The following is a 121,896-nucleotide window of genomic DNA, read 5'->3' as shown; positions in this document are numbered from 1 at the left end:
AACTGAATCGATTCTTTTGACCTATGAAATTGTCATAGCAATGTAGTACCAGCAAGACTAAATAACTGTAACCTTCATATTTATACCCCTACGCCTTTCTGAAAGGGGGTTAGTTAACAAATACATCATAAATACATATAAGAATAAAGCTGTTAAATGTCTTACACCATCAAACTTAGTTTTGATGGCTTACTACCATTAATACTAATGAGCAACATTACATCATAGTATATTATATTACATCATAGTATAATAAAGTCAATTATGCACACATACTGAGGTATTTAAACAAGAAACACCCCAAACTTTTTTTCATTTTAATAATCTGTGAATTAGGTTGTGATGAGTTGAGGCAATTATTTAGATCATTTAGTATTAAAAATCTTTACCACAAATATATTAATAATGAAAGCAATTTGGAGGCTGACTTGCTTATATTATTTTTTCTCTACCCTTTTTTTCAATTTGGATATGCTGACAAATTCTAAGAGCACAAATTATCTAAAGGCAGCGTTTGGACAAAAATGTTAATGTATAATTTATTTGAAACTACAATGAGTCACTCAGAATGTTTGTTGAATGAAAATGTATTTGAATTCTTATGCTTGCTTTTTAAGAAGTTTTAAAAATACTGAATGCGAAATTGAATTCTGATGATTGATTCGAGGGTTTTCCTCTCACGCTACGATATCGAATTTACTGCTGTTCTCTGAAAATACTTCTTTAAACTGTTAAGTTACAAGAGGAATGAATCGCCTTAAGACAACATTCGTCTTCAAGACAGTAAGAGAATCCCTGAGAGGTTCCTGCTTTGTCCCCTTTCAGGGATGCTCTCTGATTCTAGCACCACCTCTAGGGTTTTAAGGTGCTCGGTTCACGCTTCGCCCAGCGGGAAGGGGTGATTGCCTCAGCGCTGGTCTCGCGGGGAGTTCGATCTCGCTCTTCAGCGCGATCTGCAGCTCCCGCTGCCGGCTTCGCGGGGTCTCGCGGGGCTGGGTGGGGCGGAAGCGGACCCTCGGCCGCATTTCAGTGTCGGGTTCTGCGTGGCGTACCCCAAACTCGAGACCCTGAGTCGAGTTGTGGGCCCCCGACAAGGGAGGGCGTGAAACGTTCGGGTCCCGGAGGGGCCGTTGAGGTAGCTGGGTAAAGGAGCTGTGCGTGGCGGTTATTCCTACTGCACGGGCGGCTCTGAGGGATGTGGGGGGCTGGCGGGCCCAGTCTTTGGCGTTCCACCAGCGGTCGCGTGACGGCTTGTCGGCGCGTGGCCTCCTCCTTGGCCCCAGAGCCGCCCCAAGCTGTGGGCACCGCCGCCAGGCTGGAGGGTTGGGGAGGGATCCGGGTGAGCAGTAGCGCCTCGGCTGTGAGGGTGAGGGTGTTGGTGGTGAGCGAACTTCGTGCTTCAGAACGGGCGGGAAGAGTAGCTTCTCGAGTCTGCGCCTGACGAGTCGGAACGACCCCGCCTCGGGCGTATTTTGTAACGCGCCTTGGCAGTCCTGTGAAAACCTTTACTTTTTGCATTTTGGGTGGTAAATTCGTTAAGTGTAAAATTGCACTCTCGCTTTGTTTTACCTTGGGTGTTGGTTAAGGACTTTCTTTAGGAATCTTGCTGCGCGTAGTAGTCCACGCGCCGAGAAAAAAGGGCATATTCCTTTGAGAAATCTTGGTGTCTCTGCACTCCAGAATATTCAGTGACGTGTTACGATACCACGTATAAACGGTTATTAAGGCTCCCCCGGACCCCTAGATGCTTCCGTCCTGCAGTGACATTGAGCAAGTATTTATTAAGTGTCTTTCTAGGGCTGTGCCCAGTACTGGGCTGAAGGGGTCTCTCTCCTCTTCAGTTCTTGTTCCCCCCACATTCTTCTGAAAAAATGCCGAGTACGAATATATGCTCTTTTGCATAGGACTTCAGAAAGTCTCTCCTTACAGTTTCTTTTTCTTTTAAATATAGTATCCAAGATGAATGACAGCCTGTTTGTCAGTTTGGACAGACTTTTGCTAGAATTTGGTAGGTATAAAATGAAAAGAAAGAAATAAGCAACTATTTGTATTATCATTTAACATTTTAATAATGAAATGAAGTCACTATTTTTTTTTTTTTAGTTTTCCAGTATGAGCAAGATATAAGCACTAAAGAAGATATGCTTCAACGAATTAATAGTAAGTCATTTTGCATGATAAAGTTATTTTAGCTTTTAAGTTTTTTTATGGCATATAAGATAATAAGCATTTGCCTTCTTTAGGGTAATTTATAGTGGGGATTATAACTTTTGTTCTAGTTTTATCTATCTAGTGACTGTTTGTCCTAACTAAGGCTTTTCAGTAATAAATTTCTGTATTTAGCATTTAGTTACTTTGTGTTGAACAGTTTTGTTTTAAGCAGACCTAACACCTTAATTAAGCACAGTTGAAAATGTTATTTTTCTCAGATAACCGTTTCTCTCAAACCTATGAGTGAATTTTAAATTTGTGCTTTTTTATAGTTTCAAATTTTTATTTAAATTCCAGTTATTCAGCATGAAGTATAATATTCATTACAGGTGTAGGACTTAGCAATTCATCACTTACATACAACACTTGTGCTCATCACAAGCACCCTCCTTAATACCCATCATCCATTTAACCTGTCCCCCCATACACCTCCCTCCCACCCCAGTAAGCCTTAGTTTGTTCTCTATCATTAAGAATCTGTTTTATGGTTTGTCCCCCTCTTTCTTTTTTCCCCCATGTTCATTTGTTTTGTTTCTTAAATTCCACAGATAAGTGAAATACTATGTTATTTGTCTTTCTCTGACTGACGTATTTTGCTTGGCATAATGTTCTCTAGCACCATCCTTGTTGCAAACAGCAAGATTTCCTCTTTTTCATGACTGATATTCCATTGTATGTATGCTCTGCATCTTTTTTTTTTTTTTAAGATTATTTATTTGAGTGCAAGAGAGAAAGAGAGAGAACATGAGTGGGAGGATCAGAGAGAGAGGGAGAGAGAATCTCAAGCAGACTCCATGCTGAGTATGGAGTTGGATGAGGGGGCTGGATCCCGGGACATGGAGATCAGGGCCCAAGCTGAAATCAAGAGTCAGATGCCCAACTGTCTGTGCCATCCAGGTGCCCCTACACCACATCTTCTTTATCCATTCATCAGTGGATGGAGATTTGGGCTCTTTCCATATGTTGTCTATTGTTGATCATGCTGTTGTGAATATCAGAGTGCCTGTGCCCCTTCTAATCAGGTTTTTGTTTTGTTTTTGGTTTTTTGGAGAGAGCATTTTTGTTGGAGTAGGGCAGAGGAAGAGAGAAAATCCTAAGCAGGCTCCTCACTTAGCACAGAGCCAGATCGAGGGCCCAAACTCACCTCCTGAGATCAAATCAAGAATTGGATGTTTAACTGATTGAGACACCCAGGCACCCCTCCAATCAGTATTTTTATATCCTTTGGGTAATACCCTGTAGTGCAATTGCTGGATCACAGAGTGGTTCTGTTTTTAACTTTTTGATGAGCCTCCATACCATTTTCCAGAGTGGCTGCACCAGTTTATATTCCCATGAATAATATAAGAATGTTTCTCTTTCTCCCCATCCTCACCAACATCTGTTGTTAATTTTAGCCATTGTGGTGGGTGCAAGGTAATATCTCATTGTAGTTTTAATTTGTATTTCACTGATGATAAGTAATGTAGAGCATCTTTTCATGTGTCTTGTTAGCTTTCTCTATGTCTTCTTTGGAAAAATGTCTGTTTCTGTCTTCTGCTCATTTTTTAACTGGATTATTTGGGGTTTGGGTGTTGAGTTTGATAAGTTCTTTATAGAACTTCAGTTCTCTAATTCTCTTCCTTTTAGGTAAGTTGCTATACCCCTTCTCCCTCTATATTTGTTAATTTTGAATTTATGATTTTCATCTTAAGCATTTCTCCTTTCCAGAATGCCTTGAAGATATTAAAGAAAACAAGGCAACTATTTGTAAGATACATGAAACTATAAACACAACAGATGAGGAAATTGGTCATTACTGTAAACATAGTAAGGAGATCAAAGACAACTGTAGTAAGTGAGTATTTGAAAGAAGTGAACTTCTAGTAATTGTCTCTAGATCTTTTATTCAAGGTTTGTGTTATTTATAATTTCTAGTATTTTATAATTGAAGACACTGTTGCTTTAAAGTAGTATGGGGTTTTTTTGTTGTTATTTTGTTTTTTAAAGATTTTATTTATTTATTTATTTGACAAACAGAGATCACAGGCAGTGAGGCAGGCAGAGAGAGAGAGAGAGAGAGGAGGAAGCAGGCTTCCCACCGAGCAGAGCCCCATATGGGGCTTGATCCCAGGACCCTGGGATCATGACCTGAGCCAAAGGCAGAGGCTTTAACCCACTGAACCATCCAGGCGCCCCTTAACTAGTGTTTTGTATTAGCAAAGTAATGAGTCAGGTTTTAACTTGCTTTGCTGCATGGTTTGGTAAAAAGGGATCATAGGAGGATCAAAAGAAAAATAGAAGTGCTGTAAGATTTCTCTAATTCAGACCCAAATAGTCTATAGAATCTTGAATAATATAGACTCAGTATATAAAATTTCTATTAGATAAATACATTTGAAATAATTTCCATCTTTGAGTTTTTAAGATTTTATTTTTTTTCTAGGGGAATCGAGCCTAAAATAAGTTGCTTTTCAAAGTAAAAGTATTCGATACGTTAAGAATTCTGTCAGCATGGCTTCAGATTCTGGATCCTAGTGTTCAGATTTATTATGAGACAAACATTTTGAAATAAAAACTTACTAATGAAACTTTATTATATATTACAAAAATAAAATGTGTTAGTTTTCTCTACTTTATGTAGGCCATTGTCTTTGTATTAACCACTATGCTTTAGAATCTTATTTTAAAATATTTTTTATTCAGAATTTTAATGTCGTTTTGATTTTTCCCCTTTGTAAAAGTATTGTATACCTAGTATAAAAATTCAAAACCTTTATAAATGTGTACTGTAAAAAATTATTCCCCGCCTGCAGTTCCTACCTTAACGATTCTATCTTACCAGACATTTTTTCAATAAAAATTCAATGTCATTATTACATAGACTTGTATGTACATCTATCTATATATCTATTTTTTCTTTTTACAAAATGGAATCATACCGTACTTACTATTTCTTAAAAATTTAGCAGTATGTTATGTAAATGATACTATATGTGTAGTGATTATATATAGATATCGTTCTTTAACAACTCCATAGAATTTTATAGTATTGGTGTATCTTAAGTTATTTAACCATTCTCCTATTAATAAACATTTGGGTTTCTAGTTTTTCCCTTCTATGAGCAACATGTGCAGGTATCCTTCCGTGTTTATAGACCTGTTGCTATAGAATGAGCTTCTAGAAGTGCAATTGTTGCATCAAAGAGTATGCACATTTAAACATTTGATAGGTAATGCCAAATTTCTTTCCTTGAAAAGATTATGTAAGTTCATACTTCTGCCAACAGTGTCTGAGAAAGTTCCTGTTTCCTTGACAGCACTGAAATTATGTTTAAATTTTTGTTTAAATTATTTGTCAATCTGATAGCACAGTTCAGTATTATTGAACTTTCTCTTTTGTTTTGATTTAAGTTTTTCGTAGGAGGTTTTACCAGTGGTTTCCCTCAACTAGTTGTAGTGGCTGCTGGAAAAGTAGTTTCCCCTTAGAACCTGCTATATCTAAGATGTACTACTTCATTTAAGCTTAATCTCTGCTGGGTTCCAATGACAGTTAGTAGGATTTTAATACCATAATATACCTTTAATTCATGATTTCAGCATACTGGTCAAGAGATTTAAATGTGGGAAATGAATTCATAAAAGTACTAAAAGAAATATAAGTAACCATGTAATCTTTGAGAGCAGAAGGCCGTTGTCTTTTTCTTTTTTGTGTGTGTTGTTTCTTTTTTTTTTTAATTTCTTTTCAGCGTTACAGTATTCATTGTTTTTGTACCACACCCACTGCTCCATGCAATATGTGCCCTCCCTAATACCCACCACCTTGTTCTCCCCACCTCCCCCCACCCCACCCCTTCGAGATCCTCAGGTTGTTTTTCAGAGTCCATAGTCTCTCATGATTCACCTCCCCTTCCAATTTCCCTCAACTCCCTTCTCTCCATCTCCTCATGTCCTCTTTTTCTTTCTTTTTAAAAAGATTTTATATATTTACTTGAGAGAGAGACACAGCCGGAGAGGGAGAAGCAGGCTTTCCGCTGAGCGGGGGCTCGATGTGGGGCTTGATGCTGGGCTTCGTACAGGGCTCAATCCCAGGATCCTGGGATCATGACCTAAGCCGAAAGCAGACACTTAATGACTGAGCCACCCAGGTGCCCCGAGAGTAGAAGGCCTTTGTAAGTGTATTATCAAAAGTAGAAACTGCAGAAGAATCAATGGATAAATATGATTACACACAAAAAGAAAAATGCCCCCAAATGATGTAAAAGGCAAAAGGATCAAGTAGAAAAAATGTCAAGTAAGGGTTAGTTTTTAAACATATAAAGTAGGGGCACCTAGGTTAAGTGTGGGGTTGAGCGTCTGTCTTTGGCTCAGGTGATATCCCAGGGTCCTGGGATTGACCCCCCAAATTGGGCTCTCTGCTCAGCAGGGAGCCTACTTCTCCCTCCCTTTGCCTGTTCCGCCTGCTTGTGCTTGCTTTCTCTCTCTCAAATAAATAAATAAAATCTTTAACAAAAATAAAAACAATAAAAATATAAAGTACTTGTGGAAACTAATAAGCAAAAGAAAAAGCCCCACTAGAAAAATGGGCAAAGACAATAGGTAAACACCAACATGAAGAAATATCTATTTAACAAACATGTGAACAAATGCCCAGTCTTACTGGTAATCAGACATCCAAATTAAAGCAATAATAAAATGCTCTTTTTTCCCTTTAAGTTTTGCAGAAATTAAAAGGAAGATGATACCTGTGTTGGCCAGGGAATAAGTCATTTAATTATGCACACTATAGTAAGGAATGCTGGTGTAAACCTTTTGGGTGACACGTCAGTATATATATTTTTTTACGTCAGTATATTTTTTCAATTAGCAATAATCGCGCCTCGGATAAACCTCATTGGCTACGATACTGCCACTGCACAAAGCTACGTCAGTATATTTTTTTAAAAAGTTTTAAAAATAAGCATGACTTTTGATTAAAAGTTTCCTTTTCTGAGAATTTTTCATTAAGGAAATAATTGGGCATTTTCTTAAAGATGTAATGTACAGTAGGGTATTTATTTCAGCCTTTTTTATGATAGGAAAACATTGAAAAGAACTCTAATGTTCAACATTAAGTGATGGGTTAAATGAATTTTGGTATATGCATGTGAATGTACAGTAGGCAAACAATAAAATTATAAGTGTCTATTTACTGACTGGGAAAGATGTTAGCTTTCTCTTGTCATGGAAAGATGTATATTCCAAACTGAAAAATGGAATAAAACAACATTCATAGTATGAAACCAATTTAGTAATTGTTTATTTATATATAATTAGAAATAATCTAGGAATATATACATCAAAATGCTTACAGAGAATAGCTTTTTAGTGAACATGTATTTCTTACAGAATTTTTAGAATACTCAGAATATGTGTATGTATAACCTTTGACCTTTAATTCCATTTTGGAGAATGTTTTCTAAGGAAATGATTAGAAATTCAGACAAGGGACACCTGGGTGGCTCAGTTGGTTAAGCAGCTGCCTTTGGCTCAGGTCATGATCCCAGCGTACTGGGATCAAGTCCCACATTCAGCCTCCTTGCTCAGCGGGGAGCCTGCTTCTCCCTCTGCCTCTGCTGCCACTTGGCCTGCCTGTGCTTGCTCACTCTCTCTCTCTCTCTCTCTCGCAAATAAATAAATAAAATATTTTTTAAAAAAAGAAATTCAGACAAATATTTAAGTAAAAGTTCTATTTACAATAGAAAAACTTAAGCAAAAATGGTCAACAATATGGGAATGCTTAGATAAATTATGGAATGTGATATATTTATTAAAAACTTTACAATGAATTCTTAGTGACAAGGAAAATGTGTATAATTTAAAAGTGGGTGCTAAAGGAGGATACATCGTTATATATGTGAATATGATCTCAAAGATGTTAAATATTGGGTACCTGGATGGCGCAGTCAGTTAAGCATCCAGCTCTTGGTTTTAGCTCGGTGGTGAGATGGAGCCCTGCATAGGGCTCTGCGCTCAGTGCCGAGTCCATTTAAGATTCTCTCTCTGTCTGCCCCTTCCCCACTCTTTCTCACTCCCTCAAATAAACTTCTTAAAAAAGATGTTAAACATATGCTTATAATAAAATCTGGAAATAGTTTATTAAAGCAATAGTAGTACTTATTATTCAGTGTTGAGAATATGGATGATAATTATTTCCTTACATATGCTTTTCTGTGCTTCCAAAGTGGGCATGTGAACTCTTTGAATCTGAAAATAATATTTTTAAAGATTTGGAAAAAGCTAGAGGAAATAGTTGAACAACACTTAGAATAGAAGCTCACATGGTATATGCAAATTTTAGATTTTTCATATTTTGTAACATTTCTCAAGTCTTGTAATAAAACAAAAAATATATAACTGTTCATTTCATTCTTACTATCTGATTTTATAACTCATTTTTGCCTAGTTTCTTTCTAGTTCAGGAGGGTATAGCAACCTGACTTTCTAAGTTTTAAAGGAGGAAAAGCCTCTTTTTATTTCTTATTCTACTTCTTTGAATCCTTATTCCAAAAGAATTTCTTAGTCAAGATGTTAGAAGTATGATGAGAAGGAAGCCTGATGTTGCAGTGTTGCACAGTATATTCTAGAAATACCATAGTGATACATAGTCTAGCCATGTAATACTTGCTCCTTCCTTAGTCATGGATCCACAATGGGTTCTATGTAAAAATTAATGGATATTGATATTTGAGTATATGTATGATTGCCTAAATCATGGTAGTGGTGATGATGGGAGGTAGGAATATTTTCTTGTTATAAGCTTGTTTTCTCCAGGAAGTGCAAGATTCATTTATTTTTAAATAATGAAATTCAATTTTATTATCTCTTACAATTTCTCATTCTGAGATTCTAATTACAATATTTTTTTCCCATAGCTGGAAGCCAACATGTGATGTGTTTCATAAGCATGAAGACTATATGCAGGACCAATTTACTATTTGTCAAGAAACTATTGAAAAAGACAAGTACAGTACATACATTAACTTAACAGTACATATATTAAGTTTATCAGTTAAATTATTTAATATAGGATACACGTAGTAAAAATGTTACTTGAAAAATGCAGAAACTTTGTGCATTGGAGGAGTTTTTTGTTTTTAAAGTATATCCCGTGTTTTGGACTCTTTGGAGGCCTACCTATTTGTTATAAAGCTCTACGACCCTGGATATGTTTAGTGATGTCCTTAGATAGAAACAGTTTATCAATAGGAATTGTTATAGTAGAGTGCTTCAACTAATGGTCCTTATAATTGAATTGTTATAGGTAAATATCTGGAGGAATAGTTAGCTATAGAATTAGCTTATGAAAAATGTGGAGTATTGACTTTTGAAGGGGGTTTTATATGAAACTTCTCATTTTCAGAGAGCTAATGTAGTTACATTCTAATGGAGAAAGCCATTGTATGGGTTTATTTCATTATGTGTAAAATAATCTCGTTTGGAGGACTAAATGTAATTAGTAAATATAATGGAACAAGGTGCGAGACTTTGTTTTTTTTTTTTTAAGATTTTATTTATTTATTTGTCAGAGAGAGAGCGTGCACGCACAGCACAAGCAGGGGAAGTGGCAGGCAGAGGGAGAAGAGGGCTCCCTGCTGAACAAGGGGCCCCATGCCTGATGCCCTCCACCTGAGTGAAGGCAGGTGTTTAACCTACTGAGCCACCCAGGCTTACCAAGAGAGACTTTGAACACATTATACAGCATTATAATTTCACTTAATTTAAAAAATGGAAATGTTTCTATTTTTTTTAAAAGATTTTATTTATTTATTTGACAGAGAGAGATCACAAGTAGGCAGAGAGGCAGGCAGAGAGAGAGGAGGAAGCAGGCTCCCTGCTGAGCAGAGAGCTCGATGTGGGGCTCAATCCCAGGACCCTGGGATCATGACCTGAGCTGAAGGCAGAGGCTTTAACCCACTGAGCCACCCAGGCGCCCCAGAAATGTTTCTATTTTTAACGTAATTAGACAAGAGCATAATTTTCTATATTTTTTTGTATTTTATGTTATCTTTTTTATACTTTAGTTTTATTTTTTTACTACTTCTTCTCCCAGCTTTATTGAGATATAACGGACATATAACATTGCTTAAGTTTGAGGTCTACAAACATGATGGTTTGATATATTATATAATTTTAAGTGTTTACCACAATAAGTTTAGGAAGGTAGCACATCTGTCATCCTGTATAAGTACTTTTTTTTTGTAGTAAGAACATTTAAGATTTACTCTCTTAGCAACTTTTAAGTATATAATACACTATTATTATATTTAATATACTGTATATTAAATCCCCAGAACTTATTTACCTTATAACTGGAAGTTTATATCCTTTGGGCAGCATCTCCCTATTTCCTCCACTCCTGGCCCCTAGCAACAACTGTTCTATTTTCTGTTTCTGTGATTGGACTTTTTTTACATATAAGATTACACTGTATTTGTTTTTCTCTTATTTACTCAGCATGATACTCAAGGTCCATCCATGGTGTCGTAAATGGCAACAATTCTTTTTTTATGACTAAATAATATTCCATTGCATATATATATGTCACATTTTTAAAAAATTATTTTTTAAAGGGTTGTAACTCAGTGCCCAATGTGAGACTCAAACTCATGACCCTGAGTGGCCCAGGCAGCTACCCCTATATACCTATTTAAAAAAATTATTACTGAATAATAATTGATGTACAATGTTATATTATTTTCTGGTATATAACATAATGGTGCGCACACACACACACGTGCGTATATATATGGCACATAATGATTTAAAAAATATATCCATTCCTCTGACAATTTAAAAAAAAAATGTATTTAGAGAGAGAGAGCGCGCATGAGCAAGCAGAGGGAGAGGGAAAGAGAGAATCTCAAACAGATTTCCCACTAAGCTTGGAGGCCAATGTGGGGCTTGATCCCCCAACCAAGGAGATCATGACCTGAGCCAAAACCAAGAGTTGGACACTCAACCAACCGAGCCACTCAGGCATCCCCTCACTTATTTTATAACTGGATGTTTGATCCTCTTAATCTCTTTCTTGTATTCCCCACCCGCACTGCACCCCTACCCCGGCAACCACTAAGTTGGTCTCTGTATTTAAGAGTCTGTATTTTTTGTGGGTTTTTTCCTAGATTGCATGTCTAAGTGAAAACACTTATTTCCCTTTCCCTCTCTGACTTATTCCAGTCCCTTTAGTACCCCTTAGATTTATCCATGTTGTCACAAATGGCAGGACCTCATTCTTTCTTATGAGTGAGTAGTATTCCATTGCACACATATGTGTGTGTGTGTGTGTGTATCTCACTTTTTTATCCATTCCTCTGTATATGGACTCTTGCGTTGCAAGTATATCTTGGCCATTGTAAACTATTCAGCTGTACACACAGGGGTGCATGTATATTTTTGAATTAATATTTTTGTTTTCTTTGGATAAATATCCCATAGTGGAATTACTGGATTATATGGTACTTCTATTTTTAATTTTTTGAGGAACTTCCATACTGTTTTCCACAGTGATTGTACCAATTTATGCTCCCACCAGTAGTGCTCAAAGGTTGCTTTTTCTCCACATTCTTACCAATAATTGTTATGTCTTATCTTTTCAATATTAGCTATCCTGACAGATGTTAGGTGATATCTCTGTGGTTTTGATTTGCATTTCCCTGATGATTAGTGATGTTGAGCATCTTTTCATGAACTTTTTGGTCATTTGTATGTTTTTAGAAATATGTTCACACCCTCTGCCTGTTTTTAACATGAATTATTAGACTTTTTGCTATTCAGTTGTATTGAATTCCTTATATACTTCGCATATTAACACATTATTGGATATATGGTTTGCAGATAGTTTCTTCCATTCTACAGAATGCCTCTTCATTTTGTTGATTTTTTTTCTTTTTTTTTTTTTCTGTGCAGAAGCTTTTTTAGTTCAGCGTGGCCTCACTAATTTAGTTTTGCATTTCTTGCTTGTGATTTGGGTATTGTAACCAAAAAAATTGTTGCAAAGACCAGTATCAAGGAGCTCTTCCCCTGTTTTCTCCTAGGAGCTTTATGGTTTCAGGCATTGTATTTTAAGCATTTAGTCCATTTTGAGTTAATTTTTCTGAGTATTGTAAGGTAGTGGTCCAGTTTTATTCTTTTACATGTGGATATCCAGTTTTCCCAATACCACTTATTGAAGAGACTGTCTTTTCTGCATTGAGTATTCTTGGCTCCTTTTCCAACTATCTTTTAAAAGATTTTATTTATTTATTTGATAGAGATGGGGAGAGCCCAGAGGGAAAGTGAGAGGGAGAAGCAGACTCCTGCTGAGCAGGAAGCCCCATGAAGGGCTTGATTCCAAGATCCTGATATCATGACCTAAGCCAAAGGGAGAGGCTTAACCCACTGAGTTACCCATGTGCCCCCTCCTTTTCCAGATATTAGTTGACTGTATATACATGGTTTATTTGTGAGTTCTTGATTCTGTTCCATTGGTCTGTGTGTCTGTTTTCATGCCTGTATCATAGTATCTTGATTGCTATATCTTTGTAGCATAGTTTGAAATCAGGGAGTGTGATGCTTCCAGCTTTGTTCTTTCTTAAGATTGCTTTGGCTCTTTGGGGGCCTTTGAAGTTGCATACAAATTTTAGTGTTGTTTTTTCTATTTCTGGGAAAAATGATTCTGGGAATTTTGATAGGGATTGCATTGAATCCAAAGATGTCTCTGGGTAGTATGGACATTATAACAATTCTTCTGATACATGAGCACAGGATATCTTTCCATTTATTTGTGTCTCCTTCAGTTTATTTAATCAATGTCTTATAGTATTCAGTGGACAGACCTTTCACCTCCTTGGTTTAATTTATTCCTAAGTATTTTATTGTCTTTGATGTTATTGTTAATGAAATTGTTTTATTTCTTTTTCACATAGCTTATTATTAATATATAGAGATGCAACTGATTTTTGTATGTTGATTTTGTAGTGCAAAATTTCAGTGAATTTGTTGATTAGTTCTAACAGTTTTTGTGTGGAGTTTTAGAGTTTTTTGTAGATAAGATCATGTCATTTTGCAAACAGACCATTTTACTTCTTCCTTTCCTGTTTGGATGACTTTATTTCCTTTTCTTGCCTAATTTCTCTAGCTAGAATTTCCAGTACTACATTGATTAGGAGTGGTGAGAGTGGCATCCTTGTCTTATTGCTGATTTTGAAGGAAAAGCATTTAGCTCTTCACCATCGACTGTGATGTTAGTGATGGACTTGTCATAGATGGCCTTTATTATGTTGAAGTATGTTCCTTCTATACTCAATTTGTTGAGAGTTTTTATCATGAACGTAGGTGTTGAGTTTTGCCAGATGCTTTATCTGCATCTATTGAGTGAATTGTATTTTCTTTTTTTTTTTTTAAGATTTTATTTATTTATTTGAGAGAGAGAGCATGAGAAGAGGGAGAGTCAGAGGGAGAAGCAGACTCCCTGTCGAGCAGGAGATGTGATGTGGGACTCAATCCTGGGACTCCAGGGTCATGACCTAAGCCAAAGGCAGTCGCTTAACCAACTGAGCCACCCTGGCACCCCTGTCTCTTATGATTTGTATCTTTATTCTATTAATGTGGAATAACATGTTTATTGACTTGTGCATGTTGAGCCCATTCTTGCAACCCATGGATTGCCCCTTGGTCATTGTGTATGATCCTTTTAATGTGTGTTGAGTTTGGTTTGCTAATGTTTTGTTGAGAATTTTTCTGTCTATATTCCTCAGGTATATTGACCTGTAGTTTTCTTTTCTTGTAGTGTTCTCATCTGGCTTGGTATCAGTGTAATATTCTTAAAATGAGTTGGAGGGTGTTGACTTCTCTTCTCTTCAGAAGAGTTTGAGAAGTATTGGTATTAATTCTTCAGCTGTTTGGTACAATTCATCAGTGAAACCATCTGGTCCTGGATTTTTCTTTGTTGGGAAGTTTTGGTTACAACTTCAGTCTCCTTACTAATAATTGATCTGTGCAGTTTTTCTGTTTCTTCATGATTGAGTCTTGGTAGGTTGCATGTTTCTAGAAATTCAATTCATTTCTTCTGGGTTATCTTATTGTTTGCCTTGTAATTGTTCATGGTAGCCTCTTATGATCCTTTGTATTTCTATGGTATAATATCTCCTTTCATTTACAATTTTGCTTATTTGAGGTCCTCTCTCTTTTTTTCTTGGTTGGGTTAGCTAAGGGTTTGCAAAACGTTTTAATCTTTTCAAAAAATCAACTCTTTGTTTCACTGATTTTTTTCCATTGTCTTCCTCTTCTCCATTTTATTTCTGCTCTAATCTTTCTTGTTTGCTTCCTTCTGCCAGGTTCAGGCTTAGATTGTTCTTCCTTAGATTGTTCTAATTCTTGATGTGTAAAGTTAGTTTATTTACATTTTCTTAATATAAGCATTTATTGCTATAAATTTCCCTTTCAGAACTTTTGCTGCATCACTTCCTTAGGTTTTGGTATATTGTATTTTCATTTTCATTTGTCTTAAGATACTTCTGATTTCTTCTTTGACCCAGTGTTGTTCAGTAGTGTATTGATTAATTTTCACATATTTGTGAATTTTTCATTTTCTTCCTGCTGTTAATTTCTAGTTCCATATCACTATGGCCAGAAAATACCCTTGATATAATTTCAGTCTTCTTAAGCTTATTAAGGTGACTTTGTGGCTCAAGATATGATCTCTCTACTGGAGAGTATTCCATTTGTTTAAGAAGAATGTATATTCAGGTTTGTTAGATGGAATGTTAGACTGAATGTTCTGTATAAGGCTGTTAGTTCCATTTCGTCTACAGTGTTATTAGGGATGTTGTTTCCTTGTTAATTTCTTTCTGGATGATCTTTCCAGTGTTGAAATTGAGGTATTTGAGTCCTCTACCAGTATTGCTTTCTCTCTTCAGTTATGTTAATATTTGCTTTAAATATTCAGGTGGTTTAATGTTGGTTGCACATATACTTGCAATTATTTTATCTTCTTGATGAGTTGATCTTTTTTATCAATGTATAGAGACTTTGCTTTTTTCTTTGTGTTTTCTGACTGATTTTGACTGAACATCTATATTGTCTGGCATAAGTATAACCCCTTTTTCTCTCTTTTGGTTATCATTTGTAATATCTTTTTCCATCCCTTTACTTTCAGCCTCTGTGTGTCCTTAAAGCTAAAGTAAGTTTCTTGTAGGTGGCATATTTTTGCTTCCTGTTTTTTTTTAAATTTATTTTTTATTTATTTTCAGCATAACAGTATTCATTATTTTTTGCACCACACCCAGTACTCTATGCAATCCATGCCCTCTATAATACCCACCACCTGGTACCCCGACCTCCCACCTCCCCACCCCTTCAAAACTCTCAGATTGTTTTTCAGAGTCCATAGTCTCTCATGGTTCACCTCCCCTTCCAATTCCCCACAACTCCCTTCTCCTCTCCATCTCCCCTTGTTATGCTCCACAAATAAGTGCTTCCTGTTTTTTAAATTCATTGAGCTCTGTATTGTTTGAATTTAGCCTATTTATGTTGAAAATGATTAGTTTTTTTAGAAGATGCGTTTATTTATTTTCAAGAGAGAGATAGAGTGTGAGCATGATAGTAGATGGGCAGAGGGAGAGGGAGAAAATCTTTGGCAGGCTCCATGCTGAGCATGGAGCCCAATGTGGGACTTGATCCCACCACCCTGAAATCATGACCTGAGATGAAATCAAGAGTTGGGCACTCAACCAATTGACCCATCTAGGTATCCCTAAAATAATTATTGATAAACAAGGACTTCTGTTGTCATTTAATTGTTTTCTGAGTGTTTTTAAAATTCATTTGTTCTGTATTCCTCTCTTGTCTTCCTTTGTGATTTGTTTTTCATAGTTCCTTTCTCTTTATCTTTTGTGTATCTACTATAAGTATTTTTTCCCTGTGGTTACCATGAGGTGTTAACGTAAAACATTTATAAATATAACACTATTTTAAGCTGATATAATGTACCTGCAATTGCATATAAAAACTCTACATTTTTATGTTATTTATGTCATACTTTACATCTTTTTTTTTAAAGGGTGGACATTATATAGGTGTATGCTTTATTTATTTATCTTAAAGTTCCCTTTATTTGTTTAATACATTTTTTAAACTAATCTTTACCCTCAACATGGGGCTTAAACTCATGATCCCAAGATCCCAAGATCAAGATCAGATGCTTCACTGACTGAGCTAGCCAGGTGCCCCACTTTACATCTTTTATACTGTGTATCCATTAACAAGTTATTGTAGCTGTATCTATTTGTTAATATTACTGTTTTTAAACTTTTATACTAAAGATAAAAGTGATTTATAAATTGTTAATACATTATTATGGTATTCTGAATTTGATTATATGTTTACCTTTGCCAGTGAATTTTACAGTTTCATATGTTTTGTGGCTACTTAGTGTCATTTCATTTCAACTTGAAAAATTCCTTTTAAAATTTCCTGTAAAGCTCCTCAAAGGATGATGAATTCCCTTAGCATATGTCTGTCTAGAAATGTCTGTATCTCTCTTTCATTTCTGAAGGACAGTTATGCTGGGTGTACTATTCTTGATTTGCAGTTTTTTGTTTTAGCATTTTGAAAATATGATCTCATTCTCTCCCGGCCCACAAGGTTTCTGCAGAGAAATCTGCTATGAATGTTATAGGGGTTCCCTTGTGTGAAGACATATTTTTCTCTTGATGCTTTCAAAATTCTCTCTTTGTCATTGACTTTTAATGTTTTGATTATAATATACCTTAGAATAATCTTCTTTGAGTTGATCTTGCTTTGGGTTCTTTGAGTTTCCTATACTTGGATGTCTAACTCTTTCCCATGATTTAGTAAGTTTTCAACTATTATTTCTTTAAACAAACTTTCTGCCATGGGACTCCCATGATGCAAATATTTGTTTGCTTGACAGTGTTTTATGATTCATGTAGGCTTTTTTCATTCTATTTTTTTTGTTCCTCTAACTTTCAAATGAACCTATTTCAGATTTGTGAATTCTTTCTTTTGTATGATCAAGTCTCTTGCTGATGCTTTCTGTCATTGTATTTTTCAGCTCTAGGATTTCTTTTCTTTCTTTCTTTCTTTTTTTTATTTTTACGATTTTATTTATTTGAGAGAGAGTAGAGCAAGCAAGAGAGAGCAAGCAGGAGTGAGGGTAGGAGGCAGATGGAGATGGAGAAGCGGACACCTTGCCAAGCAGGGAACCCGATGCAGGGCTCAATCCCAGGATCATGACCTGAGCTGAAGGCAGACAGTTAACTGACTGAGCCACCCGGCTACCCCTAGGATTTTTGTTTGGTTCTTTTTTATGGTTTTTATTTCTTTATTAAACTTCTCATTTTGTTCATCCATTGTTTTCCTGATTTTATTTCCTGAAACAACCCAGATTAGTTGTCTGGGTTCTCTTGCAGTTTATTGAATTTCTTGAAAATGATTATTTGAATTCTTTGAAAGGCAAATAGTAGATCTCTATTCTTCTATTCCTTAGTTGTTATAGCTTTATTACTTTCTTTTGGTGGTTTCATATTTGCCTGGTTCTTTGTGATCTGTATAGCTTTCATTAATATCTTTGCACTTAAATGAACAAACATCACTTTCAGTCTTTATAGATTGGTTTTGGCAGGTAAAGACCTTTTCCTATTGGTTTCTTAGACTGATGGGTTTACCTCTAGAATTGCAGTCATGATGGGTCAAAGTTGTTTTTGAGGCTGTCTTTGTCCACATTGGGATCTGTGGTGGTTGTGCTTGTTATGAAGGGTTCAGGTAGGTACAATCCTTCTGGTCTCTGGGTGCTTGAGAATGCTTCTAGTACTTCATTCAGTTAGATAGTGCTGGGACAAAGGTCTGCTTCAGGTTCTGTAGTTGGTCTTCAGTCAGCAGGTTTATTACCAAGTATGTGGACTGGTGTGGCTCCCACTTAGCAACCTGGTAGAGCCTGCCTAGTCACTAAATGGATCTGTGGGTGGTCAGGACTGGCCCTAGACTATGGCCAGGAAGGACTGGAACTGAGCCTCTGAGATGTTTCAGGTTACATGTTCAGGTTCCACAGTCATACGTTCTGTAGTCCTGGCTCTGAAGGCACAAATAGACATATCTTCGACCAGTTCCTAGGCTGGAGTACTCCTTGACTGTAGTTGGAGGGACTGGAGCCAAGTATAGGGCCCTTTTAGGATCTCTTGGGGGTACATATAGGAGTACCTATTTTGGGGTTCCAAGGCTGGCAGTTCTGCTGATGGCTTTTGGCTGTGAGAGACCTAGAACCAAGTATATGGGTCTTTAGAATCTAGTAGGGTGCAGATAAGAGAGTCTCCCACTGGGAACTAGACCCTTAATACTGTTGAAAAACTGTGGCTGTGAGCGGGTTGGAACCAAGGATAAGGTCTTTTCAGGATCTTCAGGGGGTACAGACGTAAGTATGTCCTGCTTGGGTCCCTGTGTGAGCAGGACTCTTTGGTGACTGTGGCTGGGATGGGCTAGAGCCCAGTTACAGGGCCCTTTCAGAATCTGTAGTCTGAATGAGTTTGGCAGACTAATCTCCAGGGGCTCCTGGATTGCAGACATAAGGACTGGAGCTGGTTCAGGGTCACTTCAGAGTCTATAGCTGGACCAGGGTATGTATGCCTATTACCTAATACTTGGGTGGGTATGACTCCTTCTGGGTCCTTGGATGTATGGTGCTAGTAACAGACCCAAAGCCAAATAGGGCTGTAGCAGAGTTCTCAGTGAGTACTGAACTGTTTATAGGTCTGTAGCCAGGACCACAGTTAATAAGTTACCCACCAGGATGTGAGCCTGCCTTCTCAAAATGACTCTCCTCAGGCTTGGACTATACTAGGATTTCACAGACTTCTACCTGGATCCCAGAGATCCCACAAACACACTTTTGTCCTTGGTTGGATGCTAAATTGTTATTTTTGTTGGGGCAGTACACATGAGGGATATTTTATTCTGTCATCTTACTGACATCACTCCAATTTTTGTATTTTAAAAATTGAAAACACACATACATGGGTGCCTGAGTGGCTCACTCGTTAAGCATCTGCCTTTGGCTCAGGTCATGATCCCAGGGTCATTGAGCCCTGCTTCGGGTTCCCTGCTCAGCAGGAAGTCTGCTTCTTCTTCACTCCCCCTGCTTGAATTTTCTCTCCCCTCCCCCCCTGTTAAATAAATAAATAAATATTTTTAAAAACATATAGAAAATCTAGACTGTAGTGCTCTATATTTAAAGATGGATCTTAAGAGGAGAAGGTAGGGACCAGAGTAATAGATTTGGACTTCTATGGCATTTGAAATCGTAGAAATAGATGATTGCCCAGGGAAATGTATAGTGCAAAAAGGAGAAAGCTAGCATATGCTATCATCTTAGTATTAGGCAGAGAATGGAATTGGTAAAAGATACTGTTACTTTGTCATTTTTAGACCTTGCTTTAACGAAAAGGATTTGAAATTTGTATAATACCATAGCGTTAAAAGAAAACTAAATATAAAAATCAAGGCTATAGGGATATAAAGATAATATAGGAAGATGAAGCCTTTGATTAGGATATAAATTCATATTATATGGTCTTGCACAGTTGTTAAATATAGGTAAGATTAGAATTCCTAGTAGTAGTCAAGGCGTTGTAGAAATGTGATCAGTTTGAGATTCAGAGTATTCATTTAAAAAACAATTCAGTTGTTCAAAAGTGGCCCTAACTGAGTCCTTCCTGAGTTTTGGGGAGTTGAGTTCCTAGAGTAAAGGGCCTTGCACTGAGGGGAGAATGGGCACTGCTCTTGGGAAGGTTCTGGCAGATGCCTCCTTAGCTGAAGCTTGGAACAGACTCACAGGCAGCAAAGTGAGTTAGTTCAGTGGATGAGGTGAGGTGACGTACCCTAACGTGGGGGACCTCATAACCCAGTTCAGATTACTTTCTTCCATCCTCTCTTAAAAAAAGGAAGGAAGGAGGGAAGGAGCCCAGCTCAGCTGTTTAGGATAACAGAGGTTTTTTCTGGTAATGAGATTTAAGAGAAATTTCTGCCCTGAGTTTTCATGAAAAGGGACTTACGCAGCATGGTAGTCAGTTACCTTCTTCAGTGGCCTCCCCAAATAAACCCCATACATACATTCATACATACATATAACTTCTCCTTAGAACATCTCTCAATGCAAGTCAAGGTTGTAAAACATTATTAAAATGCTTCTATGAGGGGCTAAAACAAAGCAGTTTAAATATGTACCTCTCTAATAGTGTTTGTTATGGATGACTTCTCTTAGGTAGCTAAAGGTATTAAAGTGGAAACAGGTTTTTCTTAAAAAACAAAACCACATAGGTTGGTTGAACTGATGACTCAATATCAGACATGTATAGAAGAAAAAAGACTCCATTTGCTGGTATCATGTGTACTGAAGGAAACAGAGGTACCAGCTTCTTGTTTCTCCTAATCTTCCATTCTAGACATTAAATATTGTTGGCAACAGGTGAGATAGTCAGGCTATGCTGGTCTTTGCTAAAGTTCCTGTATGGAGTATATAAGAAGAGTGGGCATGAATATATAACAGGAATAGGGTAAATGTGATATGCTTATTTCATCTGAAACTGGTGACTCAGACTCAGTTTTCTAATAGATATTTCCCTCTTCCCTGCACCATTTCCCCCAAAAGTGAGAGACTAATTAGCAAATGTATATTTAAAGGAATAAGAGTTTGTTTTGGGCTCAAATGTTTTACTTGATGAAAGGGGACAGAGTTTAGTATATCAAACAAATTAAAACATTCAGAAGATTCAGATCTGCTGACCAGTACAATACTGTTATCCTTAATTTTTTTTTTCCTCAGTATACATTATAAAAACTGTTCTTGTTTTCTCAGCTCCTAAGATGAGATAATCAGTATAGTGTCTTTAAATAAATTTCCCCATATAGTGTCTTGATTTAGAAAATTTACAGAATTTTGAGGGGCATAAGGACTATGTATTTTTAGAAGATTTTCAATGAATATTATTTCTTGATGCTAAGTATATGATAAGAATTGGGTAAAAACAGGATCTAGGAATATATTTCCTGTAAAGAACCTGGATTGAACATTTTCATTGCTGTAGATTAGTATAGGCAGATTTTTTTATTATTATGAAAGGCCAAATAGTAAATATTTTAGGCTTTATATGTTATACAGTCTCTGCTGATATTCAGCCCTGCTGTTGTAAATTCAAGAACAGCTTTAGATGCTATGTAAATGAATTGCTGTGTTCTAATAAAACTTTGTGGATGTTATAGCTTGAATTTCATATAATTTTAATGTGTCATGAGATAGTATTATTTTTTATTTTTTCAATAGCTCACAGGCCATACAAAAACAGGTATAAGGTTGAATTTGGCCCATTGGTTTAAAAAAGTAAAATGAAAAGGGTTAATATCCTCTTGTAAGAATTAACTGTCCACTTAAGACTTGTGTCCAAATTGGTGACCATCCACCTCTACCTGCATTGGACTGGAGGAGCTCTTCCAAACAGTGCTGAAATTTTCTTCATAAATAGTTAAGGTGTATATAAGAATGGCTGTGAACCCAGAGCTCTAACACATAAAGCATGACTTCCTATTAAAATGTCAGCTTAGAGAATTGAAAGTTTAAAAAGCATAGTTACAGAGGTAGCTGAACTGAGGAGGGTAGAAACCAAAAACCTCAGGGAGGATAGAGATCAGGAAGTCATTGGAAAAATGAGGTTTTCATTTTAGTTTTGATTTGTGTTTCCCTGATGATGAGTGATGTCGAGCATCTTTTCATGTATCTGGTGGCCCTCTGTGTATGTTCTTAGGAAAAATGTCTATTCACGTGTTCTACCCATTTTTAATTGGACTGTTGATTTTTGGATGTTCAGTTTTGCAAGTTCTTTATATATTTTGGATACTAACCCTTTATCAGATATGTCTGATTTGCGAGTATCTTCTCCCATTCCATAAGTTGCCTTTTACTTTTGTTGTTTCCTTCATTGTGCAGAAGCTTTTTATTTTGATGAAGTTCCAAATACCAACAACACAAGAAACAGCAGGGGTTGGCAAGGTTGGGAAGAAAGGGGAACCCTCTGCACTGTTGGTGGAAATGTAACCTGGTGCAGCTACTCTTGAAAATGGTATAGAGGTTCCTCAGAAAGTGAAAAATAGAACTCCCCTATGATCCAGCAATTAAACTACTAGGTATTTACTCAAAGAATACAAAAATACTAAATTAAAGGGATACATGTACCCCAGTATTTATAGCAGCATTTTCTACAACAACCAAATTATGGAAACAGCCCAAGTATCCATCAACAGATGGAAGATAAAGATGTGGTACCTATATACAATGGAATATTTCTCAGCCATAAAAAAGAAAGAAATTTTGCCATTTGCAATGACATGGATGGAGCTAGAGAGTATTATGCTAAGCAAAGAAAATCAGAAAAATATAAATACCACATGATTTCACTTATATGTGGAACTGAAGAAACAAACTAACAAAGAGGGGAAAAAAGAGAGAGGGAGGCAAACCAAGAAACAGACTTTAACTATAGAGAAAAAACTGATGGCTACCAGAAGGGAAAATAGCTGGGGAGATAGGTTAAGTACGTAATGAGGATTAAGGAGTCCACTTGTAAGGAGCACTGAGTGATGAATGACATATATTGTACACCTGAATCTAGTATAACACTGTATGTTAACTAACTGGGATAAATAAAAACTTTTTATAAAAAGTAGGTTCTGCAGTATTAACTAAGAAGAGAAATAAAAGCATCACAGAGTTAGACAAGTAGATCATTGGTGACCTTGAGATGGGCAGTTTCTTTTCTTTTCTGGGAGGAGGGCAGTTCCTTTGGAATGGTGGGAGTAAAATTGAAGAGGGGCAAGGAATAACTCAAGTAGAGGAGAGAAAAAGTAGAGAGTTGAAAAGTGGAATGAAGTTTAAGGAAAATTTGAAAGGTAAAGAGTATTGAGGGAAACATGGATAAGTTGGCATTTGACTTGTCTTTTATGCTTAACTTTTTAGACTTTAACAGGTGACACTTAGACAGTTTTTAGATATGTTCTTGTTGTATTGTCATCATTTCTTTTAATTTTAACAGAAAAATGTACCATGGTTATATATGTCAGTATAAAGATGTTTTGAAGCAGTATCAGTTAAAATACTCAGAAACACCACTTTCACAAGAGTATTATAAGAAGAAAAGAGAACATGAAGAAATTCAAAATAGAGTATTGGCATGTACTGAACAACTAAAAATAAATGAAACTATCTTTATGGAATTTCTAGGTATCAATATTTTTATCATATGTTTAAGTAACAGCATCTCGGACATGAAAAGAACAATGAATCAGACTAAAATATGATTTTGTTTTTCAGTGCCTGCTCCTTTTCCATCACTTACTAAATGGACATTGCATATGTATCCACAAAGTATTTTTACCTAGAATTTTTATTAGATAAGTATTATTTCTATATTTTAATTGTTATTATCTTTTACTGGTAAGAATCAAATGGATTTGGGTTTTTTTTTTTTGTTTAATTAAAAAAATTAGAAGTTACTTTAAAGGTCATCTGGGATTGGTTTTCATATATGTGCATGTGATGAGAAGCAAGCAATTTTAATGAGAATAAAATGGTATATATGTCTGGCTTTAAGTGGTTTATCTTAGCAACCAAACCAATGAAAAAGTCATCTTTCTCTGTCTTAGCAAAGAAAGAGTTCCAGTTAAATCTGTTGATTATTACTTCTTAGGTTAGGAATGTGGTGAGGAGGTGAGTCACAATTATCTACTCATCTATTAGAGATTGATTTGGTACCTACCTTGTGCCAGGCAGCCCTTGAGAAGTTACAGAGCTTTTTGTAAGGAGCTCACAGTTTAGTAGGGAAGATAGACACATAAATAATTCTAATACAGTGGCATTTTATTAGATGATTAAGTAATTCTTAATTGGTCTAAGTCTCATCTGTTTGTCCAGGAGATCTTCCCTGATGATGAACTTAGAACTTTAATCCTCTTCCAACCTCTACAACCTTTCATGTGCTTTCCTATCAGATTATAACTCCACTGCTTGTACTAAGTCTTCTTTATCCCTGCATTCTACCTCGCTTCATTCTGCTTCATTCTAAATCATCCTTTTAACTCCTTTGTTGCTTGCTCTCTTCATGTTTAGGTTTTAGCTTATACTGTTTTTAGTTGTTTATTTGCTGCCTGCCTGTGTTGTGACTTCTCAATAGGAAGAGGCAGAGGTTGGTTGATGCACGAGGCATAGCAGAAGTTTAGGAAGTTTGATGTAGGAAGGGATGAGAAATAAGATTATGTGAGAAACAAGAAGAGGTGATGGAGATAGGGAAAACTGAAGATTAGGATTTAAACTGAAGATTAAGATTAGTATCTGAAAATTTTAATTGACACTTTTTATGACAATATAGCATTATAAGTAATATTCATCTGAAATTTTATGTTTTAAGGCAGAGTATTTCTTACTCTGCCTTAACTCGACAGATTTTCTCTAGGGTTCATGTTCACTGCCACTATTCCATTAATTTTTAAGTTCTCCTAAATGATTTGTGGAGTAACTTAGGAAATTGTAATAGTTAATAACTATGCAGGATGTCTGTTAACAGCTGAGAAATTCTTGAAATTGGGCATAAATCTTGTTTAAGCATGAAGCCCAGATGGAAGATCTAGCTGTCTTCTGAGTCTGGCAGCTACACTGATGAAACTTAACAGAGTAAGAAAAGGGAAATTGGATGGATTTTTATTTAATCAATCAATCAATTAATATTTTAAAAAGATTTAGTTATTCTTGAGAGAGGAGGGTTAGAGGGAGAGACACTCTGCTGAGCTCAGAGCCCTACTGTGGGGCTTGATCCTATGGCCCTTAGACCATGACCTGAGCCAAAATCAACACTCAGACACCCAACTGACTGAGCCACCCAGGTGCCCCAGTTGGATTTTTAAATGTTGACTTTGGAATAAATAAACAATGGAAACACAGAAGTTAAATTTGGAACTGAATTGATTATGTATTATTAGTCATGCCAGAAGACATGATGAACATGGGTAAAAAAAAATAAAAACAAAACAACCACCATGTGAAATATTTAAGTAAAAGGAAAAATTCTAACAAATATTTTTCAGGAAGAGTTTTAAGCTCAATATATAACATAGGTAAGCAATAAGTTATCTTTGTCAGTTTGCCAAATGATTATATTAGTTTTACCTCTATTTTCAGATACTGTTATTAATATTGCTTATTGCCAATATGGAACATACATAAATAATGTTACATAGTATTAACTATTTCTGGTATGGTACATATATTATAAATGTAAAATTTACTTGCATAACATAATTCCTTAACATAAAAGGGCTAACGTGAGATTTAAGACACAAGATATTCTTAAACATGCCAGTGATTATTCCAAAAGTTCATCTGAATTGAAAAAAGAAGTAGATGAAGTGGAAATAGAAGTAAATTATTTAAACCAGGTATATATTTTGTAATATGTTTCTAATATATGTATTAATGTATAAGTATAATGCTATGTTAGTTGACAGTCTTAGAAGTGCTATTTCTAAAGAGCCTAAATATAGAGAAAGACTTAGGAAAATCTATTTACCTCTGATTACCTTTGGAGCCAATATGTGTTTTAGGTACAGAGCGTATTTAGTTATGAGTTTTACGGAATAGTTTAATTTTCTTTGGAAGTTGAAAAAAGATTAATTAAAAACAAGACACAGCTTAATAACAGGAATTTAAAGGCACTAAAAGGGCTACAACAGTGTTGTCAAAAAAGAGAACAAGACAGTAAATTGTTTAAATAATTTAATTTTGAATATTTATGGTTTTAATCTTTATAAAACTAAGTTAGAACTAGTTTAGCCCTTAAGATGATGGTGCATGATATTTTTCTCGAATACATTTTTATTGTCCTCTACCAAAATGGCTTTCATTGACTGTTTGAGAACCCATCAAAGTCATTTCCAAATTATGAGAAAAAATATTGAACACCTGATTTTATGGACTTTTTGTAAATTGTGTTAAAGAAGGTACATTCACCATTCATAGGTATAAGTCTCCAAATAATGTAAAATCATTTTAATAAGAAGAACAAAATAGATGCTACTTCCTTCAAAATATAGGGTAACTGTGTCTATATATAGGAAATTGATACCTACTTTGCTTCTGACCTTTTTAAAAAGAAGATGGAAGTTCACTGAATCTAGGTTTGTTAATGGATTTGTAAGGAAAAGTTAAAGGAGTTAAAGGAGTATGAATTATTTTTAATTTTGACCTTGTTTAAAAACTTTCACTAAAAGATAGTAATACACATTATCAAAGCCATCTATAAAAAACCCACCGCAAATATCATTCTCAATGGAGAAAAACTGAAAGCTTTTCCGCTAGCGTCAGGAACACGGCAGGGATGTCCATTATCACCACTCCTATTCAACATAGTACTAGAAGTCCTAGCCTCAGCAATCAGACAACAAAAGGAAATTAAAGGCATCCAAATCGGCAAAGAAGAAGTCAAACTATCACTCTTCGCAGATGATATGATACTATATGTGGAAAACCCAAAAGACTCCACTCCAAAACTGCTAGAACTTGTACAGGAATTTAGTAAAGTGTCAGGATATAAAATCAATGCACAGAAATCAGTTGTATTTCTCTACACCAACAACAAGACAGAAGAAAGAGAAATTAAGGAGTCAATCCCATTTACAATTGCACCCAAAACTATAAGATAAACCTGGGAATAAACCTAACCAAAGAAGCTAAGAATCTATACTCAGAATACTATAAAGTACTCATGAAAGAAATTGAGGAAGACACAAAGAAATGGAAAAATGTTCCATGCTCATGGATTGAAAGAACAAATATTGTGAAAATGTCAATGCTACCTAAATCCATCTACACATTTAATGCAATCCCTATCAAAATCCCACCCATTTTTTCAAAGAAATGGAACAAATAATCCTAAAATTTATATGGAACCAGAAAAGACCTCAAATAGACAAAGGAATATTGAAAAAGAAAGCCAAAGTTGGTGGCATCACAATTCTGGGCTTCAAGCTCTATTACAAAGCTGTCATAATCAAGACAGCATGGTACTGCCACAAAAACAGACACATAGATCAATGGAACAGAATAGAGAGCCCAGAAATAGAGCTCTCAACTCTATGGTCAACTAATCTTTGACAAAGCAGGAAAGAATGTCCAATGGAAAAAAGACAGCCTCTTCAATAAATGGTGTTGGGAAAATTGGACAGCCACATGCAGAAAAATGAAATTGGGGGCGCCTGGGTGGCTCAGTGGGTTAAGCCGCTGCCTTCGGCTCAGGTCATGATCTCAGAGTCCTGGGATCGAGTCCCGCATCGGGCTCTCTGCTCAGCAGAGAGCCTGCTTCCCTCTCTCTCTCTCTCTGGCTGCCTCTCCATCTACTTGTGATTTCTCTCTGTCAAATTAATAAATAAATAAAATCTTTTAAAAAAAAAAAAAAGAAAAATGAAATTGGACCATTTCCTTATACTACACATGAAAATAGACTCAAAATGGATGAAGGACCTCAATGTGAGAAAGGAATCCATCAAAATCCTTGAGAACACAGGCAGCAACCTCTTCAACCTCAGCCGCAGCAACGTCTTCCTAGGAACATCACTAAAGGCAAGGGAAGCAAGGGCAAAAATGAACTATTGGGATTTCATCAAGATCAAAGCTTTTGCACAGCAAAGGAAACAGTTAATAAAACCAAAAGACAACTGACAGAATGGGAGAAGATATTTGCAAATGACATATCAGATAAAGGACTAGTGTCCAAAATCTATAAAAACTTAGCAAACTCAACACTCAAAGAACAAATAATCCAATCAAGAAATGGGTAGAAGACATGAATAGACATTTCTGCAAAGAAGACTTGCAGATGGCCAACAGACACATGAAAAAGTGCTCCATATCACTTGGCATCAGAGAAATACAAATCAAAACCACAATGAGACACCACCTCACACCAGTCAGAATGGCTAAAATTAACAAGTCAGGAAATGACAGATGCTGGTGAGGAAGTGGAGAAAGGGGAACCCTCCTACACTGTTGATGGGAATGCAAGCTGGTGCAGCCACTCTGGAAAACAGCATGGAGGTTCCTCAAAAAGTTGAAAATAGAGCTACCCTATGACCCAGCAATTGCACTACTGGGTATTTACCCTAAAGATACAAACGTAGTGATCCGAAGGGGCACATGCAGCCGAATGTTTATAGCAGCAATGTCTACAATAGCCCAACTATTGAAAGAACCTAGATGTCCATCAACAGATGAATGGATCAAGAAGATGTGGTATATATATACAATGGAATACTATGCAGCCATCAAAAGAAATGAAATCTTGCTATTTGCAACAATGTGGATAGAACTAGAGGGTATCATGCTTAGTGAAATAAGTCAATTGGAGAAAGAGAACTATCATATGATCTCCCTGATAGGAGGAAGTGGAGATGCAATGTGGGGTGTTGGGGGTTAGGAGAAGAATAAATGAAACAAGATGGGATTGGAAAGGAGACAAAACATAAGTGACTCTTAATCTCACAAAACAAACTGAGGGTTGCTGGGGGGAAGGAGGTTGGGAGAGGGTGGTGGGGTTATGGACATTGGGGAGGGTATGTGCTATGGTGAGTGCTGTGAAGTGTGTAAACCTGGCGATTCACAGACCTGTACCCCTGGGGATAAAAATACATTATATGTTTATAAAAAAATAAAAAATTTAAAAATTTATAAAAAAGATAGCTAATGCCACAAAAACATAAACCCTGTGATTATATAGAAAAAATCATATTCATTAGTTAAGGTGAAGCATATGTTCCTTATTGCTTTGCAGATAATTACTTTGTTTTGCTTTGCCATTTTTCTTTTTAGCAGATTGCAAGACTCCATGAAACTAAGAATCTTGGAGAAACTCTGGAAGAAAAAAATAAAAATATAGAAAAGATAAAGGAATTGAAAGAAAAAGATAGGTAAACTTTATTTTATATAAAGATTTTATTATTTATTTATTTGGAGAGCATGCACAAGCAGGGGGAGGGACAGAGGGAGAAGGAGAGAATCTCAAGCAGACTCCATGCTGAGCGTAGAGCCAAACCCATGGCTCAATCTCACGACCCTGAGATCATGACCTGAGCCAAGATCAAGAGTTGGATGGTCAGCTGACTGAGCCACCCAGGCACCCCTAGGTAAACTTTAAGATGGGATTTTTATATGAGCAGTTATTTTGCATCTAAGCATTTGATTCTATATTTTATATTCTGTGCCAAGCCACTAGTATTCACATATTTACATGTATATTTATGTATACTTTTGTGCAGGCTATTTTCTGCTTATTTCTTGAGAAATATTGATTTTACCCTTAAATATTATAGATTAACATTCAAGTATGCTTGTTATTTAGTAAGGCCAAGGATAATGTATAGAGAGAAATAAGGTAGCAGTAGCACATTTGCTGTTTTATAACCTGTCATTACACATTTCACCCAGATTTTGATGATGGGTCACCAAAAGGAGTAAAACAGAGGAACAGTTATGGAAATAGCTTTGTATTTACCTTTTTATCACGCCTGTCACCAGCTTGACCAGTTCTTGTTTTGCCCCAGAGACTGAAGATGAATTAAAATGCTGCTGAATCTATGGCATCCTATGCTTCCTTGTTTTTCAACCTAATGGTGATAAAATAGACTTCAGTGGTGGAGGCATTTAAAAAAAAAAAAAAAAAAGGATTGATTTTGTCTGTTATTGTGTGACAGAAAAATAGGTGTATTATAGTTAGTTTCTGATAAAATTTCTACTTTTTCTCCTTCTGCCTGTAGCCTTTTAAATTCTTAAGTTCGTCTCATTAAGTTCCATTGCTATTGTCCTGATTTTTCAACACATTCCTCTCCCCAGTTAATTTCTCAGACCCCACTTCTTTGGATTTATTATTTCCTTGATTCCCCCCTCACACTTCTCGTAGCCATAATAATCTGTCTTTAATTCTGTGAAGAAATTGATTAGAATTTCACTTCATTGACAACTTTTTAATACTGTAAAAATCCTCTATATTGAGAGGAACTTACCTAACTGCTTTGTCATTTTCACCCAATTTCTATTTTGATAGTTATTATAAATAACATCATTACTTAAAGTATTTAACTATCAATAACTAAAATTATTTCTCTAACTTAGGAAAAATTCAATGAGTTTTTTTTTCTTCCAGTAAAAAACTTAAAAGATGTATTTATGATTATAAATTGCTTTAGTGATTTCTGGATTCTAGTGTACTAGCTGATTTGATCCTGAATAATTATTTTTAAAGTTTTGAAGTACTTTGAAATATATAGCATGCTGTTTGTGGATAAAGTTTTGGTTTTAAATTCCTTTGATATACTTAGAAATTCTTTTAAAATGATTGTTCTAAAAATTAAAGTGTGGTATACTAAGAAGGGTACTAGACTTAATCAGGAAAAGTGTGTTTTAACTGTGACACCTGTAAATAATTTAATAATATTGGGCAGATCTATCAAATTTTCTGGAACTCAGTTTTAGTGTATGCAAAATGAGTTTAAACTGTGTAGTATACATTTAAAATGCATTTTTACTTACTAAATATTTAATGTAATTCACTCTTCAGAATTTTTGAAAAAGATGAACAACCTACACTTATATTGAATAAAACCCCTCAAAACAGTCAATTATTTCTTCCATACGAATCTCAGAAATTAGTCAGACTAATGAAGATGCATTCTTCAGAACCAAGAGTTATAGGTACAGTATCTTAATTATTTAAAAACTTAGTTTTCTTTGCAAACACATGGAAAAAATAGAAGCAGTTTTTGCTATCATTAGGTGTAAGCAAGAACGGACAATATGAGAGCAGTAAACTAAAAAAAAATACCACTTTAATTCTTTTTGAGAGCAAACGAGATAGGCCTTCTATGCCTAAATTTTTTTCTTTGAGAGAGAAATCACTCACAAGATATTAAAGGAAGTGTTCTGGTCCGCTTGCACAGCTGTCAGAGGAGGATGAATAATAAGAAATTTTTCATTTGGGACGTTATCAGAATATATAATTAAAGTGGATAGCAGACTTGTGTTAATGATATTTCTGACTTAGTCTCCTAAGATATTTGAATCATGTTTCATTTGGTGGATTTGCAGCTTAGATTAACTACATTGTATCAGTTTAACCCCATTAGCTCTTCTTTTTCTTCCAGTCTTCTTTGGTTCCTCATTATAAAGATGTAATTTTGTAAGCTGGTTTTCATTTTACATTCATGCTTATTGAAATAACTGTTATATAGTATGGAATTAAAACTTATGTAGAAATTTCACATTTCTATATTTTAAGTTAAATATTCATGCAACTTGATTTTTTAAATTACAAGCTTAGGTTGAATGTTGGGCATAATTTTTGATTCTATCTCTGGAATTCATTTGAAGTTGTACAATTTAATAACCTAGATAAAAAAGAAGAAAGTTCTGTGAAGCAGGCAAAGCTTGCCAATATTGACGTTAGACAGAAAGAAAACAATGTGCAGGTAGGCACTTCTTTTTTAATAGTATAAATTAAATATTTGCTTGCATTAAATGAAACCGTGAATGTACTGCATTTGGAACATAAGTCTGTGTGTATGTGTATATATGTGTTATAAATATATTAACTCAGCCATTACTATAACTCAAGGTCTAAAAATCTTAAAACAATTTCAGAATGTCAGCCTGAATATTCACTGCATAGCCTTATTGTTGTTGTTTTTAAATATTTTACTTATTTATTTGACAGAGGGCGACACAGCAAGAGAGGGAACAGAAGCGGGGGAGTGGGAGAGGAAGAAGCAGGCTTCCTGCTGAGCAGGGAGTCAGATGTGGGGTTTGATCCCAGGACCCTGGGATCACAACCCCAGCTGAAGGCAGAGGCTCAGTCGAGCCACCCATGCACCCTAGCCTTCTCACTCTTAAAAATAGAAAAGATATTTAAAAGTACCAAGTCCTGGGGCACCTGGGTGGCTCAGTGAGTTATGTGTCCGACTTTTGATTTTGGCTCAGGTCATGATCTCAGGGATGTGAGATTGAGCCCTGCACTGGGCTCCAAACGGGACATGGAACTTGCTTAAGATTTTCTCTCTCTCTCTCTCTCTATCTCTGCTCCTCCCCGTAAGCTTGCATGCACACATACACTCTGTCTCTCTAAAAAAACAAACAAAAAACCAAGCCCTGTACCTAGTAGATCAGAAACATATATCTGAAGAAGGAAAACAGAATTGGATTGAAGAGGGAAATTGTGGCCCATGACTTGTATAGAATACTCTTGCAGAAGGAATAGGTGTGGAGATAATGAATAGGGTAATTGGTTGGGTTACTTCAGTGGGAGTTAGTTAACACCTGTTCATCTCATAACCCCTTTGCCTTTGGGCAGTCATCAGCAATGGCATGACTGTCTCCAGGTGGAAGCAGTAAGAGTAAGAGTTTGGGTTAGAGAGATAAGTGGTACTGTAGGAAGTTCATGATGCTTATGAAAAACAGGGAACGTACCACCCAGAAAGCTGGCTTTTGATGTGGCACATCTCCATCGTCCCCCATTTTTCCTGAAAATAGTCCATAGGGAAATTCTCAATGAAAAATATGATTGCTTTCATTAATTCATGATTAATATATACAAATAGAGGTGTAGTGGTGGCCAAAGTAATTAATGAAACTTATTAATTCTAAATATGTATTAATTACAAAAACTTATAAATCTGGTACTAAAATTTCAGATTAGATCAATATGGGATGAAGGTGGGAAGATAAGTGAGGGAAACAAAAATTTACCCAAGTTCTTTTTTTTGTTTGGGGATAGAGGTAGAGAAGAAATAATACTGATTTACTTATAAATTGTTGGAAAACAAAAAGTGTGAATTCATGCATGTATATTAAACACGTAAGGATATATAACATAAATGAAATGCCTTGTGTAAAATTTAAATTTTTTTTTAAGACTTTATTTATTTGTCAGGGATAGAGGGAGAGAGAGCGAGCGAGCATAAGCAGACAGAGAGGCAGGCAGAGGCAGAGGCAGAGGGAGAAGCAGGCTCCCTGCCAAGCAAGGAGCCCAATGTGGGACTCAGTCCCAGGACACTGGGATCATGACCTGAGCCGAAGGCAGCTGCTTAACCAACTGAGCCAATCAGGCGTCCCAGCCTTGTGTAAAATTTAAAATAGGAAAAAAAGGATGAGACAAAGAAAACTTAATCAGTTCAACAAAAGGCAAGAAAGGAAGGGTGGATAAAATAGCTAGAATGCATTGTAAATAGAAAATAAGATGCCATAAATAGTTTTAAACAAATCAGTAATCAGCAATTGACAGAGGTGCTTCTGTGGAATATATATATATATAAATACAGACATATGCTTTTTCTTCCTCTTCCAAGTTTTGAAATTCCAGTTTCTTTCAGGTATACAATATAGTGATTCATCACTTATACACAGTATCCAGAGCTCATCACAGTTAAGAGCCCTTCATAATATCTATCACCCATTTAACCCATTCCCCTGGCCACCTCCCCTCCAGTAACCCTCAGTTTGTTCTCTGTAATTGTAAAACTATCAAAAAAATCTCTTTTATGGTTTGCCCCTTTCTCTTTCCCCCCTCATTTGTTTTGTATCTTAAATTCCACATATGAGTGAAATCATATGGTATTTGTCTTTCTCTATTTCACTTAGCTAATACTCTCTAGCTCCATCCACATCATTGCAAATAGCAGTATTTCATTCTTTCTTACAGCTGAGTAATACTCCCATTTGTGTGTGTGTGTGTGTGTGTGTGTGTGTGTGTGTGTATGTGTGTGAATATCTCCTTTATTCATTAGTCAGTGGACATTTGGACTCTTTCCATTTGGTATTATTGGTAATGCTGCTGTAAACAGAGAGGTGCATGTATCCTTTTGAATTAGTATTTTTATATTCTTTGGGTAATACCTAGTACTGCAATTACTGGATTGTAAGGTAGTTCTATATATAACTTTTTGAGGAAACTCCATACTGTTTTCCAGAGTGGAACAGCCATATACTTTTAAAACAGAAGAGCTGAAACAATTTGACAAATGAAGAGTGAAGGTAGAAGGAAATGGGAAATATATATCAGACAAATGCAAACAAAAAGCAGATGTAACAATATTATATAAAATAGAGTTCAAGACAAAAATCATTAATAAAGATAACTATATTTCACATTTTTGAAAAAGAGTAACTCACCAAGTTCTAAGAACCGTGATGCACCATATATAAAGTAAAAATTTATAGAATTCCAAGAAAGTATTGAATCCACAGTTTAAAAAGGATAGCTCTCTCAAAAAAAGTACTATCTTGAGTTTAGGTGTTGAGTTTGGGTACATTGTAACTACAAAACCAAATGAATGAAATAATAGCATCTTAAACAAGATCATTTCTCAGATTCATGTATGCTTTCTTTTCCTGATATTTGCAGTATTCACCAAAATTGACCATTTACTACAACTACAAGGATATTTCAACCAGTTTTAAAAAGTTGTTCTCTTTACTTACCACTATATAAAAAAGAAAAGTTCAACAAAAAGATAAATCCTCCTCAAAAAAGTATTTAGCAGAGGAAACAGAAATTCATACACTTTCAATTATTTGGGGGTTATAGAAGAAATCAAAATAAAACTATTTAGAATACTATAAACCAAAACCTATGGAATGTATCCAAATTGGTCCTCCAAAATTTATATTTGAAAACAAGTATATTAGAAAATAAAGATTAAAATTAGCTGAACTCTAAGTGTGAACAGCTCAATTCAAAGTGTGAAAAAAGCTCAACTCAAAACAGGAAAATAACAATCCAAAGAAAGTATGAATTAATAAAGAGAAAAGCAGAAATTAATTAAATTAGAAAGTTGGGTTAATCAGTATAGCCAGAAGTTAATAACTTTTAAATATCAATAAAATAAAATTGCGGCAAGTATAAAAAAAAGAGAAGCCCCACCTCCCAAAAGGAATAATAATAAGGGGAGAAAGTGCATATCCTTATACATAGGGAAGAAATGTTTTCAAGGCCCTAAGAGAATACTATGCAAGACTTTATGACAATAAATTTGAAAAATTACGTGAGGGGGTTAATTTTCTAGGACAATATAAATTGTTAAGTAGACTGAAAAAGAAAGACATGAATAGAACCATAAACTAGAAGAACTGGAAACATAAGCTAAACTGAAATGTAAGCAAATCTCTGTTTTGCTCTTTCCTTCCCTACTTGCCTCCCTTCTCCCTCTGACACACACATACACACACACACACACCCCTTTCAAAACATACCAGAATTCGTTTTTCCTGTGAATTCTACCAAACCCTTAAGGACTAAATCAGAATTTCTAAACTCTGACATTATTGATATTTTAGGCGAGATAATCCTTTTTTGTTGGGTCATCTTGTGAACTTCGAGAGGCAAATAGCACTCACACCAAAGAAAAGACAATAGAAAATGGTCTCTAGACATTGTCAGATGCTCCCTGAGAGGAAAAATAGCCAGCTGAGAGTAATCATTTTATTATTTATTATTAATAAGTAATTCTAGAGTAAGGAAGAAGTTGGAAACTAGCCAATAAATTATGCATGGCTATTCCTTAGGTAGCAAGGACAAAGATAGTGAAAGAAAAAAATTATACATTCATCTCAAGAATGAATATACATGTAGAAATCCAAATAAATCATTTGGAAACCTAGTTTGGCACTGTAACATTAAAAAAACAATATATTATGACTAAAAGTTGCTTTTCCCAAGAATTATAATGATAGCATTAGAAAAGTCTGTCAATCATATTGACACTTTATCAACAGATTAATAAATAATTTTAAAGATTTAAAATAAAAGATCTTTTTAAACAATGTGAGAGAAACTCGTACTCTTAGATATCAAAATGTTTATCATAAAATTCATTTTAAAATGTGCATTTCATTGGTTTTTAGTGTATTCTTTTTTTCTTTTTTTTTAAAGATTTTATCCATTTATTTGACAGAGAATTCACAAGTAAGCAGAGAGGCAAGCAGAGAGAGGGAGAGGCAGGCTCCCCACTGAGCAGAGAGCCCGATGTGGGCCTCGATCCTAGGACCCTGAGATCATGACCTGGGCGGAAGGCAGAGGCTTAACCAACTGAGCCTCCTAGGTTCCCCAGTTTTTAGCATATTCTAAAGGTAGTATAACCATCACCACAGTCCTAATTCCAGAATATTTACATAATCCCAGAAGTTTTTTTTTTTTTTTTTTTTTTAGGGTGGGAGAGAGAGCAAGTGGGCAGAGGGAGAGGGAGACAAAGAATCATAAGCGGGCCCCATACCCAGTGCAGAGCACAATGTGGGACTCAGTCTCACAACCCTGAGATGATGACCTGAGCCAAAATCAAGAGTTGGCTGGCCACTTAATCGACTGAGCCACCCAGGCACCCTATCCCAGAACATTTTAAAATATTATCAAAATAATGATTATAACAGTGTGGTGTAAGAAAAGACAAATTGATCAGTGGTGACAAAAGACACCAACAAGTTATAGAGAATGACGGAATAGATAGGAAATTGGTATGCAGAATGTGTAATACATAAATACATAATACAAATTAATTTTTAAGATAGGCAAAAGATAAAACAGTTTACAGAGAACGTGTCACTAAACAAGATGCTTGAATTTTGGGGTACAGGGAAATGCATATTAAACCAATGAGGTATCTGGTTTCCCCTTATCAGATTTGCAAACACTACAACATTTGATAATATCTAGTAAAGTCACCAAGAGTGGGAATGTAATTTGGTGTAATTACTTTGGAGGACTGGTTCATAATACTTATTAAAAATAAAAATGTAAATATTCAGCAATTTTAGTTCTTAGCATCTTACTATGAATAACTACTTAACTTGTACAAATACTTTTATAGGGATCCCATACAAAATGTATATTGTTTAATACATCGAAACAGTAACAACACTTATTCTTTAAGGGACAAATGTTCTTTAAGGGGCAAGGTCTTTTATGATTTAAAAGCACAATAAGATCACAGAATTCAGACCAATGTCTGTTATAATAAAAATAAATGGGATTTTTCCTATTAAAGATATTTTTATGTTGAGTCGAATAAGAAAAATCCGGAACTCTTCAAAATGAGTGACTCACAGAGAATCAATGACTTGAAACAGACAATACAAACATTAGTAAAGTAGTGGCTTAGATATTGATATTAAATAAAATCTAAAGTTAACATTGAAATATTACCTTTATCATACATATATTTAAAAAATCTCAGGTTTTAATCTTTTAACCTGTTTTGCTCTTTAATGCTAAATTTAAGAGGTTATAAAGAATAGACAAATATCATTTGAGAAAATGGTTAAGATTGACTTGAATAGTCATAAATATGGGATAAAAAATTGTAAGTTTACCTTAAATGTAGAAATACTACGAAGCATAGTTGTTATACTTGTCCAAAATACTAAATTCCTTATGAGTCTTAAAGTTTCCTAGCATTTGAATATTTTGTATATATTGGTTTCAGTTAATGTTTATAGTTGTTCATATTCATGATGATGAGGAGAATGACAATGTTCTTGGAGAATCTTCAGTAACCATGGCAAGCAAAAAATTTTTATTGTCTGTGCAGCTGGTTCTAATACTTAATTTCTTTTGTTCAGGTACTTAATGACTTTACTCTGAATGACCATTCAAAATGCTCAAATTCTGTGGCTATTAAAAATTCTCAAAATATGATGCATTTCAGGTAACTTTTAAAATAAATATTTTAATTCTGAAATTTATCAGTTCAACAAATAATATAAAAATTTTATTTATTGTATTTTAGATTGTTAACCCCACAGAAACCATCAAATTGCAGTCAGTGGTTTGAAAAAGGAGATACAGGTATTTGCTATTTACATTTTTTCCTAAGAAATGGGAGTAACAAATTATATCCAGTTTTTATACTATTCAAATATATTATTTGGATTGTTCACATCTTTTTTTTTTTATGTAAGAGTAAAATACACTTGTATTTTTTTTTAATTTTTTATTTTTTATAAACATATATTTTTATCCCCAGGGGTACAGGTCTGTGAATCACCAGGTTTACGCACTTCACAGCACTCACCAAAGCACATACCCTCCCCAATGTCCATAATCCCACCCCCTTCTCCCAAACCCCCTCCCCCCGGCAACCCTCAGTTTGTTTTGTGAGATTAAGAGTCACTTATGGTTTGTCTCCCTCCCAATCCCATCTTGTTTCATTTATTCTTCTTCTACCCACTTAAGCCTCCATGTTGCATCACCACTTCCTCATATCAGAGAGATCATATGATAGTTGTCTTTCTCTGCTTGACTTATTTCGCTAAGCATGATACGCTCTAGTTCCATCCATGTTGTTGCAAATGGCAAGATTTCATTTCTTTTGATGGCTGCATAGTATTCCATTGTGTATATATACCACATCTTCTTGATCCATTCATCTGTTGATGGACATCTAGGTTCTTTCCATAGTTTGGCTATTGTGGACATTGCTGCTATAAACATTCGGGTGCATGTGCCCCTTTGGATCACTACATTTGTATCTTTAGGGTAAATACCCAATAGTGCAATTGCTGGGTCATAGGGCAGTTCTATTTTCAACATTTTGAGGAACCTCCATGCTGTTTTCCAGAGTGGCTGCACCAGCTTGCATTCCCACCAACAGTGTAGGAGGGTTCCCCTTTCTCCGCATCCTCGCCAGCATCTGTCATTTCCTGACTTGTTGATTTTAGCCATTCTGACTGGTGTGAGGTGGTATCTCATTGTGGTTTTGATTTGTATTTCCCCGATGCCGAGTGATAGGGAGCACTTTTTCATGTGTCTGCTGGCCATCTGGATGTCTTCTTTGCAGAAATGTCTGTTCATGTCCTCTGCCCATTCCTTGATTGGATTATTTGTTCTTTGGGTGTTGAGTTTGCTAAGTTCTTTATAGATTCTGGACACTAGTCCTTTATCTGATATGTCGTTTGCAAATATCTTCTCCCATTCTGTCAGTTGTCTTTTGATTTTGTTAACGGTTTCCTTTGCTGTGCAAAAGCTTTTGTTCTTGATGAAATCCCAGTAGTTCATTTTTTCCCTTGCTTCCCTTGCCTTTTGCGTTGTTCCTAGGAAGATGTTGCTGCGGCAGAGGTCGAAGAGGTTGCTGCCCGTGTTCTCCTCAAGGATTTTGATGGATTCCTTTTGTACATTGAGGTCCTTCATCCATTTTGAGTCTATTTTTGTGCCATATGATACTCTCAATAGATGCTGAAAAAGCATTTGACAAAGTACAACATCCCTTCCTGATCAAAACTCTTCAAAGTGTAGGGATAGAGGGCACATACCTCAATATCATCAAAGCCATCTATGAAAAACCCACCGCAAATATCATTCTCAATGGAGAAAAACTGAAAGCTTTTCCGCTAAGGTCAGGAACACGGTAGGGATGTCCATTATCACCACTGATATTCAACATCGTACTAGAGGTCCTAGCCTCAGCAATCAGACAACAAAAGGAAATTAAAGGCATCCAAATCGGCAAAGAAGAAGTCAAATTATCACTCTTCGCAGATGATATGATACTATATGTGGAAAACCCAAAAGACTCCACTCCAAAACTGCTAGAACTTATACAGGAATTCAGTAAAGTGTCAGGATATAAAATCAATGCACAGAAATCAGTTGCATTTCTCTACACCAACAGCAAGACAGAAGAAAGAGAAATTAAGGAGTCAATCCCATTTACAATTGCATCCAAAACCATAAGATACCTAGGAATAAACCTAACCAAAGAGACACAGAATCTATACTCAGAAAACTATAAAGTACTCATGAAAGAAATTGAGGAAGACACAAAGAAATGGAAAAATGTTCCATGCTCCTGGATTGGAAGAATAAATATTGTGAAAATGTCTATGCTACCTAAAGCAATCTACACATTTAATGCAATTCCTATCAAAGTACCATCCATCTTTTTCAAAGAAATGGAAGAAATAATCCTAAAATTTATATGGAACCAGAAAAGACCTCGAATAGCCAAAGGAATATTGAAAAAGAAAGCCAACGTTGGTGGCATCACAATTCCGGACTTCAGGCTCTATTACAAAGCTGTCATCATCAAGACAGCATGGTACTGGCACAAAAACAGACACATAGATCAATGGAACAGAATAGAGAGCCCAGAAATAGACCCTCAAATCTATGGTCAACTAATCTTCGACAAAGCAGGAAAGAATGTCCAATGGAAAAAAGACAGCCTTTTCAATAAATGGTGCTGGGAAAATTGGACAGCCACATGCAGAAAGATTGTTCACATCTTTGATTGACTGTGCATGCCTGGTTTTTAAAAGCATTTTTCACTCAATATAAAATATATCATCAGTTCATTGTAAAAGATTTGGAAAACAGGGAAAAATACAAAAGAAACAAAGATACCATCACCCAGGTATAACTGGCACCATGCATACTGGTATATGTTCTTGTCCTTCTTTCCTATGTAAATGTGTGTTCTTTATTTTCTCTCCCAAATTTGAAACATACTATATCTCATTTTGTAAACTTTTCTTTCCATTTGATATACTGTTTAGGATATTTTTCTATGCCATTAAATAGATTTTATTTTTAATGACTGTATCATATGCCATGGAAGGATATGCTATAATTCATTTAGCCATTATCTCAAAATATTGAATTATTTTAATTATTTAGCCATTCTTCTTCAAAATATTAAATATTTTATTGTTTCTAGGTTAGGCTACTATATTCTTTTACATAAATCTTTTACTGTTTGGATTATTTTCTTTGAATAAACGTGTAGAAATGTTACTGGAGATATATATATATGAGTTTATTTTCTTAGACCAACTAGCTGTTGGAAGATTTTAAGGGTATCATACTCTTGAAAAAAAACTCTGTGTGTATGTAAATATATATTTGTATATGTACATGTGCATATATAATATATATAATACAGTGTGTAATATAAGATATCTCATATGTACATATACATACATATTAGTAATCCAATAATGAATAACAGTTATTCCACTATATATATATTAGGCTATATAAAAGTCTTCACTTTTTCTTGTCTTTATGATGTGGATTATAGCCTTTTATTTTGAAGTTTTAAAAATGTCTCATTCTATTGAATCAGTAATAAAAAATCTCCCAACAAACAAAATCCAGGGCCAGGTGGCTTCACAGGCAAATTTTACCAAACATTTAAAGAAGAGTTAATACCTATTCTTCTCAAACTATTCCAAAAATAGAAAAGGAAGGAGAACTTCCACATTTATTTTATGAGGCCAACATTACTCTGATGCCAAAACCAGATAAAGACTAAAACAATAACAAAAAAACCTACAGGCCAATATCCCTAATGAACACGGATGCAAAAATTCTCCACAAAATATGAACAAACCAAATCCAGCAGTACATTGAAAGAACTGCTCACCACTATCAAGTGGGATTTATTCCCGATAGGAATAAGGTTGTTTCAGTATTCACAAATCAATCAACATGACACATCACATTAATAAAAGAAAGGATAAGAACCATATGATCCTTTCAGTAGATGGAGAAAAAGCATTTAACAAAGTACAACATCCATTCATGATAAAAAACCCTCAATAAATTAGGTTTAGAGGGAGCATTCCTCAACAGAATAAAGTCCATATACAAAAAACCCACGATTGAAATCATCCTCGGTGGGGAAAAACAGATCTTTTCCTTTATGATCAGGAACAAGATAGGGATGTTCACTCTTACCACTTTTATCCAACATAATACTGCAAATCCTTGCCACAGCAGTCAGACAACAAAAAGAAATAAAAGGCAGGGAAATCAGCAGGGAAGAAGTAAAACTTAATCTATTTGTAGATGATATTACACTATATAGAGAAAACCTCAAATACTTCACCAAAAACTGCTAGAACTGGTAACATGAATTCAGTAAAGTTGCAAGATACAAAGTTAATATACAGAAATCTGTTTCATTTCTATATGCCAATAATAAAGCAGCAGAAAGAAATTAAGGAATAAATCCCATTTACAATTGCATCAAAACCCACAAGATACCCAGGAATAAACCTAACCAAAGAGATGAAAGACCCATACTCTGAAAATTATAAAACACTGATAAAAGAAATTGAAGATGACACGAAAAAATGGAGAAACATTCCATGCTCATGTATTAGAAGAACAAATACTGTTAAAATATCTGTGTTACCCAAAGTAATCTACACATACGATGCAATCCCTATGAAAATACTACCATCATTTTTCACAGAGTTAGAATAAACAGTCAGAAATTTTTATGGAACCACAAAGAGACTGAATAGCCAAAGCAACCTTAAAAAGCAAAGCTGGAGGCATCACAATTCCAGATGTAAGTTATATATATTACAACGCTGTAGTGATAAAGATGGTATGGTACTGGCACAAAAACAGACACATAGATCAATGGAACAGCACAGGAAATCTAGAAATGGACCCACAACTATATGGTCAACTAATCTTGACAAGGTAGGAAAGACCATTCAATGGAAAGGAAACAGTCTGTTCAAGAAATGATGTTGAGAATACTGGACAATCATATGCAAAAGAATGAAATTGGACTATTTTCTTACACCATACATAAAAATAAATTCAAAATTGATGAAAGACCTAAATGTAAGACAGGAAACCATTAAAATCCTAGAGGAAAACACAGGCAGTAACCTCTTTGACATCAGCCATAGCAATTTCTTACTAGATACACCTCTTGAGGCACAGGAAATAAAAGCAAAAATAAACTGTTGGGATTTCATCAAAATAAATTTTCTGCACAGCCAAGGCAACAGTCAACAAAACTGAAAGGCAACCTATGCAGTGAGAGAAGTTATTTGCAACTGACGTATCTGATAAAGGGTTAATATATAAAATATGTAAAGAACTCATAAGACTCAACACCCCCAAAACAATCCAATTAAAAAATAGAAGACATGAATAGATATTTTTCCAAAGAAGACATACAGGCACATGAAAAGATGCTCAACATCACTCATCATCAGGGAAATACAAATAAAAGTACAACAGGATATCATCTCACACCTGTCAGAATGGCTAAAATTAACAATACAGGAAACAACAGGTTTTGGTGAAGATGTGGAGAAAGGGAAACCTTCTTACACTGTTGATAGGAATACAAACTGGTGTAGCCACTGTGGAAAACAGTGTGAAGGTTCCTTAAAAAGTTAAAAATAGAACTATTCTGTGATCCAGCAATTGCATTACTAACTAGGTATTGACCCAAAGGATACAAAAATTCTGATTTGAAGGGGCACATGTGCCCTGATGTTGTAGCAGCAGTATCAACAATAGTCAAATTATGGAAAGAGCTCAAACGTCCGTTGATTGATGAATGGATGAAGATGTGCGGTGTGTGTGTGTGTGTGTGCGCGCGCGTGCGCGTAATGCAGTATTAGTCATAAAAAAGAATGAAATCTTGCCATTTGCAACAACCTGGATGGAACTCTAGAGAGTATTATGCTAAGTGAAATAAATCAAAGAAAGAAAAATACCATATGATTTCACCTGTATGTGAAATTTAAGAAACAGAACAAACAGTCATGGAGGGAAAAAGAGGCAAACCAAAAAGCAGACTCTTAACTATAGAGAGCAAACTGATGGATGAGAAGAGAAGGAGGTTGGGAGTGGGTTAAATAGGTGGTGAGAATTAAGGAGTGTACTTGTGATGAGCACCAGATGTTTTAAGTTTTGAGTCACTAAATTGTTCACCTGAAACTAATACTACACTGTGTTAACTAACTGGAGTTCAAATAAAAACTGGCTCATTTTGGCAGTAGAAAAATTCTGTAAATGTATGTATACTCAGAATGGTCTTAGAATAAACTATGCATCTGTTTCTGTCTCTCAGTATAATAGTCAACCAACATAATGTGCTTATTACATGTAGATGAGTTTTCTTCATGCTGTCTTTTGGAAGAAAGAATTCTATCTTAACTGCACAGATGATTTGTTCCACCTGTTTATAATTTTCTATATATACTAAGCTGACGGAGTGTTAGACAAGAGAAGAAAGCTGATCTCTAGGAACAGTGCACCCCTAATAGAGATATGTGGGGAAATGCATATGTCTGGCATAGTCTAGCTGCTGTTCAGCATATATAGTAAGGCTTCATACCCAAAAAAGCATGTAATTATCTTAGAAGAAAAAAGGACTCTTTTCAACAATATCCAAGCCCGTCTTTTGAGGAAGTTAATATGTGATGAAAATAATAGTTGTGACTTAACTGCAAAAGACAAAATCTTTCAGATGATCAAATTAAAAAGGTCTATTCAAGGTAGGAAAGAATTTCTTAAATAAGAATTAAAATGCCCAATCAAAAAGTTTGATAAATTTGGCTATACTAAACTTAAGAATTTCTGTTCATCAAAAGACATAAAGAGAATGGAAGGGGAGCCCAAATGACTCAGTTGTTTAAGTGTCTGCCTTCAGCTCAGGTCATGATCTCAGTCTTGGGATCAAGTTCCATGTTAGGTTCCCTGCTTAGTGGGGAGTCTCCTTCTCGCTCTTCCTCTGCCTGCCACTCTGCCTACTCTTGTGCTCTCTTTATCTCTCTCAAATAAATAAAAATCTTAAAAAAAATAAAAAGAAACGAAGACAATAGGATATATTTTTAACACATAAAACTGTCAAAGGACCAGTTTCCAAAAATATATAAAGAATTTCTACAAACCAAGAAGAATAAGTCAGACAACCCAATTAGAAATATGTGCAAAATGTGCAAGTAGGCACTTCAAATAGAGCAACTCATATGGTAAATAAACATATGAAAAGATGCTCAGCAAATTAGGAAACTGAAAAAGCCACAGTGAGCTATTACACATCCAACAGATTAGCAGATTCAGAAAGTCTGACAGTGGTAAGTATTGAGAATATAGAACAATAAGGACTCTTATAACTATTGGAGTAACGCATTTATAAATGACTGTATATTGAGACTATATATAAATTATAATTAAAGCTAATGGTTTTGTCTGGTGAAACTGAATGAGTTCCTAAGGTAAGTTGGGATGGCTAGGTACCACAACAAAAATTGATAAATAGTTTGGAAATAAACTTTGGAAAATAGTTTAAAATTTGGTAAAATGAAAGATATATATATACTCTTTACCTCGTAATCACCCTCCTAAGTATATACCTGGAGAAATACAAGTACATACATACAAGTATATATGTAAAGATCACTGTTTGTAATAGTCTCAAAGTAGAAACACCCAAATGCCTGTTTACTAGTAGAACAGATGGATATATTATGTTGTTTGTACAATGGAATACTTAAATCAATACAAGTAAGCAAATTATGTCTATATGACACAATACAGATGAATTTCACGAGCATATGCTGAATAAAAACAAGACAACACTTATATTACCATTTTATCATATAACATTTTAAGACAGGAAAAATAACTGAATTACTTAGGTGATAAAACTATAGAAAGCAAATCAAGGAAATTCAGGATAGTCAACACCTCTGAGGAGGACAATATGAGGAATATGTGGACATTTGGAGTATGTATGATGTTCTGTTTCTTTACTTGTGTGATGGTTACATGGGTATTCTCTATAATTTTCTTTTAAACTGTTCACATGGGTTTTATTCTCTTATCTGTGTGGATTGGGTTAAACTATATGAAACCTATTTTTGTAGGTCAAAAACAGTTAAATATTCACTTTCTTACTGTTTATATGTTTTCTTTACAATTAAATTGCCAAAAGAAAAACTAGTTTGTTCTCCTGTAACAAACAGATGCTGAGAGTGAAGATAAAGGGACAGTAAGACAATTGAGAGAATCAAAATGTACTTCACAAGTAAGTCAAATATTTGATTTGTGATTTCTAAGCAAAATATTCCAATTTAAAATGCTGTTTCCACTTTAATTTCAGATTAGTGATGATTATATATGTGAGGTCTAGGTGTTTTAGGTTAGTAATCAAGTTCCTGTGATGTTAAAGCTTCTGTTCCTTAGAGGAGTTCTAGATTTAAAAAATGAAGCCACAAAAAGTTTATATGAAAATACACAGAGTTGTTGTTAATAATTGATCATATGTATATGTATATATACATATATATTTATATCACAACTGAAGAAAACAATTTTGTTTGGTAAAATTGAATGACTTTCTAAAGCAGTTCAAGACTGGTGTTTGCCACAAAAGTATTTTCCAAAATATTTTTTAATAGTGGAAAACATTAATGATAGATGTAGACAATGTTTATTGGCTTTACTAAGTTAGCTGCTAAGGGTTAAAGCAAGATAAATGACACAGTAGAATTCTTCTCAAGAAGAGCAGGTAAAGGGGTGCCTGGGTGGCTCAGTGGGTTAAGGCCTCTGCCTTCAGCTCAGTTTATGATCCCAGGGTCCTGGAATCGAGCCCCACATTGGACTCTCTGCTCTGCGGGGAGCCTGCGTCCCCCCCCCCCCACTGCTCTCTTTGCCTACTTCTCTGCCTACTTGTGATCTCTGTCTGTCAAATAAATAAATAAAACCTTAAAAAAAAAAAAGAGCAGGTAAAAAGAACATTTAAAATTTTTTTGGTAGACAGACCCAAATTGTTTCTGAAATAGGGTTTATTATAGCAAACATATTTCAGGAATCATAGTCCTACCCCACAAAATGATATAAGGGAAAATTAGTATTCACATTTTCAACCTTTGCAGGAAAGTAGTGAATTTATAAGGACAAAATGTGCAAAGAACACACCAATGAGAATAAGATTGCTTGGAAGTAAATCACTTTTCCCTTCCTGTATATCATAGACAATTCATGAGACAGTGCATGATGTAGAATTTTTAAAAACATCCTTAACCATTTTTCTTCATCAATTTGAGTATGTTCTGGCTATCATTTCCTTTTTTAGGTAGAGGTAAGGGAGGTGGAGCTGGGAAGAAAAGAGAAATCAGAAAATTAAAAACTTTTTTTCCATATTTTACACAATTATATTTTGGTATCTCTTTCATCAATTATTCTTATTTTACTTATGTTTATGACATATAACATCATTGATTAATATGGTGTTTTTTCCTCACACATTTTTACATGTGAATTTGTTAATGTAATAACATTTTTAAAAAATAACATTCATTTTTATAGTTTTTTATTATTTTGAATTTGCAGGTTATATGTGCAGAACATTTTGAGAAGCCAATAGAAAATAATAGTGATGAAGTAGAAGAAAGGGCTGAGAACTTTCTACAAACTTCTGAAATTCCTTTATTTTTAAAAACGCCTGAAGCTGTGAAAACACCTGAACCTTTGGAGAAATTATTCCCTAAAACCCCCCCTTTTGAAATGTAGGATTTTAATTAATAACTATTATTAAAGAATCTATATATGTTGAGCCAATATTTTATAAATAATTGATAAGAATAGTAAAATGTCTAGTACCTGTAACTTTTAAAAAGGTTTTATTATGGAGTATTTCAAATACACAAAGGAGAGAGACTAGTGTAATGAACCTCCATGTACTTATTGCCCTCTTTAAACAATTATTAACATTCTGCCATTCTTGTTTCATATAACCTCTTCCCCATTTTTCCTACAGCATTCAGCTGAAGTGGATATAGATTATGAGTACTTATCCAGTGCAATAGTATACATTTAAGATTTTCTAAAGGATAAAAAGTATATGAAAAATATTAAATGTCAAGTTAAAAAGTTATTATCATGTATTGTAAATTGTGGACATCATTGAATAATGTTCCAGCTGTCATTTTTCCTTATGTTGTAGTGTCTAAAGCAAGAATTGCCATCTATTACATAACTTTGGTGTAGGCAATAATATCTCTTAACATGATTATTTAACTTGGGTAACAACAGATTTGTTGTTTACAGCTAAGAGAAAAGGTTGCATTTAACCTTTTTGTTTAGTTTAATCCCTTTTTAAACTACAAAATGAAAGATTCTTTTAAAACTGATTCCACTTCAGAACTCTCTCATCCATGTTCTATTTCTGTATTTTAAATTGCTAATCAGTTTTATATAGTAAAGTTATGCTGTTGATTAACACACAGTATATTCAAAGTGGAATTCACCATCAAATATGAGAACTGTAAAAGGATATGTTTGCCATAAACCTCCACTTACGGATGAGAAAACTGATCTGTAAAGTTAAGTGACTCATTGATGGTCAGTGGAGACAGTTATGGAAAGATCTTCAGATTTTTGTCCTATCTGTCAAAAGCATAAACTGTCTAAACCCTTTAAAAGTATTGCTCATTTAATATTCCCAACTTTATGAGATATAAATACATTATTATTCTTATTTTATAGAAGAGGAAACAGACTCCCAGGTGATACAACTTGTCAGTTATAGAGTTGAGATTCAAATGCAGGCAGCTCAGGAGAACATGCTGGTGAAGAGCCAGAGACAAAGACAAGAATAGAGGAGCTGCTGGCTGAGAAAATGGCTGTTGTTTCTGGGTGTGGGGACACTAGACACTGGGAAGGTCGCTGCAACCAAAAAGAAGTTCCTCGAGTGATCTGGACCCTTCACACACCCTGATTTCAAACTGAGCACTGAATTTCTCGTTTTTTTTAGATACTTGTAAAGTTCTGGTCATTGGACTGGAAGCTTAGGATGTGAGCTCCTGAAAAATCTGGCGTTGTCTGGGTTTAGACAGATTTATGTTATAGACATGGACACTATAGATGTTTTCAGTCTAAATAGGCAGTTTTTATATTGGCCTTAAGATGTTGGAAGACCTAAGGCTAAATTGCTGCAGAATTTCTAAATGACAGAGTTCCTAATTGCAGTGTAGTTCCATATTTCAACAAGATTTCAGGATTTTAATGATGTTTTTTATCAACAATATCATATAATTATAAGTGGACTGGACTCTGTCATGGCCAGAAGATGGATTTAATGGCATGTTGATATCTCTCCTAAATTATGAAGATGGTGTATAAGACCTAAGCTCCATTGTCCTTTGGATAGATGGAGGGACAGAAGGTTTTAAAGGAAATGCCTGGGTGATTTTGCCTGGAATTACTGCTTGTATTGAATGTGCACTAGAACTGTATCTTCCACAGATTCCACAGATCCCATGTACACCTTTGAGTCTATGCCCAGGCTACCAGAACAATGTATTGAGTATGTAAGGATCCTGTAGTGGCCTAAGGAGCAGCTTTTAGAGAAGGAGTTCCATTAGATGGAGATGATCTTGATCATATTCAGTGGATTTTCCAAAAGTCCGTCAAGAGAGCAGGACAATATAATATTAAGGGTATTACCTAGAGATTCACTCAAGGAGTAGTAAAACAAGTCATTCCTGAAGTAGCTTCTACAAATATCATTTCAGCTGTGTGTGCCACTGAGGTTTTTAAAATAGCCACAAGTGCATATATTCCTCTTAATACTTGGTATTCAATGATGTAGATGGACTGTACACATATACATTTGAAACAGAAAGAAAGGAAAACTGCCCAGCTTATATAGCCAGCTTCCTTAAAATATCCAGCGTTCTCCAACCACTAAACTCCAGGTGGTTTTAGATTATTTAACCAATAGTGCTTTTCTACAGATGAAATCTCCAGCCATCACAGCCACTTTAGAGGGAAAAAGTAGAACACTTTACTCACAGTCAGTAACCTCTATTGAAGAATGAACAAGGCCAAATCTCTCCAAGACATTGAAAGAATTGGGACCCATTGATGGGCAAGAACTGGCAGTTGCTAATGTCACCACACCACAAACTGTATTATTCAAACTTCATTTTACTTCTTAAGGAAGATAATTCTGCACATAATAGAAAATTCATGGAAATACATTACGTGGATGCTAAGAAATTTAAGTCATTTTTAGCATTAGTGTGCTGGAATTTGACTTTTTAAATATAATGAAACACTCTTTTTAAAAAATTTATAACTTACCCTTGAAGATAGAATTTTGGGGTTGGTAATTGTAAGCATTTTCATTAAGAATATGGGAAGTGATGCCTGGAGAGGGAGATAATGAGCAAATGCATTCTTTCAGAGGAGGAGATAAGCACTCTCTTGTGTCTGAATTTTGTTCCTATGGTCAAAGAAAGCATTCTTCCGTTTTCATTTGAGCACCCACCTACAGAAGAGATGTCCCTTTAAAGAAAAAAAGAAATTAAGTTTTAAATAACATTGATTATTATACCCTGACACCTAGAACATATTGAACATAGCCTATTTCTTGCTTGATTTAATATTCATTTATTTGTAGTTATCAAATGAATATTAACTATTGCAAACTTTCTTTGTCCATACTAATTTTATTTATCTATCTATTTTTGGCTATTGATATTTCTTCTTTCTTAACATATAATATTTGTGTCAGGGGTCCAGGTCATTCATACTAATTTTAAATGGTGTTATAGCTGAATACCTGTGCATGGAAATGGGAACTAATTTCATGTTTACTTGTAGTGCCACAGAGGCCAATATGCACAATATTAAAGCCAAGACATGGATGTTCAGAAGAAAAAAAATACAGGCAGCTCTGCCTCCAGAATTCATTTAGCCACTCTCTTCTCTAATTATTGTTCCCAAATCATTTTATAGTTTAACTTCCTTATGCAACAGTATGTAATGACTGACTCCTCATCAATACTAAAATCTTGTAATTGTCTTTCAAGATCTTGGAGACATAGCCTGAAAGTTAAGAGCTGGGAATTTGAATCTGGATTGCTGAACTCAAATCCCAACTCTGGCACTTCCATTTCTTGGAGAATGTCATTTAACCTTTCTATGCTTCAAAATTTTCTTCTGTAAAATGGAGGTGGTAATAATAGCACTTATTTCATAGGTTTCCTGTGAGGAATAAGTAAATTAATGACAGTGGAAATATCTAGATTGAGCCAGACAGTATATTCTCAGTTGGAATTCATTATTCCATAACTGATCTACTTTAACATTGTTATCTACCTCAAACTATTTTTCTCAAGAGGTTTGTCACTTTAAGAACTATTCTCTTCCTTTTTCTACTGTGCAAATTCTTATTTCCGTGATATTGTTTACTGGTCTACAATATTTAGTAATATATTTTTAACATTTTTATTATTTCTTATTTCTTTGTAATAGAAACAGAAATATAATGCCTGAAAGTCAAACACAAAAGGAATCTCCTGGATTTTCTTTTCTTAAAAATTATACTTCTAGATCTCCTGGATTGAATTTATTTGATTCTACTATATTTGATTCAGAAATCTCATCAGATCAGGTAATAATGAGAAACTAAAGTTTTATTTCTAAAAAAATATACACTGGTACCTCAAGTAATTTTTTTTTTTTGAGGTACTCAAATGCACTCATACATGTAAGCAAGGGTGGGGAGGAGCAGAAAGAACTTTTTAAAAAAAAGATGTATTTCTTTATTTGAGAGAGAGTAAGCAAGTGAGTGAGCAGGGAAAGGGCAGAGGGAGAGAGAGAATATTAAGTAGACTCCTCACTGGTGCAGAGCTTGAATTGGGGCTCCAACTCACAGCCCTGAAATCATGACCTGGGTGAAAATGAAGAGTCAAAAGCTTAACTGACTGAGCCACAGTTCATGTGCCTAACTTCTAAACAAACTTTTCATTTCTCAGTGTGAAAAATTCTCCAGGTTATTAGTCAGTGTTTTTATTTACGTATGTGTACATAACAACATTATTGGTTAATTTTAAAAGACCTAGTTTTCTTCTCATAGTAATTTATGCTATTCAGTGATAGAACAGTAAAGTGCTTATTTCCATATTTGGCAATTGAAACAAAATTAAGATGTGCCTTATTTGGTCAGTAGAGAGCACAGTACTGTAGTCAAGACCAGATTCTGATGCCACCTGGTTGAATGTGTTCTGGATGTAGGATTTTGGGTACATAGCTTCCTGTTTCTCATCTGTAAAATGGAAATAAGAATTTTTGCCATTGAGGGGGCACCTGGATGGGTCTGTTAGTTGAGTATATCTGCCTTTAGCTCAGTTGTGAGCTGGGATCTAGTCCCCCATTGGGCTTCTTATTAATCAGGGAGCCTGCTTCTCCCTCTGCTTACTGCTCCTCCTGCTGTGCTCGCTCACTCTGTCTCTCTCTCTCACAAATAAAATCTTTAAAAAAGATTTTTACCATTGGTTTTATGGATATTAAATGAGTTTATATACCTAAAGCCTTAGAAAAATTCTAAACAATGAATAATGTATATGGAAGTATAATAGAGTATTTTTTGTTGTTGCTCATTTAAATTAGTCACATTTGGCCAGTTTTATGTGGATTAGAATATTCCTTCCTGTACTCCCAACATTATATTAAATGGTTGAAATTACAAATTTATTGTTGGATGATATAGTATTATATACTTCATAGTATTTCATGATAAATACTTTGTCTTAATTTTTATCTCAATGCTTATTTCAAAAAAAGGTAATTCCGAGAAGGTGTATGCTGGGCATTAAAAAAATAGAACACCATTGGATAATTGTCATTTATAATATTAAGATTAATGGAAAATACATGCATGTAACTTTAACAGGAAACATGTACAAACATGTACCACAAAAATTAGTGAAAAAATTATTGAGTACATAGACATATGAGATAGCTATATAGGAATAAAATATTGTAAATGTGTATTTCTTCCCAAAATAATTTATAAATGTAATTCAATTCTAATCTAATTGGAATCCTGGCAAGATGGTTTATCTTTAATTTTTTGTTTGGTTTTGTTTTGTGGTCTTGGGGTGGGGAATGAAATTCACAGATAATTACTAAGTTTCCTGGTCAAGAATAATCAAGAAAATGTTCAAAAACAAGATTGGCAATAAATTAAGGTGGAATCCTAGAAAAAAATTAATCCAAAATAAAGCAGAGAAGTGATAGAGTAACAAAACTCAGAGAGAGCAAACAGAAAACAAATAGTAAAATGTTAGACCCAAATATGATAAGTTTTAATAATTCCATTAACTGTAAATGGGCTAATCACTCCATTAAAGTGGAGATTATAAGAGTGGATTAAAAAACAGCTCTTTGATAGCTACTATAAGCTATCAACAGGAAACATTTTTTTCTTTTTTCAAGTTTTTGTTTAAATTCCAGTTAGTTAACATACAGTGTAATATTAGGTTCAGGGTAGAATTTAGTGATTCATCACTTACATACAACACCCAGTGCTTGTCACAGTAAGTGCCTTCCTTAATACCCATCAACCTTTCACTATTTGCAGATGACATGACACACACTCACACATAGAGGAATTTTACTCAGCCACCAAAAAGAATGAACTGTTGCCATGTGCAACAATATGAATGGAACTAGAGGGCATTATGCTAAGTAAAATAATTCAGTCAGAGAAAGACAAATACTATATGATTTCACTCATATGTGGAATTTAAGAAAGAAAACAGATGAACATAAGGGAAAGGAGGGAAAATAAAGTAAGACAGAGAGACAAACCACAAGACTCTTAACAATCAGTAACAAACTGAGGGTTTTGAACAAACCCTAGAGAGGAGGTGGGTGAGGGGTTGGATAACTGGGTGATGGGCATTAAGCAGGGCACTTGATATAATGAACACTGTCACTGGATGTTATATGCAAGTCATGAAGCAGTAAATTCTACCCCTGTAACTAATACTATACTATGTTAACTAACTTCAATGTAAATAAAATCTTGAAAGAAAAAAAGGTTAGTGGTTAGGAACAGATACATCATCATAAAAACAGTAAGAAGTTCACAGTGGCTATACTTATATCATTTTAGGTAATCTTCAAGACAAAGCATATTGCTAGAGATGGATCTTTTTTATTATGTTATGTTAAAAAAATCTTTTACTATGTTACTCATCATACAATACAACATTACTTTTTGGTGTAGTGTTCCAAGGTTCATTGTTTGCATATAGCACCCAGTGTTCCATGCAGTATGTGCCCTCCTTAATACCCATCACTGGGCTAACCCATCCCCCCACCTCTTTCCCCTCCTAAAACCTCAGTTGGTTTCTTGGAGTCCATAGTCTCTCATGGTTCGTCTCCACCTCCAATTTCCCCTCCTTCGTTTTTCTCTTCCTTCTCCTAATGTCCTCTGTGCTATTCCTTACGTTGCACAAGTAAGTGAAACCATATGATAATTGACTTTCTCTTCTTGACTTACTTCACTTAGCATAATATCCAATCCTTTCCATGTTGATGGAAAAGCTGGATTTTCATCCTTTCTGATGGCTGAGTAATATTCTATTGTATGTATGGACAATTTCTTAAGAATAAAAGGGCTAGGGACAACTGGATGGTTTAGTATGTTAAGCATCTGCTTTTAGCTCTGGTCATGATCCCAGGGTACTAGGATCAAGTCCTGCATTGAGTTCCCTGCTCAGTGGGGAGCCTGCTTCCTCCTCTTCCTCTGCCCCCTGCTCACTCTCTCTCTAATAAAAAAAAAAAAAAAAAGTCCAGTTCTTAAGGAAGATGTAACAATGACATATGTGTATGTGCCTAATAACAGCTTCAAAATACAGAAACAAATGAAAAACAGACCATAAGGAATACAGTCAATGATATTGTAATAGCAATGTAATGGGATGGATTGTAATTATGCATGTGGTTATAGCATCATAGCATCATGTATAAACTTGTCAATTCACTAAGTTGTGCACCCAAAACTAATGTAACATTGTCAGCTACACTAAAAAAATACAAAAACAAAAAACACAAACTTGATTGGAGATTTTTAGCACCCTTCTCTCAGCATTTGATTGAATTAGATAACATAATCCATAAAGGTCTATAAAATCTGAACAATACCATCAACCCTCTTGGCCTAACTGACATTTATAGAACACCAACCACACAGCAACTTCAGCTCCGCAGCTTATATAGGCACGTCTTTTTTTATTGCACTGTGCGGATACTGCCTTTTTTTTTTTTTTAAATAAATTGAAGGTTTGTGGCAATTCTGTGTCAAACAAGTCTGCTGGCAACGTTTTTCCAATAGCATTTGCTCATTTTGTATCTCTGTGTCACGTTTTGGTAATTTTCACAATATTTCAAACTTTTTCATTATTATTATATTTTTTCTGGTGGTCTGTGATCAGTGATTACAGCTCACTGAAAGCTCAGGTGAAAGTTTTCTATAACTACATGCATAACTACATATTTTAGCAATAAAGTATTTTTAAATTTATGCACTTTTAAAGATGTGACACTATTGCACACTTAATAGTGCAGTATAAACATAATTTTTATATCCATTGGGAAACAAAAAATTCATTGTACTTGCTTTATTCTGATATTCACATTTTTGTGGTGGTCTGGAACCAAACTTGAAATATTTCTGAGGTGTGCCTGTATATTCTTTTCAAGTTCTGATGGTATATTCACCAAAACCATATTCTGGGCCATTAAATGAGTCTTACTAAATTTCAAAGAATTGAGATCAAACAGAGCATGCTCTCTGCCCACAGTATAATGAAATTAGAAATCAATAAGATAGAAGGAAAATCCTAAGTAAGTAGGGCATGGATCAAAGAAGAAATCAGGAGAGAAAGTAGAGAAGATTTTGAAATGATTATGAAAATTCAGTGTATCAAAATTGAGGGATATTGCCAAAACTAGAATAAAACCATAGCTTTAAATAATATAATTAATATTTTAAATAATTCAGTTGATAGAAAAGAAGAAAGGTCTAAAAATCAGTGACCTAAGTTTTCACCTTGAAAATCTAGCAAATAGGGCCCTGGGTGGCTCAATCAGCCTCAGTCTCTCCACTAAGCTAAGAGCCTGCTTCTACCTCTCCTTCTACCTGCTCTTCCTCCTGCTGTGCTCTCTCTCTCTGTCAAATAAATAAATAAAGCTTAAAAAGAGAGAGAGACGTTGAGTGGGCTCAGTTGGTTAAGCGGCTGCCTTCAGCTCAGGTCATGATCCCAGGGTCCTGGGATAGTCCTGCATTGAGTTCCTTGCTATGCAAGAGCCTACTTCTCCCTCTGCCTGCTGCTCCCCCTGCTTGTGCTTGCACTCTGTCTCTCTCTCCCTCTCTCTCTGACAAATGAATAAAATGTTTTTTAAAAAGAAAGAAAATTTAGAAGAAGAGATAAAGTAAACCCAAAGTAAATAGAATGAAAAAACAAAGGAGATAAGAGAAATCAATGAAATAGAAAATAAGCAATAGAGAAAATTGACAAAGCCAAAGTTGGTTCTTTGAAAAAAATTGACAGAATTTATGAACTGGTTATTAAACTGACAAAAATAAGAATATTTACCTATTTTATAAATAAAATATTATATATCCTACAGACATTAATAATAAAAATATTGTTGAAAAGACTGGTGAGGGGGAAGTGAGAGCAGTCAAATGTGATAATGATACAAGGATTGATAAATTGATCAATAGTATGGGCTAGAAAGTCTTGAAACTTTAAATATTCATCAGATCTTAGTAAGAGGAAGGATTCTCTGAGCATTAAAACAGTGGAAGAAGAGCCAAAAGTAAATAAAAAGAGTTTGGGTTTGGTTCCATAGAGAATTTTTGTATGTTAAAAAAATATTTTGGGCGCCTGGGTGGCTCAGTGGGTTAAAGCCTCTGCATTCAGCTCAGGTCATGATCTCAGAGTTTTGGGATCTAGGCCCACATTGGGCTCTCTGCTCAGCAGGGAGCCTGCTTCCTCCTCTCTCTCTCTGCCTGCCTCTCTGCCTACTTGTGATCTCTGTCTGTCAAATAAATAAATAAAAATCTTAAAAAATATATTTTAAAGGCAAAATGATAATGTGATATAAAATATTTGCAATAATATAAAGAATTGATGTCTTTAATATATAAAAAGCTTATATGGATTAGTAAGAATTACTACTTCAGTAGAGATATATACAAAGTTCTTTAGATGAATAGATAATAATTCACTGAAAAAGAAATTCAAGTAACTTATAAAATCTCTGGGAAAAATAGCTTTCCTTATTAATTGTCAAAATGTAAATCTGTGCATAACAGTATTTATTCAAGTGTAATTTGTATTAGGAAAAAAACCCAGAAGTGACCTAAATGTCCAAAGTGAAAGAATGATTGCAAACCAAGAAACAGACTCTTAACTATAGAGAACAAACTGATGGTTACCAAAGGGTAGGGGGTGGGGGGATGGACTAATTAAGGAGTGCACTTATGATGAGCACTGGGTTTTGTAAGTATTGAATCATTAAATTGTTCACCTGAAACTAATATCACACTGTATGTTTTTAAATAAAAACTTTTTAAAAAGAAAGAAACTGTATGATATATTCATATGGAAGAATATGAAAATTCCATGAAAAGAATCTGGTTTTAGAAAAATAGTGACAGGGGAAAATGCTCATTATGCAGCATTAAGAGAAAAAAAGGGGACAGAAAACTGTGTTGTTATGATCCCATTTAAAAAAAAAAAACTGTTTTACAAAGAAAACAAACTCTTTTGGCAGCAAAACTTGATCTGAACTGATGTGAAGCTGTCATATTTCCCATTATTTTTATAAGCTGGAGAACAATACCAAGAGCCTGTTATGTAAAAGGCCTCCAGATAAAGCAAAAATTAATTAGAATTTTAGGTTATATTAATATTCCGAAGTAGGAACTATCTTTAGTACACTATATATATCCTTTTAATGTATTATCTATTGCCAGAATCAAATCAATAAGCCTTATTTTAATATAAGCAAATGATAGGTTTTAAAGCACAGAAATGTGCTATATAGAATGTTGCCATTTCGTCTACTATAATTATGCTTATTAAAAGAACCAGGTTTTATATTCAAATATAAATGCCATATATACTGTTTTACTGATTTCTTGAGTAATACTGAATGGAAATTATTTTTCAGTTTAATGAACATTATTCTGCTGAAAATTTAAATCCTCTCTCTTCACAACAAGAAATTGGTAAGTGATTTGAAGTTTGCTACGTAAAAAAACACGTTAACTTCCTCACTTTTTATTTAGTTTGCCTTCTGATTTTCTCAGACCCTCAGTTTATTCTCTTAAAATTCTATTACTTCTGCACCACTCACTAATTATTTTTGTAACAATTTATCTTCTTTCACTACTCCACTTAATTCTCCAATAACTACTAGTGACTTAACAATTATTAAACAATATGGGTATTTTGTATTTATTATCATATTCACTATCTTTGTAGCATTTGGAATAGTTGATTATTCTCATCTTCTTTCCGAAGTTCTTAGATTTCCTCCTATATCTCTGGTGTTTTATTTTATTTATTTATTTGACAGACAGAGATCACAAGCAGGTAGAGAGGCAGGCAGAGAGAGAGAGAGGATAAAGCAGGCTCCCTGCCAAGCAGAGACCCCGATGTGGGACTCGATCCCAGGACCCTGAGATCATGACCTGAGCAGAAGGCAGAGGCTTTAACCCACTGAACCACCCAGGCGCCCCTCTCTGGTGCTTTTTATTGGGTCTTCTTTCTTCTCTTATCCCATGATTGATTCATTCAACATACAAATATGTATGTGTATACATATATTTTATATTCAGTACTGCTCTAGCTCTGGTGATTAGTGGACATTTCTTTTTTCTTTTTTTCTTCTTTCTTTTCTTTCGGTTCCACATACAAATGAAATCATACATTATTTGTCTTACTCTGACTTCACTTAGCATAATGCTATTAGTGTTACTATAAATAGCAGGATTTCCTGGCTTTTTTATGGCTCAATAATATTCCATTGTGTGTATGTATATATGTATATACATATATATTTCTTTTCCTTGCCTGGCTGCTATATCTAGGACTTCCAGTACTACTTTGAATAGGAGTGGTAAGAGTAGGTACTCTTGCTTTGTTCCTGATGTTAAAGGAAAATCTCTCCTCCTTTCACCATTGAGTATAGTGTTACCTGTGGCCTTGTCATATATGGCTTTTATTATGTTGAGATATGTTCCTTCTATGCCTAAATTGAATTTTTATCATGAATGGGTGTTGAATTTTGTCTAATGTTTTTTCTGCATCTATTGAGATGATCATATGATTATTTTCTTTTATTCTGCTAATGTGATGTACCTAACCTCATTCCAACATACATTTAAAGCCTTTTCTAATAAAAATAACATATGCTTTTGACCAGACCAAAGAACAAACTACAATTCAAATATGCCCACACTTTCTTATCTACTTATTTCTTCCTGAAATCCTCAACTTCCATTTCTTTCTAACCATCTTCAAAGACCAGTTTCCATAAATCCTTTTATTTCCCTTCAACTTTTCACCCCCAAAAGATCTCTCCTTCAATTTTCTATATTTTCTTTTTCTATATACTTTAAAATATTCTGTTGTCTGTTGTTACTTATTAACATATAAAATCTTCTAATCACAGATCTTTGAGGACAGGGATTCTGTTTTATTCACCTTTGTATTGTCTACAACTTGAACATTAATCTGTTATTTTATTTATAATGAGTATAGGAGTTTTTTTTTTTTTTAAGATTTTATTTATTTATTTTACAGACAAAGATCACAAGTAGACAGAGGCTGGCAGGGAGAGAGGAGGAAGCAGGCTCCCTGCTGAGCACAGAGCCAGATGCGAAGCTCTCACTCTATAAAATAAATAAAAATAAATTTTAAAAAATTCCTTTTAGAACTGTAGAAGCCTTTTCACTGTTCTGTTCATTTCCTTGAACAATGCGACAAACAGTATATTGTAGTAACTCATAAACAATAGTTGAATAAGCTTGACTTCTGCAGTATTTCTCAGACCCAACGTCTTTCCCCATTCACTTTGCTATGACTGTTAAGATCAAGCCTTCATTTCTTTCCTTTTATTCCCACTTGTAGACACTCTACTGTTCCAAACTTCCTATGTATTCTTTCCTTAGTGAGCCTTATTTAAAAAATTGCTCAAATTATTTTGGTGGGGGCACAGGGAATGGGAGAGTGAGAATCTTAAGCAGGTCTACACTCAGTGTGGATAAGGAGGCAGGGCTTGATCTCACAATCCTGAGATCGTGACCAGAGCCGAAATCAAGAGTCTATTGCTTAACTGCCTGAGCCACCCTGGTGCCTCTCCACTTGAAAACTTTTAATGGCTTTCTCTTACATATAAAATAAAGTCCGGATTCTGTAGTTGGATGTTCAGTAGTCTTTCCAAGCTCATCTTCATTAATACCCTTTTAATAACTTTTTATTATTTCTCAGTGTTCCTGACAGGCTGAATTGATTTCTGTTACCCTTATACTTCTATGCATGCCTGTTTCTGTGCCTCTGTGCTGTTCTTCTAGTTAAGGTGTTTTACCCCTTTTTCTGCCATATATACTAGCCCTTATTATACTCAAGTTCAAGTTACCTAAAAGTAATTTTGGATCTATTTGATTTTTCATAGTACAAAGGACAGTTCTTTGCATATAAGAATACAACTATTTTTTTTTTTTTAAAGATTTTATTTATTTATTTGACAGAGAGAAATCACAAGTAGATGGAGAGGCAGGCAGAGAGAGAGAGAGAAGCAGGCTCCCTGCTGAGCAGAGAGCCCGATGCGGGACTCGATCCCAGGACCCTGAGATCATGACCTGAGCCGAAGGCAGTGGCTTAACCCACTGAGCCACCCAGGCGCCCCAAGAATACAACTATTAATAATTGTAATTATTTGGTAGTAACTATGCAGAATTAGTGCTGAGGTATAAGTTAGCTACTAAAACTGCTTTTAAAACTACTGTTTTACTTACACTTCACTGTTGAGTATAAAGAGTGGTGTTTTAATTTATTAATTATTATTTAATTATTAATAATATTAATAATCACTTAAGAGATTCAGTATTACCCTATTTATTGTTTACAGCACATCATAATTTAACAGATTATGCAAATTATGTAACATGAATAGCATGGTATTGAAATGTTTATTTTCCTCAGGAAACTTATTTGGAAAACCAGGAGAAGATGCTTTCACATTTTCTTTTTCATCAGACTCTTCAACTCATACATTTGGAACTGGAAAAGATGATTTTAGTTTTCCATTTTCATTTGAACAGGATCAAAACTCAACACCTTCTGTAAAAGGCTTTTCCTCTTCCTCACAAAGTACAACACAATTTACTTTTTTTTGAACTCATTACTAATTTCTCAAATTATTTAACTGCTCTGTAATCATCTAGGGCATAAATTTACATTATTACTTAAAAATGAAGACTACTTTCTTTTCTTGATTAAAGCAGTAATGGGTTACCATAGTTACATTATTGATTATATATTTAAATATTGAGGGAAATTAACCCTATGTCATCAAATTTTGTTTTATTTGAAACATTTGCTGTCGTAATTTATTTTGATTTTGATTTTGCAAGCCTTCTTTAGGCAGAATTAATCTTAATAGAATTTGATGCTTTTTCATTAATCTTTACTATACGTATTAAGCCTGCTTCTCTCCAGAACCTGAATTTCATTCTGGTAGTATTTTAGGTGTTTTGATAAGAACAAGAACTTTAGGCTATCAGAAGATTTTTTGGTAGTAACTATGCAGAATTAGTGCTGAGGTGTACTTTAGCTACTAAAAAATGCTTTTAAAACTGCTGTTTCACTTACACTTCACTGTTGCAGTATAAAGAGTAGTGTTTTAATAATAATTTCACAGAATTCATGTTATTGGTAGTGAATAAAATATGTTATTTTCTTCTAATATAACAAATAGTAAAAGTCTAATTTTATCAGTTATTCTAGCATCTTTAGTGGAAAGCAGTTAAATATGAAGGGCTGGAGTAATTTTTGAAAATTAGATCATTGTATTAATGATAATACTGTTATATTTTCTTGCTTAAACTTTTTTGAGGAACATTTAAAATTTTGTTTACTCTTTCTAACAAAAAATTGGCCCTCATGTTTTATATGCAGTATTTGCTTGTGAATTGTAAGTGAAATGAAGATATTTAAATTTTGATGAAATTATATGAATGTATTATTCAATGTCTGTATTTTGTGCTTTCTAAATTGGTTACATTGAGTTATTGAGTAATAAAGAGTCTTGACACCAAATTCTGGTGTGTGAGTGGTGACAGATTTTAAGTTTCACTGCATTTTCTTTCCCTTCTGCTCCACATCTGATCAAGCTGATAAGCAAGCCCAGGGATTCCCACCTTTAGCACCAGTGGGATGTTCAAGCCCTGTATAGGAACTCTTGATCTGGACCCACCCACAACCATAAAAACCCACAGCCATTGATCTCTCAAGCCATTTTAAGACAAACTACGTAGTCCTGCCTGCTTTTTTTTTTTTAGAAAAACATCATTATATGAGTAATAAACATTTTCATACCCTACTGGGGTGTATGTGGTGCCATTAGTCTCAATATCCAAGCCAAATTTTGGTGAGAGTCTCTCTTGCTTCTTCAGGGTGTCCACAACATATCACAATTGTGTTAAATTAAGCCTTCCCAAAGACTTGACAGAAGTCAGAGAAAATACAGCTAATGAGTGAAAGAATTTTTTTTTAAGATTTTATTTATTTATTTGACAGAGATCACAAGTAGGCAGAGAGGCAAGCAGAGAGAGAGAGGGGGAAGCAGGCTCCCTGCTGAGCAGAGAGCCGGATGTGGGGCTCAATCCCAGGACCCTGGTATCATGACCTGAGCCAAATCTGACTGCCTCTCCTCCCCTACTACAATTCATGTGTAAAGTCATAGTCACCCAGGAAAGAAAATAGAGAGAGGGGGACACTTTGTGTGTGTGCCTAGTACCTAAGGAATTAGAAGGAATCAGCTGGGTTTGGGAGCTGTCTTTTGTTTTCAATTTTTTTTTTTTTTTTTTTGCGGGGGGTGGGGGGAATCTGGGGTTTTGTTTTGAGAAAGGGTGGGGGGGAAGGCGAAAACGGGAGGTGAGGGTGGGTTGAATCCGCCTGTACTTGTTCAAACTTCTATGCACTAAAACTCTTGAGTACAGTAAGATGTGCCCATCACGTGAGAGCATATGCAATCATTAAAAAGCATCTGGCATGCAGTTAAAAAAAAAAAAAAAACTGTTAGGGTTCAGAGAAACAGAACCAAGAGCATCCATTTCTGTCTTCTATCCATGTATTTATCCATAATCTAGATTTATTTTAAGGAATTGGTTCTCATGATTGTGGAAATTGCAAATCCTAAATCTGTAGGACAAATTGGCGGGATGGAAATTCAGGTAAGTGTTAATGTTACAATCTTGAGTCTGAAATCCACAGGGCAAATCAGGCAGGCTAGAAACTCAGGGTTTCTATATTAAAATCTTGAAGCCAAATTCCTTTTTTTGGGAAACCTCTGTCTTTGCTCTTCAAGTCTTCAAATGATTGGATAAAGTCTGTTCACATTATGAATAATAATCTGCTTTATTCAAAATATACTGATTTAAATGATAGTCACATTTAAAAATACCTTCACAGCAAGGCACATACCTCAATATTATCAAAGCCATCTATGAAAAACCCACCGCAAATATCATTCCAATGGAGAAAACCTGAAAGCTTTTCCGCTAAGGTCAGGAACACGGCAGGGATGTCCATTATCACCACTGCTATTCAACATAGTACTAGAAGTCCTAGCCTCAGCAATCAGACAACAAAAGGAAATTAAAGGCATCCAAATCAGCCAAGAAGAAGTCAAACTATCACTCTTTGCAGATGATATGATACTATATGTGGAAAACCGAAAAGACTCCACTCCAAAACTGCTAGAACTTGTACAGGAATTCAGTAAAGTGTCAGGATATAAAATCAATGAACAGAAATCAGTTGCATTTCTCTACACCAACAGCAAGACAGAAGAAAGAGAAATTAAGGAGTCAATCCCATTTACAATTGCACCCAAAATCATAAGATACCTAGGAATAAACCTAACCAAAGAGGCAAAGAATCTATACTCAGAAAACTATAAAGTACTCATGAAAGAAATTGAGGAAGAAACAAAGAAATGGAAAAATATTCCATGCTCCCGGATTGGAAGAATAAACATTGTGAAAATGTCTATGCTACCTAAAGCAATCTACACATTTAATGCAATTCCTATCAAAACACCATCCATCTTTTTCAAAGAAATGGAACAAATAATCCTAAAATTTATATGGAACCAGAAAAGACCTCGAATAGCCAAAGGAATATTGAAAAAGAAAGCCAAAGTTGGTGGCATCACAATTCCGGACTTCAAGCTCTATTACAAAGCTGTCATAATCAAGACAGCATGGTACTGGCACAAAAACAGACACATAGATCAATGGAACAGAATAGAGAGCCCAGAAATAGACCCTCAACTCTATGGTCAACTAATCTTCGACAAAGCAGGAAAGAATGTCCAATGGAAAAAAGACAGCCTCTTCAATAAATGGTGTTGGGAAAATTGGACAGCCACATGCAGAAAAATGAAATTGGACCATTTCCTTACACCACACACAAAAATAGACTCAAAATGGATGAAGACCTCAATGTGAGAAAGGAATCCATCAAAATCCTTGAGGAGAACACAGGCAGCAACCTCTTCAACCTCAGCTGCAGCAACATCTTCCTAGGAACATTGCCAAAGGCAAGGGAAGCAAGGCAAAAATGAACTACTGGGATTTCATCAAGATCAAAACCTTTTGCACAGCAAAGGAAACAGGTCAATAAAACCAAAAGACAACTGACAGAATGGGAGAAGATATTTGCAAACGACATATCAGATAAAGGACTAGTGTCCAAAATCTATAAAGAACTTAGCAAACTCAACACCCAAAGAACAAATAATCCAATCAAGAAATGGGCATAGGACATGAATAGACATTTCTGCAAAGAAGACATCCAAATGGCCAGCAGACACATGAAAAAGTGCTCCATATCACTCGGCATCAGGGAAATACAAATCAAAACCACAATGAGATACCACCTCACACCAGTCAGAATGGCTAAAATTAACAAGTCAGGAAATGACAGATGCTGGTGAGGAAGCAGAGAAAGGGGAACCCTCCTACACTGTTGGTGGGAATGCAAGCTGGTGCAACCGCTCTGGAAAACAGCATGGAGGTTCCTCAAAATGTTGAAAATAGAACTACCCTATGATCCAGCAATTGGACTACTGGGTATTTACCCTAAAGATACAAACATAGTGATCCGAAGGGGCACATGCACCCGAATGTTTATAGCAGCAATGTCCACAATAGCCAAACTTTGGAAAGAACCTAGATGTCCATCAACAGATGAGTGGATAAAGAAGATGTGGTATATATACACAATGGAATACTATGCAGCCATCAAAAGAAATGAAATCTTGCCATTTGCAACAACATGGATGGAACTAGAGTGTATCATGCTTAGCGAAATAAGTCAAGCAGAGAAAGACAACTATCATGTGATCTCCCTGATATGAGGAAGTGGTGATGCAACATGGAGGCTTAAGTGGGTAGAAGAAGAATAAATGAAACAAGATGGGATTGGGAGGGAGACAAACCATAAGTGACTCTTAATCTCACAAAACAAACTGAGGGTTGCTGGGGGGAGGGGGGTTGGGAGAAGGGGAGTGGAGTTATGGACATTGGGGAGGGTATGTGCTATGGTGAGTGCTGTGAAGTGTGTAATCCTGGCGATTCACAGACCAGTACCCTGGGGGATAAAAATATATGTTTATAAAAAATTAAAAATTAAAAATTAAAAAAAAACCCTCCACAGCAAAATCTATAATGGTGTTTGACTAATCAATTGCACACCATTGCTCAGCCAGGTTGACACAGAAAATTAACCATCACTGCTAGGATCTTCAGATCTTTCTGCCTTTGCATGACCTTTTCTCCATATGTGAAATCTCCCTTTGTCTTTCCTTTATAAGAATATGTGGTTACATGGATCTACTTGGATGGGTAATTGAGATAATCTCTCCATTTTAAGATTCTTAACTAAATCCTACCTGCAAAGATCTTTCCCCTGCCCTTTCTTCGTCATATGGGATAGGGAGGGAGATACAGATATTTTTAGGGGGCCATTTCCTAGCTAGTGACAAAGGGTATATAGTGTTTGTGTACTTTCTTTTAGTCTGTGGTGTTGGAGTATCTAGTCAAAACACTGTTTTTCAAAGTTACTGAGGATAACTCCTGTCTTCCCTACTCTCTATTTATGATTATATCACTCATAATATTGTTAACATTCATTTATGCATTTCATCTTGAATTTATGAATTCCTGTTTAATCCTTAAAATTTTTTTAAAAAGTTTATTTACTTGAGAGAGCGAGGGAGCACATGTAAAGTAGGGGAGGGGCAGAGGAGAGAGAGTGAAAATCTCAAGCAGACTCCCCACCGAGTGTAGAGCCTGAAGCAGGCTTGTTCTTACAAACCTGGGATCATGACCTAAGCCAAAATCAAGATGCTTAACTGACTGAGCCAGCCAGGCACCCCTAAAATTTTTTGTATGGTAAAACTCCCTCTTTGTGATCTGTTGTTCTATTGGTTTTGACAAATAGAGTTATGTATCCACCACAACAGTACCATATAGAATAGTTCCGTCACTCCCCAAATTCCCTAGTGACGCTTTGTAATCAACCCCCTCCCTTCCAAAGCCTGGAAACCATGGGTCTGTTTTCTGTCACTTTAGTTTTGTCTTTTCCAGAATGTCATATAAATGGAAACATAATATATATAGGTTTTGGGGTCTAGCCTCTTCCACTTAGCAATATTTATTTAAGCTTCATCCTGGTCCTTGCATGAATCAAAAGCTATCTCTTTTTATTGCAAGCATTCCAGTGTATGGATGTGGTATACCTTGTTTATTCTTTTGCCTGTTGATAGGCATGTAAGTGGATTTTGAGTAAAGTAAAAACACCCACGTATGGAATTTTATGTGTGAAATAAGCTTTTATTTCATTTGAGTAAATACCTAGGAATGGGATTCTTGGGTTGCGCAATAAGTATATCTTTAACTTTATAAGAAACTGCCAAACTGTTTTACAAAGTGACTGTACCATTTGGTGTTCCTATTCACATCTTTGTGAATACTTGGTATTATCAGTTTTTAAAATTTTAGCCATTCTAATAGGTATAAAGTGGTATATCATTGTAGTTTTAATTTTTATTTCCCTAGCTGATGTTGAGCATGGTTTCACATGCTTATTTGCCATCTGAATATTTGGGATTGTTAAAATAAAAATGGGGTTGTTTGTTTTCCTACTGTTCAGTTATGCAAGTTCTTTGTATATTTGGTATACAAGCCCTTTATTAGATACACAATTTGCAGATATTTTCTCCCCATCTGTGTCTCTCACAGAGAAAAATGTTTTTAAATTTTGATAAAGTCCAATCTATCATTGAATTGTGCTTTTGGTTATTTGTTAAATATAAAGGCTCTTTGCCAAACCAAAGGTCATAAATTTTACTTCTGTGTGTTTTTTTTAAAGATTTTATTTATTTATTTGACAGACAGAGATCACAAGTAGGCAGAGTAGGCAGGCAAAGAGAGAGGGGGAAGCAGGCTCCCTGAGGAGCAGAGAGCCCAATGCGGGGCTCGATCCCAGGACTCTGGGATCATGACCTGAGCCAAAGGCAGAGGCTTTAACCCACTGAGCCACCCAGGTGCCTCTTTGTTTTGTTTTTTAATTTTGGAGTTTTGGGGATGTTTGGCTGGCTCTGTTGGAGGGGCATGTGATCCTTGATCTCGGATTGTGAGTTTGAGCTCCACATTGGATTAGAAATTACTTAGATGAATAAATAAATAAATAGATTTTAAAAAATTTTAGAGACGCGGTGCCTGGGTGACTCAGTCAGTTAAATACCTGCCTTCAAAACTGAGGAAGACACAAAGAAATGGAAAAATGTTCCATGCTCATGGATCAGAAGAACAAATATTGTGAAAATGTCTATGCTATCTAAAGCAATCTACACTTTGACTGCAATCCCTATCAAAATACCATCCATTATTTTCAAAGAAGTGGAACAAATAATCCTAAAATTTATATGGAACCAGAAAAGACCTCGAATAGCCAGAGGAATGTTGAAAAAGACAGCCAAAGTTGGTGGCATCACAATTCCAGACTTCAAGCTCTATTACAAAGCTGTCATCATCAAGACGTATGGTACTGAAACAAAAACAGACACATACAGCAATGGAACAGAATAGAGAGCCCAGAAATAGACCCTCAACTCTGTGGTCGACTTACCTTTGACAAAGCAGGAAAGGATGTCCAATGGAAAAAAAGATAGTATCTTCAACAAATGGTTTGGGAAAATTGGACAGCCACATGCAGAAAAATGAAACTGGACCATTTCCTTACACCACACACAAAAATAGATTCAAAATGTGTGAAGGACCTCAATATGAGAAAGGAATCCATCAAAATCCTTGAGAGAACAGAGGCAGCAACCTCTTCGACCTCAGTCACAACAACTTCTTCCTAAAAACATTACCAAAGGCAAGGGAAGCAAGGGCAAAAATGAACTATTGGGACTTCATCAAGATCAAAAGCTTTTACACAGCAAAGGAAACAAAGGTCAACAAAACCAAAACACAACTGACAGAATGGGAGAAGATATTTGCAAACGACATATCAGATAAAGGACTAGTGTCCAAAATCTATAAAGAACTTAGCAAACTCAACACCCAAAGAACAAATAACCCACTCAAGAAATGGGCAGAGGACCTGAACAGACATTTCTTCAAAGAAGACTTGCAGATGGCCCACAGACACATGAAAATGTGCTCCATATGACTCGGCATCAGGGAAATACAAATCAAAACCACAATGAGATACCATCTCACACCAGTCAGAATGGCTAAAACTAACAAGTCAGGAAGCGACAGATGCGGGCGAGGATGTGGAGAAAAGGGAACACTCCTACACTGTTGGTGGGAATGCAAGCTGGTGCAGCCACTCTGGAAAACAGCATGGAGGTTCCTTAAAAAGTTGAAAATAGAGCTACCCTATGACCCAGCAATCGCACTACTGGGTATTTACCCTAAAGATACAAATGTAGTGATCTGAAGGGGCACGTGCACCCAAATGTTTATAGCAGCAATGTCCACAATAGCCAAACTATGGAAAGAACCTAGATATCCATCAACAGATGAATGGAGAAAGAAGATGTGATGTATATATACAATGGAATACTATGTAGCCATCAAAATAAATGAAATCTTGCCATTTATGATGATATGGATGGAGCTAGAGGGTATTATGATGAGTGAAATAAGTCAATCAGAGAAAGACAATTATCATATGATCTCCCTGATATGAAGAAGTTGAGTGGCAAAGTGGGGGGTTTGGGGGGTAAAGAAGGGAAAAATGAAACATGATGCCATAGGGAGGGAGAAAAACCATAAGAGACTCTTAATCTCACAAAACAAACTGAGGGTTGCCAGTGGGGGGGTGGGGAGAGGGTGGTTGGGTTTATGGACATTGGAGAGGGTATGTGCTATGGCGAGTGCTGTGAAGTGTGTAAGCCTGATGAGTCACAGACCTGTACCCCTGGGGCTAATAATACATTATATTTTAATACAAAATAAAAAATTTTTTAAAATCTGCTTTCAGCTCAGTTCATGATCCCAGAGTCATGGGATCTAGCCCCACAGGCTTCCTTCTCAGCAGGGAGCCTGCTTCTCCCTCTTCCTCTGCTCATGCTCTCTCTCTCTCTCAAGTAAATAAATGAAATCTTAAAAAAAAAAAAACAAAACTTTAGAGTCGTATATTTAATTTGGGGTCTGTGATATATTTAAGTTAATTTTTTAAAAAAGATTTTATTTATTCATTTGACAGAGATCACAAGTAGGCAGAGGGACAGGAAGAGAGAGAGGGGAAGTGAGCAGAGAGCCCGATGTGGGCTCGATCCCAGGACCTCGGGATCATGACCTGAGTCGAAGGCAGAGGCTTTAACCCACTGAGCCACCCAGGCACCCCTATTTAAGTTAATTTTTGTATAAAATATGAGGTATGTATCAAGATATAATTGGGGGGGCATCATTTGTTGGAAAGATTGGCCTTTCTCCACTGAATGACTTTTGTATCTTTGGCAGTAATCAATCAAAATGTTCACGTAAGTTTTTGTTTGTTTGTTTGTTTGTTTGTTTAAGTAGGCTTCACTCTGAGCATGGAGCCCAGTGTGGAGCTTGAACTCACAATCCTGAGATCATGACCTGAGGCAAAATCAAGAGTCCGATGCTTAACCAATGGAGTCACGGGTACCCCTACATAGGTCTACTTGGGGACTCTGTATTATTTTCCATTGATTTAGGTGTCTATACTTTCATCTAGAGCACATTATCTTGATTACCATGAATCATAATGCATCTTGAAATTGGGTGATGCAAGTCCTCCAACTTTGTTCTTTGTAAATATTACTTTAGCTCTTCTAGTAGTTTTGCCTTCTATATTTATTTTAGAATGAGCTTGTTTATTTTTGTAAATGTCTGTGGGATTGTAACTGGAAATGCATTAGCCCTATAGATTCAGCATTTTGGGGGGCGGGTCAGAGAGAGAGAGAATCTTAAACAGATTCTACACCCAGAACCCGATGTGGGTTCAATCTCACAACTCTAAAGTCATGACCTGAGCTGAAATCAAGAGTCAGATGTTTCGCCAACTGAGCCACCCAGGTGCTATAGATCACCCAGGTGACGTATAGATTAAGCATGTTAACAATATTGTGTCTTCTAATTATGAACATGGTGTATCTCTCTATTTGCTCTCATCTCTTTGATTTCTTTCATTAGTATTTTGCCATTTTCATAGTCCTGCACATATTTTGTTGTACTTATATTTATTTTTCTTCTTTTTCTCTATTTGGTACTATTGTAAATGTATATTTTTTGTACTTTTTATTTTGAATGCCAATTATTTATTGTTAGTATGTAGAAGTAAAGTTGATTTTTGTGTATTAACCTTACATCCTGTAATCTTGCTAAACTCAATAGGTTTTGTAGCTTATTTATATATTCTTTGGGAGTTTCTATGTAAGTAATGTTGTCTGCAAATAGAGGCAGTTTTCTTTCTTTTTTTCCCTCAGTATAAATGCTTTTTATTTCTCTTGCTTATATTATTTCACTGGATAGGACTTCCAGTAAGATGTTGAATAGGGGGTGGGAAGAGAGGACATCCTCACTTTTTACCTAATCTTAGAGGGAAAGCGTTCAGTCTTTCACTCTTTAGTATGATAGCTGTAGGTTATTATATAGTTGCCTTTATCAGGTTAAGAACATTCCATTCTATTCATAGTCTGCTGTGAATTTTTAATATGAATGGCTATTGAATTTTGTAAGATTCCTTTTCTGCAACAATTGATATTATCATATTGTATTTTTTCAGCCTATTAATACAGTAAATTACATTGGTTGCTTTTTAAATGTTGAACCAGCTATGATTTTCCTTTTTTTTTTTTTAATATATTCTGATTTCAATTTGATAATATTCTTTTGAGGACTTTTGCAATTTATGTTCATGAGAAATTTTGTTTTGTAGTTTTTTTCTGTTGTCTATTGGTATTAGGGCAATGATGGCCTCATAAAATGAGTTAGGAAGTATTCTTACCTCTTCTGTTTTCTGGAAGAGATTGTATAGAATTGTCTTTTTTTTTTTTTTTTTTTTTTTTTAAGTTTGGGGAAACTTACCAGTGAAACCATCTCATCCTGGAGTTTCCTATGTAGATGGTTTTAAACTTTGAATTCAATTTCTTAAATAGTTAGAGGAATATACTATCTATTTCTTCATGAATGAGTTTTGATTGATTGTATCTCAAAGAATTAGTCCATGTCATCTAGGTTTTCAAATTAATAGTCATAGGGCTGTGTGTAATATTTCCTCATGAATCTTTTATTGTCTATGTAGTCATTAGTGATCACTTATAATTTGTAGTCTATCTGTCTGTCTCTGTCAGTCTGGCTAGGGGATTATCCATGTTACTGATTTTTCCCCTCTAAAACCACTTTTTGGTTTCATTGATTTTTCTGTTTTCAGTTTTATTGGTTTATACTTTTTACTATTCCCTTCCTTCTGTTTGCTATGGCTTTAATATTCTTTCCTTTAGTTTCTTAAAGTGGAAAATTATATTACTTATTTGAAACCATTTGTCTTTTCTCATTAGTACTTAATGCTATAACATTTCCTGTAAACTCTGCTTTAAGTATATCCATCAAATTTTGATATATTTTTATTTTTACTTAGGTAAAATTTTACTTCGGTTGGGCACCTGGGTGGCTCAGTGGGTTAAGACGCTGCCTTCAGCTCAGGTCATGATCTCAGGGTACTGGGATCCAGTCCCGCATCGCGCTCCTGCTCAGCAGGCAGCCTGCTTCTCTCTCTCTCTCTCTCTCTGCCTGCCTCTTGGCCTACTTGTGATCTCTCTCTGTCAAATGAATAAATAAAATCTTAAAAAAAAATTTTTACTTCGGTTGATATTTCCTATGGGACTTTCTCTTTGACCCATGGGCATTTAAGATTGATTGATTGATTGATTGATTGACTGACAGAGATCACAAGTAGGCAGAGAGGCAGGCAGAGAGAGAGGAAGGGAAGTAGTCTCCCTGCAAGCAGAGAGCCCAGCTCGGGACTCTATCCCAGGACCCTGGGATCATGACCCAAGCCGAAGGCAGAGGCTTTAACCCACTGAGCCACCCAGGCGTCCCAACCCATGGAGAGAAGGGAGTTGGGGGAAATTGGAAGGGGAGGTGAACCATGAGAGACTATGGACTCCGAAAAACAGTCTGAGGGGTTTGAAGCTGTGGGGGGTCGGGGGGAGGAGGTTGGGGGAACTAGGTGGTGGGTATTATAGAGGGCACGGATTTCATGGAGCACTAGGTGTGGTGAAAAAATAATGAATACTGTTATGCTGAAAATAAATTAAAAATAACTTTTAAAAAAGTTTGTTTAATTTCCATACATTTTCTTTAAAAGATTTGACAGAGAGAGAGTGCACAAGCAAGGAGAATGGCAGGCAGAGGAAGAGGGAGAAGCAGGCTTCCCATTTAGCAATGAGACCGGTGCTCACTTGATTGCAGGGCCCTGGGATCTTGACCTGAGCCAAAGGCAGATGCCCAGCCAACTGAGCCACCCAGGCGCCCCTAACTTCCACACATTTAGGGAATTTTAAGTACCTTTCTGTCATTGATTTCTAGTTTAAATGGCCCAAGAAATACTTGGTATGATTTCTTTTTCTTTTTTTCTTTCCTTCTTTCTTTCTTTCCTTCCTCCCTTCCTCCTCTACTCCCTCTCTTCTTCCCTTCTCCCATTCTCCCTCCCTTCCTTCCTTCCTTCCTTTCTTCCTTCCTTCTTCTTATGGTGCAAAAGTGCTTTATTACAGCAGGGGGACAGGATCCATGGGGAGAAACAGGTGATTGTGAGGTGTGGCTGATGATTTGTTTTTGGTTGGGGGTGGGGTGGAGATAAGGGAATTATCTAAAGGGATTTCTTTTAGAGAAAACTTGTAAGATCCTGGAGGTCTGGCTATTATCAAGCTAAGGTTGGTTTTAATCTCTAGCAAAGCATTAACATTAAGGCATCTGTGAGTCCCTTGAAGAACTTCACACTCTGCTTGTCTCAGGTATTTATCAAAGGGCTGTAAATTATAAGGAAATTTAATTTTATCTACATTTCTCTTGTCTTTGTTATATTTTACTCCCTGAACAATTTTGACCTTTAAATCTTCAAGGTTGCTGAGGGTGGAAGGTCTTATCTTCTGTAACTTCTTCCTGCTGAATAGGGGCATAGAGATGTCCCTACCTATGGGTCAACATTGATCTGTTGGGGAGCTTATATATAGGAGTTATGAAAGGCAGAGGCCACCAAATCTAAGGTAGACAACATATACAAATCTTCTTGAGTAGAAAGGATCATCTGTTGACTTAAAGTTATGACAATGAAGGAGTCTCAGCACCAGGTAGAGAGACACTGAAAAAGACAACAAAATAAAGTAAATATTTTGAGAAAGTGGTGCCTGGGTGACTCATTTAGTTAAGTGCCTGACTCTTGATTTTGGCTCAGGTCATGATCTCAGGGTTGTGAGATTGAGCCCTGGATTGGGGCCCCATACTGAGTGTGAACACTACTTAAGGTTCTCTAGCTCCCTCTCCCACTGCCTCTCTTTTGTCCCTGCACATGCATGCACGTGCATGCTCTCTCTCTCTCCAAAAAAAAAAAAATATATATATATATATATATAATATTTATTTAAATTTATATATATAATAAATATGTATATATATATATATATATATATTGGAGAGAGAGAGAGCATGCACGTGCATGTGTGTGCAGGGATGAGTAAGCTTTAAGAGCTACCCTATGACAATTGCAATTGTCATAGGGCAATTGCACTACTGGGTATTTGCCCCAAAGATACAGATGTAGTGAAAAGAAGAGCCATATGCACCCCATTACATTCCCACCAACAGAGCACAAGGGTTCCTTTTCTCCACATTCTTGCCAACACTTGTTATTTCTTGTCATTTTCCTTCAACCACTTGAACTGGTGTAAGGTGATATCCCATTGTGCTTTTAATTTGCATTTCCTTGATGATTAGGGATGTTGAGCATCTTTTCATGTATTGGCCATCTGTACGTCTTCTTTGGAAAAATGTCTACTCAGGTCCTCTGCCCATTTTTTGTCAGATTGCTTGTTTTTGTGTGTGTGTGTTGATTTGTATAAGTTCTTTTTATATTTCAGATATTAACTCTTATTGGGTTATCTGCAAATATCTTTTCCCATTCAGTAGGTAGTTTTTTGTTGTTGTTGATGGTTTCTTTCACTATGCAAAAGCTTTTTATTTGATGTTGTCCTAATAGTTTGTTTTTGCTTTTGTTTCCTGCCTTAGGAGAAATATGTAGAAAAAGGTTGCCATAGTTGACATCAGAGAAATTACTGCCTGTGCTCTCTTCTGGGATGTTTATGGTTTCAAGTCTCACATTTAGGTCTTTACTCTACTTTGAGATTTTTTGTGTGTGTGTATGGTGTTAGAAAATCCATAAAAAATCTAGCATAATTTTATATTATATGTTCTCCATCTAATATCCCTGGTGTCACACTTGCTAACTATTATTTTCTTACAACTTAGCAGTCTGATTACACATTCACCTTTTTTTTAGACTTACAGTGTAAAATACTTGGAAATTAGTTCGGGCATATTTGCCTCTTTTTTTTTCCCCCAGAAGAAGTAATCCCATAATTTTCAGTATTGACTTGTTGACTCAGGTTAAATACAAATTATAAAGGAAACACAACAAAAGTTTAAAAATGTGAAGCGGGTGAGTTTAGCAAGAAGCATTACAAAACAGGACATATTTATCTGTGGCAATGGAATTTAGGCAGCATTTTGAGATTCTGAACTAAAAGAAAATTTATTTAAGTTGGATCGACTTTCTTAACTGTACTGAAACCATACCATCACTATTTAAAAATCATTTGACTTGGTTATTTAGTGTTTGATTCAGTGTAAACATTAAGGGAACCCACCATTTAACTGACCTTGTTCTTTCTCAGTGTTTCATTAGATTTTTAAGAGTGTAACTTAGATCAAATTTAAAGCTCAGAGAAATGAAACAACTTTCTACTTGTTAATGTACTTTAACATAGTTAGGGAATAAGATACAAATACTGCTGACTAGAACATATTGAGATGTGTAGATTTATAGTCTAAAAAGCAGAAAAGAGGTGTGCCTGGGTGACTCAGTGGGTTAGAGTCTCTGCCTTCGGCTCAGGTCATGATCCCAGTGTCCTGGGATCAAGCTCCACGTCGGGCTCTCTGCTCAGTGGGGAGCCTGCTTCTCTTCCTCTCTCTCTGCTTACTTGTGATCTCTCTCAAATAAGTAAATAAAAATAAAAATAAAAATTTAAAAAAAATCAGAAAAGATAGTAAGCTCAAGAAGAACTTAATAAATAGATAGGCCATGTTCATGGATAGAAAGATTCAATATTGTCAAAATGTCAGTTCTTTTTAACTTGAGCTATAGATCGAATTCAAATGTAGTTAATCCCAACAAATTATTCTGTGGATATTAAAAAAAAATGATTCAAAAGTTTACATGGAGAGGCAAAAGACCCGGAATAGCCAACAAAATAAGGAAGGAGAGGTACAAGGTTGGATGACTTACTATAAAGCTCCAGTAATCAAGACAGTGTGATATTGATGACAGAACAAGTAGGTCAATAGAATGGAATACAGAACGCAGAAAAAGACCTACACAAATTTATTCAGTTGATCTTTGACAAAGGAACAAAGACAATACAATGGAGAAAAGATAGTCTTTTCAACAAATGGTGCTGTAACAACAGGACATCCACATCCAAAAAAAAAAAAAAATGAATCTAGACACAGACCCTATACTCTTCACAAAAATAAAATGGGTCACATAAATGTAAATATAAAATACAAAGCTATGAAATTCCTAGATTACATAGAATATAATCTAGATGACCTAGGGTTTGGTGATGACTCCTTTCTTTCTTCCTTTCTTTCTTTCTATTTCTTTCTTTTTCTTTTTTAAAGATTTTATTTATTTATTTGACAGAGAGAGATCACAAGTAGGCAGGGAGGCAGGCAGAGACAGAAGAAGGGAAACAGGCCCCCTGCTGAGCAGAGAGCCCGATGCGGGACTCTATCCCAGAACCCCAAGATCATGACCTGAGCCAAAGGCAATGGCTTAACCCACTGAGCCACCCAGGCGCCCTCTTTCTATTTATTTCTTAAAAGATTTATTTATTTATTTGAAAGGGAGAGCATGTGAGTATGAAGAGGGGATGGAGCAGATGGAGAGAAAAAGGGAAACAAGCAGACTCCCTGCAGAGTGGGGAGCCCAACATGGGGCTTGATCCAGGACTCCAAGATCATGACCTGAACTGAAATCAAGAACTGGACACTTAACCTGAGCCACCCAGGTGCCCCCATGACTTTTTCTACATAATATTAAAGGTACAATCTATGAAAGAAATAACTGATAAGCTGAATTTCATTAAAATTGAAATTTTCTGCTCTGCAAAAGACAGATCAAGAGAATAAAAAGAGAAGCCATAGATTGGAAGAAAATATTTGCAAAAGACACATCTGATAAGAGGTTGTTATCCATAACATACAAAGACTCTTAAAACTCAACAATAAGAAAAAAAAGCCTCAAAAAAAAAATTCACTCAATTTAAGAATGGGCCACAGATCTGAACAGACACCTCACCAAAGAAGATATACAGATGACAAATAAGCATACCAAACAATGTTCTATATCTTACATCATCAGAGAAATACAAGTTAAAACAACAATGAGATACCACTATATATCTATCAGAATGGCCAAAATCCCAAACATTGACAACACAAAATGCTACCAAGGATGTGAAGTAACAAGAACTCTCACTCATTACTGGTGGGAATACAAAATGGTAGAGCTATTTTGGAAGACAGTTTGGCATTTTTTTGTTTTAAGATTTTATTTATTTTATTTTATTTATTTATTTGAGAGAGAGGCAGTGAGAGAGAATATGAGAGGGGAGAAAGTCAGAGGGAGAAGCAGACTCCCCGTGGAGCCAGGAGCCTGATGCGGGACTCGATCCCAGGACTCCAGCATCATGACCTGAGCCAAAGGCAGTCGCTCAACCAACTGAGCCACCCACGTGCCCTTTTGTTTGTTTGTTTGTTTTTAAGATTTTATTTATCAATTAGGCATTTTCTTAAAAAACTAAGCGTACTATTACCATATGATCTAGCTGTGGTGGTCTCATATTTACCCACAGGAGATGAAAACATATATGAACACAGAAACCTACATACAGATGTCTATAGCAGCTTTATTCATAATTATCAAAACTTGGAAGCAACCAAGATATTCTTGAGTAGGTGAGTGGGTAAGGAAACTGTGGTACACCCAGACAACGAAATATTACTCAGTGTTAAAAAGAAATATGTTGGGGTGCCTGGGTGGCTCAGTGCCTTCGGCTGGGGTCAAGATCTCAGGGTCCTGGGATCAAGCCCCGCATCCGGCTCTCTGCTTGGCAGGGAGCCTGCTTCTTCCTCTCTCTCTGCCTGCCTCTCTACCTACTTGAGATCCTTCTCTCTCTGTCAAAAAAAAAAAAAAAAAAAAAAAAAGAAAGAAAGAAAAGAAGGAAAGAAAGAAATATGTTCTAACTATTTGAGGTTCTGGAAAAGGCAAAACTATGAGGACAGTAAAAAGGTCAGTGGTTGTGAAGGGTTAAGAGGGAGGGAGGAGTGAATAGGTAGAGCAGAGGATTTTTAGAATAGTGAAAATACTCTGTATCATGCTGTAATAATGGATACATGTTATTACAAGTTTGTCCAAACCCATAGAATGTACAACACAAAGAGTGAACCCTAATGTAAGTTATGGACTTTGAGTGATAATGATGTGTCAATGTAGGTTCATTGATTGTACAAATGTACCACTCTGGTGGTAGATATTGATAATGAGGGAGGCTATGCATGTGTAGGGGTAGGGAGCTTATGGGAAATCTCTACCTTTTACTCAATTTTTACTCAAATTTTACTCAAAAACTGCTCTAAAAAATAAAGTCTATTAAAAAAATCAATACAGGAAAATTTTGAACAAAACACACACACACACACACACACACACAGCTTTAAGCTTTCTACTGCTTTGCTGATTTCAGGGTTGTAAATCCTTTTTGAGTAATGGGCATATAAATATTACTTTTATATTTATCATGACTGAGAATTTCAGGGGCCTAAATAGGTGACAGACTAGGGCTTTAATCACTGCTAGCTGACCAGAGAATGTTAGTAATTTCGAAGAGAAGAAAAATTACAATTTTTAAAATAAAGTTTTTCTGATCTTTTGAAGAAATGAACAAGCAATGTATAAACCTGGCTGGCATGTTGATGGTTTCCCTTTGAATTTCAATTTGCTCCATATAACTTGCTTAGAGGCTGAATGGCTCATTTAGAACCATTCCCATTGCCTTGCTTTTATAGTTTGCTCTTGATTTCTCCTAAGCTGACACAAGTCACATGCAATCAAATCTATATCCCTGGTGGACAGGCCTGTCCTAATATTCTCTGACTCACACCCCGGTTGTTTACACTGCAGCAGTTCTGCTTATAAATACATGATTTTGTATTCTGATGTTGACCTCTTGCTGAGAATTTCTCTCTTAAACATTAGTTTTTTTTAAAATTTGAAATGAATAGGATACTCTTTAGAACTTTCCCCTACTTAGAGGGTAATTTTCCCAAAATATCCGCTCACTTCTTTCTTTTTTCTTTCCTTCTTTCTTTTGTTTTGGCATGATTTAGAAAGGTTTTTTTTTTTTTTTTTTTTTTTTTTTTCATGAAGGAGCTTTTATTTTTGAAGATTTTTTTTTTTTACTTCTACATAATCTCTACACCCACTGTGGGGTCTTGAACTTACAACCTTGAGAACAAGAGTCACATGCTTCACTGACTGACTGAGCCAACCAGGCGTCCCTTCATGAAGGATTTGCAGCTCCAGATTGATACTTACAAGAGAATAGAGCAGAGGGATGATGGATAGAGTATTGAACAGTGGTGAAGAATGTGGGCCCTGGTATTATGGACCAGGTTTAAACACTGAAAGATTCATGCTGAAGTGTGACTCTGGACTAATTATTTATCCTCTTTCCTTCAGTTTCCTCATTTTAAAAATGGGGTTGATTATACTACCTATCAAAGAGGATTATTAGGAGTATTAAAGTGACTTAGCTCATGGTTACTGCTTGGTGATCTAATTTGTTTTAGAGGTAGATAATAGAGATTTTCATGCAAAACATAAGAATTTGATGTTCAGATTTCTAAAAAAAATTTATAAAGAAATGCTAAATACATCAAATGATAGATACAAAAGATATTTTAAAGTAATTTTTAGAGTCTGTCCAATGATGAAACAAGTGTTCAGTAAGAAGATATTTATACTAATTCAGTTATACCATGGTCCAAATGAGCCTGAAAAATAACTACTTGCAGAAGTTATGCATGTTTTTTCTAGCCAAGGAAGAAATAATTTTGTCTTCTAATATATCATGACAGAGTAACATTAAAATATTTACCCTTAATCTAATTTTTATTCTTTTGCCCAACCTTATGATTAATTGATGACTTCTGTTGACATAAAAATATTTGAATTATGCATTGAGGTTTTTGATAACTAGTAATATTCTGTATCTGTTGAATTAGTCTCTTTCTTACTCTCAACACCTAATGGGTAGAAAAATAAAAGGATCTCAAAAGTTAATAATGTGGCTAACCTAATAATAATTGATTAAAGAGGGGTGCCTGGGTGGCTCAGTGGGTTAAGTCTCTGCCTTCGGCTCAGGTCATGATCTCAGGGTCCTGGGATTGAGTCCCACATCGGGCTCTCTGCTTATCAGGGAGCCTGCTTACCCCTCTCTCTGTGCCTGCCTTTCTGCCTACTTGTGATCTCTCTCTCTGTATTAAATAAATAAACAAACAAACAAATAAGAAATACTTCTTAAGGTCTACCAAGTGGGAATGATAGTTGGTACACAAAGTGTATACAAAGAATTTAAAACGTTCTCACTAATGAGCACAAAATGAGGAGAGGTCCTGAGGCAGGAGCCTGGCATTTCTAGGAAGTGGAAGTCAGTTTGGCCAGAGCATAGTTAATGAGAAGGAGAGAAGAAAGGGGAAATAGTAATGTTATTTTGCAGTCTGAAATTAACTTCAGATAGCAACCTAAAATCTAAGAATAGCCTTTTCTTTAAATAACTTGAACAAAAGTTACTTTCCATCTTATTTGACATTAAATGGCATGTTAGACTCCTCAGATGTAAGCAACAGACACCCAACTCATACAAGCTTAAGCACAAAAGAAATTATAGGTTTGGCTTCAGGTCTGATTAGGATCATAGCCTTTGTTACACCAGTATACTCATGGATTCATGTCAGTTTCTCAAAGAAGCCTTCCCTTCCACCCATAACTGTTAGGCTATCTTTCATAACATTCCGCATACCTCCTTCATATAACATTACAACTTTAAATATATAGGGAATTATGTATGTACTTTAATGTTGTGTCTGCCACTAGCCTGAAAGTTCCAGAAGGAGAGAGATGAAGTCTGTCATATTCACTTCTGTCTCTAAAACACCTAATACAGGATTTTTCACATAAAAATGCTATATAAATTTTTGTCAAATAAATAATTAAAATTCTTTCTGAAGACTACTGGAATTTATAGGCAGTAAAACCTAGGGCAATATGGCTCAGAAACTGTCATTAAATTTTTTATTGAATAATGAAGCAGTCTCTTCATAGAAAAATTGTAACTATGCAGTGAGTCTTCTATAATAGGAGAAAAATTAGTCCTTTCTAGAGGGTACAGGTGACCTAAAACAGAACAAGGATTATAGGAAATACACTGATGGGTTAGCTCTCTTGAGGTGTACCACTGCCATTTTACTTCTAAGAATTTTCACCTATCCATACACAGAGCTGCATATTTTTTGGTTTAGATAACAAGGAAGAATACCAAAATGCTGTATAAGAGGAGTAATTTATTTACACAATTTAACATATTTTATGATCTGTTTCTTCCTCTTTGTAAAATTAAGACCAATCTAAAATAACTTTTTGAATTTCATGGGACCTTATATGTATTTTCCTTTGGTTCTTCAAGGAAATGACTCTTCAGAATTAAGATCGTCAGAGACTAAGCATGATGGGTGGATTAACTGTAAGTACTGACATAATGTTAAACTATTTGTATTCCTGGTTTTTGTCATTTATTGCTCCTTGTTAGTTATGAAAATCACTTTGACAAGGGAATGCTGAAGGCTTAACAATTTTTTTTTGGACTTCAGATATAGTTACCTTTTCCCTCCGCTATCAATATATGAGAGATGACATTTGATGGTCAATGCTTACAACATCTTTGTAATTTAAGAAATGAAATTGGATGCAAATACATGTATTTTTATTATAATGTTAATAAGCATGGATTTATAAACTACTAATAAGAATCCTTTCATATTGGGGTATTGGGGTGGCTCAGTGGATTAAGCTTCTGCCTTTGGCTCAGGTCATGATCTCAGGGTCCTGGGATCGAGCCCCGCATTGGGCTCTCTGCTCAGCGGGGAGCCTGCTTCCCCCTCTCACTCTCTGCGTACCCTCTGCCTACCCTCCCTCTGTGTCAAATAATAAATAAAATCTTAAAAAAAAATCCTTTCTATTGTAATGCCTCCAGATTCTGTATTGCAAACTCATAAGAAAAATAACACAAAATATGTCCAGATTTACTCTTACAAGCAGGTGATTTAAATATGTCATTATTTTTATTTTTTCTTTATAAGTCAGTTACAAGAACTGCTATAGGGTGGGTTATTATAAAAAACAGTGGGTCAGCTATTACCAAGGAATTAGAAGTAAAATTTTTAGAATGGTATTTTCAGGATAACATACTATCTATTTAAGAAAGTGATATTAAATTTAGTAATTGTTAATCTGGTAACTTGAAAAATGCCTAACCATTGTTTCCTAAAATGAACTAGTTTTTTCCATGAAAAAAATAATACAGTATTCTTTGCTATATTTCATCTCACTGTTTTATTAAGATATAAGGCACCCAAGTGGCTCAGTCGGCTGAGCCTCCAACTCTTGATTTCAGGTCAGGTCATGATCTCAGGGTCTTGGGATTGAGCCCCATGATGGGCTTCCTGCTCAGCATTTCCAGGAAAGCCTGGTTGGCCTAACCGTAGGTTATATGGTTACACCCTGGTATCTTTGTCGATGGTTCCACCAAGACTGCATGGAGTCAGGGGAAATAATTTCTAAAAGGAAAATTAGATTCCTAATCTGAAAGAAGGGAAACTAGATTATGGATAAACAAAAACATCACATACCCATGACAATATAGCACATATACTTTCTTGCTAGTAGAAACTTTTCCCAAATGAACAACAAGCATTTTGTACTTGTCAGAATTCACTCATTTATTTAACGAGTATTCAACGTGTACTCTGTGGTAGGCCATGCAAGATGTAGGAAATCCCGGAATAAGCAAATAAAAATTGGTTTCCATATGATACAAAAAAGATCCATTTGGCAATCTAAGGGAAGAAATGTAATGAACACTCACTCTTCCATACCATCAGCCACGCCTTGTTTGTCCAGAAGTAGCAAACTGGAGGTCTGAAGTCTTGTTAATCTTGCACAGTGTTATAAGAAATGCTAACATTAAAAAATCACGACAAAGGAGAAACGACTAAATACAACATGGGATCTGAACTGGATCTTGTTTCAGAAAAAAAGAATACAGGGTGCCTGGGTGGCTTGGTGTGTTAAAGCTTCTGTCTTCACCTCAGGTCCTGATCCCAGGGTCCAGGTGATTGAGCCCCACATCGGGCTCTCTGCTTAGTGGGGAGCCTGCTTCCTCCTCTGTCTCTCTGCCTGCCTCTCTGCCTACTTGTGATCTCTGTCTGCCAAATAAATAAGTAAAATCTTTAAAAAAAAAAAAAGATATTAGGGGGACAACTGGTAAAATTTGAAGGTCTGCACATTAGTTAATACTGTTGTATCAATGGTAATTTTCTGGTTTTAATAACTGTACTTGGTTATCTAAAATATTAACATAAATGTAAGTCTAACATCGTTTTTAATAAAAAGAAGTATTAATAAGACTTAATTTCTAGCTTCTCTTGAAAAATGGGAAGATCTGACAAGATTATTTTGATGGAATGAATGAGTTTCTAAAAAACTAATTATCAAAATTGACTCAAAAAGAAAAACAATCATGTAGCAAGTTGAAGAGTTTATTAAAATTGTCCTCTATAAAATGAACCAGCTCTTAAAGGTTTTAATGGTTGTTATTATCAAACCATCAAAAACAGATAACTCAGGTCATTCAGGCACCCCCGGAAATACTTTTTAAAGTATTTTAAAGTATTTTAAAAGTATTTCTTGGGGTGTCTGAGTGGCTCAGTCAGTTAAGCATCTATCTTTGGCTCAAGTCATGATACCAGGGTCCTGGGATCAACCTGGCTTCAGGCTCCTTGCTCAGCAGGGAACCTGCTCCTCCTTCACCCTCTGCCACTCGCCCTGTTTGTGCTCTCTCTCAATCTGACCAAAAAAAAAAAAAAAAAAAAAAAAAAAAATAGAGAGAGAGAGAGAGGGAGAAAGAGAGAAACATACCATACAAACATTTTTTTCTTTTAAAAAAGGAATGGCTATATTAACATCAGATAAGATAGACTTGAAAACAATAAAAATTACAAGAGATGAAGCACATTACACATGATGAAAGGATCAATCCATTAGGAAGACTTAATCTTCAATGTGTATACACCAAACAACAGAGCCCCAAAACTAGGAAACAAAAACTGATAGGAGAAATAGACAAACCTACAATTATACACCGGGGACTTAAATATCCCATTCTTAGCAATTACTACTAAACAGCTACTAGATGGCAAACTATAAGATCTAAACAACACAATCAACCAACTGGATCTAACTGAAATATGCGAAATACTCTACCTATCAGCAGCAAGATACACATTTTTTTTCCCCTAGTGCCCATGAAACATTCACCAGGATAGACCACATCCCCGGACCACAGAAAATATATCAACATGCTTAAAAGAACTGAAATCACACGGAATATATTCTGTAATCATAATGGAGCCAAAGTAGAAATCAATAATAGAAAAACAACAAGGAAACTCTTCAAACACTTGGAAATAAAATAACACACTTCTAAATAATCCATAAATCAAAGAGAAATTCTCAAATTCTCTTGATGTCACTGGATCTCTATTTTGCTTGAAACCTACTCATGTCATTGTATTTGAAGTGAATTTATTATATACAGCATATTTTTGGATGATGTTTTCTCAGCCAGTCTGCCAACTTGTCTTTTAATTGTGTCTAAACTATTTATATTTAAGGGAGTAACTGATATGTTAAGGCTTTAGTCAGTCATTTTATTGTTTTCGGTTTGTTTCTTCTGTTTGTCTTTTCTTACCTTCCTGTGAGCTATTTGAACATTTTAAGGAGTGAAGTTTTTCCGTTGATGTTTGGCTGGAATGAGGTAGGTATTGCCCGTGCCTGTTCATGGTTTCAGTTTGGAGGCTTCTGCAATTCCTTGTCCAGGGTGCTTGGGAGGCAACAAGAAAACTCAGGAACTCATTACTGTTGTGTGTCATTTTTCTGTGTCTACCTAGTCAGTAATGATGGCTTCCATTCAGAGGCAGATTTATGGAGAAAGTGCTAAAGCTTAAGCAATTCTTTGACCGCTTCAGATGGGTCATACAAGGCACATATTTAATGCTTTGTAAAATTTGTAAGACCCAGTTATTTTAAATTGTAATCAGTTAAGGCCACTTGTGTGAGGTGTTGATGGAGTAGCCAGTGGGATTTTGGGGATTCAGATGAGGGGCAAATGAGTTGGAGTATATCTTTTTTGAGTTTGATGGGGTGTATTTAGGTAGCTTGCAGTTACTTGCATGTTTATTTAAGGCATTGTTAGGTGTCAGAATAGTGTTGGAATGGCTTTCAATATGCTCCCATGGCCCATTGAGCCTATTTAGCCAGCAGCATGACAGGAAGGTATAAGCCCATAGTCCACAGTACCATACGAAGTCCACAGTCCTATGGTACCATGAAAGGCAGCTCATAGAATGATGCTTCCTGATATTCACACCCTGTGTAATTACTTTCCCTTGAGTGTGGGTGGGGCCTAAGGATTCCTTCCAAATGAATAGTGAAGGGATGTCACTTCTGTGATTAGGTTACCAGAGACTGGCTTCTTGCTAGCTTCTTTTCTCTTGCTGCAACGTTTTCTCTTGCCCTCTTGCCTGAATGTACTTCCTCTTGCATCAAATCAGCTGCCATGTTGTGAGATACTCAATGTAGAGGCATGCATAGAAAAAAAACATTTTTTTTAATGGTAATCATGTGGAATAGAATTTATCAGATTCCATAGGCTTGTAACCACAAGCCTAAAAGAAACATACAAACAGCAAATACATCTTTTAGAGCTGGTATTGGAAAGAAATCTGACAGGAATTTTCAAATTTTTTTCTATAAAAATACCGGGGAAAATGTATCATAGAGGTTTTTCAGGCAACTAATTAAAATATTGTGTTTTCTGGGGTGTATGGGTGGCTCAGTCATTAAGCGTCTGCCTTCCACTCAGGTCATGATCCCACGGTCCTGGGATTGAGCCCCGCATCGGGCTCCCTGCTCAGAGGGAAGCCTGCTTCTCCCTCTCCCACTACCCCTCCTTGTGTTTCCTCTCTCACTGTGTCTTTCTCTGTCAAATAAATAGATAAAATCTTTAAAGAATAAATAAATAAATTATAAAAATTATGTTTTCTAGATTTCATGATGTTTGCAGTAAATATCTATTCTTTATTGTTATATACTTCCTCATCCTAAATAAATATTCACTTTCTCACTTAAAAATTGTTTCGAAACTTGATGCTTTGCTAAGGAATTTCATTATCACATGCATTGTGTTCAAAATGGAATTATCATTTTTAAAGTGTTTTTAATGTTTTGGAAAAAATGGGAAAACAGTAGATTTATTTTAAAGATGCTCAGGAAAAAACATGAAGAGGCTGATTTTCTATATATAGAGAAACCTTGGAATTTAACACATCTGGCACAAATAAATACTTGTGAGTGGGGAAGTTACAGAATAAATGAGTTGTACTATCTGTGCAGGACTACAATCTGTTTTCCATTATAATAGATGCCTCATTATTACTACACTTTGTCTAACATTCTTAACACAGCACTTTGAGTAGTAAACAAAAAAGAAATTAAATTTAAAAGGTATTTTATTTATTTAACTCTATTGATGAACATGTAAGATTTTCTAAGAATTACAATTTTTGAGAAGTTAGTAAAGTCTTAGCACACAGAAGAAAAACAAACAGAACTATACCTCTTAAAAATAACTTTCCAGGGGCACATGGGTGGCTCAGTTGGTTGAGCTTCTGCCTTTGGCTCAGGTCATGATCCCAAAATCCTGGGATTGAGTCCTGCATCGGGCTCCCTGCTCTCAGGGAGCCTGCTTCTCCCTCTCCTTCCTTCTCATGCTCATGCTCCCTGTCTCTCTCTCAAACAAAAAATAGTCTTAAAAAAAAAAAAAAAAAAAAAAAAACTTTCCAAAAGAAATATTTAGCAAAGGCAGTTGAACTTTTGATTTGATTAGATGCCAGCATTATGTACTAAAGACTATAGGACAAGTCTGCATATCATTCTATTTGTAATAAAGCTACATGAGGTCCCTTAATGCTGTAGATATTCTTTTGAGTTGAAATACCACTTGCTTAATCTAACTTGTTTGGTGATTTCCAAGTACCTTTTTTTTTTGTAAGGTTTTATTTGTTTAATTGACAGACATCACAAGTAGGCAGAGAGAAGGCATGGGGTGGGAGAAGCAGGTTCCCCACTGAGCAGAGAGCCCGATGTGGGGCTCGATCCCAGGACCCTGAGATCATGACCTGAGCTGAAGGCAGAAGTTTAACCCATTGAGCCACCCAGGTGCCCCCACCAAGTACTTTAAAAATTATATTGATTTTCACCAAATCCTAGTGATTAAAGTTCATACCATGAGATTGATCTAATTATAGAATATATTCCTTTTTGTAATTAAAAGATCTTATTTATTTATTTGACAGACAGAGATCACAAGTATGCAGAGAGGCAGGCAGAGAGAGAGAGGAAGCAGGGGCTCCCCATGGAGCAGAGAGCCCGATGTGGGGCTTGATCCCAGGACCCTGGGATTATGACCTGAGCGGAAGGCAGAGGCTTTAACCCACTGAGCCACCGAGGTGCCTGGATATATTCATTTTTTAAATGAAGACCATTATAAAACATCTTTCCTGTTAATTGCAGCTATTGTATTTAAATAATCCTGGCCTATTAGAGAATCATATAAATGTAGTTAATACAAAACAGACACAAAATATGGGGAAAATAGCAAAATAGAAAGTTTGTTCCAAACAAATATCCATAAATTTCTGAAAAAACTGTAAAGGGTTTTTGCAGAAAAATAATTAATAATTGGTACTAAGTTCTTAGCAGATGAAAAAGGGATATTAATGTGAACCTATTAGTGCATAGCTTTCATTATGCATACTTATGTCATTTAGCAGAACTTATTAACCTAAAGGTGAGTTTTTAGCCCTCAATGAAAAACAGACTGTGCTGCAAAATCAGAGATAATCAGCGACCAAACATTAAAGTTTAATTAATGAACTTTATTTGATGATAAATTGATCTAATTATATTAGGATGACAAAGTAATTTAATAATGTTCCTGGTACATAAATATAACTATTTATTGCATTTTTTAAAAAATTCATTATGCTAAAAAGGAAAAGATAAATATTTTCCATACTTTCAAATTCAAATTTTAAATTTGAGCTTTTTAACCATTTTAAATTAAAAATTTTAGTCACTTCTCAGGAAAAGGCAAAGGATAAAAAGTCTCTAAACTTTTTAATTTTTCCCATCTTTTTGTGGATATGGAGAAATTAAAATTATATACCATTACTGAACTCATTTTACTCCATGATTTTAAACCAATGACCAAGTCTCTGCACAGCCCACTGAAATGCTAAGAATTTATTAAAAGGTGGAGAACAGAGGCACCTGGGTGGTTCAGTCAGTTGAGCATCAGACTCTTGATTTTGGTTCAGGTCATGATCTTAGGGTTGTGAGACTGAACCCCAAGTTGAACTCCATGCTGGGCATGGAGCTGGCTTAAGATTCTCTCTCTCTGTTCCAGCCCTCACCCGAATAAATAAATAAATAAATAAATGGAGGAGAATATGAATCAAAATGAGAAAATTAAGTCAAGATTAAAGTAATTCTTCAAAAAAAGTTAATCCTTGAAATTCATTTTAAAGTGTTAAATTTTCATCACTTTAAGAAAACTCCTGAAGGGCACCTGGGTGGCTCTGTCGGATAAGTATCTGCCTTTGGTTCCGGTTGTGATCTCAGGGTCATAATCTCTGCTCAGTAGGGAGTCTGCTTGTCCTTCTCTTGATGCCCCCACCCCCATCTCATGCTCTCTCTCTTTCTCTCTCAGATCAATAAATAAAATATTTTTTGAAAAAGCAACACTGAAAAGATATTTAAAAATAAATAAAAATTAAAAAAAAGAAAACTACTGGAAAAAATAGATTCTAGGGAACTAATGGTAGACACCAGCTTCTCCTTTTTTTTTTTTTTTTAAAGATTTTATTTATTTATTTGACAGAGATAGATCACAAGTAGGCAGAGAGGCAGGAAGAGAGAGAGGGGGAAGCATGCTCCCTGCTGAGAGGAATCTGATGTGGGGCTCGATCCCAGGACCCTGAGATCATGACCCAAGCCAGAGGCAGAGGCTTTAACCCACTGAGCCACCCAGGTGCCCCACCAGCTTCTCCTTTTAAGTATATTAATTTAGTAATTCATTTGTTTACCAACTTATTGTTCAACAGACATGAAGCAAACACCTACTATGTACTGAGAACTGTGCTAAATACTAGGGATATAGTGGTGAACCCAGAAGACAAGGTCTTTGCCCTCATGGAGCTTCAGCTTTCAGAGATGCTTTATCTGAGAATTAAGAAATCTGCTATGGAACCTCACAAATTGAACGCAGTTTTAAGGAGTATTTTGTTTTGGGAGGGAAAATCTTATAAAAGTGTCAAAATGTGGAACAATCCTGTAAGTTCAATTGAGGTCATTACCTAGTCTTTCTGAAAGACAAGAAGAGGAAAAACTTTTTGTTCTGTCTACACCATATTTGAATCAGCAAAAACTAGCAGAGAAGCAGCATGGCGTGTGGCCGAAAGGAAAACGTATCTATGCTTCACACGTTCCTGCTATAGAATCACTGAATCATCTTGGGCAGCTAAGTCAACTGGGCTTTCATTTTCTCACTTATAAAATAGAATTATCTCTGAAGATTTTTAAGATCAGTGAGATCATATATGAGTGCTCAGAAGAGCACCTACTTTAAATGGTTATTATAAATTATTTTATCATTGATGGTCAAAAGGAAAAATAAGGAAGCAATATCCTGAAATAAAGTCAAGTTCATTGTGTTATGGAGATTCAGGTACCCTTCAAAAGAGACTGGGGGGTTTAGCTCACTCTCAGAATATCAGAAATAGAAGTTTTCTAGCTGTCCCATCGTGTTTGGTGATGATCAGGAGTGCTGGTTGGGACCCACTTTCCCCAACGGCGTGATCTCATTTCCATCATCACAGATGTATAGAACTTGCAGGCAGCCACATTTCATAGGCATGTATTAAAGAGAGTCAAAGGCGGAGAATTAACACCTGCATAAAAGATGCAAACTAGGCCATCACATTAAAGAGTATAAATTGATTAAATGAAAATGTAGTAAATGACATCCTAATGGTCCTTATTCTGGCTTCCTAATTCTCTGTGCATAAGATGCTTTTATGCACCACTGAAGTGGAGCCATCACAACCTCCAACTAGCCCCAGTTAGTCTAATTACAGCCTAATGCTCTCCAGATATGTCTGGCATAAAAGCCTGCATAACCTGCCTTTTCTTAATTTAGAAAGGTCAGATCAAGCACTTTTAAAAGCCTGAACTATAGTAAACCCTATAGTACACACAAAATATACATTCTTAAGGGAAATGTGCATTTAAACTATCTTTGCTATGGTAACCTGTCTACACAGACAGAATTTGTGAAACTAGAGGAGTTTAAGGATTGAGATCATGTGAGTAAACTGCTATGAAAACCTTAAAAGGTATTGTTTAATCTCCATGTCTTAATATTTCTATTCACTGTGGACATGCAGTTTTGTCTTAATAAGACATGTAAAATTAGATAATTGTTTTATCATATGATCAATAAGCACTCATTGCCTTACAAGGGTTAGTTCATTTAATCCTATAACAACCCTAATCAGAAAATACTATTATTATCACTATTTTAGAGATGAGATAACCAAAGCATAAAGAGGTTAAATTATCTCAGGCCACACACCATGTAAATGGTAGACCTGATATTGGAACCCAGGCAGTCAGTCTGTCCCTAGGTCAGCTCTTTTAACGATTTTATCAGAATGCCTATAGTGGTGTAGAAATGCAAGTCAAGGCCTATGGTGTCATGCAGGATATCTTAATTCAGAGTATGACAAGCAGGGTCAGAGAGCCAGGTGTGAGGGCACCTAATCTGGAACAGTGTTGAAAATCATGCCATAGACCTGGTTCCTTAAAACTACCTTAGTTTTCCCTCTTCACACAGCATCGCAGTTCAACAACTAACATCAGCCAAGCTGAATTCTGGATACTGCTGCCAAAGTCTACTACAGCCTCCCCCAGACAGTGGGCATAGCCAACCCTTCCCCAGAATTGATTCTGCCCCAAGTCCCCACTTCTTTGTATTCCTAGGTCCTACATTCAAGTCCAACCCCTATGGCTGATAATGACCACAGAGAATACGTCCTACAAAGACATTAGAGGCAACACATTGTTTCAGGTGAAACAATTATGTAAACCTTTGAGAAAGAAAGCAATTTTTAATTGTTGATATGTGTCACCACTGAGAGGAACTTAAAGTCACCAATTAATTTCCATTAATTAGACACAATCAACCTGTAGAGATAATGGAAAACAGGAGTGTTTTCTTAAGAATATATTTTCCATTTAGATTAGCAAAAAGTATCTGAAAAATTCTCAGAGGAAATGAGTAATCACAGGCAATATCTACTGAGTCTACATCTTTTTTGCCTGTAGAATGTTTCACCTCATATGACGCTAATGGAGAAAAAAATAGTTTGTTGTTTGAGTGTAAAGACTAAATAATGATAAATTGGTTGCCTGAAGTGCAGTAAAAAAGAAACAAATGGATGTGTGGCATTAACAGAGTTAATTATAGATGCAGATTAAAAGGCAAGATTAAGTAGGGGAAGAAAAGCAGAGAGTCACCTTCGGCCCAGACCCGCCAAGCAGCAGCGGTCAGTCACCTAGCAACAAGTTTCCTATCCCCGCTGTGCTCTTTAATTCAGCAAATCTGCTCAGGATGGCAGGCTGTTCTCCTGACAAAACGCATTATGTAGGAGACGGAGGGATACAAAAATCCACTGTACACAGCACTCTGCTCCCTATTGACCACTGATCCTTTCTCTCAATCCACAAAAGAGGTTCACATAATGCCCTGAAAGGAGAAGAGTCTCCACAGAGAAAACATTTGCTTGTAATTGAGATTGACTACATAATGAAAATGATGTTCTTTTTAAAATTCTGCTTGTTGAGGCCACACTTTTGTCTCCTGGCACTCAAAACACATCCCTGCTGGGAAAAGGGGCAAACATTGTAAAAACTCAAAACTGTGATTTTTTTCCCTTTTCTTTGCATTGAAAATACCCATTCTATAACGAAATGGCCAGGTCTCTCTCCTTAGAACTTAAACAAGTGATAAGAAGGTAAACAGGAAAACTTCCATTCAGAGTTGCTCGCACAAATGCTTGCTTTGCTGAAGGCGCACAGGCAATGCAAGCTCATTCATTTGCAAAACAACTGGACAAAAATAGTAGAGAGAATTTTGATTTCTTGATTGTGCCCTCTGTGAAGAGACCATAAATTGCTGGTCAAAACTCAGTCACCATTTCAAACACATTAAAATTTTAACTTTACTCAGAGACAGGAGCAGAGATAAACAGAGAGCAGAATAGCTCATCTTCTTAATCTAGAGGACATCATTAAAGTGACCTGTTTAAGGCTTAGGTTGATTTCCTATAAAAGAGTATGTTGGGATCTTTGAAAGGACTGACCCAACATAGTCACAGTTGTTTTAAAACAAGAACATTAAATTAATTTTGAAATAATATTGAAACTATTTTAAAATGGTTTAGCAAACAATGTATCAGTCTGGGCTCCCATACTCAGATTTTTTTTATCATACAGTATATATGATCTTTACAAAACATAAATGATTTCCCACACGCTAACAAAATGCTCTTACCAAAACATGCAAAAGTTTCAACAACTTTTATGAAACACCTACCTATGCCAGGCACTGTTTTAGATGCTGAGGTTCCAGACATGAAAAATACAGAATCCTAGCCCTCAAGGGAACCTGAGGAGTATCATACAACTAAACCCCAGTGTGGAGGAGGTTGAGATTGAGTTGGGCATTTAAGGGAACACCTTGAGTGTTAGATGACTCAGGGTGTAGGGGAATATAAGGGAATGTTGTCCATACTGGTTAGATATTCTGGGAGAATGACACCAGAGCTAAACCCTAATCTGGCTAGAGATTGTCCAAGTGAAAGAGAAGTTCTGGCAAAGAGAACATTGTACAAATATTCTAAAAAGAGAAAGATCATGGTGCTTTGAGTAACTGAGAGAAGTTTGATATGGTGGGAGGCTGGAGGTAGAGATATATTTGAGGACCAAGTCATACATAGATTTGTATGCTGGCCTAAGCACTTTGTTTGTTGTTTTTTTTGTTTTGTTTTACGGAGAAATAATTGATACTCATTTCTGTATAAATTTGAGGCATATATCACGATTATTTGATTACATATGTTGTGAAATGATTGCCACAATAGGTTTAGCTAACACCCATCTTTCCATACAGATATTAAAAAAAAAAAAAAAGAAAGAAGAAAGGAATAAAGGAAAATAACTCTTAGATTTTACCCTCTTAATAGCTTTTGTAGATATCATACTGCAGTGTTAAAAATAATCATGTTGTATATTATATTCCTTGTGCTTATTTATCTTATAACTGGAAATTTGTATAACTTTTAACCACCTTCTTCTAACCACCTTACACTCCCTGCCTGATAACTACAAATCTGATTTTTTGAGTTTTTTCTTGTTTCTTTAGACTCCACATATAAGTGACATCATACAGTATTTGTCTTTCTCTGACCTATTTCATTTAGCATAATGGTCCATCCATGTTATTGCAAATTATAAGATTTCTTCATTTTTTAATGGCTAAATAATATTTCTCTACAATTTTTTTTGGCCCTCTTCAATTTGGGGGGAAGAGTTTGAGAAGGCTTGGTGTTAAACTTTCTTTGAAAATGTTTGAAGCCACCTGGTCCGGGGTTTTTCTTTTTGGGGAGATTTTTTTTTTTAAACTGATTCAATTTTCTTACTAGCGATTGTTCTTCTCAGATTTTCTTTTTCTTCCTGATTCAGTCTTGGTAAGTTGTAGGTTTCTTTCTTTTTTCTTTTCTTTTCTTTTTTTAAAGATTTTATTTATGAGAGAGAGAGAGAGAGAGAGAGAGCATGTGCATGAGTGGGAGATAGAGGGGCAGTGGGGGAGGGGGAGGGAGAACCAGACTCCACAATGAGGAGGGAGTCCAACTTGGGGCTTAATTCCAGGACTCTGAGATCATGATCTGAGCTGAAGGCAGACACTTAACCAACTGAGCCACCCAGGTGCCCCAAGTTATAGGTTTCTAAGAATGTTTTTCATTTCTTCTAGAGAGTCCAGAAGTCAGTTGTTGGTGTATCAGTTGTTCCTAATAATCTCTATGACTCCTTGAGTTTCTGTGGCATCAATTTTAATGTCTCTTTTTCATTTATAACTTTGTTGATTTGGATCCATTCTCTTTTTCCTTGGTTAGTCTAGTTAAGGATTTGTCAATTTTGTTTATCCTTTCAAAGAACCAAGTCTTAGCTTGATAAATCTTTTCTGTTGTTGTTGTTGTTGTTGTTTTTGTCTATTTCATTTATTTCTGCTCTAATCTTTAGTATTTCCTTTTTTCTGCAAACCTTGATCTCAATTTGTTCTTCATTTTCTAGTTCCTTAAAACATGGAGTCATGTTAATTATTTGGGCTCTTTCACTCTTCTTAACATATGTATTTATTGCTATGAACTTCCCTCTTAGAATTGCTTTTGTAGGATACCTAGGTGGCACAGTCATTAATCATCTGTCTTTGGCTCAGGTCATGATCCCAGGGTCCTGGGATTGAGTCCCAGGAGCAATGGGCCAGGCTTATTGCTCAGCAGGGAGTCTTCTTCTTCTGCCTGCCACTCCCCATGCTTGTGCTCTCTCTGACAAATAAATAAATAAATCTTAAAAAAAAAAAAAACTGCTTTGGCTATATCCCATAAGTTCTGGTATGTTCCATTTCCATTTCCATTTGTTTCAAGAAACTTTATTTCCTTTTAATTTATTTTTGATCCATTGGTTGTATAAGAGAATGTTGTTTAATTTCCATGTGTTCATAAATTTTCCAGTTTTCCTTTTGTTATTGATTTCTAGCTGTATGCATTGTGGTCAGAGAAGATATTTGGTATAATGTCAATCTTCTTGAATTTGTTGATGCTTATTTTGTGAGTTAACTAGGGTCTATCCTAGAAAATGTTTTGTGTGCACTTGAAAAAAATTTGTATTCTTTTGTTCTGTATGTGTCTATTAGATCCATTCAATCTCTTGTGTTGTTCAAATCCACTGTTTCTTATTGACTCTCTGTTTGGGTGATCTGTCCATTGCTGAAAGAAGGGTATTAAAGTCCCAAATTATCATTGTGTTAAATGTATTTCTCCTTTTAGCTCTGTTTTTTATTTCTGTATTTTAGGTGCTATAATATTGAGCATATAAATATTTAAAATTATTATATCAACTTAATGTATTGACCCCTTTATTATTATTTAATGATATTCTTTATATCTTTTTACCATTTTTTTTTAGGGAGGGGAAAGAGAGAGAGAAAAATAGAGAGAGAGAAAGAAAAAGGAGGGGCTGAGGGAGAGAAAATCCCAAGCAGACTCCACACTATAGGCCTGACATAAGGCTTGATCCCACAACCCTGAGACCATGACCTGAGCTTAAATCAAGCTTAACTGATTGAGCCACCCAGGCACCCTGCTTTAACATTTTTAGTTTAAAGACTGTTTTATCTAAGTACAACTACTCCTGTTTTTGTTTGTTGGTTTTTGTTATCATTTGCTTGAAATGTGTATTTCCCCCCTTTACTCTCATTATATTGTGTGTTTTTAAGGCTAATATGAGTCTCTTGTAAACAGCATATTGTTGGATCTTGGTTTTTTATCCATTCAGCCATTCTGTGTCTTTTGAGTGGAGAATTTAATCCGTTTATGCTTAAAGTAATTATAAGGACTTACTATCATCATTTTGTTGTTTTCTGTTTTGTATATGTATTGTTCCTTGTTTCTTATCCAGCTGTCTTTTCTGTGTTTTGATGTATTTTGGTTTCACTATGCTTTGACTTCTTTATTTTGTTCTTTTGTGTAATTACTACAAAATTTTCCATTGTGGTTACCACGAGATTTGCATAAAATATTTTAAACTTACAACATTCTATTTTTTTAAACTATAACAACTTAACTTCAATAGAATTTGTATATATAACTCTTACTTCTCCTACTCACATTTTAGATTATTTCTGTTACAATTTACATGTTTTTTTTAATCATGTAACTAATAACAGGTTATCTTACTTATAGTTATTTTTGCTATATTCTTTTTTTTAACTTTTAGAGTTGTGAGTTCAGCACCCCTATTACCATATTGCAGAATCGAAATATGACTATATATTTACCATTATCAGTGAGATTTACTCTTTTTGGTTTTTTTTTACCATGATAATTAACATTCTTTTACTTGCACCAAGAGAACTCTCTCTAGCATTTCTTGTGAGGCAGGTCTGGTGGTAATAAACTTCCTCAGCTTTTGCTTGTTCGGTAAAATCTTTATCTCTCCTTCATTTCTGAAGGACAGCTTTGCCAGGTATAGAATTCTGGACTGACAGTTATTTTCTTTCAGTATCTTGACTGTCATGCCATTCTTTATTGGCATGAAAAGTTTCTGGTGAGAAATCTACTTGTAGTCTCATGGGTTTCCCTTGTATGTAACTTCTCTTTTTTTTTCTGGCTGCTCTTAAAATCCTTGGGGGGATGAGGTAACTGGGTGATGGACATTGGGGATGGTATGTGTTTGTAATGAGCACTGGGTATTATATAAGACCCATCAATCTTATATAATAAGACTTATATAATACTTATATAATATAGACCTTATATAATACTGGGTATTATATAACACTTATATAAATATATATAAGTATTGTATATAATACATATATATTTATATAAGACTTACATAATACTTATATAATACAGACCTTATATAATACTGGGTATTATATAAGACTGATGAATCACAGACCTGTGCCCCTGAAACAAATAATACATTATGTCTTAATTTAAAAAAAAAGAATATTAAAAAAATTCTTTGGGGCACCTGGGTGGCTCAGTGGGTTAAGCTTATGCCTTCGGCTCAGGTTATAATCCCAGGGTCCTGGGATCAAGCCCCACATCGAGCTCTCTGCTGGGCAGGGAGCCTGCTTCCTCCTCCCTCTCTGCCTTCTCTGCTTACTTGTGATCTCTGTCTTTCAAATAAATAAATAAAGTCTTTTAAAAAATTCTTTCTAGGGGCACCTGGGTGGCTCAGTGGGTTAAAGCCTCTGCCTTCGGCTCAGGTCATGGTCCCGGGGTCCTGGGATCAAGCCCCACATCGGGCTCTCTGCTCAGCAGGGACCTGCTTCCTCCTCTCTCTCTCTCTGCCTACCTCTCCGCCTACTTGTGATCTCTGTCTGTCAAATAAAATAAATAAATAAAATCTTTAAAAAAAATTCTTTGTCTTTAACTTTTTAAAAATTTTTATTTATTTATTTTAGAGAGAGAGAGACATGTATGAGTGGGGGGAGGGGCAGAAGGAGAGAAAGAGAGAAGCAGAGAAGCAGACTCCCCACTGATCACTGGTACTGAGGCAGGGCTCAATCCCAGGACCCTGAGATCATGACCTGAGTGGAAACCAACAGTGGGAGGCTCAACGAACTGAGCAACTCAGGTGCCCCTGTCTTTGACTTTTGACAATTCAATTTAATGTGCCTTGGTATGGCTCTGTTCAGGTTCAACCTATTTGGGATTCTTAGGGCCTCATGGATCTGGGTATTTGTTTCTTTTCCCAGGCTTAGGAAGTTTTCAGTCATAACGGCTTTTAATATACTCTCTCTCATTTTCTCTTTCTCTCCCATTTCTAGAATTTTTATAATGTAAATATTGTTTCTTGTTATTGTGTCCTATAATTCCTATAGAATTTCTTTTCTCTTTTTATATATTTTTTTCTTTTTAATCCACTGACTGTGTAATTTCTAATGTCCATCCTCCAGATCACTGATTCTTTCTTCTGCATAGTCAAGTCTACTTTTGAAATTCTCTATTGAATTCTTCAATTTCGTTATTATATTCTTCAACTCTAGGATTTCTGGAGGTTTTGTTTGTTTGCTTTGTTTTCAATGGTTATTTCCTTGTCAAACTTCTTGACTTTTTTTAAAAGAGTGCTAACTTGTTTTTTTTTTTTTTTAATTGTGCTATGTTAGTCACCATACAATACATCATTAGTTTTTGATGTAGTGTTCCAAGATTTATTATTTATGTATAACACCCAGTGCTCCATGCAATACATGCCCAACTTAATACCCACCACCAGGCTCACCCACCCACCCCATGCCCCTCCCCTCTAAAACCCTCAGTTTGTTTCTAAGAGTCCACAGTCTCTCATGATTAAACCTCTTGATTTATTCATCTATTTTTTTTCCTAATTTCATTTCGTTGTCTGTTTTCTTGTAGTTCACTAAACTTCTTTAAGAGGATTATTCTGAATTCTTTGTTCACAGATCTTCATTTCTTTAGGGTCCATTATGATGAGCTTTATTAATTTCCTTTGATAACGTTGATTTTAATTGAGTTTTGTGATCCTTGATTCTTTACTTTGTTATCTGACATTTGGATAATGTGGCTCCTCTTCCACACTTTACAGGTTTGCTTGGGCAGAGACAGTTCTTCACTGGTCAGGTCAGCCTGGTTTTTGGTTATATCTGCTGGTAATCTTTGGGCAGGTAAGGCCCAGTATTATAGTATACTTTTGAGTGTGGCAACTGTTTGAACTTTGAGGACAGGGACGTGCCACTGGCTGAGAACAGCTGGAACAAACTGCAGGTTTGTTCCCTACTAGTCAAATGAGGCTGTAAGATGGGCTCCACATTTGCCTGAATTCTCTGCTCAGGCTTACTAGATGATTGGGACTGGGTACAATATTCAGTAGTAAGCCAGGTTATACATTATCTTCCCTTCCCTGGCAGGACATCAGGCCAGGTCTCTGGTCCTATAGAGCTCATTGTTTAGGAGCCTGAATCAGGACTGATTGTGCACTGAATTTCCTGTTCTGGTAAGGTTTTGCTCTGCAGATAGGGGAAGACACAGGCTGTGCTCTCTGTCTAAGTGCTATTATGTAGAGGGCTTTTGAATGAGCCACACAGCTTCCTGTGTGTTCTGGTTAGGCTCCCTGGTCAGACAGGCTAAAGCTATATTCAGCAATGAGCAGGGCTACAAATTAGATTCCCTGCTCAGATGCAGCAGGAAAGAAGCTCTAAAGCTCTTCGTTGTTTTAACTCAAGCTGACTCACACCCCAAGTTTCCTGGCCAAATGGGGCCACTGTCTGAAGTTTGCTCTGCAAATTATCACCTCTGTCTGTACTTCTCTTAACAAAAGCACCACTAGGCCACATAGTTCCCAAGAGTTGTCACCAACCCTTCTAGTTAGATAAGATCAGAATACACTCCACAGTGAATGGAACTATGCCTCAGCCCCCTTTCCTGGGCAGGATGGAGGGGGACTATTTTGGGCTCTCAATTTCTCAAATAGACTCTCCATTTTGAAGGCATTAGAACTACCCTCAGCCTTGGCTAAGAATTAATCACCTGCCTGTGCATAGCATTGGAACTCTTCATGTCCAGTATTGTCTTTGTTCTGGGGGTGGTCAGTTCTGCCCACCAACCTCTCAGGTCAAGCACCACTGGGCTACACAGCTTCCAGGACTTGTCACTGCTTTTCTGGTTAGATAGGAATAAAAGGGGCTTTTATTTTGGGGGGAGGGAGAGGAGAGAGAATCCCAAGCAAACTCCACATTCAGCTCAGAGCCTGATGTGGGGCTTGATCTCATGACCCTGAGATCATGACGTGAGCCAAAATTAAGAGTCAGATACTTAACTAACTGAGCCACTCAGATGCCCCTAGCAGGGACTCTTAACAGTGGGTGAGTTTGTGACTCAGTCCCTTGCCTGAGTGTGGGCAAACACTAGGCAAGATTCAATGTTTGAGGATCTGACTCATGCATATCTGCATCCCACTGAGTTCCCTAGTCAGAGTCTTCTCCTCACTTGGTTCTGCAGATGAGCAAAGCTGCTGCTTGGGATTGCTGCTTGGGCACTGCAGGTATGAACTCAGTCTCCCAAGATCCATATGATGTTCACTGCAAACTCCTTCCTGCCTTCTCTATCACAGTCAGATGCCCAACAGGTTGGCCCCACAGATTTCCCTGCAATCTTCAGGGCTTGGGATCAGAGTAGGAGCTCCCAAAAAGTCACCCACCATGCAGGGGGAAGCTAGTTGTATCCCTAGTTCTCTTTTCCCACTGGAGAAAGTAGTCGCTCTGGGGAAACCTCTCTGTAGTACTGTGTTGTCCTATGGGAGGAGCAATGTGGTGTACATTTATTTAGTCACTTCTCTTACCCTTTTAATACAGTCTGTCTTGGTCTCTGTGGTGCAGGGTGTATCTCAGCCTCAGCCCCATGTTCTAGGATTCCCTCAGAGGTGTCTTTGTTCTTAAATAGGTGTTGGTTCTTGCGAGGGGGAGTTAAGTCAGGAATGACCTATGTTGCTGTCTCAGTGACATCACTCTCAGGGCTTTCTTTGAAGGGAGTGAGCAAATACTGATAGATCTTAGGATGCAGTGACATTAGATCTGCAGGGACATTAACAGGTGATTTTTATTTCCTCTTTCTGCAGATAGCTCCCAGGCAATGAAAGAATGCAAACTCCCCATTGTAAGTTACAATTTGAATTAGATGATTGAGTTCAGATTTTGCTGAAAACTCTTGATGGGAAAAGAGGATTGTTGGTTTTATTGAGTGGTCGAAGGTGAAAAAAATACTTCAATTTTTAGGGCATAATGAAGCTGTGAGCCCTTGATATTACTGAGGCCACACCAAATTGGCATAGAATGAAACAAAGCAAATTATAATTAAGGCATTTGTGCATCATTATGTGGCTGATTAATAAAATTGTGGTAGTGACTAAATTAGAATAATGGAGCAAAAAGCTCATTTTCTGGCTTTCTAGCCTTGAGTGTGTATACTATGTATCTGGGCAGAAAAATGGAAGATTATATGAAACACAAAACAGATCCCATAAGACCAGTGTATTATCTACACTGAGACATGATTAAAGATATGTCAATACATAGCATAGCGATTGTCCTAGGAAGGCAGTACAGTGTTATCTGCAATCACGAACACCTGTCTGTCCTTTCTACCCACCTTCTCTCTTCCCATACCTTCAGGGTATAGTTTTTTCTAGACAGGGCACAAAAGGCAGAGTCTGGTATTTATATCAGAACCAAACATAAACCAGTTCCAAATGATGACTTTGTATCTCTTCTAGGTAGTGCATCCCCATATTTGACAGACAGCTGATGGCCTTAGCACAAAGCAGTCCAGGCATAGTACTTCTTGGTTGGATGGTTAATCTAATTTTTTAAAAAGTCCTTTCAGAACTCAGAAGGTCAAAGGATCATGAAAGGTGACAAAACTGAAATAGTGTTATAAGGACAGGAACTCCATTAACAACAAACCCAGGGCCCTTCCATTTTGCAGCGAGCACTTGTTAAAATGATGCTGAGAGGCTTAGCAAACTTTAGCATTCCTTTCTTCCTTCTCCCAAAGCCTATCCTTGCAGAAGTTTCCTAGTGGTATTTCAAGGGTTACTTCACAGTAGCTTTCTTCATTACTAAGCAGAATCTGTTGGGAAAAGAGGAGCACAACAATGTTGATCAGTTCTCTGTAAAAGGTGAATTTAAACTCTCAAATGAAAATGGGTCATATTAAGTCTGCACGGTAAGGTGCAGGATTTATGAGAATGATTTCAAAGGTTGTCGAAATGTAAGGGGTAGGGAGTCTCACTCCAATAGTTTCTTTCAGAGAGCATGCTTAATAACTTTGCAAATATTACCTTCTCACATTTATGTCTAATCAGTTAAACCACATTATCTACCCTCTTCGCTTTCTCATAGAAGATTATCTGACATTTAGCATTCAACGGTTTTTCTGAAAAGGTTAATAGTTCACCAGCCAAAGTTAGAACTAAACAGAATGGATCATTCCTAAAACTCTTGGTTGAAATGTGAGGGCTTTGTGTTGACAGCCAACGGATTGTAATGAGTCTTTCGTACATTCTTAAGGCTTGTTTCATTTGCCCTGTGAATGGAGAGAGTAAAATTATAGTCTCTAGGTGTTTTCCATGGTTCTTTCACATGCAGGCTTCCCGACACCAATTAAAGAGATTATGTCATCAAGTGAAAGGAAAGCTATAACTTGTATGTTAATGCTGTGATTACTTGAGACAGGGTCACAGGACCCAACAGCATAGCAGCTGACCTTCAAAAAATCAACTTTGAGCTCAATTCATAATTAACCTTTTTCAATGTAAGAAAGTATAATTTCAAGCCATTGGCCCTCTAAAATACTCTTATACAATGAATGTGTTACAAAAATCAATTAGTAATTATCAAGATATTTTTTCCCCTTAATGATGTTATCTCTGAGGATGAATTTGTATTTCCACTCCAAGTATTCTGTTTTCTCCATGAATAAAGCTGCAGAAAACACATTGAAACCTACAAAAAACTTAGGGTAAAAATAAGTTCATGTTGATGCTCAAAATGTCAAACACTGTACTCTGCCACCGCATACCCAACAATGTGAGATTATCAATCATTAGGACATATGGAAATATATGTAAATTTTGAAGTTCTGTTGGAAGCCAAAAATTTCATTGCTTTGAATTAATGTTCTCTGTAATTCTTAAAACTTTGATATATGATGTATATTTTATTCCAGAAATTGCTCTGTGATAAAAATACTCCAATTACATTAGCTCTTATTTAATCAGGTCTGAAGTTAATAGCTGATGGACTTCACATTTCTTATAATCTCTGGTATCCTCTGGCTGAACAAGAGAGAAAGTTACTTTTAAGGTAGTGCTATATAACGGTTGAAGGCTTTGGTCTTCATATTCATGATGTACCTCTGGAGATTATAAGCATTTTCTGAATAAATGATTTTTCCATCATTTCGTAATTGTCCTTTATGACCTCCATATTAAAGCAGCATTTACCAAACTTCAAAACAAATCAAAATTAGCATTTTTATGCCATAGATTTAGAAAATGCTTTAAAAGTGACTTGAAATATGGGTTCTTCTATCTTACTCCTTTGGCTGCTTTGAATCCAGATTGTGGATGACACAGGCCAAAATATTGTTTGGGTAATAAATTATCAGGAACTACTCTAATGAGATCTGCATTTTTCTATTTTTGCATTTCCCCCAGTTTTGTAATAGTAGCGTATTTTATTCTGTTAGTATTGGATAATAATCTATAGAATTCCACAATATTTTATCAAAAGAATTAATAATTATTACCCTTTTGTTAAAAAGACTCCAACATTTAGATCTGAAGTGGTATTGTGGTAGAAATAGAGCAACAGACTTTTTTAAAAGAGTCACACAAAATAGCCTGAAATATACTGGCAAATGTGAATTTCTCACTTACTCTTTGCTTCATGAACAATGTACAGAAGAATACACTGCTGTTTTGTTTATCAGTTTTATTTCTCTTGGAGCATTCACATATCCAGGATTGAAAAGAAGAGCAAGGACCAGTAATGAGACACAATTAATGTCTTGCATAGGTTTCACTCAAATCAGAAAAATGGCACCAAGAACATAGTAGTGAGCACAATAGAAAACAGTTGGGGCACAGCTGGAAAAGTTGCCTTGATATCTAAGTATGCAATTGGCATTGATCCTTAGGCTTTTAAGATGAAATAGGAAAAAAAATCTCCCAGCTCTCAACCCAATCTGTAAAATAAAGAAACACATAATGTTGGAAAAGCAAACAAAATGTGTACATTCTTAAAGCAGATTTTATATAGGTTTAGTGTTGTTCCAAAATAAAAAAATAACCCTGGAGACGAGAGTTCAGGTTTACTATAAAATGTGTGTGTGTGTGTGTGTGTGTGTGAGTGTGAGTGTGTGTGCGTGCATGATGTATTTGTCAATGGATGAATTAGACACAGAAGGAGTTTAACATGGTTATGAAATAGAATTTTCTATTTCAGGGAAAGGCAAAATGAATTCTGAAGTCACCATCAACACACTTGTTTTCCACTCCTGGTGGATTCTTTTGTACTGTTTGATTCTCTTGAATTCATTTAAAAATAACGGGATTTAAAGTATACTAAATAAGCCCCACTCTTCAACTGGTAACTAAGGTGACTTGGAGCACAGGTAGATGACTAAGGTTGAACTATTAACATTTACCTTTATTTGTTCAGTTTAAATACATACTCACACAGAAGATATTATGTAATTATAGGAAGGTCCACCATTAATAAATTTTAATATATCTTAGCAGATAAATGCATTAAAATATTTATAGCATGAATGAAATAGTTATTAGATTTTTGTCCTCAGCTAGAACTGTCTCCTTGATACATGAAGGAAATAAAATGCAAGGATTCCTGGGTTCTCTTCCCGGCTCTCATTGAACTCTTTCATTCTCCAAAATGCTCTGGAATTGGGAGGGAGGCATTGCTCTCAAGCTTCCAAAGAGAATGCCTTGTTGTAAATATCCAGTAACAAACACCACCATCAGTAACTATGCCTGCCCCTCCACCAGCTGTAGAAAGCCACAAACATACACATTTCACCACCATCAGTAACTATGCCTGCCCCTCCACCAGCTGTAGAAAGCCACAAACATACACATTTCTACCTCTTCTCACAAGCCTTCCTACTCTCTTGATTTCTATAATAACTGCTCACATATTCACCAATGCATCTTTTAAAGTCTCCCTGAATTATTTTTCCATCTTAATTAATTCACAAACTTTCAATGAACACCTCCTATTCCAGTCCTTCTTCAATCTCTAGTTAACTCTATGCTTTTGAACAAAAGCCTTAACCATTCTTGGCTTTTCGTCCTTAAAATCTCTGAAGTCCCTAGTGACTCTATATGAACTCTCATGTAACTCATTTTGATATCTTTTCTGAAAAAAGACAGAATGTATATAAACAAATATTATGTCTATTTTCAACATGCATTTTCTTTAATCAATTCATTTGTGGATGTTTATGTACATATGGCAAAGTTCATATAAAAAAACAAACTGCAGAGGAGCGGCTGGCTGGTTCAGTTGGTGGAGCATGTGACTCTGGATCTTGGGTTTGTGAGATCAAGCCCCACATTTGGGTGTAGAGATTACTTTAAAAAAATAAAATATTTATAAATAAATAAATAAATAAACTGCTGATAAAATATCTTCATGTCCCTAAGTTATATATGATAAGATGTAGGCGGTTATCACTTAGTTTCTATCACTTATAACCTAGTTCCTTTCATTTAGTTAAAACATACTTGAGTCATAAAAAGCCAACACAATATGGGGAGTTTGATAATTCAGTGAAATTCACTATAATGAGATGTGACAATTATACAAAGTTATGCAAATACCCACACCTGTATGCAATGCCAGATCATGTATGTGTGGAAATGAGAATGTTGTATGGGTACAATACTTTTATATGATTGTGTTTTAAGTAAAAATTGCTAAATATGTTTGGATGAAAACCCCTTTTAATCATTACTGGTGTTTTCCAAGAATATATGAAAACAGCTGAAGAAACTTTTGGACAAATGAGTTTGGGGACAATGTGTGTTCTCAAGGTTTACAAACCCTAGAATCATAGCACTGTGAATTAAGTCACTATGAAGGAGAGGAAGGCTCTGGTGAGGAGAGAGGCTTTTTCAGTTCACCTGCCTGTGGAGCAGCTCAGGATGCAGACAGGAATGTAATGTAGCCTCTCTTAATGCCAACGTAGGAGGAACCCAGAAACTAGTGGCTAACAGGAACACTTAATGAAGACATCCCTAAACCTAGACAGAGCTGTAGCGTTTGGTGGGTGGGTTCATGTCACACTCAGATAACCATTACAGAGATTTCTTACAGAGAAGATAAACTCAGATGAGTAAGAAACCATCATTTCTTTCCAACTCAGTAGTATAGTGAAAGGAAAGAAAAGAATTATAATTTTTTTAAAAAATGACTTTGCAGTATGTTACAATGCTAAGAAAAAACAATGCCATTGTGCCTTGTAGTCAGCATTTAGCTTGACCGTGGATTTAAGTCTTTATATTTAATATTATTATTGCTGTTATTTTAATGGAACCTTGAATGCTAAATTTGTTTGAGCAGATAGTGAATTTTTTAATCCATTAGTTTTCAAGTAACCTAAATATCCCTGGAATAGAATTGGGAACAGGGTTTACTCCGCCACCTGCTGGTCATTTTCAAGTACTGCTGCTCTCAGGAATTTGCCACATGAAAAGGAGACTAAACCTGGTTTGTGAAAATGCTGTGCTATTGGGGAGAAGAAGACTTCACCTAGCGGGGGGGGGGGGGGGGGAGCGTAGAAATCGCACTAGGGTGAAGGGGGTCGGCGGTAGTACGGGAGTCTCAGTTTTGTCACTTATTCCATGGCCAGTTGTCTAAGGCTCCCTGCTTAAGGAGAGCTGTTCTCCTTTCCTCTCCATTGACGTTTGTACCCATCACTTTAATTTCCTCCTCCCTGGGATAGGTGTCCTGAGACCTGCCTCATACACCTCAAATGGAAAAATGCTTTTAAGACTGTAAGACATTATATAAATAAACGTATTGGTCAGAAGTAGAGGTTAAATTAACTATATGCAGTTCCTTGGGTTCCTATAATCTTTATTTTTTTTATATTTAATTTAATTTGTTTATTTATTTATTTTTAAAGTAGGCTCCCCACCCAGTATGGGGCTGGAACTCCTGACTGGAGATGGAGAGTTGCATGCTTTACCAGCTGAGCCAGCCAGTCGACCCTATAATCTGTATTTCCCGTGGACACTGTGAGAAAACTTTTCAAGTCCAAAATCTAACTGAAGTCACCTTAAGTCATCTTTAGGATGATGGCAAATATAGATGTGTATGCATATTTGCATGTATACTGAACCAGTTTCCAACCTCAGCAGATCCCTTACATGTACCATCCCTTCCATCTTGCAAAATAACTAGTCCAATTAAAATGCTGAAAGTTTCCAAAATTTGTGCGTCCAAAGAGACAGTACCAGTAATCATAAATACAAAATTACCTTCACAAGCTTTTCTAGTTATGGCAAATAATATTCAAAGGTGGTCTTAGTGGAATGCAGGGAGACAGAACCAAGATACACACAAAGCAGAAAGGCCAAAATTGGATTCAAATTGCCAAAATGAACTTTCTTCCTCTCACCACCAACAATTTCTTGGTTTCCTCACTATGGATGATCCGTTTTTTAAAGCCCTAATAAAATTTCCACAATTTATCTTTGTGAGGAGCTCTGTTGTTGAGATTTAATATAAATTTGCAGGTATTCACAAAAGGCAGGTCAGGCAAAATCACAATCCTCCCCAATTACTTTATTTCTTCACATAAATATCCCTTAAAATAGACTTTTTCATGCTCCTGAACAGCCCTGCAATCACTCTCACAAAACAAACATAGAATTCTGAACCTAAGCAAGCCAGCTAGTCAGCTTGAGGGAGACAATGTCTTTCTTGTCACTTGATTTTGTCCTTTTTTTTTTTTTTTAAGAAGAGGGAAGTTTTCTACCCCCTCCTGTTTGCAGACCACCCATGAATCTTTTTATTTTTCTCTTTTAATCTGAGAAAGAGGAGAAAAGGAGACTTGTTGCTCTTAGCAGTTCTGGGGCTTTTCTGCCAATAGGGTAAGTTAATTATTTTAACCTACTGATGAGGGGTGGCCTGGGCAGTCAGCATGGGAGGGAGGGGGAAACAGGTGTTTCCAACACCTGCATTTCTAGTCTTAATTGCTCTGAAATCTTGTAGGCTCACAACTGCTTCTCCTTTCTTTACTGAGACTCAGGGGGAAGGGTTCGTTTGTGGAGTTTTTCACTGATTGTAACATAAATATGCAACCACTTTTGGCTGAACAAATTATTTTCTTTAACATGAACTCCAGGTAAATTTAATTAGGAAAAAAGGTGATTGGCAGGTATTGCTCTGAATGCAAGGATTAAAAGCCCTTCTGTTGTTAAAAGAAAAAGTCAGAGTCAATTGCCAGCCATAATGTCATTGTTTTCTTCTCAGAGCAATGACTTCAGGTAATGAAAACCCAGATTAGTGATTCTGGAATTCTCCATGTTGTGTGACATAGCCACTACAATTAAGTACCAAGAAGTAATTCTGTTTTCCCTAGAGTGCATGAAAAAAAATCTGCTTTTAAAAATGTGTTGAGATAACTTATGTACCAAAATGAGCATTTGATGTGGATATTTTACATTCAGCTTGAATGTTCTCCTCAGCACAGGTTATAATAGAGTGCTTACCACATGCCAAACATTCTTTTATATGTGTTGTCTCATTTAACCCTCACACCAACCCCGTGAGGTATTTCCTATTATTCACATCATTTTACAGGTGCAGAAGCTGAAGCATAAGGAGAGTAAGTAACTTAACCAAAACGGGATAGTAAGTGGTTGAAGGTCCAGAGTCTGTGACTCCCCTTCATATCCCGAATTCACTGGAAGTCAGTAGCTGGTAGGTCTCCTGACACGGAACCATTCTCCAGGAAATTTTCTTCTTGATTCTTGAGGCCAGTAGAGGTAATTTAGAGGTTAGAACTTTCAGGGCTGAGGAAAAAGCTCAGTGGGTTTTGTTGCCGAACCAAGTTGTGAGAACAGCCCTGGTCACACACAGTATTATTTAATAAATGGTATGGGAAGATTCTAGAAAAACACAAGATTCCAGGATAGTGTGGGTAGCCTGAAATCAGGAAATCTTGGAAAACCAATTATTTTAGAACTAATCCCCCTGCTCAATAAGTAATCTGGGGTCCAGAGAAATTAAGGGAGATTTTATCAAGCTTTCACAGCAGGGTCAGTGTCTGGTGCAGGATTATAATCCAGAAATGCAGCCTCGCAGCCAGTGCCTTTTTATCCCCAGCAACGAATTTTTCTTCCTTAGGTGAGGATAATTAGACCAATCAATTAGGACAACAATTTAATGACCTTGCTGTGTGACTGACTTCTTGTGTATTGGTGAAAAGGCCCCCAAATGGAAATACAGTCTGTTACTGACTTAATGGTTCTCATCAGGCAGCAGCCAATGCAAGCTCACTTGGCACAGGAAATCAGGAGTCAACACGGGCTGAGTCTGGCAAGTCAAAGTTCTAGCCTCGGACAAGGGGGCCTTGGTTCTTGCTTCCGCTTTCCTTTCTGCCTGCCCATTTTCACCTGTGTGTTTTCAGGATATGGAGGTGTGGAAAGAGGAAACGGTGAGATTCCCCATTGTGAACTACCTGAAACTTCTCTCCACTTCCTGATCCCAGACATACCCTTCCATTAGGCCTGGCTCTGCCTCTCATTTCCCAGCCTCCTTGAAGAATGGAGGTCATATTAAAAGGAAATTTTTTTTTTAAGATTTTCTTTATTTATTTGACAGAGAGAGAGATCTCAAGTGGGCAGAGAGGCAGGCAGAGAGAGAGAGAGGGGGAAGCAGTTTCCCCACTGAGCAGAGAGCCCGATGTGGGGCTTCATCCCAGGACCCTGGGATCATGACCTGAGCTAAAGGCAGTCTTTAACCCACTGAACTACCCAGGTTCCCTAAAAGGAGATCCTGTTAAAGGTTCTGATGTGGGAGGTTTCAGGTGAGTTGGAGAGTCTGCATTTCTAGCTAGTTCTTAGATAAGAACTTAGCTTAATAAGTTCTTAAGAACTTAAGAAATAAGTCTGCATTTCTAGCTAGTTCTTAGATAAGAACTTAGCTAGGGGCGCCTGGGTGGCTCAGTGGGTTAAGGCCTCTGCCTTCGGCTCAGGTCATGATCCCAGGGTCCTGGGATCGAGTCCCGAATCGGGCTCTCTGCTCAGCAGGGAGCCTGCTTCCCTCTCTCTCTCTCTGCCTGCCTCTCTGCCTACTTGTGATCTCTGTCTGTCAAATAAATAAATAAAATCTTTAAAAAAAAAAAAAGAACTTAGATAAATACGTTGATGCTGCTGGTCTGTTGATCCTATTTTTGAGTAGCAAGGAAATAGAGTAAATTCTGCTCATTTGAGAAGGGCATTCTATTCCATTTTTTATGAATAAATTTACAACTTTAGGGAAGGCATTTTTAAAAAAATAACAATTACACTTTTGTGTGTCAATGAGTTCTGCTATCATAGTGTGATTTGGCGCATGTTTTTCAGACATGTGAACCAGTTAAGAGAATTTGAACTACACAATTGATAAGACTATCTCACATGCATAGAAAATTCTTGATTTGATGTTTAAGTCTGCATTTTGCATATTCAAAGCATTTGAGAGAATCAGATATGCTGAATTTACAATCATATTTTAAGATATCTAAGGGACTTTGAATAATCATGTAAATGTTATAAAAATTAGGGGAATTCGATTTTTTAAATTTAGATTAGTTGACTATTAGTCAAAGAATAAGACAAAGAAAGAAACGTACCTAATTCATAGATCAATAAAGAAATTATAATGAAAATGAGAAAATATTGAGAATGGAATGATAACAAAATGCTACAGATTGGGTGCTTGGGTGTTTCAGTTTGTTAAGCATCTGCCTTCTGCTCAAGTCATGATTCCCAGGTCCTAGGATAGAGTCCCAGCATTGGGCTCCCTGTTCAGCCAGGAGTCTGGTTTTCCTTCTACACCTCCCCACGCATGCTCACGTGTGCTCTTCCTCTCTCTCTCTTGCTTGCAAAAATAAATAAATAAAATCTTTTTAAAAATACAACATGGGGTGCCTGGGTGGCTCTGTGGGTTAAGCCTCTGCCTTCAGCTCAGGTCATGATCTCAGGGTACTGGGATCGAGCCCCACATCGGGCTCTTTTCTCAGCAGGGAGTCTGCTTCTCCCTCTCTTTCTGCCTGCTTCTCTGCCTACTTGTGATCTCTCTCGTTCAAATAAATAAATAAAATATTTAAAAAATAATACAATATATCAAAACTTGTGGGATAAATCTAAATTGATAGTTATAGATAAATTCAGTTTCTAATACTTATGTTAGAAAAGAAGAAAGGCTAAAGTTACCCAAAAAACAGGATAAATTGAGAAAAAAGAGGAAAATAATAAAGAATAAATTAATGAAAGAGAAAACAATTAAAAAACAAAGAGAATCAACAAAGTCCTAAATTTTTGAAAGGGTATAAATTATAAAATTCCATAAAGATCAATCAATTAAAAATTAGAGGACATACATATATAAACAAAGTCAGGAATGAAAAGTAACCACTACTGATGTTGCAGATCTTTTTTTAATTATGAGGATATTGTGAACTGTTGCAAATATACTTGAAAACTTAGAAGAAATGGACAAACTCTAAAATATATATACATATATATATGTATATATATATATAATAAAACTGACTGAAGAAAAAATAGAAAATCCGAATGGTTCTATAACCATTTAAGAAATGGAATTTAGTCACTTAAAAATGCCGTAGAGATTAAACACCAGACTCCTCCACTTTTAACAGTTTAAAAATGGGAAGGAGCATAAGAAGAAAAAAAAAAAAAAGAACACTCCCAAACACACACCTAAATGGAAATTCCAGGTGGATTAAGGGCTTGAAGGTGAAAGGCAAAACTATAAAGCCTTTTAGAAGATTAATATCTTTGTGGCGTGATGATGGGGAGCTATTTCCTAAACAAGTCACTAGAAGAACAAACTGTGGAGGAAAAGTCTAATAATAAAAAATGTCAGAATAACATAAAGAGAAAATTTGAGATAACATTTCACACTCCCCAAATTGGCAAAAATTCTAAAGTATGGCCAAATCAAGTGTTAGCAAGAATGTGGAGGATGATAAACTCTTACATAAACTGCTGCTGGGAGTGTAGATTGTTACAGCCGCTTGGGAAAGCAATTCAGCCTTATCTAAAAAAGTTGAGGATGTACATGCCATAGACCCAGCCATTAGATATATGCCCCAGGAAGCACATACAAGAACATTCAAAGCTGCAAAATACATAATAGTAAAACACTTGAAATGACCCAAATGTTCACCCATGTTAGAAAAGATAGATAAATTATGTAATTAGTCATACAATAGAATATTATATGAAGTTGAAAATGAATTAACTAATGCAACACAGAACAACATAGATGAAAGTCAGGGGCATAGTGTCACAGAAGAATATGAAAGCAGCAGGAAGCTTTTTACACATTCCTCTGCCTGGCACTCATATCATTCCATAATCCATAAAGCCCATTTAATCTATCCAATCTCATGTCCTTCCCCAAAGCACATTAAGTCATTGACTCCATGAGGCACTGCTTCTTTCCTAGTTCCTCATGTACTCCACGATTCTTTGTTCTCCCTTGATTTCACTTACATTATCACCACCTCCAGAGTCCACCAAAACACCCCAGGTTTTCAAAGAGCACCACCCCGCAGGAAGCCATTTGCAACAGTTCAACCTCCCTCCTCTGAACTTCCACTGGATTTACTATCAGGACGGTGACATGTTGTGACAAGTTGTTCTCCAGGTAAACTTGATTTCACAGGGGCATCTGGGTGGCTCAGTAGGTTAAAGCCTCTGCCTTCCGCTCAGGTCATGATCCCAGGATCCTGGGATAGAGCCCCACATGGGGCTCTCTACTCAGCGGGGAGCCTGCTTTCCCCCTCTCTCTGCCTACTTGTGATCTCTGTCAAATAAATAAATAAAATCTTTAAAAACAACAAACAAAAACTTGATTTTACAGATACATAGGGAACCCGGTTAGGTGGTCCAGTCTGTGGGACATGCTGCAAGGGGCAGAGAGTGGAACATAAAATAGTCCCCAGGTCCAGTTCTAAAGAGTGAGCTATCAAAAGCGCGTGGGAAACTAGGCAAGGCTTTCTCTACAGCTGAGGCTGCTCTTGAGAAAGTTGTAAAGCTCCAGGTGGTGAAGTGGTTTGAGCGTGGAACTCACAGACCTGTCTTCTGCTCCCGGTTCCATCCCATGCACTAGCGGTGTGACCGAAACGAGTCGTTTTACTTTTCTAAGTTTTCGATTGAGGTATAGTGTTATTACTCACTTCCTGGGTTGTGGTGGGGTGTACACCAGACGGTGCCCTGTGGGGTGCTGAGAACATTGCCTGGCACTTAGTAAGCATGGAAAAACAGTGGCTAATACCAAGGAAGATGGCTACGATTTCCACAGATAGAGATGATCCTGTAATCAGTCCGATTTGCTAGAGTACAATGTTGAGGCAAGAGGAGTCCAGGTAAAGAGGGTGGTTTGGATCTGCTGTAGAGAAAGACGCTGCATCTGAGAAGTTTGTGCTTAATCCTGTGGGAAAGGGCATTGGGCAAGGTGACCACCAAGACCATTCTTGTTTCTAAGAAGGCCCTGTGGAGACGGTAGAAGCAGGGAAACTGATCAAAACCATCACAAAATTGTTCTGTTTCAGCTCTAGTACAAAGTAATAATGCCATAGGGGCACCTGGGTGGCTCAGTGGGTTAAACCTCTGTCTTTGGCTCAGTTCATGATCTCAGGATCCTGGGATTGAGCCCCTCATCGGGCTCTCTGCTCAGCGGGGAGCCTGCTTCCTCCTCTTTCTCTGCAGGCCTCTCTCCCTACTTGTGATCTCTCTCTGTCAAACATATAATAAAATCTTTAAAAAAAATAATGTCATTAACTGTTGAAACTTATTATATTAAGTTTTTATTTTGCTTCTGTGGAAACAAAACAGTAAATAAAAAACAAAATAGACATTTATTCTATAGCTTAAACTTAATTCTATTACAATTTCCAAAATTTCCAATAATACCGATAATCATTTTTATTGCTACAACTCTACAATACAAACATAAGAAAGATTTTCATTGCCAAGGATACTGTGAGAGTGACTCTGTTCTCTCAGTGGCAGATCTGCCACTGACTCTCATCTCTATTCTGGGAGGTAGGCAGGGGTTGGGAGAGGTTGGAAACAAGGGCTTGAGATGCTGCTTTGAACTGATAATTAGCTTTATTTTTAAGTTATCATGGCAGATAGTTATCATGTGACAAATGATGGCTATCTTCTAATAAAAACAGAGGCAGGTTGCCTTAAAGAGTCAGTTAAATGCTTCATAGTCCTTGCAATATCTTTGAAAACTTTGAGATTCACCCAATCCACTTTGGATACCACTTTGGTATCCATCCTAGACTAGAAAACCCCTGAAAGTTCTTCTCCGCCTTATCAGTCCAAGAAGTAGGGAAAGGATCTTCCTCCATCACATGGACTTTACTCTGGGACTTTGAGTCACTTTGTGACCCTGCCAAAAATAAAAAGAAAGATAAAGTAATTAGAAAGAAATACCATGAACTCCGTTCCCTTTGTGATTTCCTGGCAAATGACATGAAGAGCCCTAGAGTTCTGACATGATGGGTGGCAGATTCTTCATGCTGTGAATGCAGGTAATGATGATGGAGGGTTGTCTTTTTCGTAATTAAGGAGTAAAAAAAACCTCCCCTTCTCTGAATGCCTGACTTTCCCTCCCAACAATTCTCAAGATTATGCTTAAGCCTCACTCACTGAATTTACAAATCAACAAACTTAGAAAATGAGTTGAATTATTCATTATGACATAACCTACTTATAAATTCGTTATAAGAAAGTAAATCTCTCCACAAGAAAGCCAATGCTTTTCTTGCATTTTATTCCGGCGGACTTTTTTTTTTTTTTAAGCTATTTATTTTACTCCACTATAAGTTTGTTTTGAAAATCTGAGACTGGATTTTGCTAAGTACAGATCTTACTTATTTCCATTTCAGAGGTGTTACCCAGATAATGTACAAAGGATTATTTGTAGCTCATCAGGAAATGCTAGAAAACCTGCCAGGAAGTCTGCAATAACATAAGGTGTATAGCTTCACTGACAAAGAATAGCCCTTTTTAAAAATGAGCTTCAAAAGGAGTTCTTACATTTACAATACACAGTAATGCTCTAAAAAAAAATAATAATCACCCTGTTTTCCTTTCATTAAAAGAAATAATTGATAGGTATTTCAATTTTCACCATCAACGACTGCAGCTTATGAGCGCGTTCAGAGTACTGTGTGTCACCTGACTTCCACAGATGCTCCCATGAAATGGAAATAATGGGAGTTGATTGTATTTCCTCTTGAGGGAGGATTCCCACTGCCGTAGATAACAACTGCCATGTGTGTCTGAAAAGCGGGAGCCTCCCAGAACCATGGACAATATGGGGACAGAAACACGCTGCACTGTGAAGAAGGCTCTCTTACTAATGCCAGAAGCCCTATTTTTTGCTCTAACTTTAAAAAACAGACACATTGGGGTGTGTGTCTGGGTGGCTCAGTGGGTTGAGTGTTGTACCTGATCTTGGCTCAGGTCTCAGGGTCCTGAGTTCAGGCTCCCCATAAGGTTCTGTGCTGGTCGTGGAGCCTACTGAAACAAACAAACGAACAAACAAAAAGCAGACACACATTACCAGAATAAAAATGTATTACAAACCAGGTAGTCAGTTAAGAAGCATAGGGAGCATTTACTGAGAGCGCCCCTGGCACTGTTCAGAGTACTTGATGCATGAGAACTTGGCTCACTTCATCATAACAACCTGATAAAGCTGGTTCTGTTATGATCTTCATTTTACAGATGAGGAAACTGAGGCTTGTGCAAGAGAAGCGTCCAAGGTCACACAGTAATTAAGAGGCTCATTCGGGATCAAACCCAGCTTTGCTTCTTTGAGACCCCCATCTCCTAACCACCGGGGAGCCCCACACCCCAGAGAGCTCAGGTGTGGTAACCTCGGTGATTGGCCAGTGCCAGCCTGGGGTGGGCGTTGGCTTAGAGTTGGAACCGAGGTCAATGTCTGTGGAACCAGAAGAGTTCCTTCCAGCCTGCTCCCCTTTCCAGAGAGAGAGGTGAGACACAAAACAGTGAGTGGAGGGGTGGGGCGCCATCTCCTGCTCTCCTCGCTACCACGCTTTGCTCTGCTGTTTACAAATGTGCCAATTTTATTTGCAGCCATCCCAACAGTTTTACTATTGGCAAAGCTGCTGGAAGGGGAGCCTTACTATTTGGTTGCAATATAAGGGCTTCCTAAGTTCAAGTCCCTCTGTGTGAAGCATTAGTTCTCACAGACAGACCGTCACCCCTTGGTTAAGTAGCTGACAGACATTCTGTATTGCTGAACAGGACTGTGTCATCAACCAGTTTCTCTGTCATCGGTATGACTGGAGGCAAGATGAAGGAAATCATTTGCTACACTGGTTCAGGTTGGCTCTACCACACTGTGGCCATATTGCTCGTTTGACTGTGACTTGGACTGAGAGAAAATATCCTGCCCACGTAGCTATTTCTTTCCTCTTCACCTTAGACACAGAAGGAGCCTGGAGAGAGGAGCTAAGCCACACTCAGCAGATGCCGGGGGTGTCTCTAGTGATTACTGGGCAAGTGCTGGCTTTTCATAATTATAATCCCACCCCTCTCACAGGTTTAAATCTTCCAGGGGACAGAGACCCTCAAACAAGCCAGTACAATGCAGTGTGACAATGAGAAGGGAAAGCTGAGAGGGTTATGTGGGACCAGTGGAAGAGTACCCAATTCAGAACTGGGGGGCTGGGAGCAGTGAAGCTTTCTCAGAGGAAAAATGTCAGATCTGAAGGGAGAATAGGAATTAGTCAGAACAAATGGCCTGAGGAAGGAGAGACGAAAAGGGAAGACAGGGAGAGGGAATAGCATGGTGAAGGCTGGGAATTAGAGGGAATATGGCATCACCATGGCACTGGAAGGGGTTCCCAGAACTGTTATGTGTTTACTGATTTGCATAAGGGCCAAGGAACCTCCTGCAAAAAAAAGATTTTATCTGTGTCCAGCTGGGGTTTGAAATTCACAGCCATAATCAAAACCGAATTGTGGGAAACAGTTGAAGAAAATGAGGTGAGAGTCATTGTATTCACCCCATGTCATGAGAGGTGGGGTTCTGTGTGTGCACAGGAAAGGCTGGAAGCAGACTTGAGTGGAAGACCTTCCCCTCTACCCACACACTGCCTACAAACTAGAAGGTGCGCTCTTCCCACTTCTCCTGAGCGGTAACTTGGATCTTTGGCCTTGCAGTGCAGGCCCACATGCAAGTTCTCCTAGTCTCAAGGAGACCACAGTCCTGTTCTGCTTGGACTGAGCCACAGATGTTTTCTGCTCTGGCCACATCCAGGCCATGGGGATGGTAGAGAAGCACTAGGGCAGGACTTCTGTGGAACTCTAGTGGCCTGAGGCAGCAGAGGCCTGGCTCAGGGGGCAAAAGAAAGAAGGAGCACACCATATGTAATATCTGGGAGCTCAGCTTGCTTTGGGAGTCCAAATGGGGAAAAGTAAAAATAGATTCTCCTGTCTTCAAGGGAACAGTGATGCCCCCTCATACTGGGCACTGCACATTCTCAGCTCTCCTGTCACCCTGGGGGTGGCGATGGCGACAAGGGGAGGTGCCAGCCTGCAAGCGAAACCTCCATGCGTTTGTTGGATCCCGAGATGGAGCTGTGGTTAGGCCAGTGGCAGCAGCAGCAGCAGCAGCAGCAGCAAGGGACGACTGGGACTAATTCATGGATTCCTGTAAAGACCTTGGGAGTTTCTAACCATCCTACACTGTTGTTGGGAATGTAAGCTGGTATAGCCATGCTGGAAAACAGTGTGGAAGTTCCTCAAAAAATTGAAAATAGAGCTACCCTACGACCTAGCAGTTGCATGACTGGGTATTTACCCCCAAGATACAAATATAGTGATCTGAAGGTATACTTGCACCCCAATGTTTATAGCAGCAATGTCCACAATAGCCAAACCATGGTAAGAGCCCAGATGCCTATCAACAGATGAATGGATAAAGAAGATAGATACAAGGGAATAATACATAGCCATCAAAAAATGAAATCTTGGAGCGCCTGGGTGGCTCAGTGGGTTAAAGCCTCTGCCTTCAGCTCAGGTCATGATCCCAGGGTCCTGGGATCGAGCACCGCATCGGGCTCTCTGCTCCGCGGAGAGCCTGCTTCCTCCTCTCTCTCTCTCTGCCTGCCTCTCTGCCTACTTGTGATCTCTGTCTGTCAAATAAATAAATAAAATCTTAAAAAAAAATAAAAAATGAAATCTTGCCAATGAAACCAAAGAGAGAGACAAGCCAGAAGACTCTTAATCTCAGGAAACAAACAGGGTTGCTGGAGGGTGAGGGAGGTGGGAGGGATGGGCTGAGTGGGTGATGGACACTGGGGAGGGTGTGTGCTATGGGTGTGTGCTATGGTGAGTGCTGTGAAATATGTAAGACTGATGATTCACAGACCTGTAGCCCGGGAAGAAATAATACATTACATGTTAATTTTAAAACGAATAAAGTATCCATTTGATAGAAAATATCAAAAATAAAATAAAATAAAGACTTTGAGAGTTCCTAGAGATACTTTAGCAAGAGGGAACTATGTGAAAGAAGGTATTTTCTGTGGTTGAGAAGGGAGAAAGGGACTTAAGGCCACTGACATTTGAGCATGGATGGGTATACATCCCTCTGCACCAGGTGGAGAAGGCGGAGAGATGTGGGTCGCATCTCAGAGGCATCACTAATATGGCTGAAGACAAAGTTTCACAGAACGAGTGTGTGGTTGAATCTTTTGAGGCACTTAACTACACGTTTTGCATATAATGAAATTTCATAAATATTTGGCAATCTGATGACTGACTGCATGTTTTTCGGTTGGATCTCTCTGGAAGGAAAACCTGTAACCATGAAGACAGGGGAATTATGGTGACACAAAATAAGGCACGTCTTCCCCTAGGCATGTGCTTGGAGAGAAACATGGTGAAACTTGCTGGGACACTGAGTTTTCTGAAGAGTTTTTGGACAAATATTAAACATTTGAACTGGTAAGTAATTTAAGACAGTTTTTATGAAAACAGGCATGGCTGGAGATGCCTGGCTGGCTCAGTCGTTAAGCATCTGCCTTCAGCTCAGGTCATGATCCTAAGGTCTAGGGATCCAGTCTCACGTTGGGCTCCTTGCTCAGCGGGGAGTCTGCTTCTCCCTCTGCCACTCCCCTCTGCACTTGTGTGCTCTGCCCCCACCCCCTTTCTCTGTGTCTTAAATAAATAAATAAATAAAATCTTTAAAAAGAAGAGGCATGGCTGTATTAAGAAACACCATATTAAAAAGCACACTGAATCTATTCATACTAAATGATGTATGAAACAGAATATGAAACAAAGAGAACACAAAGTGATTTCAGGCTTGCACTAGGACACTTAGAACCTCACCTCACCTCTGTCTTCCCAGGCTCTTCATCTTCACTGCTTTTGGCCCATAGAGGCCCTGAAAAGCACTGCTGGGCAGAGGGATGGGGTGGTGGTCAGGAGATATGGATTTTAAATTTCTAATTAATAAAAATAATAATCCACTTTCTAATCACTAATAGTAATAGCAATAGTAGCAACAGGCTGGTGTTCAGCAAATGCGTACTAAGTGCCAAGTACTTTTAATGCCTTATCTCATTTAATGCCCCCCCCACGCACACACATCTGTTGAGGTCTATACTTTTTATGTGTGACTTTACTGATGAGAAACCGAGGCACAGACAGCCGAAGTTACTCAGGGACTATGGGATGGAACTAGCTTTCAAACCTTGGGGTGGGTGTTTAAAATCCACATGAAGCGATAGGACCTCTGCTGCCCCCAGCCGGGGAAACAGGCTATTGGCCTAAGCCCAAGCAACCAGCTTTGGGCTGCGCCAGTTGCCAGGAGGGACCAGACAAGAAAACCTGACCCCAAAGGCATGCTTTATATTGGTGATATCCAGTGATGTCCATTTGTATTTTCCTGAGAAAAGTATGTATGTGAGATGGTCAGAAAGAGGGTACTAGGGCCAGAGGCAATAAAGAGGGAACACAGTGGAAAGACAGAGGCAGAGGGTGAGGTGACCAGAAGAAAGCTGAGCCCCAGCACCCCTGAGATGCTTGGAGAGGACACGGAGGCCAAGTCCCTCGAGCTTCCCTTGGGAAGTCATGTCTGCTTGGTCTGTCAGAGCGGGAACACAGTGTTCTGCCTGTCCCTGGGGCCCGCTGAGGCAGTTCCCCAGAGGTTTCCCCCATGTCTTCACCTCCTGTGTACACTTTCAGTCATTCCCTGGCATCTGAGACAGTCCCTCTGTCTTCTCTACAGCCCGGCAACCTAACACAATACCAATTCAGTGTAGGTCTTCGGGCAAATGCCTTCTCCCTTCTGGGTCTCAGATTTCTTTTCAGTAAGTTAGGCCATTGTGTTCTCAAGTGAGGACAATATGTCCCAGGTCCCAACGGAGACACTTGGAATGTACGCATATGGAGGCAGGGGGCTCTGATTGTCCAAAAAAAAAAAAAAAAAAAAAATCAAGGGGGTACTCCCAGCGTTTATCGCCCAGGAGCCATCAATGCTAAACACATTGAGAAATGCTGGGCGATTCCAAGGTTATACAGGTGCTCCTTCCTATAAAAACAGAAGTAAAGCCATTTTAAGGTTTGCAGCTCTGTTAAATGGGCTTCTTAGAGTTGAAAGTTAAAATGTAAAGGGAACTGAAAAAATAGCTCATGATTTATATGGAGCTTTCCAAACAGACTTTTAAATACTGGGTGATTTTCTAAAGGAAACAGCTTTGCTCTGACTGGAGGATTTCTGGCATGTTTCTAATGCCTCTGAGCTCTAAAGATCTAAAGCCGTGATCACATTAAACACAGATGTCCTATGAGCCAGAAAGTGTTCTGTTGACAAATGGTATGGTAGAATTTTCTCGAATCGCAGAAAAAGAAAACACATTTTTTTTCTTAAGCCAGTGGTATCTGATTGTATTTGTCTGCTAGTGAGGGCTAAGGGAATGTTGAGTCAGACAGGAACATACCTTGTTAAGGGCCCTTTCTTCAGGGCCAACTAGAGTTGCCTTTTTTGGTCCTCCTGGCTTATATATGAATCTAATGACTTAAATTTTAGGTGATCCTTCCTGCTTACATTATTCTTGTTGTATCTGATTATCATGGGTGTTTTACTTAGCTGAATAATTTTTATCAACTTATTTAAAAAAAAAAACTTGTTTGTATCCCAAGTAATTTCTGTGAAATGACACTTTGATAAGCTATTTATATTTTTCAGATATACCTTAAAATGTATGCATAACTTAAAATTTCTTAGAGTTCACCTCCAGTAAATGTAACTATAACCATAACCTATAACAATAAAACAAAGGAGCTTTAAAAATCCAGATCCTACACAGAAAACAGGGGGATTAAAAGAGAATAAATCAACCCATGTTTATAACATGAGTACATAGAAGTTTATGATAAAGTTGACTTAAGCACCAGTTAGAATGTGTGAGTGTGCGAGTGTGTGTGTTTGTGTGCGTGCATGCAGTTATAGCTAATATTCTTTGTGGCCTCATGTTGCATTCTCGTATTAACCTTCCAAATACTCCTTAATAGGTAACTGGTAAAACAGTATCGCCACATTGAATTATGAATGCTGTAGCCAAAAGCGAAGAAATTCGACACGTGTGTTAGTCTGTTTTGGCTTACATAGGGTGGACAGTTTCTTTTAGTCTTTGGAAGTCATTGAAACAGAT

The 121,896-nt window shown here is 36.5% G+C and overlaps 1 protein-coding gene and 2 pseudogenes across 3 annotated transcripts; 2 read left to right on the top strand and 1 right to left on the bottom strand.

The window, feature by feature from the left end:
• Positions 1–997: 997 nt before the first annotated feature.
• Positions 998–62,236, top strand: C7H14orf39 (chromosome 7 C14orf39 homolog). 3 transcript variants are annotated; one of them, XM_059182247.1, is made up of 18 exons: positions 998–1,135; positions 1,952–2,008; positions 2,104–2,160; positions 3,922–4,048; positions 9,105–9,194; positions 23,307–23,494; positions 23,585–23,627; positions 25,581–25,701; positions 29,129–29,223; positions 30,870–31,003; positions 31,700–31,776; positions 37,913–37,998; positions 38,080–38,138; positions 46,076–46,137; positions 47,445–47,620; positions 51,375–51,513; positions 58,095–58,152; positions 61,133–62,236. In XM_059182247.1, exons 2-18 carry the CDS (start codon positions 1,960–1,962, stop codon positions 61,324–61,326), a joined length of 1,755 nt encoding a protein of 584 aa, XP_059038230.1. In that variant the 5' UTR covers positions 998–1,135; positions 1,952–1,959; the 3' UTR covers positions 61,327–62,236. The 3 variants fall into 3 exon arrangements, with proteins under 3 accessions (XP_059038230.1, XP_059038228.1, XP_059038229.1); XM_059182245.1 differs by having other exon boundaries at positions 29,126–29,223; XM_059182246.1 differs by lacking the exon at positions 998–1,135 and adding an exon at positions 1,193–1,339 and having other exon boundaries at positions 29,126–29,223.
• Positions 6,890–7,114, bottom strand: LOC131837332 (U4 spliceosomal RNA; annotated as a pseudogene).
• LOC131836641 (NEDD8-activating enzyme E1 catalytic subunit-like) lies at positions 48,718–50,074 on the top strand (annotated as a pseudogene).
• Positions 62,237–121,896: the final 59,660 nt, after the last annotated feature.

Source organism: Mustela lutreola, chromosome 7 (genome assembly GCF_030435805.1).
Source record: "Mustela lutreola isolate mMusLut2 chromosome 7, mMusLut2.pri, whole genome shotgun sequence".
In the NCBI taxonomy this organism is placed as follows: domain Eukaryota; kingdom Metazoa; phylum Chordata; class Mammalia; order Carnivora; family Mustelidae; genus Mustela; species Mustela lutreola.
Note: the sequence above shows the minus strand (reverse complement) of the source record. Positions and strands in the feature narration are given on the sequence as shown.

Excerpts from the sequence above, each read along its gene's own strand:
- C7H14orf39 (XM_059182245.1), top strand. The coding sequence starts at position 1,960 with ATGAATGACAGCCTGTTTGTCAGTTTGGACAGACTTTTGCTAGAATTT. Across the intron at positions 9,195-23,306 it reads GAAACTATTGAAAAAGACAA|AAAAATGTACCATGGTTATA; the intron begins GTACAGTACATA and ends TAATTTTAACAG. Across the intron at positions 23,495-23,584 it reads TATCTTTATGGAATTTCTAG|TGCCTGCTCCTTTTCCATCA; the intron begins GTATCAATATTT and ends TTTGTTTTTCAG.